This window comes from Microtus pennsylvanicus, chromosome 1 (genome assembly GCF_037038515.1).
Source record: "Microtus pennsylvanicus isolate mMicPen1 chromosome 1, mMicPen1.hap1, whole genome shotgun sequence".
Lineage (NCBI taxonomy): Eukaryota > Metazoa > Chordata > Mammalia > Rodentia > Cricetidae > Microtus > Microtus pennsylvanicus.
Genome location: NC_134579.1, coordinates 75,252,586 through 75,396,764, shown reverse-complemented (window position 1 = coordinate 75,396,764; position 144,179 = coordinate 75,252,586). Strand labels below are relative to the sequence as shown.

At 37.9% G+C, this 144,179-nt stretch overlaps 8 gene segments (V, D, J or C); all 8 read left to right on the top strand.

The window, feature by feature from the left end:
- Positions 1-12,124: 12,124 nt before the first annotated feature.
- On the top strand, positions 12,125-12,768 carry LOC142847954 (immunoglobulin lambda variable 6-57-like). The segment is given in 2 exon segments: positions 12,125-12,257; positions 12,374-12,768. Coding segments are annotated over 2 exon segments (426 nt in total).
- Positions 12,769-22,716: 9,948 nt separating this feature from the next.
- Positions 22,717-23,230, top strand: LOC142844376 (immunoglobulin lambda variable 4-69-like). The segment is given in 2 exon segments: positions 22,717-22,795; positions 22,908-23,230. Coding segments are annotated over 2 exon segments (402 nt in total).
- A 10,828-nt stretch (positions 23,231-34,058) lies between these two features.
- On the top strand, positions 34,059-34,574 carry LOC142847921 (immunoglobulin lambda variable 4-69-like). The segment is given in 2 exon segments: positions 34,059-34,140; positions 34,252-34,574. Coding segments are annotated over 2 exon segments (402 nt in total).
- A 9,118-nt stretch (positions 34,575-43,692) lies between these two features.
- On the top strand, positions 43,693-44,202 carry LOC142847928 (immunoglobulin lambda variable 4-69-like). The segment is given in 2 exon segments: positions 43,693-43,783; positions 43,880-44,202. Coding segments are annotated over 2 exon segments (402 nt in total).
- Positions 44,203-57,925: 13,723 nt separating this feature from the next.
- On the top strand, positions 57,926-58,421 carry LOC142839700 (immunoglobulin lambda variable 4-69-like). The segment is given in 2 exon segments: positions 57,926-57,990; positions 58,099-58,421. Coding segments are annotated over 2 exon segments (366 nt in total).
- A 13,591-nt stretch (positions 58,422-72,012) lies between these two features.
- LOC142844322 (immunoglobulin lambda variable 4-69-like) lies at positions 72,013-72,517 on the top strand. The segment is given in 2 exon segments: positions 72,013-72,098; positions 72,207-72,517. Coding segments are annotated over 2 exon segments (390 nt in total).
- A 23,979-nt stretch (positions 72,518-96,496) lies between these two features.
- Positions 96,497-96,990, top strand: LOC142847918 (immunoglobulin lambda variable 4-69-like). The segment is given in 2 exon segments: positions 96,497-96,577; positions 96,668-96,990. Coding segments are annotated over 2 exon segments (402 nt in total).
- A 32,007-nt stretch (positions 96,991-128,997) lies between these two features.
- LOC142847935 (immunoglobulin lambda variable 4-69-like) lies at positions 128,998-129,507 on the top strand. The segment is given in 2 exon segments: positions 128,998-129,075; positions 129,185-129,507. Coding segments are annotated over 2 exon segments (366 nt in total).
- The last annotated feature ends 14,672 nt before the right edge of the window (positions 129,508-144,179 follow it).

The window sequence follows — 144,179 nt, the reverse complement described above, 5'->3', positions numbered from 1 at the left end:
TTTTTTCTTCAGTCCATACAGTAGTGAGTGGTTTCTGCTGCATCTAATGCATCCCTGTTTCCCTGGCCTGACCGCACTTCCTTTGTGGAAAACATTTGGAGGAAGCACTTATGAAAGGCAGAAATCTGCAACAGCTTCTTAAAGTCAACCTAGCAAAAAGTGGTCCATCTTTTTCTCAACTCATGCCAGAATCTGCCCACAGCAGTGGAGACTTATTTAGCTTAAAGCATGGTAAATAAAAAATATACTGTATTCCTTTACTAAGATCTATGAAACTGAGAGTTCCCAAACAGTTAAGGATACAGTGTAGTGGAAACTGAATGTCCCATTTGAAGACTACAGTCTCATTTGTAGACAAAAGAAGATACACTAGAACATCTCTAGATCTTTTTGTCCCCTCTGTATTTTGCCAGAACATCCTCTGGGCATTTTATCACGACAGGAATGAGTAACTATATCCTCTTTCCCACTAGAAAGAAGTGGGTGCGTTCGTTTCTGATTATTTACTCTTCTGAGTGAGAGGTGACTCTTTACTACCCCATGACAGTACTGAATTCCTAATCTTATCATGTCTGTGTAAAATCCAATGAGGTAGGAGAGGAAGCAAACAACAAAAAGGAGAGAAAAGAGAATTGCAGACTTGGAGATGACGGGTAGGAAGTGCAGGTAGAAAGCGGGCTACTCGGCACAGCCCTCATCTCCAGGCTTCTACCCAAGCAAGCTGATCCAGTTTTGCCTCTGTTACTGGAACCTGGGAAACTATTATGCTGAATCAAAGGTTCTTTATATTACCTCTACTACCTGACTGTGGCACTGTTGGGAATGGAATCCAGGTTTTAGTGTAGGTTTCCTTCCAATGCTGACCCCACCCACAGATCTGAAAGTAGGCTATTGCTATTTTCTTTCCTGCTCCCAGTCAGATGTCTCCAGCTTTGCACAGTTTAAGAATCCAAGAGCCTGTGTGGAGAGAGGAAGCTATCAGAGGAAGAGTAAGCTTCACTAGGGATCTCTCCCAAGTGCATGGAGTGGTAAACATTTCCTGTCACACTCTCACAAGCTTAGTCAGTCCTTGTGGGTCCTATTTACCATAATTTGACTGAAGAGTGACAGCACAAGCCTTTGTCCTGGGTCTCAAGGTTGAAATCACCTCCCAGCCTGCTCAATCAGTGCCTAAGCCCCTACTTTCAACACGTTCAGTGGAGATGGCAGATGACTGCATTTTCCACCATGCAGTTGTGGGCAACTATCATCTGGTTTTGAAAGGGCTTTTAGTGCCACACGTGTCATGACTCTTTACAAGTGCTTTTCTGAGATTTTCTGTCACGTAGAGGACCTTTAGAATAGGTCATCTCCAATCCTAGTTGAGAGAACCCAAGGCATGGAACTGGTGTGTTAGTAGTTGTTTAGGGTATTGCCAAGGTCATCCTCTGGCATGGTCAAAGAATTGAATGACTTGTCAGATGAAGTCATGCTTCAGAATTGGAGAAGACTAAAAGTGCATTAACCAGACTCTGACTTTGGTAATTTACAGGGCCCCTGAGTATCCCTTTTCCCAGACTGCTCCTGTGTTGGTGTTCAACCCTGTGGATTTTAACTGCTTCCTCTTGAAATATTTTTTAAGAAGAAGAAGTAGAAGTGACAGTCTCAGAAATCCTGACTTTGCTTTTCTTTCCTACCCATGTCCCTTTAACGATCCTTCAATTCCTTCCCCGAAAGAAGTAGTTTCATCCCAACATTCCTTTCTTGGACATGTTCATACCTATTAGAGGACAGTGATAGGCTGAACTTGAAAGGACAGTGTTGTTGGCAAGAACAAGTCATTCAGAAATCATCACTTCCCTCCCAACACTTGTTCAGGTAGTGGTGCCATTGAGTATTCCGCAAAAGCTACTCTGTAATCTACTTCCTATTCTTTGAACCTTGTCTTTATGAGTAGGGAACACATCACTCTATTTCATATTTTATATTTTATACCGATGGAGTCATTATCCAGGAAAAATATTCCTACCAATTAAGGAATTTAACGATTTCATGGATAGTACCTACATAGTAAGGAAACAGACTAGGAAACTAAACAATTTCAAGTTTGACAATTCAGTCTAAGCATAAACAATTTGATATGTTGTTCTCTGCTGATAGACTCTTAAAACAGTGTAAATTTTCAACTGTTTTACTAGAGATTCTCTTACAATTAACATTGAAGCTTTCAGCAGCTATATATTTAGTGTTTCATTGGACCTAATATGTGGACAGCAGATTATATTCAATCTATATATTGGCCATGTGTGCAGCCATGCTTGTGTGGTAACAAGTGTGTCTGGGTACCCGAGGAGGCCAGAAGAGGGTATCTGATCCCTTAGTGCTAGAATTACAGGAGGTTGTGAGCTGTCTTACATGGTGCTAGGAATGAAGTACACTTCCTCTACAGGAACAACAAACACACTCACCACAAGCACTGCTGAAATCCACTCTAAATGACAACACAATAATAAATTCTTACAAAGAAATGACCAACATTGCAATGAGCAGTGTTCTAGAGTTAAAAAAAGGTGTGCCTCTCAAACCATTGATTTTTTATGCAAAATAAAGTGGGTTAATCCCTGCTTCGATTGACACATACAAAATTATATTAACGGATAATTTACTTTCCACTCAGAGTCTAGATAGAGATATGTGACTTCCCTCATGTTCGCATGATTTGCAGAGGGAGGGGACCTAGAAGTTGCTCACCTAATGGAAGAAAATGGCTGCATTGGGGAGTAATGCTTTTTTAGTTTCTGATGTTTTCTCTTCACTTTCAGGTTTTCTATCCTGCCACTTGGTGGATAATCCTAAATTTTCTTCTGGTCACCATAAGATTATAAACATCCCAACCATGTGTTTCTAAATACATGTATACATAAAAAATATATATATGCATGTTAAAACAATTTTTAATAAGAGGTTATGAATTTGAAAAGGAGCAAGTAGGGGCATAAAGGCAGATGTTCTGGAAGGAAATAAAGGGGAAGTGGTGTGATTATATTAAAATCTCAAAAAAATAAATATTTTTAATCAAATAAACATAGAATAATAAAAATGGCACAAAAGACTTTAAAAGGAGACTCCATACTAATTTTAAACTTCTTCCATAAAATAGAAAAGGAGGATTACCAAATACATCCTATGAAAACAGTAAAACATTTATAGCCCCCTGTCTGCGCTCTATGCGCTAGAATCCAGTTCGCGAGCTTCGGGCAAGGGGCTGGAGGTTGAGAATACACATGCAGAGACAGACCAACACATGGACCTCCAATCGCTGGTACAAAAGCCCTTCTTTAATAACACCATGGAGGCTTAAATACCCTGCAATCAATGGCCAACAGATAAAAATCCCATCCTCTGATCCTCTAGGCAAAGCACAGCTTTTAGTAACTTCAATTAGAAGTCTCTAGCAGGAAAGAGCAGCTGAAGGTCAGGACTCAATTGCTCCCAACAGTATTTTAATTCTATTTCTTTTATTTTTATTTTTAATTTTTGGGGTTTTTGTTTTGAGACAGGATTTCTCTTTGTATCTGTGGCTGTCCTGAAAATCTCTCTGTAGACCAGGCTGTCCTAGGTCTCACAGAGACCTCTGCCTCCCAAGTGCTGGTATTAAAGGTGTGTGTACCACGTTAAACTTTTTTTTTCTTATGGATTTTATTCTTTTCATTTTCTCTCCCAAGCCTACATATATTTTTAAACACACTGTAAACTGTTCAGAAATTTTTTTTGTGTGACCAGCCCTGAAAAGCTCAAGCCATCTTTATTTATACTTCAAAACAAGGATGTTTTACTCACTCTCCAGGATTAATATGCAGAAGAAATAAAATGTTTTCCCCCAACTGTAACACCAAAACAACTTTTAAAACAAAAATAACAACCAATGTTTTGCTACCTTTGCTAAATTCAAAGTCAGACACATCTTTTCCTTTCAAAGCTAACAGTTGAAAAATGTAGGCCAACATTTTCAAGAATAACATTATTGCTCATAACGTAACAAAGCATATTATCTGAAATAGAATTATTTGCCAATGAACTCCATACATGTAATGAGCTTATATTTCTCCAACTGTTTCCTTGTCATACTACTGGGTTCTGGACACTTAAGCCTCTCTATAAATGGTGAATTCTGATAAGGCAGTCATTTTCTACCTTAATGTTTTTGTCCCCCAGATTTAGGTGAGGTTATTACTGTCTCATGTTGTTTTCTTATATGTGCCCAATAACTTTTGTTGCCTCTGATTCTATCAGCACTGAATCATACAAGTTCTCAGGGTCTAGAATAACAGCTGATATTTCCAGATAAGAAACCTGAGATGCATCAGTTTCCAAATAATTTTAGGGAAAAAAATATTTGAGAAAAAATTGGGGTTTCCAGGAATGATCACACCTGTCTCTTTTATAATTGACAAAGTGAAACTAAAAACTCCCAAGAGAATTGTCAACATTTTGAGAGAGAAGAGAGGTTATAGTTCCCATGGTCCCAGCAGTATTATGTGTTGTTTTGAGGTCGACTGGTTATTGCCAAGTGACAGACTGTCTCCATGCACTTTGCCTCAAAGAGACCCAATGGACCAGCATTCATATGCTGATCTGAAATCATGCCAGATGGCTCCCAACACAAAGGCATGTTCATTCTAGTACCTGTGGAATAAAGACATGATGAAGAGGTGGGGAAAAGTAAGATAGAAAGGCCCTATACTGCTTGGACCAGTACTTGATACAGTCTTAGAATATATTGCATGAAAAATTCTTTTTAATTAAAGGAAAACATATTCTTGTTTCATTTCCTTTTATTTTTTCATTCAATATCATTGTTGTTTACTACACACTGTTATTTCATAGAGATAGAGTTGAGGACAGATATCAGTTTTTAAATACAAATGATAGAGGTCGTGACTGTATGTCCTTAGTTGTTACATATACCCACCTTCAGACTCAAATGTTCATGTATACTATTGTTATTTTTGGTGTTCATGTAAAAATGTGCATGTCAGGCATTCTCTTTTAACATTTCATTCTGATCTAAAGCGCATCCATGTTAGTGATGACTTCCTTGAGGATTTATAACATTCAATGATAAAAGCATCCATCCCAGCACGTATTAAGAGAAAATCAGTTTGATGATAAATCATCATAGATTACCTGATCAAACCTCTACAGGCACAAGACAGAAGAAATCTGAATTTTTGGCTAGCACTCAACTATCTAGATATCTAGTCACAGAGCAAAAAATCTCTACCATTTTCTTTCTTGTTCTCATTCCTCCTTTGACAGGCCTATGAAGCTATCCATAGGATTGTCTAGTTCATTCCATGTCCCTGACAAAGAACTGAGTGGCTGAGAAGGACAGATTCTAAGCCACAGAGACAAGGAAATTAGTAGCATTGAACAGAAGAATAGACACTAAGGCTAGAAGTTTGTTTAACAGATGTTAAATTGGGTATTTGACAGGTTCCAGGGTCATTTCCTTTCTCATATTGATCCTGTCTAGATAGCCACAACTGTGTTCTCCTGCAGCTTCTCCTCACAAAATCTTCTGAGAACAAGGAACTGCCATCTCAGGGAGTCTGCCTTCTCTTTCCCTGCCTGCCTATGTTTCTTTAACTCTCCTTTATTCCCCTATCTCTGAGAATGAAACATCCTGATATCAGGGAAGTGGTCACAACTTCTCAAGCTGATTTAAGCTGAATGGTACAGTCTAGGTGTCATCAGTCTGAAATAGAGGGGACTTTTATAAAGGGAATAGTTCCTGTGTCTGGTCCAGGGAGATGCGGCAAAAGTTTGGAGGGCAGTCCATTTGGCACTATATCTTCAGGGTTATCCATAGAAGCAGAGGGGCAGACTAAGTGTATAGGAGAATGCTAGAGGCCTTGATACCACAGCAGCGTAGAATAAGTAGTCCCAGGAATATCTCACCTTGTAGCAACCAGTCAAAGTCTAGTTTTGAGAATGATGAACAATGAACAGTGGATCCGCTTTCAGGTACCTTGATAATTGTTGGAGTAGTTAGACTCACGATGTCCTGTCCCTCATGGATGGTTTCTAGAGAGGGAGAGTATATATTTAACTATGATTTGATTTCTTAGGTTAAAATAATAGTGGGCTCACCACCCTTGGTTGCAGATAGGCACTGCACTGTTTAATTGCTAAGGTCAAGTTGCATTTTCTTACCAAGATGGAAATCTCATGAAAAACAGTTGCATAAAGAGCATCTCATATAGGTTTAAGCCTAATGTTCATGGATTGTGAGTTCTTGAACCATTAAAGAAACATGTCTATTATCTGACTCCTTGGCTGTACCTTCCTGCTGAGTGTTTAATATCATACACTCTGCCAAAATTTATCACACTTATTTTATTTTTCCCGTCAAGACAACCTAAAGATCTGTTCTTTAAGTGCCAGTTGGGTTTGAGAGGAACTTCTAGCTCCTCTAAACTTTCTTCTTTCAAAGAAATTTTCAGATGTTTATGGAGATAACTCAAAAGCCTTGCTTAGCTCTGGTTTTGCTTGGCAGTACCAAAGAAATTTTTCTGTAGTATTGATTCTCCTCTTTTTAGACTTTATACTTCTTAAAGAACAGGTAGGGTTTCCGTGGCCTCCCTGAAAAAATAGAAGAGAACAATTACAGAACATGTTGAGAGTTGTTCCACAGTGTGCTGAGACTTAATTGGCTCTGGAAAATCATGATCCATTGTAAACCTGCAACTACAATAGTATAGCCATCAAGTAGGATTATCAAACAACCAGAATGCCATTTATATCAGACTGGTGTTTAACAACTGTGTGATATATAGATAAAGCTGGGGAAAAGCCATTAACCAAACCCTTTAAACTTCTCCAAGCCAGTCCTTGTAATTGCTAAGAAGTAGACCAATAATTCTATTGATCTTACCAGAAGTTTTCACACTTTATGTAACTTGCTCAGATCCTTGTCTTATGAGACATGATAAGATTATTGATCAATAAGGCTAGCTGTGATATATTTCGCAAGTTTATATATCTGTCACAGCAATTGTTTTACTTGGAAGATAGTGCTGTTATAACAGTACATAAAATAATGTTGATCCCAAACTTTAAACATATCAATTAATTTTACCCATGTGCATATTGTTATGCTATGAGGCTTTGTAAGTTATCAAGTAAACTTTACAGAAAACACAAGGTAGTCTTTATACCATGAATAGAGTTATCTACCATGTCAGTGTATTTGAATATTTATAAGCATAAATAGAAGATACACAAAAAGCCTGTGCTCCTCCATAAACTGAATGTAGTGGTTAACATTGAACACATGACTTGCTGTTGAGTCCAGTGAATATTGTTTGGACCCAAAGAATTTGCCCTTCTTATATCCAGTATAGATTAGTCCAATAGGTTCAAGTCTATCGGGTTGTACATGGGGAACAGGGAAAGGCAAACTCTCCATTTAGAAACTAATTTAACAGCAGCTAAGGATAGGGAACCTGAAATGACCCTATCCTAGAGCAATACTGACGAATATCTTGCATATCACCATAGAACCTTCATCTGGCGATGGATGGAGATAGAGACAGAGACCCACACTGGAGCACTGGACTGAGCTCCCAAGGTCCCAATGAGGAGCGGAAGGAGGGAGAAGATGGGCAAGGAAGTCAGGACCATGAGGGGTACACCCACCCACTGAGACAGTGGGGCTGATCTATTGGGAGCTCACCAAGGCCAGCTGGACTGTGACTGAAAAAGCATGGGATAAAACTGGACTCTCTGAACATGGCGAACAATGAGGGCTGATGAGAAGCCAAGGACAATGGCACGGGTTTTTTTTTTTTTTTGATTTTTCGAGACAGGGTTTCTCTGTAGCTTTTGGTTCCTGTCCTGGAACTAGCTCTTGTAGACCAGGCTGGCCTCGAACTTCACAGAGATCTGCCTGTTTCTGCCTCCCGAGTGCTGGGATGGCACGGGGTTTTGATTCTACTTCATGTTCTGGCTTTGTGGGAGCCTAGCCAGTTTGGATGTTCACCTTCCTAGACATGGACGGAGGGGGGAGGACCTTGGACTTTCCACAGGGCAGGGAACCCTGACTGCTCTTTGGACTGGAGAGGGCGGGGGAGAGGAGTGAGGGGAGGGGGATAAGGGTGGCAGGAGGGGGAGGGAAATGGGAGGCTGGGAGGAGGGGGAAACTTCTTTTTTCCTTTTCTCAATAAAAAAATAAATAAAATATTAAAAATAAAAAAAGAAACTAATTTAAACTTTATAACGGTAATCGGAGAGTGGTAGTAAACACCCATGAGCAAAGAATATCAAGTCATTAAAATTATCTACATTATCAATGTCTAACCTGAGACCCTGGATAGACTTCTGATGACAACCTGTTTGGTACTTTGTAATATTTTTTGGTTTCTTTATACTCGCCCAACCAGAGAGCTCTGTGAACCTTGTGAGAAGAGTGTTTGAGAAGTCTGCTGAGTAGAGAGATCTTGGAGTCAGTTTTTACAAACTGCAAAGAGATTGGGATTGAAAAGGGGAGTTTGAAATCTTGGGGCAAGGTTGCACATTTCATATCCTCACTCCTTAATCCATTCTGATTAAGTCTGGATATTTGGTCTTTCAATAGGGAATACGTAGTTCAGTCTGGTCTGTCATGGAAAATGCTCTGTAAGTATTGGAATTTCCATGCCTTAAGCATGGCTCAGACACTTGTCATCTTCCTATTTCTTCCTTTAATATTTCACATGTGGTCATATTGCTATCTTGTCTCTGGTTCAGAGATTCAGGCCCAGATTGTGCACAGCTCCATTTGAATTCTAAGACATTTATGATCCCACCAGTCCTCAAAGCATTTGATTTACCATAAACCACACAAGCTGGGAGTTCTATTAGAATTCTCATTTGCCGAATTTACTGAGCACATGCAATGTGGATACTGCTCCAGTCCAGGCTCACATGATTCCAAAACTAAGGTGGAAATATTGCCAGTGAATAGTATTTCACACAAGTTTATAGAAATGGAGATACAACCTGTTTCAGAAAGGAGGCAGGAAGGCTTTAATTCATTAGTTTACTATACAAATGGCCAATGGTATATTAATGGAATCCCAGGAGCTAACATATATGCCTGATTCTTGGTACCATCCACTTATCAAGACAGAAATAGTCTTATGCAGAATCTTCAGAGAGGCTGTTAAAATCACCCACTTTCTAACCCACTGGGGGAAGAAACAGGGCACAAATACAATCATTGTAGCTCAGTGTTCAATGTTTGGAATTCACTCATGCTCTTCTGGGTTCAAAAGAGCTTAGGCATCTCCATTTCTCTGGCTCCACCTTCCACACCACATTTATCTCATGGGTTTAGTCTGACTTCACAGTCTGAGAGCTCAGAGCCTTGTTTTTCTCCTGTTTCACAATAGTGAGTGTTTCTTCTGCATCTGATGCACCCCTGTTTCCCTGTTCTGACAGTGCTTCCTTTGTGGAACACATTTGGAAGAAGTGCTTAGAAAAGACAGAACTCTGCAACAGGTTCTTAAACTCCCCCTAGCAAAAAGGGGTCCATCTTTTTCTCAATGCATGCCAGAATCTTCTCACAGCAGTGGAGACTTATTTAGATTATGTATGGTAAAGAAAAAAAATCCTGTATTTCTTTAGTAAGGCCTATGAATCCAAGACACCCAAAATGGGTAAGGATGCAGTGGAGACTTGCAGACTACTGTCCCATTTGTACATAAAAGAAGATACGCTGGAACATCTCCAGATCTTCTTTGTCTTCCTCTGCATTTTACAAGAGCATCCTCTCGGCATTTTACCAAGATAGGAATGAGTAACTGTATCCTCTTTCCCACTAGAAAGAAGTGGGGGCATTCTTCTCTATTTACTCTTATTGAAGTGAGAGATGACTCTCATGGCCTTAGTGAATTTCTAATCTTATCATGTCTGTGTAAAATCCAATGTCCAAAACATTCTTGAAGTCAATGTTTTCCACAGCACATTAAAAAACAAAAGCAGACCCAGCAATGGTGATGCATGACTTTAATCCCAGCACTCGTGAGGCAGAAGCAGTCAGTTATCTTTGAGTTCGAGACCAGCCTAGTCTAAAAGAACTAGTTCCAGGCCAGGCTCCAAAGTTACAGAGAAACTCTGTCTCAAATAAATTAAATTAATAAATAATGAATAATAAATAAATAAATAAATAAATAAATACAAGAGCAGAAATGTTTAGTGCTTAATGAGATAGAAAGGAAATCAGTTCCTTGTGGGTCCTATTTACCGTATTTGCCGACTGGCTAAAAGAGTTCCAGCTCAAGTCTTTGCCCTGGTTCTCAATGTTGAAATCACTTTCCAGCCTGTTCAATCAGAGCCCAAGCCCCTTCTGCACAATTCAGTGGAGCTGACTGAATTTCCCATCATGCAATTGTGGATGACTATCATTTAGTGTTGAAAGGGCTTTGTAGTACCACATGGGTCACGGCTATTTACAAGTTCTTTCCTGATATTTTAAGTCATGAAGAGAATCTTGAAAAGTGGTCAACTACAATACTAGATTAGAGACCCCAAGGTATGTAACCTAGGGTGCTAGTAGTTGTTTAGAAAATTGCCAAGGTCATTCCCTGGCATGGAAAAAGAATTGAATGACTATGAAAAACAGATGAAGTTGTAGGGAAGTGGACATTGACAGCTGTATGCATTCAGGATTGGAGAAGACTAAAGGTCTGTTAAACAGATTCTGGCTTGGGTATTTTACAGAGTCCCCAAGTGTCTCAGACTGATTCTGTGTTGATGCCCATCCCTGTGCCTTCTAGCTGTTTCCCCTTGAAGACTTTTCTAGGAAGAAGTGAAAGTTTCAGGAAGTATACTTTTGCTTTTCTTGCCTACCCAAGTTCTTTTAACCTTACCTCAATTCCTTCCCTGGAAGAAGTACTTCCATCCCCACATATTTTTCATGGATATGTTTATACCCATTAGAGGACAGTCATTCATTGATCTTGAGGGGACAGTGCTGTTGAAAAGACCACATCTTTCAGAAATCACTACTTGCTTCCCCACACTTGCACAGATAGTGATGCCATTGAGCTGTATTACCCAAGCTACCTTGTGATCTGCTTCCTGTTATTTGATCCCATTCACTAGATGAGTAGTGACCTCATAGCTATACTTCATATTTGCTTTTTTATCCTGATGGAGTCATTGCCTAGGAAAAAACATTTCTACCAACAAAGAAATTCGATGATTTCATGGACAGTACCTATTTCAGTATTTAAAAAAAAGACTCAGAAACTGAACATTTTCAAGTTCGACAACTTAGTCTCAGTATATACAATTTTATATGTTGTTCTTTCTTACTAGATTTTTAAAACACTATAAATTTTTAACTGTTAGTCAAGGGATTCTCTTAGAAATCACATTGAAGACTACAACAGCTATATTTTCACTGTATTTTTTGACCTAATATGTGCACAGCAGATGGTAGTCAATCTAAATGTTGACTAGGTGTGCCCTCTGGCTGGTGGGGTAACAAGTTGTGTCTAGGTACCTGAGGAGGCCAGAGAAGGGCATGTGATCGCTTAGTGCTGGAATTACAGGAGGTTGTGAGCTATCTGACATGGTTTGTAGGAATGAAAATCACTTCCTCTACAGGAACAACAAGCACATTTAGCAGCAAGCACTGCTGTAATCCACTCTAAATGACAATAAACTAATAAATTCTTACATAGAAATGACCAACATTGCAATCACCAATGTTCTAGAGTTTAAAAAAGGTGTGCCACTCAAACCATTAATTCTTTATGCAAAATAAAGTGGGTTACCCACTGTGTCAATTGACATATACAGAATTTAATTAATAAATAATTCATGTTCGACTCAGAGTCCAGATAGGGATATGTGACTCCCCAAATGGTCTCACTGTTGGCAGGAAGGGGAACTAGCATGGTTGCACTTGGGGAGTGATGTTTTTCTAGTTTCTGGTGTTTTCCTTTCACATTCAGGCTTTTCTATCCTGCCACTTGGTGGAGCCCAAGTCCTCTACATATGTAGTCTTTTCACTTCACAATCAGACCCAGTGTGAAATAAAAGGAGGGACCTCTTCATCCAAAGGAAGAGAAGTATTTGCATGGATCCAGCCTGCATTTAGAATCACAGAGCCAGATAAAAAGGGGCACCCAGCTCTGGTCAGTTCATTGAACTCAGGAAGCAGAATCTGGGTGTCATCACCATGACTTGGACTCCACTACTACTCATCTTCCTTCATCATTTAACAGGTCAGTGGACTTAAACAATTCTGGGAGACTAACTGTTCCTTGGGATATTTGGGTTATTCTTCCTTGTGAATGAGATTTGCTTGCCCTTACTGATTTTTATTATCATCCTTTTACAGGATCATGTGCCCAGTTTGTGCTAACTCAGCCGAACTCTGTGTCAGGGTCTCTTGGCAGCACAGTCACCATCTCCTGCAAGCGCAGCAGTGGTAACATTGGAAGCTACTATGTGCACTGGTACCAGCAGCACATTGGAAGTCCACCCACCAATGTGATCTATTATAACAATCAAAGACCATCTGGGATTCCTGATCGGTTCTCTGGCTCCACTGACAGCTCCTCCAACTCAGCCTCGCTGACCATCACTGATCTGCAGATTGAGGATGAGGCTGATTACTACTGCCAGTCTTATGATAGTAGTAGCAATAGACACAGTGGTGAGAATTATGAGGAAGTAAGACAAAAACTCCATAGAGCACCAGCTGTAGCTGTCTTGTAAAAAGGACTATTGTTATTTCATGTCTCCTACAAAAGGAACTCTATTGGGATTGACAAATCATAATCTCCTCTAGGTTCAGTGCATTATTCTACTTTCTCCTCTCTCATTTGGATGTCTGTGTTCTTTAGATATTTATGGCTGATCCATGAAGTAAAAATGGTTTAAAACAGTAATTCTTGATGGCAATACGACTGACATTTTGGTTAGAGACTTCCTCAGTTGTGTGATGTGTTTATCACCATCTGTGACTGTGAGTCACCTGCCTATTTTCATGTTTTCCCTCCATTATGACATCACTAACTCTCTGTATTGCCAAATATATCTATAACATGGGAAATCCCACATTTGGGTGTAGCCCTCTTTCAAGAAGTTTTTCTAATCTGTTAAGGAACCTCTACCTTTGACTCTCTCTTATTTCACTAAGGCATAAGAATGAGGTTTGATCTCCCTGAAATTCTGTCCCCAGTTGCTAGGCAAAATAGCAGTATTGAATTCAACTGACTGTTCTGATGATATAGTCATATTCTAATGAAGAGAAAGTCTGTGTTATTCAACTCTATTAATGACCCAACCAAGATCTATAATGTATTGTTAAGGGAAAACCTAGTGCACATGTAAATGCACTTAAAAACTTCATACAATGGACATGCAAGTGTTATAGAGCCTATTCCATTTTATTAATGATTCTTTATCTGTAAAGCTCTGAAGAGCATGGCTCTGAAATAGTAAAAGGTGACAATGCAAAATCAGTGAAGAGCCAGAGAAAACCAAAAACACTGTATTAATAATAGTTTTGTCTATATGTCTATATAGTATATATATATTATGGCTCAAGCCTTTAATCCCAGCACTTGCAAGGCAGAGGGAGAGGGAATCTTTGTGAGTTCATGACCAGCCTGGTCTTTAGAGTAAGTTCCAGGACAGCAAGGGCTATGCAGGAAACCTCTTCTCAACAAACCATATATATATATGGTTTGATGTGTGTATGTATGTATATATACATATACATATATATGGTTATATATATCTGCTTTGGGTCTAAAGCAGAACTAGGCAAGGAAAACAAAACTGAATCCTGGGAGAAAGGAGTCAGAGTCAGGGAGAAGGCATGGAGCTGCTGCCGGAGACAGATGTGCTGAAACTTTGCTGGTAGGCCAGGACCTTATGGTGATGTACAGATTAATGGAGATGGGTTAAGAAAGTAACCCATTAAGAAGTAATTGAGAAGTAAGAGTTAGTCAATAAGAAGGTAGAGCTAATGGGTCAATCAGTGATTTAATTAATATGGGTTTCTGTGTGATTATTTCAGTTTTGGGTAGCTGGAACAAACAAGTGTCCTCCTTACTACAAATTGACACCCACATGGCCATCTAAAATCCACTTAAAAACATGAGAGAGCTTTAAAAGGAATTCTAGACACAAACATACAGAGTTTAATATAGCTTCTTGCTGTTTGCTGGTGGTATGCCACAGCTCCTTTAGGAGAGGTTTTCCTGAGTCAGGTAGCAGAAAAAAAACTGCACTGCTTTGAGATATCAGCTTTCTGGGCCATGCTGCCAGTGCGACCTCTGGCTCTTTTAGGAGACCAAGCATTTTAATGGGGGTTGTGAGCAACGTGCTACAGCTTGCTTGGTAGCAACATGGACCAGCTGTAGGCCTAGAGATGGGGCACTGTGCATGGATCACGGAGGCAGTGAGCATGCTGAATTGGGCATAGCAAGCAGACACTGCCATGTTTCCCCAGTTCCCCTGGTCTTTAAACTGCACATTCTGGTCATTAAGAAAGCACCCAAATATCTATAGAAGAAGCTTGATCACTGGTGTGTGAAGTTGCTTTTATTGGTTAATGAATAAAGAAGCTGTTTTGACCTTAGCAGAATAGAGATAGCGGGGGAAAGCTAAACTGGATGCTGGGAGAAAGAAAGTGGAGTCAGGGAGCCACCATGGAGCAACAACCATATTGATTATCAAAGAGGCTATACAAGTTTGCACTCCAATAGATGAGTATTCCCCCTTGCTTCACATCCTATCCAGCATGGGTTTTCACTTTTGTTTTTGATATTAGACAATCAAACAGGAATAATATTGAATCTCAGAGTCATTTTGACTTGCATTTCCCTGATGATTAAGAGTTTCTTTGCCATTTGAAATTCTACTGTTGAGAATTCTCTGTTTAGAATTGTGCCCAATTTCAATTGGATTATTTGATGCTTTGAAGTCTAGTTTCTTGAATTTTTCTATATTTTAGTGATATATATATTGTTAGATATGGTTATTAATTGTCAGTGTTAGTGTTTGTACTATTGTCATTGTATTCAGGATGTAGTCTCCTATTCCAATATCTTCAAGGCTATTCCCTACTTTCTCTTCTATCACTTCAATTGTGTCTGGGTTTCTGTTGAGGTCTTTCATCTCTTGGAATTGTACTTTGTGTGTGGATTGATAGATATCGTTCTATTTGCATTCTTCTGCATGATCATGATGTCATCCAGTTATGCCAGCACCATTTGTTAAAGATGCTTTCTTTTTTGCATTGTATAATTTTTTTGTCTTCTTCATCAAAATCAGATGTACATTGGTGTTTGGATTTACTTCTGAGTCTTTTATTCAATTCCATTGGTCAATTTTTATGATAATATGATATGGTTTTTATTACTATAGCACCATAGTATAGATTGAAATCAGGAATGGTGATACCTCTGGAGGTTCTTTTATCATACAGGACTATTTTAGATATTCTGAGCTTTTATGAAGTTGAGGATTGCTCTTTCAAGGTCTACAAAGAATTGTGTTGGGATTTAAGTGGCAATTGCTTTGAATCTGTTGATTGCTTTTGGTGAGATTGCCATTTTTGCTATGTTAACCCCACAGCTCCATGAATATGGGACATCTTTCTATTTTCTAGTATCTTCTTCAATTGTTTTCTTCAAAGACTAATTCTTGTTATAGACATCTTTTACTTGCTTGATTAGAATTACACCAAGATACTTTTTAGTATTTGTAGCAATTGCAAAAGTTGTTATTTCTTCGATTTCTTTCTCAGCCTGTTTATTATTTATATAAGGAGGTCTATTGATTTGTTTGAATTAATCTTGAATCTAGCCACTTCAATAAATTTGTTTAACATCTGGTAGAAATTTTGGAGTCACTTGTGGATACTATCATACCATCTGCAGATAATGATATTTTGATTTCTTCCTTTCTAAATATCCCCTTAGTCTCCTTTTGTTGTCTTAGTGCACTAGCTATAACTTTAAGCACTGTATTGAACAGATATGGATCATATGGAAAGTCTTGTCTTGTTCCTTATTTTAGTAGAAGCATTTTGAGGTTCTTTCCATTTAATTTGGTGTTTCTGTATATTACTTTCATTATGTTTGGGAATGTTCCTTGTATACCTGATCTCTCTAATACTTTTATCATGAAGAGCTGTTGGATTTATTCAAAGGCTTTTTCATCATCTAATGAGATGATCATGTGGCTTTTTTCCTTTCAGTTTGTTTATATGGTTGATTGCATTGATTCACTCTCATATGTTGAAATTTCTGCATCTCTGGGATGAAGGCTACTTGTTCATGACAGATGATCTTTTCGATATATAATTGGATTCAGTATGTGAGCATTTTATTGAGTATTCTGCATCAATATTAATGAGGGTATTTCAACTTTCTTTGCTGATTATTTGTCTGTTTTGGGTATCAGAATGATGGTGGCATCATAGAATGAATTTGGCAATGTACCTTCTGTTTCTATTATGTGGAATAATATGAGGAGTATTGATATTAGCTCTTTTTTGAAAGCCTGCTAGAATTCTGTGCTAAATCCATCTGGTCCTGGACGTTTTATTTTGAGGGACTTTCAATTGCAGATTCAATTTCCTTATGGCTTATAGTTCTATTTAAAGTGTTCTTCCGACCTTGATTGAATTTTGCAATGTGGTTCTATCAAGAAGAACTTTGTTCATTACTTTTGGATTTTCCAATTTTAGGGAGTGCAGGTATTTGATATATTACCTCATTCTTCAGATTTCTTCAGTGTCTGTTTTGTCCCCATTTTTTTGTTTCTGATTTTGTTAATGTGGATATTCTCTCTCTTCATTTGAATTAATTTAGATAATGGTTTGTCTATCTTGTTGATTTTCTCAAATAACCAACTCCTTTTTTATCCAATCTTTGTATTGTTGTCTTTGATTCTATTTTCTTGATTTCAGCTCTCAATTTGATTATTTCCTTCCTTCTACTCCTCTTGTGACTATTTCCTCTGTCTTGTTCAGGAGCTCTTCACTGAACTGTTAAGTAATTGATATAGAGTTCTCCAATTCCTTTATGCAGGTACTTAGTGCTGTAAACTTTCTTTTCATAAATTTGGTTATGTTATGCATTCATCTTCATTGAAATCTAGGCATCATTTTGTAGTGGCATTTCACTTGTAGTTTAATAAATAAACCTTGTCTGAAGATCAGAGAATGAAATAGCTGCACAGGTCAGCATTAAACAAGGCAGTAGTAACAACAGACACCTTTAATCCCAGTGGCTATACTGATAGGCATAGAAACCTTGAAAAAAAAAAAGAAATATATTGGTGAAGACTGAAGCTGTTAAAAGATTAACTTTCAAAGATGTAATAGATGCTAATACCGGATTAATCTTATATATTTACTTTGCTTTCTGGGCCCTGTAGTTATTCAGTAAGGCCCCTAGGTGTGTGTAATAATTAAATTGTAGAACTCATTTACCTAATAACCCATAATAGTGTCTGTCTAACTTTTAAAGCCATTGTAATAATTTTGCTCTATTAACATATTAGTAAAACTTTATTCTTTTTTATTTTCATTGAAAAAAAAAAGAAACCTGGAAGTTCATGCCTTTAATCCTGGTGGTGCAAGTCTTTAACCCCAGCCCTGGAGAGTATTATAAAATGGGGGAAAACAGATCTTAGAAAGTCTCTTTTTTAGATTCCTGAATTGCCATTTCAGACTGAGGTTGAGGTAATAGCCAGTAGCTGGCTGTTTTGCTCTTCGGATCTTCGGGTTAAACCCCAATTTCTCCGAGTTTTTCTTAAATGTGCTGCCATCTTTAATATTTTCTTTCTCCCTCACCCCCTCTCTCTTTCTTTCCTTCTTTCTTTTTTGACCCAGTGGTAATTCAATTGCCAGTTGTTCAGTTTCCATGAGTTGGTAGGCTTTCTGTAGTTTCTGTTATTGTTGGAATCTAGCATTTATCTATGTTCCTTCTCAGTGGATGTCTCTGGCTCAGGCCTGCTCTGGTGGAGGTTGCTGGCTTGGGCCTGCTCCTGTGGATGTCTCTGGCTCAGCTTGGTTACACAGAGGTCTCTGACTCAGGCCTGCTCCCTTGGCAGTCCCTCACCTCACAGTGTAAATTTAAAGCATTGTATTTATCAATTGATTGGTTTCTGGACATCTGGGCTATTTTTTGTTTGTGCATTATGGTAGACCAGCAATAAATATAGATGAGACTATTGTAAAAGTTCTGATTTCCCCTATTCTCTCTCAGTCTGTCATTTGTACATTGGAAAATATTGGATTTTGTTTATTGATTTTGTGTCCTACTACTTTGCTAAATGTGTTTATCAGTTGTACAAGATTCCCAGTAGAACTTTTAGAGTCTTTTATAAATAAAATCATATCATCAGATAATAGGGTTATTTTGCCCAGCCCTTGTCTTACTCCTTTAGATAAGTCTTTAAGTTTTATACTAAGTAGGCATGAATAGAGTCAAATTCTTGTGCTTTCCCTTATTTTAGTGAAAATACTTTGAGTTTCTCACCATTTGGGCTGATGTTGGCTGTGGACTTGCTGTTCATAGACTTTATTATACAGGAGTATGTCTCTCGTATTCCTAATGTCTCTGAGACTTTTACCATGAATGGATATTGAGTAGTGTCAAAGGTCATTTCTGCATCTAAAGAGCTGATCATGTGGTTTTTGTCTTTCATTCTATTTATGTGGTAGATTACTTTTCTGAATTAAAGTATGTTGAGCCATTCCAACATCTCTGGGATTAAGCACTCTACTATGTTTCAGACAATATTGGTCTATCAGAAACCCAAGTAAGGTCTCCATGTAGCTACACATGACACCTGCTTTCCTAATTGTTCCAAATTACACACCATTATGCTGGCTCTGCGGGTTAATTAAAAAAAAGGCCCTCCATTTAGGAGACCACCAACCACCATACTTTTTCTGGTTTAAGTTAAAATGTGGCCTTAATATTGGACAATGGTCACTCCATACCCAAATTGAGAACTTATGACTTAAATGTCAAAACTGATCTAGATAATTCCCTAAAATGGAATGGATTTGATGCCTCCCTTATATAACTCCAAGTCTGTCTCAACCTTCCTCATCTCTGTTTCTCAGATCCTGCTTATAATAGTTCGCAGAGTAAAAAATTAAGTAATTCCTCATCCCCCCATCAAACATATCCATTGCATGTAAGAAGTGAGTCATAAAGTCAAAAGGAGGGCCTACCTAGATTAGCCTGCTACACATGGCAACTAGAGATAGATACTACATAGTTTCCTAATGCCTGCATTTTATACTGAATTTCAAGGACTGCTTTTTCTGATTAAGATACAGTAGTTTTTCTATATGTGTTCTGGGTTTCTTTCTGCCACAACTAGCTTGGACACTCTTTGTTTGTAATTTTATAGTTTTCTGTTTGATGGCCTCTGGGTTATAGTGCTTACATTAATGGCAACTTGATTTATTTCCTTTTCTTTTTATTTTGTTTCTTTCCTTTCTTCAAGACAGGGTTTCACTATGTAGCTTTGGCTGTCCTGAGTCACTAAGTAGATGACTCTGATTTCAAACTCACAAAGATCCACCTGCCTCCCAAGTGCTAAATTTGGAAGCATGCAAAAATAAAAAATAAAATAAAAAATAAACTTGGCTCAAGTTTATATCTTTATGAGAGAAAAAATCCTTACATTTTTAAGTGTGATTGCTTCAATCTTCATATACACAAAAACAAACTGCCTATGAATAAACAAATTACTGAGTTCATTATAAAATTTATCCAAATATAGTTTGCATACGGATAATACAAGATAATTGCATCTTGCTGTTTTTACTTATTGAAAAACAATCGCCTCTACAGATGACATATGACCTACACAAACTACTATATCCAACAAAAATTTTAATTACCATAGACAGAGAAAGCATTCCATGACAAAACAAGATTTAAACAATACCTATTCAAAAATCAAGTCCTACAGGAAGTTCTAGAAGCAAAACTCAAACACAATGAAATTAGCTGGACCTATGGAAACAGATAATAAATGATCTCACACAAGCAAACTCCAAGGACGGGAAACACACACACTAACACTACCACCAACAAAAACAAAAAATAGCAATCACTGATCATTAATATCTTTGAATATCAATGGATTCAATTCACCTATAAAAAGATACAGGCTCATGTTCTCCCTCCTTCTGGTCTTCATCTGGACCTTGGGAACTCAGTCCAGTGCTCCAATGTGGGTCTCTGTCTCTATCTCCATCCATCGCCAGATGAAGGTTCTATGGTGGTATGCAAGATATTCATCAGTGTGGCTATGTGAGAAGGCCAGTTCAGGCACCCTCTCCTCTGCTGCCCAGGGATCTAGCTGGGGAAATCCTCTTGGACACTTGGGAACCCCTCTAGAGCCAAGTCTCTTGCCAACCCTAAAATGGCTCTATTAATTAAAATATCTTCTTTACTGCTCCCATATCCACCCTTCCTCCATCTCAACCATCCATTCCCCCAAGCTCTCCCCAGTCCTCCCCTTCTCCCTTCGTTCTTCCCCTCTCCCCTTCCCCCATCCCACCCTCACCCCCGTGCTCCCCACTTTTGTCCAGTGATCTTGTCAGAAGAATAAATATATGTTTTTCCTTAGGTTTACCTTATTATTTAGGTTCTCTAGGATCATGAACTCCAGGCTCAGTGTCCTTTGTTTATGGCTAGAATCTACTAATGAGTGAGTACATACCATATTCATCTTTTTGGGTCTGGGTTACCTCACTCAAGATAGTGTTTTCTATTTCCATCCATCATATCTGTTTTTTAAACTCTTTCCAGCCATCTCCACTTCTGCATATTGCCTGAGCCTGGTAGATCGGTGCTTGATGAAGACAACCCAGGTAGATAGTTTCTTTAACCGTGAATAAGTTAAAACACACCTGAGCAAACACACATGGTTCTGACATTTCTTTTGCTTCTGCTTCAACTCCACAACGACTAATTTTTCTGTCATAATTCATTAATTCTTGTTTTTAATTTATAGCTGTTGCATTTTGTGAACATCTATCCCTCTAAATATCTGTCAGTTGAATATAATATTTTTATATCATGTAAGTAGTAGACAGGTTTCCATTAGTGTTTTTAGAAACCATCACATACAGTTATTCCTCATCACTACTCTCTAATCCTTACTTAGGGATAAATACAAGCCTACTGTATTATTTTTTTACATTAGTTATAAACTGACTGACCCATTAACTCAGGCTTCTTATTAACTCTTATAACTTATATTAGCCCATTATTATTTTCTATGTTGTCTATGCTAGGTACCTTTTTCAGCAAGGCTTTTTCTGTGGCTGAGCCAGAATTGCGGATTCTCCTGTTCTCCTTGACCCACCTCTACTTCCTGTCTGGTTGTCCCACCTATACTTCCTGACTGACTATAGACCAATCAGCATTTATTTAAATTATAATTGACAAAAATACAAACAATTGTCCCACACCACTTCCCCATCTTTCTTTTTAAATAAAAAGAACTCTGAGTCTATTATTCTTTGTTTAGCTTTTCTCCTGATCATTATTCATAACTTGTAACCAACATTCTAAACAAAGGAAAATATACATAGTCCATTTTTTGGGAATATGGGCATAGTTTTTCAGTTTGGGGACACTGATAATCTTATGGGGACTTAGAGAAAATTTAGAATTATGATCAAGTTTTGACTGGAGTATCCTGTGAGTCTTGATCATCTCAGGCAGCAATCTTGAATCTGTTCAGGATGTAGAACTCAGACATCTGGAGCCCATTGTATTCTTTCTCCAACTATTCTCTTTATAATTCTTTTTTGTATTGCCATGTGATTTTCAAATTTTTTATTTATAATGCACCAAGAGAGTCATGCAGTATGATATTTATAATCCTAAATACTAATATTCATCAGTGTGTCTCTATGGGTCAATCTGCTGAGGAAACAAGTAGAGAGAATAAGTCTGGATTCTTGAGCATTCTGAGAAGGGGCTCATGTAGTAAATTTCTCTGTCTTCAGCGTAGGTAGGAAAAGTCCCTAAATAAAATGATCCTTTTAAACTAAAGTCTAAAACATTTGTTATCTAACTTCCTAATGCTTTGACTTCTTAATACAGTTCCTCTTTTTGTGGTGACCCCAACCAAAAATCATTCATTGTTATTTCATAACTGTAATTTTCCTACTGTTATTTATCATAATGTATTATATGATCAACAGGGTATCTGATTTGTGACCCCTGTCCTGTGTAGGTCATAACCCACAGTTCAGGAATACTGTTTAACATAGTAGTCCCACTGAGAAGATGCATAAAAAAATAGATTATTTAAAAGTCAGCCTCAGAGGAGGTAACTTCTGACTGTGATCAGAAAGAGCTCAGTAATTAAAGCCTTTGGGAAGTATGGTAGTCACAGACATGACAGACCTGAATGTGCTCAGTGGGGGTCCATACCTTCCACTGGAGACTCTCAGCTGAGAACTCAAACATCTGTCTCCTTGTGAGTGTTCATGGTTTAATAGGCCTAACAGCTTGGGCTACTGTGATCCTTGGTTAGCCTCAGAAAGGAAGTGACACCCAGACTTTTGACAGTACCAACACCTATGAAAGGATTTGGTTGAACAAGACAATTTTTTTTTATGAAGGGCCCTTTCAGTTCTCTGAGAATTGTTAAAGGAGAAGAGAGACCCACACCATGTCTGTCTCAGCAGAGCTCAGTGTTGTCAGCACCATGGCCTGGATTCCTCTCCTCTTCTTCCTCCTTCATTGTACAGGTCTGGAGAATCATCTGCACACTGATGCCAGTTCAGGGAAACAAACTCATAGCAATATATATATTTTTCCTCTTCTTTCACCCCAGGAGATAATGTGTTTCTCTATTTTCAGAGTCTTTCTCCCTACCTGTGCTGACTCAGTCACCCACAGCCTCGGCCTCCCTGGGAACCTCAGTCAAACTCTCCTGCACCTTGAGTAGTGAGTACAGCACCTACACCATTAGTTGGTACCAGCAACAACCAGACAAGGCTCCTAAGTATGTGATGTTGCTTGCAAATAGTGGAAACTCCAACAAGGGGGATGGAATCCCTGATCGCTTCTCTGGCTCCAGCTCTGGGGCTCATCGCTACTTAAGCATTTCCAACATTCAGCTTGAAGATGAAGCTGACTATTTCTGCGGTATATATTATAACACTGGAGGACAATATGGGTGAACACAGTGAGCTAGATAAATGAGGAAGCAGGACAGAAACTGTTTTCTTCTCTTGCTTCCAAGGCTAGCCTATGGCTTTGGAAAGGTTCATTTGAAGTTCTTACCTATCACACTCCTTGGATATTTTCCTCTTGTTCTCAAAGGAGCAAACCATAATTCTAGCAATTTACCCTGGGCTCCTTGGGAAAGGAGAAAGGCTGGGATAGTATAGAGTACACTGCTGTGTAAGAGTGCTGACTATGTAAAATCAAATCTCATGTGTATAGAGTTGAAGGGTGAGAATATTCTCTTATGAACTTAGAGCAGTGGGTCAAAGGCTCTCACTGTTGCACAACAAAGTTCACAGTAATGTCTATTCTTTATAAGATGCCTTCTGGTCTCATGCTCTGTATTTTCACTTCAATAAATTGCCAAAAAGCACATTGTAATAACATTTATGAGTGCAAGGTCCCATATACTCATGATAAAATAATAGTAACCAACACTGTCTTAACATTTTCCTTGAATGCACATGAACTTCTCCATGTTGCTCCTGACACCCCTTCTTTACTTAGTGGGCCTTCCCAGAGATTTTTAAGGAAGGATAATATGACCATAAGTTTATTTATGGTTTAGTCTCTGCCAAAATTCTTACTTGTGAAATTTCTATATCAGCATTGAGGACTTCCATTTTCCACACTGAGACCACCTTTAAAATATTACTTTAGGATCAAAATAACCAATGAAATCATAAGATACAACATATAAAAGACAAAAACAAGATCAATAAACAAAGAAAACTGCACTAAATTTCTATAAATACATCTTATTATAAGAGTATCAGGGCATCATTCTTTTGTATAGTCTTTCAGTGAGAAGGCCAGAAGAATTACAGTTGTTTTCCTTGAGAAACCTCTGAAATCCAACTTGTAGAGCAGAGCCCCACATCAGGGCCTATGGGCTGTTAAGTGGTTTTGTTAGATCACAAACCTGAAACATCAGGTCCTGCTGGCAGTTAGGCCCTTATTGGTTTACCCTTCTTTCTCAGTCCTTACTTAGAATGGTATAACTTCTTTGTTACCTCTCTTTTTGGTTCTTTCTTTAAGCGATGAACAGAGTCCAAAGCCTTCCTTTTTCTCATACTTTGGTCTTCTTCACTATTCCCCCAGCTCACTCCCTATCAAGTGGCTGATTGTCCGCTTTACTAGTTATATTCCTATTTCTTTGATGAAACCCCATGGCAAAGGCAACTCTTAGAAGGGAGAGTTTATTGGGGAACTATGGTATCATAGGGATAAGGATATATGATGCTGAGGAAGTCACAGGTATGGAACAGGATCAAAAGCTTGGAGATCATGTCTCAAATGTTAAGCAGGAAGATGGGTATGGTGCAGGACTATAAAAATTCAAAGCTCACCCAAGTGACTTATTCAGCAATACCACTCTCCCTAAACTTACCCAAACAGCACAACTGACTTTGCACCAAGGAGTCAAATGTCAGAACCTATGGGGGACATTCTCACTCAAACCATCACATCCATGATGGAACTGAGCACCATGCTGGCTTATCTTAAACAGCATGCCATTTTGTATTTATCATCTCCCTTCTCCATCTTTGGGCAGCTGCCAAAATTTATAATTTGCCTTCTCCCAATTTTCTGAACTGTTTTCTTTTAAACACTGATGAAATGGTCCTCAAGTTGCAAAATGTATTCAGGAGGAGAGAATGATATTAGATGAGAAGGAAGGAGGAAGGAGAAAAGAGGAGGGGGAAGTAGGAAGTGAGAGGGACAGACAGACTGACAAAGACAGGGGTTTGTAGGGAGGTAAGGGAGAGAGAGTGTGTGAGACAGATAAGAGAGAGATAGCGTTAGACAGACAGACAGATAGATAGATAGATAGATAGATAGATAGATAGATAGATAGATAGATAGATAGATAGCTCAGCATAAAATTTTTGGCTGTGTCTGCTGAGTCAGGAAAACCTCTCTCAAAGGAGCTGTGTCATGCCACCAGCAAACAGCAAGAAGCTATGCTAAATTCTGTAGTTTTTTGTATAGAATTCCTTTTCAAGCCCTCTCAGATTTTACATGGATTTAGTCCACCACATTGGCGCCAATTTGTAGGAGGTTGCTGTTTATTCATCCCGGCAGCCCAGAATCTAAATAATCACACAGAAACTTTATTAATTAAATCACTGCTTGGACCATCAGCTCTAACTTCTTATTGGCTAACTCTTACATCTTGGTTTAATCCATTTCTATTAATCTGTGTATCACTACATGGCAGTGACTTACCAGCTAAGTTTCAGCATGTCTTACTATGGTGCTGGATCCATGGCATCTCCCCATCCACCTTCCTTCTCCCAGCATTCAGTCTAGTTTTCCCTGCCTACCTAATTCTGCCCTATCAACAGGCCAAGGCAGTTTCTTTATTCATTAACCAATGAAAGCAACATATAGACAGAAGGGCCTTCCACACCGGATCCATATCTATCCCCATACACAAAACTCATGTCCAAATGGATTAAAGAACTTCACATAAATCAAACCAGACTGAACCTGGTAGAAGAGAAAGTGAGAAGTAGCCTTCAATGCATGACCACTTCCTAAATATGACCTCAGTAGCACAGACAATGAGAACAACAATAAATAAATGGGACCTCCTGAAACTGAGAAGCTTCTGTAAAGCAAAAGATATAGTTAATGAGACAAAAAGGTAGCCTACTGAATGGGAAAAGATCTCCCCCAACCCCATACCAGACAATGGGCTGATCTCCAAAATATATAAAGAACTCAAGAAATTAAACATTAAAAAATTCCAAATAACCCAATTAAAAAATGGGGTCTAGAATTAAACAGAGAATTCTCAATAAAATATCTCAAATGGATGAAAGACACTAAAGAAAATGTTTAACATCCTTAGCCTCATGGAAATGCAAATCAAAACAACTCTGAGATACTATGAGAATGGCTAAGACCCAAAACACCAGTGATAACTTATGCTGAAGAGGATATGCAATTAGGGGAATACTCAATGCACACTTGGATAGCCACTTTGGAAATCAGTATGATGGTTTTTCAGAAAATTGAGAATCAACCTACCTCAGGATCCAACAATACCAGTCCTGGATTATACCCAAAAGATGCTCAATCATACTACAAAGACATTTGTTCAAGATGTTCATATCAGCATTATTTGTAATAGCTAAACTTGAAAACAACCCCTCAACCTAAGAATGGATAAAGAAGGTGTGACACATTTACACCTTAGAGTACTAGATAATGACATCTTGAAATTTGCATGCAAATAGATGGAACTATAAAACACCTTTCTGAGTGAGGTAACCCAGACCCAAAATAATGATGGTATGTACTCACTCATTGGTGGATACTAGCTATAAACAAAAGATATTGAGCCTATTGTTTATGATCCTAGAGAAGCTAAGTAACAAGGTGAAATGTAAGCAAAACATATATAGTTCCACCTGTAAAGTCAAAATAGACAAGATTGGCTGCCAAAATTGAGAGCCTGGAGATAGGACGGGGAGAAGGAAGATTGGAAGGGAAAGAGAAGAGAAGAAGGGGAAGGGGAAGGAGAAGGAGAATGTGAGGGAATGGGATAGTCAAGATGGAGGATGGAGGATGGACAGAGTTGAGAGCAAAAAAAAAAAAGAGATATCTTGATTTAGGGAGCTATTTATGGGGCTAGAAAGAAACTTGGTTCTAGAGAATTTCCCAGGAATCCACAAGGATGACCCCAGCTAAGATCTTTAGCTATATAGGAGAAGATGCCCAAACTGGCCTTGCTCAGTAGTCAGACTGATGCATATCTTAAATCTCACCATAAAACCTTCGTCTGGCAGCTGATGGAAATAGAGGCAAATACCCACATCAGAGCACTGGACTGAGCTCCCAAAGTCTAGCTGAAGACTGGGAGGAGTGAGAATATGAGCAAAGAGGTCAAGACCACAATGGGGTCACCCACTGAAACAGTTTGCTTGAGCTAATGGGAGCTCACCAACATCAGCCAGATAGTGAAGGATCAAGCATCGTGCCAAACTATTTCCTCTGAATGTGGTTGACAGTTGCTTGGCTGGGTCAGATTGAGAGGGCACTGGTAGTGGAACCATGATTTATTCCTACTGCTTGTATTGGCTTTTTGGGAACCTATTCTCTTTGTATGGATACCTTGCTCAGTGTAGATATAAGAGAGGGCTTTGGATCTTCCCCAAAGTAATATGCCTTATCCTCAATGAGGAGTGGATGGTGGGTGGGATAGTGGAGTAAGTGGTGAGAATGGGCAGAGGGGAGAGATTGGGAACTTGGATTGGTATGGAAATGAAAACAATTTCTTTTTTCTTTTTAAAAAAATAAAAAATAATCCAGACAGAACAAATCATCTGAAAGTACCCTTGAGATTTTTTTGTTTGTTTATTTGCTTTGTTATGATTTTTGTTAGTCATATACTGTTGGGCATGGGGCCTCCACTTAAGTATTGTTTGAATAACTAGGAATACTCTATTGGAGAAAACTAACTTTTTTCTTTTAAGCAGTTATTGATTGGAGATAGTTTTTGCAATGGAAGTTTGTGTACACTTTCCTTGTCATCACTGGCTTACACTTGTGTGATCTTACTTCCTGCTGTCTGAGAGGGCAACAGCATCTTTAAGCAATTTTGAAAAGAAAAATTTGGGTTAATTGTCAAAATCTGTGTGCGGTAGCTGTATCATTTGTTTTCCAGTCTTTGTATAATGGGAAAGTAGGTGGGTTGTCTCAAGGCCTAGCAAAAGTGGTCTGTTGGGTTGGATCATCTCAACTTGTCACATCAAATTCCCCTGAGCACTTTGTAATACAAAGTGTATCATTAGGTGATACTCATCAGCTTAGTGGTATTATCATATTCCTGTTGGTATCATTGTTCTGGGACTCCATCTCCTTTTTCTTTGAAGTCCATTAAGAGTCCACAATATCTCCTAGTTTGCACCCATAGGGGTATATTTTTGTATACCTATTTTATATCATGAAAAATGAATAGAATTTCCTCTTTGTATTTTTTTCAGAGGCAATTTGTAATTCCTAACAAGCAATGTTTATTTACTTCTTCAAACATTCTTTCTGAAGTATCTATATTTGAATCAGCTAGTAACATGCCATCCATGTAATCATATACTATTGATTGAGGAAATTTCTTATGTAACCTTTCCAATGACTGTTGTATAAAATATAGGCACATGGTGTGCCTTTTTAATATTCCCTGTGGGGAAAAAACTTCCACTGATATCTCTTAATGGGCTGAATTATTATAAGTAGGTAAGGTGAAGGCATATTTTTCTGTCCTTTCTTGTAAAGTTATAATGAAGAAGCAATGTTTCAAATCAATAACTATAAGAGGACATCTTTTAGGTAATAGAGAAGGCAAAGGAATTACAGACTGTAGGAATGTCATTGGCTAAATCACCTTACAACAAATCAGTTGTAATCACCAAATTACAAATTACAACTAATCCACAAGCAGTGCTTATATTTGTTGCCATTCTCCATTTTCCAGATTCCTTTTTAATAACAAATACAAGAGAATTTCAAGGACTAACTGATTCTTCAGTATGTTAAACTTTTGGCTGCTATTGTTACAGTTCTTCTAAGGCCTGAAGTTTCTCTGATGTTAAAGACCATTGCTCAATCCATACAGATTGATCCATCAACCATTTTAAAATTAGGGTGTTGGTTCCATTGAAAGATCAGTGGCTGCTGTGCCCTGTTCTTGTACTACCTGAATATTCTGTGAACATTTTTATAATGCCTTCAAATATTTTTCCAGAGACTTTGTTTATTAATGGTTCGTTTCTGAGACTGAAAGAACACTAATCTAAATATTCCATTGCTGTAATAAATCATGTTCCCATAAATTTAGTGCTATGTTAACCACATATTGCATTAATTCTCATCTCTGTCCTTCTAGCCCTATACATACAACCTTTCTTGCACTCTGTTTTACCTGAGATAAAGTTTCCATCATAAACGCTGAAATTATAAACTGAAGAGACCAATTTGGTTGCCTATATTCTGATGCGATTATTGTTACAGCTTCACCTGTATCTAGAAGACCTACAGAGACAACATCATTTATTCCTTTAAGTAGTATTAATTCATGAACATACCATAATTTTATAATATCTTGGATGGCTGGACATACAGTTCAGAGATTAAGAGCACATAACTGTAGGAAATTCAAGTTCACTTTTAGCCCTCACGTGAGGTGACTAGTAATAGCTTGTAATTTGAGCTCCAGGATTATCTAACAGCTCTGTCCTCTGTATGTGTATGTGTGCTTGCTGTAAATGTATGTGCATGTGTGTGTCTCTCTGTGTGTGCTTTCACTCACCCAGTCACCAAAATAATTTATAATACAAATTAATATAAAAGATATTTTTTCAGTATTTCAAAAATACTGTTTTTCAGTTCTGGGTCTTGAATATGTTTTCTAACACATGCTAGTCAGAACCTGGATTAGTACTCCACATCTCTAGGCCCATATGTATTTCTTTCTTTTCTCCTCTGTCATTCTGTAAAATACAGCTTGTGATCAATCAGAGTAACACAGAATGCCAAATCATGTGACAGTCAAATTTTAACCAAAAAATTCTTCTACCACTAAAATCCACTAATTAATTCAATAATGGTCATATCTGGTGCTTTGCATTGTGGCAAAAATATTTCTATAGGATACTAATGTCTAATGAGGCTTTAGTGCCTATAAAAATTTAAACTAAATATTTTCAAATAATGACTCATTATTTCCAAGAAAGACAAAACAAACAGTAGTAAAGTACATGAACGAACCAAATAGCAAAGAGTTTTAATGTCTGATGATGAATTCTAGGGAACTCTGAGTTACAACACTCAAGTGACAAAACATTTATTTTTATAAACCAGAAAATTTACAGTGTAAATGACAAAATACAATCCCCCTGACCAATGTTGAGCTGGATCAGAATCCCTAGTAATAAGGTAAAAACATTTTATTCAGAAAGCACAAATTCCTCTTTAAGAGCAATTGTAGGGAAATTTGAATCGGAGGGAAAATATCTAATAAAAAAAGCGACACAGGAGTCATACAAACAATAGAAATTAAAATGATAGAATTTTAATGTTTAAAAATATACAGTTTATAGCAATTTTGAAGAACAACTAAGGGACCTAAATTGAGGAATGAAAACTCATTCCTGAAGATATTTGAAGAAAGTATCCATAGTCCAACAGGGGGCACTGTGTACTTATGAGAAATTGACAAGACATGAAGCTGACTCCTGACTCACATTTAATCTTCTGAGCCAAGGTTACTGCCAGAATTAGAGGTTACAGCACAGCAGGTATTTTCTCAAAGCTGACCCAACCTCCCTGGCAGCAAAGTTTTTCCCTGGACTGAAGTGATGCAATGCAGTAATGATGGGAATAGTGAACATCTCTGGGATTCTCAGGGTATTAGAGAAATAATAATTTGGTGCTTTATGAGACTCACATTTTATTCTTAAGGACAGTAACATATTGGCTTAAATTTCTAGCTCATGACTGCAGCTAAATTTTAAACTTATTAATTTTCAGTAAAAAGCATAAATATATTACTTCTTTTTCAACATTTTATTACTGTAGGCAAGGAAAGAGATGTGCATTTGTTAAGAGATGACATTTCTTCAATGACATCCACCTGTACATATGTGAATTTGTAGGTATTTTATTTATTAGATACCAAGTATTGAATAAAGTATATAGCGCCAAGGGACATGCCTGTATTTTTTAGTGGGCAACCTTAATAAGGTTAATCCTGGCACATGATATTTGTATTGGGACACAGGATAATCTTTTGCTGCATATCGTTGTACAATACAAAATAAATGGAGGAATGAAGAAAAGTTCATAACCCAAACCACAACAGTTTGTAGCCTCTATTATATCAAATGCTTGTAACAAGATGCACATGAATTCTGCATCTGTGGTTCAAAATTAGGGTCTAACATTCTTCATTCATAAAGATCTCCTTTCCAAGTAACATACATCAATACCTGAAAGCCAACAATATAAAAAATGGCATAAAATAAAGTAAAAACTAGAGTCATAAGAAAAGAATAACAAAACATTTGCAAAAAGTAAAACAATTTTCAAATATTTATTTACATATTTATTTAATGAATTAACTCATGTGTATGGGTGTAACTGCCACAGCATGAGTGTGACATAGAGGACAGCTTGTATAAACTGGCTCCTTCCCTCAACTGTGGTTGTTCCAGGAATCAACTCACATTGTCAGGTTGGGCAGCAAGTGCCCTCACATGCTGAGCCATCTTGCTGGTCCAAAGGTTGACAATAGGGTACAATATATAGTTCTTCACATGTATTCACCAAGGAATAACAGAAGCCTAGTTTCTCTCCCTCCCTCTCTCTCTCTCTCTCTCTCTCTCTCTCTCTCTCTCTCTCTCTCTCTCTCTCTCTCTCTCTCTGTCTCTCTCTCTTTCTCTCCTCTACAATGACTTCTATCTTGATTCATCAATTATTGCTTAAATTTAGAAGTTCCCCTTCTCTGATCATCCATCCGCCTAAACACATGCCAGTTAGATACAGTATCTTTATGTCAGATAAGTAACAAGCAGGTTTCTGTGAGTGTTTTGGAAGCTGTCACATATATTCAATCTTCATCATTCCTCTTTAATCTTTACTTAAGGACAATTAAAGGCACAGTGAGTTCTTTTCCAATCCAGTTACTATAACTATTTTTGTAATTTAGGTATTTTTCTTTCCTCGGATTTCCTAAAAGTAGTATCTATCAAGGGGATCAAGGAATATAATATTTATCATGGTAGATACCAATATTCACCAGAGTGCCTCTATGGGTCAGTCTGTTGAGGATCCAATTAGAGGGAGAGAAAAGCCTTGATTCTTCAACATTCTGAGAAGGGTGTTCAAGAATCTCATGGAGGGACTTTCTATGTACTTAGTTTGTATTGAGAAATAAATCTCTATGTCATTGATTCTCAACCTTCCTAATGCTATGATTCTTTAATACAGTTCCTCATAATAGAGTTAACCCCCAACCTTAAAATTATTTGTTACTACTTTGTAACTCTAATTTTGCTAATGTTATGAATCATAATGTAAATATCTGATACACAGGATATCTGATGTATGACATTTGTCCTGGGGGTATAACTATAAGCAGGTTGAGAAATTCTGGTTTATATTATATTCTAACTGAAGAAAAGCAAACAAAACTTAGGACTTTTCATGACAATGAGACACATCTGCTCCTGGCAGCACCAATCTACTTCAAGAGGATGATGGGCATTGAAGAGGATCCTTATAGAGTTGGCTAGCCATTTGGGCAAGAGACTATTCATGCCTGGGCTACTTTATGTTATGCTGTGTGAACTGGACATGCAGGACCCACAGAAAAATGACTACTAAACTTGCCTAAATGTGAAACAGTCCTTCGGGGTTCCAGTTTCATTAAAGAGTCTGCAGACATTCTGTAGGACACAGACGAAAGTGACTGACAAACTGCCAATTTAGGTGGAATTGTCTTTGAAATTTCCTGCTTCATGGTAAAGTCTTCTGGATACTATGGGCCCATAGACTGAAGATTGGATGTCCTAATGTTACAGAAGAATTTTGAGTGACTGCCCCGGCAGTGAGACGTCTCTGTCATTTCTTGAGTTTTAGAAGTTGCTTACAATGCACTTCCTCTTAACTTACGTAATATAATATCTTCTGGAGTCTTTGATGGAGTTGAAGAATAGATAGTTATAATTATAATTTTATAAGTTATGATAAAATATAAAATAATTATAAATATTGTAACTGTAATTCTTGCTTGATACCTGTTCATTATAAGTAATTTTACTATGTGAAAATTAAAACCATTCTTTTTATTTGAACAGAAAAGGAGAAATGGTGTGGCAAGTTCTTCTATCTATGTGTTTCTTTTATTGATTAATGAATAAAGAAGATGCTTTAACAGAATATAGCCAGGCTGGAAAAGATATACAGAGACATTAGGCTGAGTCAGGGAGAAGCCATGTATCTGCAGCAGGGGACAGATGTACTGGAACTTTGCTGGTAGTAGATGACCCTGTGGTGATGCACAGAAAAATGGAGATGGGTTAGTTTCTGATATAAGAGCTACTTAGAAATATGCTTATGGTATTGGCCAAACAGTATTGCAAATAATATAGTCTCTGTGTGGTTATTTCAGATATGGGCAGCTGAAGAACCAACAAGCAGCCTCCACCAACACAAAACAAAAGAGATGATTTAAAAGTCAGACTCATGCGGCTGGGCAGTGGTAGCACACGCCTTTACTCCCAGCATTCAGGAGACAGAGATAGGTGAAACTGTGAGTTCAAGGCCAGCTTTGTCTAACAGAACTAGTTCCAGGACAGCTAGGTCTATTACACAGAGAAACCCTGTCTCGAAAAACAAAAACAACAACAAAAAAGTCAGACTCAGAAGAAGAAAATCCTGGTCTTGATTAAAATATGCTTAGTGGTCAAAGTCTTGGAAAAGTATCACTGACACAGTCATGAGAGACACGAACCTCTTCACTGGGGGAATACATGTTCCAATGAAGAAGCTGGAGACTGTCAGCTGAAAACACAAATATCTATAACTTTATAACTGCTCAGGATTAAACAGGCCCAGCAGCTGAGGCCACTGTAGTCTCTTGGGCAAACTCAGGCAGGAAGTGACATCCAGGCTTTTGATGGACACACACATAAGAATGGATTTGGTTGACCAAGACAAATTTGCATAAGGGCTGTGGTAGTTTTTGAGAAATGTTGAAGGATAAGAGAGAGCCACACCATGTCTGTCTCAGCAGAGCTCAGTGGTGTCTGCACCATGGCCTGGATTCCTCTCCTCTTCGTCCTCCTTCATTGTACAGGTCAGGAGAGTTATCTCTACCCTGATCTTTGTTCAGGGAAATCATATCATAGCCAGATGTATTCTTCCCTCTTTTCTGACCCCAGGATGTAATGTGTTTCTCTATTTTCAGGGTCTTTCTCCCAACCTGTGCTGACTCAGTCACCCTCTGCCTCTGCCTCCCTGGGAGCCTCAGTCAAACTCACCTGCACCTTGAGTAGTCAGCACAGCACCTACTACATTAGCTGGTACCAGCAACAGCCAGACAAGGCTCCTAAATATTTGATGTGGCTTAAGCAAGATGGAAGCAGCAGCAGGGGAGATGGGATCCCTGATCGCTTCTCTGGCTCCAGCTCAGGGGCTGATCGCTACTTAACCATCTCCAACATTCAGCCTGAAGATGAAGCTGACTATATCTGTGGTGTAGATTATCCTGTTGGTGGACAAACTGGGTAGACACAGTAAACCAGATAAAAGAGGAAGCAGAACAAGAACCCCGTTGCTCTCTTGCTACCAAGACTTGCCCATGTTTGTGAGAAGAAACATCTGAAGTTCTTAGCTACCAAAGTCATTGATTATTTCCTGCTTATTGTTCAAAAGGTTAGATCATATATCTATCAATTCCCCATGAATTCCTAGGGAAACAGAGGAGGAAGTGTGGATTGTATAGAGCTCACTGCTCAGTAGTGATAAAATAAAACCTGGCTTGTTTACAGATGAGGAGGGGAGAATACCTTTCTTTCTAATTGGAGTAGTGATTGTAAGGCTCTCACTTTTACCTTCGCAAGGTTCATGGAAATATCTATTCTTAGCAGTTTTTTGTTTTGTTTCATGCTATAAGGGTTTTTTTTTTACTCCATCAAATTCCAAAGAAGTACAGTGTAAGAAAATTAAAGGGGCCAGTGTGTTTGGAACTCCCTATTGCAAGCAAATTGAAAAATAAGGAACAGAAGTCTGAACATTGTCCTTGATATGTATGACCTCCATGTCCTTCCTGCAACATCTTCTTTCTTTAGTAAGCCTACTCAGAAGGTTTGAAGTATGAAAAGATCACCAAGTGGTTTTTGTCTCTGTCAAAATGCTTTTTAAATTTTTGTATTAATTGTATTTATTTATTTATTTTAGATTCTGAAAGAAGTTCCCCTCACTCTTCTCATCCTATTCCCTCCACTACACCCTATTCCCCCCCCATCAAATACACACCTTCAATGTTTCTGTTTAGTAAGGGGCAGGGCTCCTATGGGTATCAAAAAAGATGGCATATCACATTGAGATAGGCTTAAGATCCTCCCCTTATATTAAGGGTTGGTAAGAAAACCGTATATGAGTAACAGTTTCCCCAAAGCCTGCCAAATCATCAGACCCCATTCCAACTGCTAGAAATCCTACCATAAACCAAGCTATATTATGAATGTCTCACGTATAGTCCCCTTCAGGTTCCTCAACTGTTGGTCCAATATCTGTGAGCTCCTATGAACCCAGGTTATTTCTCTCTGTAGGTACCTTTGTAATGACCTTCACTCTCTGGTCATAAAATTTTTCTTCCACTCTTTAACAGGGTTCCAAAAATTTCCATGCTTGGATGTCAATTTCTGCCCCTGCTTCCATCAGATACTAAAAGGAGACTCTGATGAAAATTAAGGTAGCCATCAATTTAATTACAGGAAATGGCCAGTTCTGGCTATCTACTATTACAAAGAGTCTTACCTGAGATCATCATTGGAGATTAGTGAACTTGACAAATGAGGAAACAGAACAAGAACTCTGTTGCTCTCTTGCTACCAAGACTTGACTACAATTATGAAGTTCTTAGCTATCACAGTCACTGGATTTTTCTGCTTATTATTCAAGAAGTTAGATCACAGGTTTATTAATGCCTCATGAACCCTAGGAAAACAGAGGTGGAAGTGGGATTGTATAGAGCTTACTGCTCTCTAGTAATAAAATAATAACTGCCATGTTTACAGATGAGGAGGGGAGAATATCCTCTTACTAATTGAATACCTCACCAAAGTTCATGGAAATATCTGTTCTTTGCATGATAGCTTTCTTTTTGTTTTTGTTTTGTCTCATGCTATAAAGGTTTTTTCACTCCATCAAATTCCAAAGAAATACAGTGTAAGAAAATTTAAGGGGCCAGTATGATTAGAGTCCCCTATTGCCAGCAAACAGAAAAATAAGGAAGAGAACAGAAATCTGACCATTGTCCTTGATACATATGACCTCCACGTCCTTCCTGCTACATCCTCTTAGAAAGCCTACTCAGAAACTCTGAAGGCAGGACAAAGAGACCACCAAGTGGTTTTGTCTCTGTTAAAATGCTTTTCATTTAATATTTGTATTGATTCAATTTATTCTGGTAGAATTAAGTCAGACCATTTGTCTCTGGGTTTTTGTTTCTTTTTTGTTTTGGTTGGGAGACTTTTACTGGCTGCATCTACTTCTTCAGGGATTATTTACATGATCCAGCATTGGCTCTGGTTTGGGTTCTGAAACAGGGAAGGAACATAGTTGTGAAAAATGAATTAATTGTTGGATCACCAATGAGTTTCCCACAAGTGGCTGGCCCACAATAGATCCAGTCATCTTGTTTTATACCTCAAAAAGGCATGTTTTCCCAAACTAACAAACAAGTTTTTAATACCCTCCAATGTCAACTTCTGGCAAAAGCCAGTAAATGAAAGATATCTCTCCTAACATTTATGTCAAAACGTCTTTAAACATGAAGGCTGCATGGTCCCAGCAGCACTCCACACTGTATCAAATTCCACTGGTCCTTGCTGAAGAGACTGTCCCCATGGGCTTTTGTCTCATCTAGAAACTCATTGGAAAAGTACTTAAATACTTTTCCAAAACTAGACTGCATGACTTTCAACGTGCTTTCTGTCTGATTGTTTATCTGGTTTTGATTTAATTTTGGTATGTGATATCCACCAAAAAACTTTCCATTTCTTTAAAATTTTCCAATTTTGTGGAGTACAGGATTTTAAAGTCTGACCTACTGATGCTCAGGATTTCCTCAGAGTTGGCTATTATGTCTCCTTTTTTTCTGATTTTGTTAATTTACATATTCTTTTTCAAGCTTTTAGTTAGTTCAGATATGGGTTTGTCTATCTTGATCCTTTCAAAGAATCAAATTTTTGGTTCAGTGAATCATCACATTTTTCTTTGTCTCCATTTTATTGATTCCAACCTTCTGTTTGAGTGTTTCCTGCTGTCTACTCCTCTTAGGTGTAGTTTATTCTTTTTCTTCTGGAGTTCTAGGTGTGCTGTTAAGTTGCTACCATGAGATTTCTTCAATCTATATATGCAGGCACTTAGTGCTTTGAAATTTCCTCTCAGGACTTCTTTCATTGAGTCTCATAAGTTTGGGTATGTTGTGCTTTCATTTTCATTGAATTCTCAAAAGTCTTTAAGTTCTTTACTTTCTCCTTGAGCCATGAGTAATTCAGTTGAGAGTTGTCCAGTTTCCTTGAGTTTGTAGGCTTTCTGTGGCTTATGTTGTTGTTGAATTCCATCTTTATTCCATGGTGACCAGATAAGACATAAGAGTTTATTTCAATTCTTTTGTTTCTGTTGAGATTTGCTTTAGGTCAATTCTGAAGATGATTCCATGAAGACCTGAGAAGAAGGGATATTCTTTTATGTTTGGGTCAACATGATCTTTAGATGTCTGTTAGGTCCATTAGAGTAAAAACATCTGTTAGTGCCCTTATGTCTCTGTTTAGCTTGTGTCTGCAACACCTGCTCGTTTGTAAATGTCAGATCTTAAAGTCTCCAGTGCTTAATGTGTGGGATTTTGGGTGCAATTTAAACATTAGTAATTTTCTATTCTTTTTTTAACAAACGTCGGTGCTATTTTATTTGTGGTATAGATGTTCAGAATTGGGATTTCATCTTGACGAATTTTTCCTTTGATGAATATGAAATGTATGGGATAACTCTATACTGTGTGAAGGTGTATTGCTCTGACTGGTGTAATAAAATGCTAAACATCAGATGACTAGGACGGAGGTTTTTGCCAAACTTCCAGACAGAGAGAGAGGATATAGAAGGGGACAATTCAAGCACAGAAAATATGTCACAGAGATGTAGAGGGAGTCAGACATACAGAAAATGAGGTTAAAAGCCACATGGTGAAAGGTCGATTAATAAAAGTAGGATTGTTTAAATTGTAGGAGTTGATGGAACGTGTATAAGCTATAGGCTGGGTTTTCATAATTAATAAGATGTCTCCATGTCTTCATTTGGAAGCTGAGTGGAGGGACAGAAAGCAATATGTTGCGTATGACACCAGATGTTGAGCACATATTTCCATAAAAGACCTCACAAAACTTTATAAATTCCAAACAAAAAAACAAGGAGCCAGACATTGCTTCCTAGTCTCACAATCTCTCTGGCAGACAGTGGGATATGGGGTCATGTCTTCCACATACTGCCTGCAAGCTTGACCAGAGCCATGTGACATGTTTAAGGATGGCTCATGTCATCAGAGAAGGTTGCTAGTAAGAAGTAGAGATGTCCAGACACAGAAAACCTCTATACAAATAGAGTAAAAAATGGTATAGGCAGTCATAAAATAAAATATTAAGTTTAAAAATACTAGTGCCTTCAAAGAGAAAGAGTAATATTAAAAAGGCCATATAAACATGGGAAATACCCAGGGAAACTGGATCCTGGATAGTATGTAGTTGACTTTGAATATTTTGTATGTTGATGAGCAAAAGGAAACTTTACATGTACTCACTCATAAGTGGTTTTTAAACATAAAGCAAAGAAAACCAGCCCACAAATCACAATCCCAGAGAACTTAGAAAACAATGAGACCCTAAGAGAGACAGATATAGATCTAATCTACATGGGTAGTAGAAAAAGACAGGATCTCCAGAGTAAATTGGGAGCATAGGGACCTTGAGAGAGGGTTGAAGGAGAGGGGTGAAGCAGGGAGGGAAGCAGAGAAAAATTTAGAGCTCAATAAAAATAAAGAAAAAATAAAATAAAATAAAATGCATAATTTACAAATATAATTACACTGAAATACCTTTATTTTATTGGGATTGAAATAAAGGCCAGGTGGCCTTGACGTCTTTCAGGGGAAGCTTCATTTGCCAGTAAAGAAAAGCCTCTCACTTTGTCTGAAAACATGAAAAGGGCCCCAGTTCCTACGAAGACAGCATCCTGGTATAAAAACAGTTTGGTAACTTAATAAGAATGTCGTGTGTGATGTTTCACAGGATCAAACTTACACTGTCATGACTTTCTAGCATTTTGTCTTAAACCCCTGGCCTCCTTTGGATTTCCTAGACAGGAATCTATTCTTGATCAGAGAGCTTGAAGACATGCTTAATTGGCTTAACAAATTTGGTTATTTGTGACCTTGTCACATGGAGTACTTCACAACAAAATAAGAGACTGTAATTTAATATAAGACATGCTCAATTAATTGGCTACCCAATTAAAATTGTCCAGACTTTATAGGAATATGCATAATCATGAAGAAAATATTTGTCACTGTCCTGATACAGTATGTTTACACAATATAATAGATTCATTGATATGGCAAATTTATGCATTAAAAATTTCTTTAAGTAATATTAATTCATGAGCGTAGCATTTTATAGTATCTTTTGTGAACAGAGATACAGTCCAGTGCTTAAGAGCACATAACTGTATTAGATTCAAGTTCATTCCTAGCACTCAGGTAGGGTGGCTAATAGCAACCTGTAATTGAGATCTAGGGTTATCCAACAGCACTGGCCTCTCTGTGTTTACGTTTGTGTGTATGTGTGAATATGTGCATGTGTGTCTGTGTGTATTTTCACCCACACAGTCACACAAATGATTTTTAATAAAAATGAATATAAAATATATATTTCAGTATTTCAAAAATACTTTTTCCAGTTCTGGGTCTTGAATATACTTTGTAACACTTGCCAGTTAGAACCTCTATTTGTGCTCTACATTTCTAGGCCAATAGGTCTTTCTTTCTTTTTCCCTCTGTCATTCTGTAAAGTATGGCCTGTGACCAATCAGAGGAACACAGACTCTCAGGATGCAAATCATGTGACAGTCAAACCTTAAACAAAAATTATCTACCACTAAAAAACAATAATTAATTCATTAATGTCCATGTCTAAAGCTTTCCATTGAGGCAAAAATATTCCTATAGGTTGCTAATGTCTAATAAGATTTTAGTGCCTAGAAAATCTCAAACTAAATATTCCCAAACATTGTTGACTCATTATCCCCAAGAAAGACAAAATGAACAGTACTAAAGGTCATGAATGAACCAAATAACAAGTAGTTTTTCATGTCTGATGATGAACTCTAGTGAAATCTGTGTCACAACACTCAAATAATAAAATGCCATTTTTTCTGGTGAAACCAGAAAATTTACACTGTGAATGAGAAAATTACAATCCACACACACCGATGTTGAACTGGGTGAAAATCTCTAGTAATATGGTTAAAAAAAAAACTCTTTATTCAGAAAGCACAAAATCCCATTGAAGAACAATTGCATGGAATTTTGAATAAGACAAAAAATAACTAATAATAAAAAGCAAAACAGAAGTTATTGAAACAAAATAATAAAAATAGGATCTCAATGTTTAAATATAGAAATTTAATAGCAATTTCGAAGAGGAGCTAAGGAAACAAAAACTGGGAAATGGAAAGTCATACCTGAAGATATTTGGAAAAAGTATCCATAGTCCAGTAGGGGGCACTGTGTACTTTTCAGAAATTGATAAGACCTGAAGCTGACTCCTGACTCACATTTAATCTTCTGAGCTGAGTTTACTGGCCAGAATTAGAGGTAACAGCACAGCAGGTGTTTGCTCAAAGCTGACCCAGCCTCCCTGGCAGCACAGTTGCCCCTTCGGCTGAAGGGATGCAATGTAGTGATGATGGGGATAAGAAAATCTCTAGGCTTGTCAGGGTATTGGGGACATGATAACTTAGTGCATTATGAGACTCACATTGTATCCCCAGGACAGTAACATATTGGCTTATATTTCTAGCTCATGATGGCAACTAAACTCCAAAGTTACAAAATTTCTAGTAAAATCATAAATGTATTTCTTCTTTTTCAACATTTTGATACTGTAAGCAAGAAAACAGATGTGCAGCTTCTAGAAGATGCCTTTTTTTTTTCAATGTCATCCACCTGTGCATGTGTGAACATGCTAGAATTACTTCATTACTAGATGCTAAGTATTGAATAATTTGTTAAGTATATAACACCAAGGGCCATGCCTGTTGTTTTCAGAGGACAACCTTAATAAAGTTAATCCTGGCATATAATACTCAGAATGGGGGTCAAGATAATCTCTTGCTGCATGCGGTGATAGAAAACACAGGAAATGGAGAAAACAGGAAAAGTTCATAACCAAACCACAACAGTTTGTAGCCTCTACTAGATCAATACTTGTAACAAGATGTATCCCACATCTGTGAGTCAAAAGTGGAGCTAATTTCCTTCATTCAAAAAGACCTCCTTCCCAAGTAACGTACATCAATACCTGAAAGCCAACAATATATAAAATAAAGTAAAAACTAGAGTCATACAGAAAAGAATAACAAAACACTTGCAAAAAATAAAACAATTTTCAAATATTTATTTACATATTTATTTAATGAATTAACTCATGTGTATGGGTGTAACTGCCACAGCATGAGTGTGACATAGAGGACAGCTTGTATAAACTGGCTCCTTCCCTCAACTGTGGTTGTTCCAGGAATCAACTCACATTGTAAGGTTTGGGAGCAAGTGCCCTCACATGCTGAGCCATCTTGCTGGTGCAAAGGTTGGCAATAGGGCACAATGTATTCCTTGGATGTTCCTTGCATGTATTCACCCAGGAATAACAGAAGCCTAGCCCCCCCCCACACACACAGTTTCTCTTTCTCTCTCAATCTCTTCTCCTCTCCAATTTCCCCAATGACTTCTATCTTGATTCATTAATTATTGCTTTAAATTTAGAGCTGCCCCCTCTCTAACCATCTACTCCCCTAAAGCCCTTACAGTTAGATATATAGTATTTTTATATCAGATAAGTAGTAGTTAGTTTTCCATGAGTTTTCTGGAAACCATCACATATAATCACTCTTCATCCTTCCTCTCTAACTTTACTTAAGGAAAATAAAGGGCCAATCAGTTGCTTTCTAATTCAGTTACTATTTTTTTTCTGTAATTTAGGTTTTGATTTTTCCTCTGATTTCCTTAAAATAATTCATCCAGGGGGGTCATGGAGTATAATAATTCATCATCCTAGATACCAATATACAACAATGTGTCTCTATGGGTCGATGTGTCGAGGTTTGCAGTAGACACAGAGAGAAGCTTTGGTTCTTGAACATTTTGAGAATGAACATTCTATGTTTTCAATTTGTGTGGAGAAACCCTTGAATAATGAAATCCTTAGAAATAAGTGTCTATGGCATTGATTCTCAACCTTCCTAATGCTGTGATTCTTTAGCATAGTTCCTCGTTTTATGGTGATCCCCAACTGTTAAATTATTTGTTGCTTCTTCATAACTGTAAACAAAACCAAAGAGATGATTTAAAAGTCAGACTCAGATGAAAAAAAGATCTTGGCTTTGAATAAAAAAAAATGCTTAGTGGTAAAACTCTTGGGGAAGTATCATTAATAAAGATATGATAGACCTGAAACTGCTCACTTGGGGTCTAGAAGAAGCTGAAAACTCTCACTCATAATTGGTTTCTAGCCATAAATAAAGGACATTGAGCCTATAATTCGTGATCCTAGAGAAGCTAAATAAGAAGCTGAACCTAAAGAAAAACATATAGTCATCCTCCTGGATATTAACCTTCATCAGGCGATGAAAGGAGACAGAGACAGAGTCCCACATTGGAGCACCGGACTGAAACCCCAAGGCCCAAATCAGGAGCAGAAGGAGAGAGAGCACGAGCAAGGAACTCAGGACCGCAAGGGGTGCACCCACACACTGAGACAATGGGGATGTTCTATCAGGAACTCACCAAGGCCAGCTAGACTGGGTCTGAAAAAGCATGGGATAAAATCGGACTTGCTGAACATAGTGGACAATGAGGACTGCTGAGAAGTCAAGAACAATGGCACTGTGTTTTTGATCCTACTGCATGTACTGGCTTTGTGGGAGCTTAGGCTGTTTGGATGTTCACCTTACTAGACCTGGAAGGAAGTGGGAGGTCCTTGGAATCCCCACAGGGCAGCGAATCTTGACTGCTCTTCAGGCTGATGAGAGAAGGGGAGTTGATTGAGCGAGGGGGTGGGAAATGAAAGGCGGTGGTGGGGAGGAGACAGAAATCTTTAATAAAAAAATAATTAAAATAAAAAGAAAAAAAAGAAGCTAAAAACTCTTAGCTGAAGACACAAATATCTATATCTTTTTGACTGCTCAGAATTCAACAGGCCCGGTAGCTGTAGCCACTGTGGTCCCTTGGGTACCTAAGGCAGGAAGTGACACCCAGATTTTAGCTGGTAAACACCCCTAAGACAGGACTTGGTTGACCAAGAAATATTTGCATGAAGGGCTGTGACAGTTTTCTGAGAATTGCTGAAGTATAAGAGAGACCCACACCATGGATGTCTCAGCAGGGCTCAGTGGTGTCTGCACTATGGCCTGGATCCCGCTCCTCTTCTTCCTCCTTCATTGTACAGGTCAGGAGAGTCATCTCCACCCTGATTCTGGATCAGGGAAATCATCTCATCCCCTCTTCTCTGACCCCAGGATGTAATGTGTTTCTCTATTTTCAGGGTCTTTCTCCCAACCTGTGCTGACTCAGTCACCCTCTGCCTCTGCCTCCCTGGGAGCCTCAGTCAAACTCACCTGCACCTTGAGTAGTCAGCACAGCAACTACTACATTCATTGGTACCAGCAACAGCCAGACAAGGCTCCTAAATATTTGATGAAGCTTAATCAAGATGGAAGCAGCACGAAGGGAGATGGGATCCCTGATCGCTTCTCTGGCTCCAGCTCCGGGGCTGATCGTTACTTAACCATCTCCAACATTCAGCCTGAAGATAACGCTGACTATATCTGTGGTGCAAGTTATAAGATTAATGAACAATATGGTTAAGCACAGTGAACTAGACAAATGAGGAAGCAGAACAAGAACTCTGTTGTTCTCCTGCTACCAAGACTTGACTACAGTTATGATGCTCCTAGCATCACAGTCACTGGATTTTCCTGCTTATTACTTAAGAGGACAGATGATAGGTCTATCAATTCCTCATGAATCATAGGAAAACAGAGGGTGAAGTGGGGATCCTATAGTGCTCATCTCTTTAGTAATAAAAATCTAACCTGGCATATGTACAGATGAGGAGGTGAGAATATCCTTCTTACCATCTGGAATAGTTAGTTTAAGGCTTTCAATTTTACCCCACCCAAGTTTATGGAAATGTCTATTCTTTGCAAGATAGCTTTTTGATCTCATGCAATAAGTGTTTTGACTCCAACAAATTCCAAAAAATTATCGTATAAGAACATTTAAGGTGGTAGTGTGGTTGGAGTCCCCTATTGCCAGCAAACAGAAAAATAACAGGCACATGTCTGAACATCCTTCTTGCAACATCCTCTTTCTTTAGAAAGCCTACTCAGAAAGTCTGAAGGACAAACAGATCCCTAAGTGGTTTTGTCTCTGTCAAATGCTTTTTTAAATTTCTGTGTTAATTCTATTTATTCACTTATTTTAGATACTGACAGCAGTTTCCCTCGCTCCTCTTCTCCAATTTCCTTCTCTACATCCCCTTCCCCCGCCTCTACTTGCCAACATTTTTTTCTATTTTCTTGTGTGGAAAAACTTAAAGGTACTGTTCTTAATTTTCATTGAAAGTCTGGTAGAATTAGATCAGCCAACTGTCTCTGTTTTTCTTTTCGGTTAGGAATTTTTTTAATGGCTGCTTCTTCTCCCTTAGTTATTATTTATAGAATCCAGCATTCTCTCTGGTTCAGGTACTGTGGCAAGGAAAGTACATTGTTGTGAAGAAATGAATTGTTGGACTACCAATGAGTTTCACACAAGTGACTTGCCCACAGTCGCTCCAGTCATGTTGATTTATATTTCAGCAACAAGCATGTTTTTCCAAATTAACAACCATGATTTTTACATCTTCTGACATTAATCTCTGGGAAAAGTCAGTATGTCAAAGAAATTTTCTCCGACTTTTCATCAAAACATCTTTAAACCAAAAGCAACATTTATTATTTTGCTGGCTTGGAAAATATTTAGTCAGGTACAATCTGTCTTTTAAAAACTAAAAGGTGATTGAAATTAGTACACATTTTCAAGAAAAATAATATCTCAAAACATAGAAAGCATATTTAAAAAATCATTAACGGCCTCTGACCCCATTAGCACTGTATCAGAACAGCTCCCGGAATCTGGAATCACAAGTATCATCCCTAGTGAAGAAACCTGAGAAGCATCAGTTCCCAAAGAAGTTTAGGGGAAAATATTCAAGAAAATAATGGTGCTTTTAGAAATGATTACATCTGTCTTATACATGATTGACAAAATGGCACTAAAACCTATAGAATCATCAGTATTATGAGAGACAAGAAAATATGAAGCCTGCATGGTCCCAGCAGTATTCAGCTCTGTAGTAAGGTCTACTGGTCCTTGCTGAATGAGACTGTCTCCATGGGCTTTTGCCTCATCTAGAAAGTCATTGGACAATCACTCATATACTTGTCTCTATTTTACTGATTTAATCTATCAGTTTCATTATTTCCTGCTATCTACTCATCTTAGCTGTGGCTTATTCTTTTTGTTCTAGAGCTTTAAGGTGTGCTGTTAAGTTGCTAGTGTGAGATTTCTCTAACTTAAATATGCAGGCACTCACTGCTATGAAATTTCCTTTCAGCACTGCTTTTATTGTGTCCCATAAGTTTGCATATGTTGTGTTTCATTTTCATTGAATTCTAGAAAGACTTTAAATTCTTTACTTCTCCTTGAACCATTCTGTTCAAGTAATTCTGTTGAGAGTTGTTCAGTTTCCTTAAGTTTGTAAACTTTCCGTAGTTTCTGTTGTTGTTGAATTCCAACTTTATGCCATGGTGATCAGATAAGATTCAGGTTATTCCAATTCTTTTGTTACTGTTGAGATTTGATTTATGACCAAGTATGTGATCAGTTTTGAAAAACGTTCCATGAGGACCTGAGAAGAAGGGATATTCTTTTATGTTTGTGTGATATGTTCTTTAGATATATGTTAGGTCCATTAGAGTCATTATATCTGTTATTGCCCTTATTTCTCTGTTTCTTTCTGAAACTCCTATGTATTGTTGAGATTCAGATCTTAAAGTTTCCAGTGTTGAACGTGTGAAAGTTGGTGTGCAATTTAAGCATTAATAATTTTTATTCTTTTTTTAAGAAATATGGGTGCCATTTTATTTGGGGCATAGATGTTCAGAATTGGGCTTTCATCTTGATGGATTTTTCCTTTGATGAATATGAAATACTTGGGATATCTGCACACTATGTGAAAGTGTATTGCTCTGACTGGTGTAATAATATCCTGAACAGCAATAGACTAGGCTGGAGGTTTTTGTCAAACTTCCAGACAGAGAGATAGGAAACAGGAGCCAGTCCAAGCACAGAGGAGAAGCCAAAGAGACATAGAGAGAGCCAGACATTCAGAACAACAAAAAAGGTAAAAAGTAACATGGTGAAAGATAAACTAACAAAAGCAGGATTATTTATGTTGCAAGAGTAGATTGAACAAGCATAAGCCATAGGCCGAATTTTCACAATTAAGTCTCAATGTCATTATTTGGAAGCTGCATGGTGGGACAGAAAGAGACATGGTGAATGAATATAGAAGCTGCTTCAGCTTATGGCAGGGCAGAATAAAGTCAGGCAGGGAATCTGAACAGAGATACATAGAGTAGGCATTGTCGGGGAGGTGCCATGTAGCTCCCAAAGAAGGCAAACACCTTGTAGCCACCTATGAATCAAGAGGTAACAAACACAAGCCCTGGGCTAAAGTGTAAAGTAATAGACATGTATTAATTTAAGGTGTAGGATTTAGTTAATAAGAAGCCTGAGATAATAGGCCAAACACTGTTATAACTGATATAGTTTCTGTGTGATTATTCATGGCTGGGAAACCGAGAAATAAATGAGCAATCTCTCCTACAAGACTGAAAGGAGCATCTGGAGAGAACTAGGTGCACACTTTTTCCTCAATAAATGGCTGAGTCTTAATGTGATGCTGGTTGCCTGGGAAGAAGAGCTCAACAGGAGGATTACAATGAGATTAAGGGGAAGTCTGGAATGAGTGGAACCGAGGATAGGATGGAGGGTAAAGATATCCTCCCTGAGTTTCAGTCTAATACGTAAGATGTGGTCCCTTATAAACAAAGAATCTGGGGTCCAGTAGAGTCACAGGAGATAAAAAAATAGGCTAGAAGAAAATATTCAATGAAGCTGAGAACAATAACAAGGGGAATCTGGTGCCAAGTTATTGATCTTAGGACACAGGGACTCTCTACCATTCTTGAAAACAGTCAATCAGATCTCCGTGGAAGTACTAAGTCTTAGATGGAAAATCCTGAAGTCATTTTAGAAGCTCCTCCTTGATATATATCACTTCACATTCTCAAATTTCCTGCCAGGCTACAAAACTTTTAAACCTAGGTAATGAGACTTATTCCTTGTTACAAGATTCTGTAGATGAATGTGGAAAATGAAGAATTAAATACCAATTTTAGTAATAATAACTAGTTTTGATACATTTACTCATTCATTCTGTCTTATCCTTCAGTTTGTTAAAGTCTAAATTTCACAGAACTAAATAAGTGATTTTGATTGGGAACTGAGTAGAACAATCTGAAATCTAGCTGATTGGTTAATCTTCCTGTAAATACTAGATTCTCACATCTTTTATATTGATAATTATAACCTGCCTATTGAAAATTCATTGTGGGCCTAGAGTCCTGCTGAACACCATAACATTCAGGAAAGTGGAACTAGATATTTTCTTTACAAGATAATGTGAAGCAGGAGTGAGTAAATCAATGGCCTTGCTCTCATTCTGATGGAAAATGGGAGTTTGGAAATGGGGTTATAATAAGTAATACCTCCTTATTGTCTGGCTTAGGCCCATCTTGGGTTTTGTGGGATGACATAAAGCTCTACCCACTTCAGAATAGTTAATTGACCTCAGGACCCTAGAATCTTTATTGGATAGCAGAGAACAGAGAGCACCATACACAAACTGGTATTTCTCCAGCATGGTCTGGACACTCAGTGTCATATCGTACTTCCTCTTATTTAAAGGAAAAGCTAAGACTTTGCCACTTTGCTCAGCCAGAACAGAACTCAAGCTTGTAAATGAATATCAGATAATTTATATGACATTATATGGATGGGACCCTGACAATGATCCCTCCAGTGTCCAGAGCCTTCTGACTTAGCATCCATTGAAAACTTGGCTGCCACTGAAAAGGTATACATGTGGCGTATATTCTGCTGCTCAGGAGAAATGGTACAGAAACAGTGCACAGGAAACCATAAGGATCAAGACAAATCCTGTCTAGCATAGCAGTCTTCCTTTGTCCAACAAGTAATATATGTTTGACCTGGAATCATATCCAAGACAGCATCTGAATGCTGAGCTCATCTTGAGCTCATAGCATAATGTCAGTCTAACTTACTAAACTAAAAAATAACCAGCATGTATTGGTATGTTGAATACTTTTGTGAACTTCTCTATTGCTTATGAATGAACTAATTTTATTGATGATTTCCATTGTTTTAACAAAAGATAATGAAGTCATTAAAATTGATAAGCATGACATGCAGAAATCCCATGCCTAAGACTGGAGTTTTCACAGTAACAAGTGAAAATTAGATACTTTGCATTGAAAAACTTGAAACAATAAAATAAACAAAATTACATGTGCATATGAGCAAAGTTAAGTGTGAATTTTAATTGCTCTTAATAATAAAAACAGAGTCAGATTTTTGGATTAATACTGAAAGATCAGAGACACAAAGGAGCAAGCCACAGCCACATCTAACCTCCCAACTTTTTAGCCAAAAACAAGAAAAGCTCCTTTCTCAACCCTGCCTTATCACATCCTCTCTCCGGCCAACCATATCATAATTAAGGCAATATACAGCAAGCCAACAGCCAACTTGAAACTAAATGGAGAGAAACTCCCAGTGATCCCACTGAAATCAGAAACAAGACAAGGTTGTCCACTCTCTCCATATCTATCCAGTATAGTCCTTTAAGGTCCTAGCCAGAGCTTAAGACAACAAAAGGAGATCAAGAGGATACAAATTAAAAAAGAAGTCAAACTTTCACTATTTGCTGATGATATGATAGTTTACATAAGTGATCCCAAAAATTCTACAAAGGAACTTCTACAACTCATAAACACTTCCAGTAATTTAGCAGGATACAAGATTAACTCAAAAAAATCGGTATCCCTCTTGTACACAGATGATAAAAGGGCTGGGAAAGAAATCAGAGAAACATCACCCTTCACAATAGCCACAAATAGCATAAAATATCTCGGAGTAACTGTAACCAAACAAGTAGAAGACTTGTATGACAAGAACTTTAAGTCTTTGAAAAAAAAATTGAAGAAGATACCAGGAAGGGAAAAGATCTCCCAAGCTCTTAGGTAAGTAGAATTAACATAGTAAAAATGGCAGACTTACCCAAAGCAATCTACAGATTCAATGCAATGCCCACCAAAATTCCAGCAAGATTCTTCACAGACCTCGAAAGAACGGTACTAAACTTCATATGAAAAAGCAAAAAACCTAGGACAGCCAAAACAATCCTGTACAATAACAACTTCTGGAGGCATCACAATCCCTGACTCTGCTACTAAAAACAGCCTGGTATTGGCATAAGAACAGGCAGGAGGACCAATGGAACCGAATCAAAGACCCAGATATTAATATACACACCTTTTTCTGTTATTTCAATGAACATTTGATCACTTGATACAAATGGGTAATTTTAAACTTCATGGTTAAACAGTCTTTAAATTTACAATTTTGTTATACTAATTAAAAGAACGCAAGAAGAAAGAAGTTGGAGACTGGCAGATGCCATATATATATATATAACTGCTGAAGGAGAAAGATGCCAGAGGTAAGCCACAGCTTTGTGGTGTTACACAGATTAATAGAAATGGGTTAATTTAAGATGTAAGAGATAGTTAGAAATACACCTGAGCCATCAGTCAAACAGTGTTTTAATTAATATAGTTTTGTGTGATTATTCGGGTCTGGGTGGCTAAGAAATGAAAAAAAATCAATCTCTGTTTATATAATGACACCCAATGTTATGCAACATAAAGACTAAGAAAGCTTTTAAAAAAGGGCTTATAGACCCACAAAAACTGAAGTAATTTGGAGCTTCTTGGTAGCCACATTTTTTCATAAATGTGTAAGTTCAAATGTATTTTTATTTTTAATTGTCATTGATATGGCTTTAAAAATTGATGCCCTATCTCCGCACTTCTTCCACTTGGGAGCTACATTAGCTTGTAAACATATTGAATCTCACTTTCCTTGATAAAGTATTGTATAACACAAAAACTGTCCCCAATCTTTGAGAAAGGGTCCTGATATGTAATGTGTGATGTTTTGCAAGATCAAAGGCTACACTGTATGAACCTTCTGACCTGCAGCAGGGGTGACAGGACTGCAGTCTTCTGTCTTTTAATCCTCTAGGCTCCTTACTCTTTCCTGGTCAAAAGCCTATTCTTGGTCTACAAGATGAATCACTGTACTCTTAACTGACTTAATAAAGGTTGGTTCTCTATAACTTTCTTGCATGTAATATTTTACAATTAAAAAATGGGGCACTGAACTGAACAGAGAATTCTCAACAGAAGAAATTCAAATGGCCAAAAGACACTTAAGGTCATGCTCAACATCCTTAGCCATCAGGGAAATGCAAATCAAGACAACTTTGAGATATCATCTTACAGCTGTCAGAGTGGCTAAAATCAAAAACACCAACGATAGCCTTTGCTGGAGAGGATGTGGAGTAAGGGGTACCATCATCCATTGCTGGTGGGAATGCAAACTTGTGCAACCACTATGGAAAGCAGTGTGGAGGTTTCTCAGGAAATTCAGGGTTAACCTATCCCTGGACCCTGCAATACCACTCTTGGAAATATACCCAAGAGATGCCCTATCATACTACAAAAGCATTTGTTCAACTATGTTCATAGCAGCATTATTGGTAATAACCAGAACCTGGAAACAACCTAGATGCTTTTTCACGAAAGAATGGATGATGAAAGTGTGGAATATATACATATTAGAGTACTACTCAGCAGTAAAAAACAAGGACTTCTTGAATTTTGCATGCAAATATATGGAAATAGAAAACAGAGACAGAAATCTTTAATAAATAAATAAATTAAAAAATAAAAAAATTAAAAAAAAAGAAAACACTATCCTGAGTGAGGTAACCCAGACCCAAAAAGATGAACATGGGATGTACTCACTCATAATTGTGTTTTAGCCATAAATATAGGACATTGAGCCTATAATTCGATATCCTAGAGAAGCTAAATAAGAAGGTGAAACCCAAGAAAAACATACAGTTATCCTCCTGGATATTGGAAGTAGTCAAGATTGCTGGGCAATATTTGGGAACTGGGGGGTGGGGTGGGATGCGGGAAAGAGGAGATGGGGAGAGAAAAGTGAGAAGGGGAGGATAGGGAGAAGTTGGGGGAATGGGAATGTTGGGATAATGGAAGGATGGATATGGGAGCAGGGAAGTATATATCTTAATTAAGGGAGCCATTTTAGGGTTGGCAAGAGCCTTGACTCTAAATGGGTTCCCAGGGGTTCAGAGTGATGTTCCCAGGGGTTCAGAGGTCCTTGGGCAGCTGAGGAGAGAGAGCCTGAAATGGCCCGATCCTATACCCATACTAATGAATGTCTTGCATATCACCATAGAACCTTCATCTGGCGATGGATGGAGATAGAGACACAGACCCACATTGGAGCAATGGACTGAGCTCCCAAGGTCCAAATGAGGAACAGAAGGAGGGAGAACATGAGCAAGGAAGTCAAGACCGGGAGGGGGGCACCCACCCATTGAGACGGTGGGGCTGATCTATTAGGAGATCACCAAGGCCAGCTGGTCTGGGACTGAAAATGCATGTGATAAAACCGGACTCACTGAATACGGTGGACAATGAGGGCTGCTGAGAAGCCAAGGACAATGGCACGGGTTTTTGATCCTACTGCATGTACTGGTTTTGTGGGAGCCTAGCCAGTTTGGATGCCCACCTTCCTAGACCTGGATAGAGGGGGGAGGACCTTGGACTTCCCACAGGGCAGGGAACCCTGACTGCTCTTTGGACTGGAGAGGGAGGGGGAGGGGAGTGGGGTGTGGGAAGTAGGGGGAGGGGAGGGAAAAGGGAGGAGGGGAAGAGGTGGAAATTTTTAATTAAAAAATTTAATTAAAAAAAATAAGAGTACAGCTAAGTAAAAGGTATGACCAAAGTAATTGACTTACCGATAAAGTCTAGACTTCATAAAACTGTGCTTCACAATGAAGGAAAAATTTGTCTCTATGTTGATACAGTATATTTACACAATGCAGTAGATTCATCAATATAGCACAATCTGTGTTCAAAACACTTTTAAGTAATACTATTTTGGGAAAGTTACATAATTTGAAAGTATTTAAGATGGCTGGAGCGAAAGTTCTGTGGTGAAAAGCACATATTGATCTTATAATAGATTCAAGTTCACTCCTAGCACTTATGTACAGCATGGTTTTTCACTGCCTGTAATTTCAGGTCCAGGGAAATACAAAAGCACTGGCCTCTGATGTGTGTGTGTGTGTGTGTGTGTGTGTGTGCGCACGCGCGTGTGCGTATGTGCATTCATGTGTGTGCTTGCATATGCACAGAAATAATTATAATAAAAATAAAAAACTCTAAAATTTATGTTTTTCATAATTCAAAAATACTTTTATTTTTCACTTCTGCGTCTTAAAGACGGGTCCTCATACATTCTATTCAGAATCTCCATTATTTGTCCACAACTCCAGGCCAATAATTCTTTCTTTTTCTTTCTGTCCTTCTATAAAGCATAGCATATGACCAATTAGAATAACACAGACTCTCAGAATGTCAAGCCATATACCATCAAACCTCAGTAAATAATTTTCTGCCATTAAATAACATTAATTAATTAAATGTGAGCCATGTCTAGAGCTTTACTTTGTGGGAAATACATTCACAGTGGTTACTAATATCTAATATGATTTCAGTGACTATAAAATCATAAATAAAAATTTCAAAAGCAAAGTGTGTCTTATATTTCCCAAGAAAGACAAAATGAACATTCTCGGAAAAATGAATTAACCAAAATACAAGTATTATTTCAGGTCTGATAAAAACTCTAGAGAATTCTGTGTCACAATACTACTTGACAAAATATTTTCACTATACATCAGAAAAGTTACAATTTGAATGAATAAAATACAATCCACACACACAAAGGCTGAGATGGATCAGAATCTCTAGGGATAGTGTAAAGATATTTTTACTCAAATAACTCACAATCCTATTGAAGAACAATTGCATATATTTTTGAATCAGAGAGAAAGTAACAATCAAAAACAGCACAGAAGACATAAAAACGATGAAAATTAAAATGGTAGCTTTTAATGTTTAACAAAATAACATTAATAGCCACTTGAAGAGGAACTAATAGTGGAATGGAAACTTATTACTGAGGATATTTGAGGAAAATTTGCAAAGTCCAGCAGGGGGCACTGTACCCTTTTCAGAAAATGACAAGCCCTGAATCTGACTACTACTAAGTCAAATTTAATCTCCTGGGTCAAGTTCACACCCAGAATTAGAGGTCACAACATTGCAGGTGTTTCCTCAGAGCTGCTCCACCCTCCCCGGGTGTAGAATTGTGTCTTGGGCTAAATATAGGCAATTTAGAATTGATGATGGTAGTAAAAGACTCATTCTAAACCAAATCACCATTTCCCCAACAAACAAAGAATCTTAGAGCCCAATAGCTTCTGTGGGTCCTGAGGATTTCTGGAGATTAATTTTGACCTAGTTGCCTGTCTCTGTCCCGTCTTTCTGCTATTTCTGTCAAGTTTTGTGGAGATTATAGAGCCCTGCTTTTGGAATGATTCCTCTCAATTATTTACCATTTCCTAAAAATGATTTCTCCAAGCTGTGCTGATGTTGAGAAATGTGGGTATCTAGCAGTTACTGATTGTCTCTTTACACACTGGTTCTAGAAGTATCCTGGCCAAGCCTCTAGGCTTGCTTCACCTAAAATTTTCAATAGACACTCATAATCCCCTGTCACTTTTTACCTTAAATATGATCTTGTGCTTGGCGTTTGGGTTACAAGACTGAAGACAGTGCTGAATGCTACTGCATGCTACACTACAGTGATACACAGCACAGTGAGACACAGATGGATAAACAAGACATAAACGCACATTGGCCTGAATCTGGAAATATACCCGGTTCTGTGATAGTGGGATCCCATAACCAATCAATATTGCCATTACACAGGCAAGAAGGTGAAGGGAAGTATCCTCCTTCATTGTTGGGGCCCACAGAATGAATTCGTTCAACCTTGACTACAGGTCAGAGAGTTCAGACCAATTCTTGTTCCTTCAAGGTTATATGACAGGATGCTTTACCTAAGGTGTGATTATAGGATATACTGCCTAGAAAAAAAGATATTTAGATCTAGGATATAGTTCCTTGATGTTTGGAGAGGTGAGGAGGAGGAAAATGCTTTGTTCATTGTATCATGGCAAGGGAGTCTTTTGCCTTAACCCCTTTTTGGGTTGGGGCATATAAGAACTTTGAATAATAACTTGTGGCAGATCACAGTATACACTAAATGCCCTCCTGACTCTGTCTGTTGTCTCTTGTTACTTTCTTAGTCTTCCCTCCTCCTTCCAAGTACAGACTTCATTGTATCTTAGAATAAAAGAATGGAAATATTTGTCTACTATTTTGATAGAGAATAAAAAAATCCAGAATTCAATCATTCTATTCCTCTCTTAGTTGTATTTGCTTGTAAGGCTAGTGTCAACAGAACTCCAGAAAGAAGCATTCCTTGTGGTGTTCCGTCTACAACTTACATCAAATTGAGGTAACTGTCAATTCTTGCTTTATAACTATGATTATGTTATCTTTCTTCTGAAGCCAATGAAACTTTATTGCCTAGCTTTAAAAGCTATGAAATAGTATTATATATATATATATATATATATATATATATATATATATATATATAAAGACATCTCATTATAAGACTGCAAGTACTGTTGCAGATGTCTTTAATCAGGTGAACTCAAGCTGAAGCACATGAGTTCCTCTGCTTCCTATGATGGCTTTGCGAACACATGGAGATAACAATAGATTGACTATGAAAAATTGACATGTAAAGACTAATGCGCATATAGGTCTCTGTAGCTGCTGACCAGTGATCATCTAAGATTATTCACACACGGCAGAGACAGAACAGGTATGGAAGAGGTACTATAGTGTGCCTAGCTCAGTGTGTCCATTTTGCAAGTCTGCCTTCGAGAAATCAGTATAAGATAACACAGGTCACTTGTGCTAATCCACACAGTTGGTATATTGTTACTGCCATCCCAGGGAACCAACAAACTAGGCAATGATCTGCAAAATATTTCTGATTTGCACACATTTTTTGATCTTGCCTCATATTTCATCCTTAAAGATATTGACACGTTGGCTCATATTTATCAATTTATGACTGTGTATAAATAAGGTTAAATAATTTTTACTCTTAAATCATAAACTTATTTCCCCTCTTTTGATATGTTAATACTGTAAGCAAAGGTACAGTAGTATAGCTTTAAAAAAAGGCCTTTTCTTCAATGGCGTCCACCTGTGAATGTGTGATCATGAAATTATTTTGTTATTAGAAACTCAATTTTGAATACATATGAATTCTATGACACTGAGGGACATGCCTGTCATTTTTAGTGGGAAGCATTAAGAAAGTTAATCCTGTCATATAATGCACTGACTGGGAGTTAGGAAGTTCTTTTGTTACATGAGATGGCTGGAAATAGAATAAATAGAAGAAAAAGGAAAAATTCATAACCCAAACCATAAAAGTTTGTAGCCTCTGTTATCAATACTCATTAAAACTCAAGGTGAACATGGACCCTGCATTTGTGGGTCTGAAGCAGAATAAATATCCTTCATTTGTAAATTCTTCCTTCCAAGTAACTCATACCAATATTTGAATGTCCACAATTCCAAAGAAGGATTTAAAAAAAACTAAAATCACAGGAAGGCAGAAAAGAGTAGCAAAACAGTCCGTCACAAAAGAATCAAAATATTTAAAAAATATTTATATATTTATATAGAGGTTTATTTAATGATTTAATGTTTGTGTGTTTGTACGCAAAAGCCACAGCAGGAGTGTGATAGAGGATAACTTGTGTAGGTTGTCTCTTTCCTTTCACAATGTATCCTTAGAGTCATGCATCAGATCTGGCTCTTACAATCATGAAACACACTTCCTCGTCTGCATATTTCCTGAGCCTAGTGAATAGGGGTTTGAGAAAGACAGCTCAGGTACACAATTTCTTTAACTATGCATAAGTTAAAGTGTATATGAATAAACCCTCATGGTCCTGACATTCCTCCTGCTTCTGTCCAGTCTCTCCTATGACTTCTTCTATCACAATTCATTAATTCTTCTCTCCAATTTAGAGCTGTTCCCTGTTCTTATTATCTGCCCCCTAAATCCCTGTCGGTTAAACATATTATTTTTACATTAGTTAAGCAGTATGAATATTTCCATGAGTGTTTTAGAAACCATCACACACTCATTCTTCATCAGTTGTCCCTATCCTTACTTCAGTACAATTACAGCCAAATGTGTTCATTCCCCAACTTTTTTCTCTATAACTCTGTTTTTTATTGCCATTTTCAATTTCTATAAATTTATACTGCATGTAGTGAGTCATGCAATATATTTATCATCCTAGACACCAACATTAACCAGTGTGTCTCTACGGGTAAATATACTGAGGAACCAATTAGAGAGAATGAGCCAGGCCTCTTGAGCATCCTAATAAGAGGCTCATGTAATAAATTTTTCTGTCCTCAGCATGAGTAGGAAAAGCTCCTGAATAAAGAGATATTTATAAATTAAAGTCAACAACATTGGTTCTCAAACTTGTTAATGATTCCTAAATACAGTTTGTCATTATATTGTTACCACAACCATAAAATGATTTGTTGCTATTTCATAACTGTAACTTTCCTACACTATATATCGTAATATAAATACCTGATCAACAGGATATCTGATATACGACCACTGTGGGTGTTGTGACCCACATGTTGAGAACTACTGGTCTACATAATGTTCCCATGTAAGAGAAGTCATCCTCTGAGGAGGTAGATTTTTCTGACCTTGATCAGAAAGGATTTAGTAGTCAAAGCCTTGGGAAATTCTCCTTGAAACAGACATGGTAGACCTAAATCTGGTCAGTGTAGATCCGTAGCATTCTCTAAAGAATTTGGAAACTCTCAGCTGAGAACATGTTTATCTCTTAGTGACTTCTCAGGATTCAACAGGCCAAGCAACAGGGGCCGCTGTGATTCCTTGGTCATCCTCAGGCATAAAGTGACACACAGACATTTGATGACATAAACATCTAAGCAGGGATTTGGTTGGCCAAGAAAAATTTGCATGAAGGGCCCTGTTGGTTCTCTGAAAAAATTTAAAGGAGAAAACAGATCCATACCATGTCTGTCTCAGCAGAGCTCAGTGGTGTCTGCACCATGGCTTGGATTCCTCTCCTCTTCTTCCTCCTTCACTGTACAGGTCAGGAGAGTCATCTACACCATGATGCATTAGGGAATCCATTTGACTTCCAGATTCGTTCTTCCCTTTTCTCTCATCCAAGGAGATAATGTGTTTCTCTATTTACAGGGTCTTTCTCCCAACCTGTGCTGACTCAGTCACCCACAGCCTCAGCCTCCCTGGGAGCCTCGGTCAAACTCACCTGCACCTTGAGTAGCGACTACAGCGCCAACACCATTTATTGGTACCAGCAACAGCCAGACAAGGCTCCTAAGTATCTGATGTATGTTATGAGTAATGGAAACTACCAGAAGGGAGATGGGATCTCTGATCACTTCTCTGGCTCCGGCTCTGGGACTCATCGCTACTTAAGCATCTCCAACATCCAGTCTGAAGATGAAGCTGACTATTTCTGTGGTGTAGCTTATAGCACTGGAGGACAATATGGGTGAACACAGTGACACAGAGAGATGAGGAAGCAGGACAGGAACTGTTATCTTCTCTTCTACCAAGTCTAACCTATGGTTTTGAGTAGGAATATCTGAAGTTCTTAGGTATGACACTCATTGGATATTTTCCTCTTATTACTCAAGAGAATACAGTGTAAGTCTAGCAGTTTAACTTGAGCTCCTTCTGAAAGAGGGGAAAGGCAATGTTTGTATTGAGTGTACTTCTACGTAAAAGTAATGATTATATACAATCAAATCTCATGTGTATAGAGCTGAGGCAGTGAGAACATTCTCCTTTGAAGTTGGAGAATTGGGTTGAAAGCTCTCACTGTTACTCTCCAAAGTTCACAGGAATGTCTATTCATTGTAAAAAAGGCTTTTTTTCTCTCATGATCTGTTTTTTTTTTTAACTCCAGCAAATTCCCAAGAAGTACAGTGCAATAACATTTATGAGGCAGTGTGATAGGGCCTCCTAGACTCATGAAAAGATTATAGAAACAGCCACAATGGCTGAGCATCGTCCTTAAATGTACACAAACTTTTTCACATTGCTCCTGACACTCCTCTTTACTCAGTAAGCTTTCCCAGATACTTTGAAGGAAGGATAAAATGACTTCCATATGGTTTAGTCTCTGCAAAAATTCTTGCATATGACCTTTCTATATTTTCATTGAGGCCCCCTTTTGTCTACAATGAGACCACATTTAAAATCTCACATTAGGCTTAATGATGTGGGATTCCACTCTGTATGCTGTGAATACCATTGGTTAATAAAGAAGTTGTTTTGGGCCTGTGATAGGGAAGAACAGTGCTAGGTGTGGAAAACTAAATTAAATTTTGGGAGATGGGAGGCCGAGTCAGAGAAAAACGATGGAGCGGCCTGCGAAGACAGATACACAGGAAACTTGCCAGTAGGCCACGAGCCTCATGGTAAAATATAAAATAATAGAGACAGGTTGATTCTTGATATAAGAGCTAGCTAGAAATATGCTTAAGTAATTGACCAAGCAGTGATTTAATTAATACAGTTTTTGTGTGGTTATTTAGGGAGTCTGGTTGGCTGAGAAACGAACAAACAGAGGGCAGCTGGGAACACACTAACAGTTTCTTACTACAGCTTCAAATAACTAATGAAATTATAAGACAACATGCAAGGAAGACTAAAATTAAACAGCAAACAAACAAACAAGAAAACTCCACAAAATTCCCATTCAGGGAATGTATTCAGAGAATATCAGCTCATTAGTCTTTTGAATAAGATTTTAGTGAGAAAGCTAGAAGAATTATACTTGTTTTCCTAGAGAAATCTCTAAAACCCAACTTGTTGAGGAGAATCATACATCAGGCCCTATGGGCTGCTAAGAGGTTCTGTTAGATCAAAAACCCCAAACAGTCAGTCCTGCTTGGTGATAGGAGGTTCTGATGGTTTTGCCCACCTTTTCAGTTCTTTCTTAGAATGGCATAACTTTTCTCCCCTTTGTAGTAATAAGGAGCTGCGGCGGGGCTGCGTCCCCAACACCCCAGCCGCCTGCTCGGCTAGCTTAACCCGAAATAATTACATGGACACTGTATTCATTTAAACACTGCTTTGGCCCATTCCTATTTAGCCTCTTCTAGGCTAATTCTCACATATTAATTTAGCCCATTTCTAATCATCTGTGTAGCGCCGGTCTTACCAGGAAGATTCTAGCCTATGTCCATCCTGGGTCGGAGCTTCATTGCTTGCATCTGCCCGGGAGCGGAGCATGGCGTCCATCTGAGGTGTCTGCTCCGGAGAGGAGAGCTGTCGAGTCTGACCTCACTTCCTCTTCCTCCCAGCGTTTTGTTCTATTTACTCCTCCCACCTATCTTCTAACCAATGAAATGGGCCAAGGCAGTTCCTTTATTAGCCAATGACCTTCCTCCATCACCCCTTTAGGTTATTTCTTTACATGGTGACCAGAGCCCAAAGCCTGCCTTTTTCTTCACTATTCCCCTAAAGCTCACCTCCCTATAACATGACTGATTGTACACTGTATTAGTTACTTTATATTACCTTGATAAAACCTCATGACAAAGACAACTAATGGAAAGGAGAGTTCATAGTAAAATTATGATTCCAAAGGGATACTGATGTGGGATTCCCTTCTGTATGTTGTGAATACTGTTGATTAATAAAGAAACTGCCATGGCCTGTGATAGGGCAAAAGAGTAGAGCTAGTTTAGTAGAACTAAACTGAATACTGGGAGAAAGAAGGTGGATAAGAGAGACACCATGGAGCCACCCGAGGGGAAAGATGCGAGCTGAGCTGGAACCTTGCTAGTAGGCCACAAGCCTCGTGGAAAAATATATAAAATTATAGAAATGGGTCAATTTAATATGTAAGAGCTTGGTAAAAAGATGTTATTGTGATTGTTCAAGCAGTAATTTAATTAATACAGTTTATATAATACAGTTATTATTTCAGGAGTCACAGGCAAGGCACAGGCAAGTCACAGGAACAGGATCAGAAATTCAGGTCTCATCTCAAATGTCAAGTTAAAGATGAGTGTGGTACAGGCTTTGAAAGGTCAAAGCTTACCTCAAATGACTTGGTAGTCCACAACATACACTTCCTAAACTTATCTAAATAGCACCACTAACTTTGGGTTAAGTGGTCAAATGCCAGAACTTATGGGAACAGTTTCACTCAAACTACCACATTCACCATGCAATGGAACTCCATGCCGACTTAACTTAAACAGTCATGTCTTCTTTTCTTCCCCATCTTTTTACTTCTCTTCTGTACAGCTGCCAAGTTTGCCTTATCTCAATTCGCTGAACTCTTTCCTTTTAAGCTCTGATGAACCTGTTTTCAAGCTTCAAATACATTTAGGAGGTAGAAGGAGAATAGAGCAAGAAGGGAGAAGGGAGAGGCAAAGAAAAGGCAGAAGTAGAGAGGAAGAGTGACAGAGTGACAAAGACAGGTGGAGGGAAGAGAAGTGAGGGAGAGATGGAGAAGAGAGGGATAGAGCCAGACAGAGAGAATGCTCTGCATAATATTTTTGACTGCATCTGATGTCATGCAATAGGTTATCTAAGTAATAGCCAACAACAGAAGCTAGGCAATGCAGGACACAGAGGAGCGACTGACCACACCAAAGTGAAGATGGCAATCTCTTTACATTATAACAGTATATATCTATGAAGTATTAAGGTAGAACCATTAGGTCATCATCATCACACACACACTTGAGACTGAACAACAGCGGTCCGTGTTCTTTCTAAATAGGCTTTCCCATACCAGATGCCCTACTGCTAGCAGAATGTCCTCTGTGTGTTATTCAGAAAATAACTACCACATCTTTTCTCTCTTAACCAAATTCAATCTCAAACCTACCTAAAGCCAAGAGCAGGCAAAGAAATTCTAAAACTGATCTGGAATTTTTACAAGTAGCTCAAAAATTGCTTATTATTCTGTTTTCTTTAAATGCTCATGAGATTCCCAGCCTCTGGCGAAAACAATACAAGTGCCCATTTTTGGAATGACTATTTTGGGATCATCATGATCACCAAAACTCTTTTCTTACAACATCCACATTTAAAGACAAGATTGGAGCTGTAATGTGTAGAACTGGCATATAGGAATAGGGGTTGAAGTTCATGAGACACTGCTCTCTCTCTCTCTCTCTCTCTCTCTCTCTCTCTCTCTCTCTCTCTCTCTCTCTCTCTCTGTACTGCAGATAGAATGAAAAGCTTGGGAGAGGTTTATGTGTGATCTGAATGGCCTCATGACCCAGAAGTCTAGGATGTCTAATGTCATTCTTTAAACCAGAATGCCCCCAGTTAAAATGTTGGCATTGAAGAAACAAAGAATCTATCAGTTCTTCCACATCAGGTACTAGGAAATTTGTGGGTTAAGATTCAGTAATGGTTTCCATTTAATTTTCTTAGAAGACTTTTGTTCAAAGTAGATTGATATCATCCACTTGTTTATAAAAGTATTTTTCCCCAACGGAAAAGGGGACAAAATGACTGCATGGTCTGAGAAGTACCGAGCCCTGAATCCAGAAAGACAAAGACCCTGAATAGAATCTACGTCTTTCCTGGAGAGAATCAAGATAGAGAGCTACCAATTCCTCAAGCTCAACATATTTGCAAGAACCAAGTAAAATGTTCTTGGAAGCAGAACAGACAGGATCTACTGGGATAATTAAAGTAAATGATATTATAAATTAGAATGTGATTAATGAACATAAGACAAGTTAAACATTTGATTTTCTGTAATCAAGAGAAAGGAAGGATTGCTACAGTGGAGTAGATTAAAAGAAGTTGTTAATATTTTCCCTCATTTTCAAAGACAAATATTGTTATCATGTATCATATTTCCACCATGTGTAGTAGGCTTTTAATAGCTTTTCCTCTAGATTTTTATTATTTATTATTTCATATATATGTATATATACATATATATGTGTTCACACACAAAAACACACATATGTATATGTGTATATACACACACACACACACACACACACACACACACACACACACACACACACACATATATATTGAGCCAATGTCTCATAATGTGAACCAAGCTGACCTCAAAAACACAGTGACCTAGGATTATGGTGCTGGGATTAGAGGCATAAACTATCCTGCATGGTGTTTCTATTTTAGATTCATATTTTTAATTTTTCAATTTTTGATGTGATTATAATTTCAACATATTCTTCTTCCCTTTCCTCCTTTTAACCCTCCCAGATACCCTTCTTTTTTCTTTTTCTAATTCATGGACTCTTTTTGTAAAAAATACTATTATACTCATATATGTGTATATGTATGTAAGTATATGTGAATATAGATATACCTAAGTGTGCATATGTATATTCATTAATGTATATGTATTCCTAATTATGGCATGCTCAGTCTGCAGAATGTTAATTGTATGATTGTTTTCATGGCTGATCATATTTATAATCAGGGAAATGCAAAGCAAGACAACTTTAAGATACCATCTTACACCTGTCAGAATGGCTAAAATTAAAAACAGCAATGATAGCCTTTGCTGGAGAAGTTGTGGGGAAAGGGGTACACTCATCCATTGCTGGTGGGAATGCAAACTTGTGCAACCACTTTGGAAAGCAGTGTGGCAGTTTCTCAGGAAATTCGGGATCAACCTAAACCTGGACCCAGCAATACCACTCTTGGGAATATACCCAACCAAGGCCTTATCATACAACAAAAGTATATGCTCTACTATGTTCATAGCAGCATTGTTTGTAATAGCCAGAACCTGGAAACAACCTAGATGCCCTTCAATGGAAGAATGGATGAAGAAAGTATGGAATATATACATATTAGAGTACTACTCAGCAGTAAAAAAACAAGGACTTCTTGAATTTTGCATACAAATGGATGGAAATAGAAAACACTATCCTTAGTGAGGTAAGCCAGACCCAAAAAGAGGAACATGGGATATACTCACTCATATTTGGTTTCTAGCCATAAATAAAGGACATTGAGCCTATAATTCGCCATCCTAGAGAAGCTAAATAAGAAGGAGAACTCAAAGAAATACATATAGGCATCCTCCTGAATATTAACCTTCATCAGGCGATGAAAGGAGACAGAGACAGAGACCCACATTGGAGCACCGGACAGAAATCTCAAGGTCCAAATCAGGAGCAGAAGGAGAGAGAGCACGGGCAAGGAACTCAGGACCGCGAGGGATTCACCCACACACTGAGACAATTGGGGATGTTCTATTGGGAACTCACAAAGGCCAGCTGGCCTGGGTCTGAAAAAGCCTGGGATAAAACCGGACTCGCTGAACATAGTGGACAATGAGGACTACTGAGAACTCAAGAACAATGGCAATGGGTTTTTGATCCTACTGCACATACTGGCTTTGTGGGAGCCTAGGCAGTTTGGATGCTCACCTTACTAGACCTGGATGGAGGTAGGTGGTCCTTGGACTTCCCACAGGGCAGGGAACCCTGATTGCTCTTTGGGCTGATGAGGGAAAGGGACTTGGTTGGGGGAGGGGGAGGGAAATTGGGGGCGGCTGCGGGGAAGCGACAGAAATCTTTAATAAATAAATAAATTAAAAAATTTAAAAAAAGAATTAACAAGTATCAAAAAAATTGATGTGCTCTTTCCTGTGGAGCACTATAGCTTTTTCTCTCAGAATTGCTTAGGTGTGTGTAGTTTTTGTTACGGTTGAGGTGTTCTGGGCTCTCCCCACTCACTGTGGCATGACTATTCCTGTAGTCCTTGTTTAACTCATGTTTAGGCTGAATCAAATGTAACATTTTAAAGACCTTCCAGCCTGCAGCATGTGTGACATGACTGCAGCATCTGTCTTTAAATCCCCCACCATCCTTTGTCTTTCCCAGGCAGGGGCCTACTCTAAAGGTCTCACTGTGCTCTTAATTCATTTAACAAAGTTTGGTGATTTGCAACTTTCTTTCAGGAACTTTTTCAGAAACAAATAATAGAGTATAGCTTATGTGGGAGTGTCATCTAACTGTTGGTTTCATTGGTTAATTAATAAATAAACTGCTTGGCCTTTGATAGGCCAGCCCTTAGGTGGATGGAGTAGACAGAACAGAATTCTGGGAGAAAGAAAGCTGAGTCAGGCAGTCACCATAGCTCTCCTCTCCAAGATGGATGCAGGTTAAGATCTTACTGGTAAGCCTCCACTTTGTGGTGGTACACAGATTATTTGAAATGGGTTAATATAGATGTGAGAGCTAGCCAGTAAGAGGCTAGAGCTAATGGGCCAAGCAGTGTTTAAAAGAATACAGTTTCCCCTTGCGGTCCTGAGTTCCTTGCTCGTGCTCCCTATCCTTCTTCGCCTCATTTGGACCTTGAGATTTCTGTCCGGTGCTCCAATGTGGGTCTTTGTCTCTGTCTTCTTTCATCGCCTGATGAAGATTACTATTCAGGAGGATATGTTTGTCTTTGGATTCACCTTCTTATTTAGCTTCTCTAGGATCGCGAATTATAAACTCAATGTCCTAGGCAGTTTGGATGCTCACCTTACTAGACCTGGATGGTGGTGGGCGGTCCTTGGACTTCCCACAGGTCAGGGAACCCTGATTGCTCTTCGAGCTGATGAGGGAGGGGGTCTTGATAGGAGGAGGGGGAGGAAAATGAGAGGCGGTGGCGGGGAGGAGGCAGAAATCCTTAATAAATGAATAAATTAAAAAAAAGAATACAGTTTCTGTGTAATTATTTTGGGTAAAGCTAGCCGTGTAGAGCTTGGTGGGAATGCAGCCCACCGCAGCTCCTACTACTACATATAGCTAAATAAATTTATAAACAAAGTAATTGATTTACCAATTAAAGTAGTTCTAGACTTTATAAAAATACATCTCAGAATGAAGGTAAGATTTGTCACTATGCTGTTATAGTATATTTACACAATGCAATAGATTTATAGATATAGCAGAGTTTATGAATTTATACAACTTATAAGTAGTATTATTTTGGGAAAGTTGTATAATTGTAAAGTCTTTGGGTGCCTGGAGAGAAGGTTGAGGGTTGAAGAACACAGACTGATCTTACAGTACATTCAGATTCATCCCTTGAATTAATGTAGGGTCGTTTATCACTGCCTTTAGTTTCAGCTCCTGTGAATCCAACAGCCCTGGCCTCTGTGTGTATGTGTGTGTGTCTTTCACATGCACACATAATTTATAATAAAAAAGATCAAAAGAAAAATAACATCTGAAATTTTTTTCAGGAATCTATAATCTGAGAATGAAAATTTATCACTGGAAATTTATTTATTTATTTATTATTATTTATATTTATTTTTATTTATTACTGGAAGTAAGTATCCACAGTCCAGCAGGGGGCACTGTGTACTTCTCAGAAACTGACAAGAACTGAAACTGACTACTAACTCGAATTTAATCTCCTGGGACAATTTCACATCCAGAATTAGAGGTTACAGCACAGCAGATGTTTCCCCAGAGCTGCTCCACCCTCCCTGGGATTAGAATTGTGCCCTGTGCTGAAGAGATGTAATTTAGTGTTGATGGTGATAATAAAAGACTCACACTGCAGCAAGTCACCATTTCCCAAATACCCTGAAAACCCCAAAGATCAGTAGCAACTGTGCATCCTGGGATATCTTGAGATCTAAAGCAGGGCCTGGACACCTGACTCATCCCTCTGTCTTTCCTCCATCTCTGTCAAGTTTTGAAAAAGCCTGTCTATGGAATGACCCCCTCATTCTTTGCTTGATTCTTAAATGTAACAGCTATTTATTTCACCGTCTCCTCCACAAACTGAACTGATGCTGAGGAATGATGGTTTCTAGCAGTTACTGTTTGTCTCTTTCCATCTGTTGCCATCATAATTTAAATCTCCACAGACAACAAGGTGAAGGGAAGTATCTTCCTTCATTTGTGTTCTAACTAGAATAAAAAGTGGAAACATTTGTCAACTGTTGTGATAGACAATAAAACCATAAAATGAGAAGTAAAATATTTTAACCCTCCCATAGATGTATTTGCTTGTATGAGTCCATAAGTCTCCACAGAGAAGCATTCTCTGGAATGTTCTTTCTACAACTAAATTAAAGTGGAATAACTGTTCATACATATTTTATAACTATTGGTATATTATCTTTCATTTGAAGAAAATAAAATCCATTGTATAGTTTTTAAAAGCTATAAAAATGTATATTGTAGTTTTACTATATAATGACACTATAGTAACATATGACAATAACATACACTTTTATAATTGACATATTAGTGTCACAAGGATATGTGCTCAACTATGTTCATAGCAGCTTTTTGTCATAGCCAGAACCTGAAACAACCTAAATGCCCCTCATCTGAAGAATGGATAAGGAAAATGTGGTACATTTAAACAATGGAGTACTACACAGCAGATAAAAAAAATGACATCTAGAATTTTGAAGGAAAATGGATAAGCTAGAAAACATTATTTTGAGTGAGGTGACCCAGACACAGAAAGACAATTATCACATGTACCCACATATAGATGGTTTTGGAACACAAAGCAAAGAAAACCAACCTACAAACCACAATCCCAGAGTTCTTAGACAAGAGTGGGGACACCAAGAGAGACTTACATAGATCTAATCTACATGGGAAGTAGAAAGTAGAAAAAGACAAGATTTTCTGAGTAAATTGGGAGTATGAGGATCTTGGGGGAGAATAGAAAGGGAAAGGGAGAGGCAGGGAGGGGAGCAGAGAAAAATGTAGAGCTCAATAAAAATAAATAAAAAAGGAAGAAATAATTGACATATTATATAACATAATTGTTGTATTAATATATGTTAAATATATTATATTATCAATATACTGTATAATACATATATAATTAATGTATATTATATTATTTAATATGTAATTATTATATATTTATTTTAGGAATACATATATATATACACACATATTCTCCTTCCCAAGTAACTCACATCAATATTTGAATGTCAGTAATACCAAAGAAGTGCCTAATATAAAATCAAAACAGGCAGACAGAAAAAAGTACCAAAATAGTCATGAAAGCATCAAAAGAATTAAAGATAATTTAATTATTTACTTCGCTACATATTTATTTAATTATTAAATGTGTGTGTGCCAATCCTCCTTTTTCCCCAAGTTCCCCCCTTCCTCCCCTTCTCCCTTTTCCTTCCCCATCTCCCCTTACCCCCATCCCACCCCACCCCCAAGATCTCAATTTTCTCCCCGGCAACTTTGTCTACTTCCCATAGCCAAGAGGATAACTATATGTTTTTCCTTTGGTTCACCTTCTTACTTAGCTTCTTTAGGATCACCAATTGTAGGCTCCGTGTCCCTTATTTATGGCTAGAAACCAATTATGAGTGAGTACATCCCATATTCATCTTTTTGGGTCTGGGTTACCTCACTCAGGATAGTATTTTCTATTTCCATCCATTTGCATGCAAAATTCGGGAAGTCATTGTTTTTTTACCGCAGCATAGTACTCTAATGTGTAGATATTCCACACTTTCTTCATCCATTCTTCCATTGAAGGGCATCTAGGTTGTTTCCAGTTTCTGGCTATTACAAATAATACTGCTATGAACATAGTTGAACAAATGCTCTTGTCATATGATAGGGCATCTCTTGGGTATATTCCCAGGAGTGGTATTGCTGGGTCCAGGGGTAGGTTGATCCCAAATTTCCTGAGAAACCGAAACACTGCTTTCCAAAGTGGTTGCACAAGTTTGCATTTCCACCAGCAATGGATGAGTGTACCCCTTCCTCCACAGCCTCTCCAGCAAAGGCTATCATTGGAGTTTTTGATTTTAGCCATTCTGACAGGTGTAAGATGATATCTCAAAGTTGTTTTGATTTGCATTTCCCTGATCGCTAAGGAGTTTGAGCATGACCTTAAGTGTCTTTTGGCCATTTGAACTTCCTCTGCTGAGAATTCTCTGTTCAGATCAGTGCCCCATTTTTTAATTGGGTTAATTAGCATTTTAAAGTCTAGTTTCCCGAGTTCTCTATATATTTTGGAGATCAGACCTTTGTCTGTTGTGGGGTTGGTGAAGATCTTCTCCCAGTCAGTAGGTTGCCTTTTTGTCTTGGTAAGGAGGATTGGGATAAAGGAAGGTTGGATAGGGGAGCACGGAAGCACAATTCTTAGTTAAGGGAGCCACTTTAGGTTTGGCAAGAGACCTGACCCTAGAGGGGCTCCCAGGTCCCCAAGCCGAGGTCCCCAGTTAATTCCTTGGGCAGCTGAGGATAGGGAACCTGAAATGACCCTATCCTATAGCAATACTGACGAATATCTTGCATATCATCATAGAACCTTCATCTGGTGATGGATGGAGATAGAGACAGAGACCCACACTGTAGCACTGGACTGAGCTCCCAAGGTCCCAATGAGGAGCAGAAGGAGGGAGAACAATAGCAAAGAAGTCGGGAACACGAGGGGTGCACCCACCCATTGAGACAGTGGAGCTGATCTATTGGGAGCTCACCAAGGCCAGCTGGACTGTGACTGAAAAAGCATGGGATAAAACTGCACTCTCTGAACATGGCGAACAATGAGAGCTGATGAGACGCCAAGGACAAAGGCAAGGGGTTTTGATCCTACTTAATGTGCTGGCTTTGTGGGAGCCTAGCCAGTTTGGATGTTCACCTTCCTAGTCATGGACGGAGCGGGGAGGACCTAGGACTTACCACAGGGCAGGGAACCCTGACTGCTCTTTGGACTGGAGAGGGAGGGGGAAAGGAGTGGGGGGAGGGGGAGAAGGGTGGGAGGAGGGGAAGAAGGGTGGGAGGAGGGTGAGGGAAATGGGAGGCTGGGAGGAGGCGGAAACTTTTTTTTTTCTCATTTTCTCAATAAAAAAAAGATTTAAAAAAAAAACAAAAAAATGTGTGTGTGTGTGTGTGTGTGTGTGTGTGTGTGTGTGTGTGTGTAAAGACCACATCTATACAACAACTTTTGTAAGGTGACTCATTCCTTTCACAATGGTAATTCCAGGAATCAACTCGCATTGAGGCTTGAGAAGTAGTCTCACATATTCAAGCATCCTGCTGCTTCAAAAGTTCTAAGTAGGATACAATGTACATAGTTCTGTGAATGTATTCAACCAGAGATAACAGAACCCTAGCTTCTTTCTTTTGTTTTCTCCCATTCTTCCTTTTTCCCTCCTTCCCTCCTTTCCTCCCTCACTCCCTCCTTTCATTCTCTCTCTGTCTCTGTCTGTGTGTCTTTCTTTTTTATATTTCTTTCTTCCTATTGTTTTTGTTATTAATATTTTTTCTTCAGATTATTTTACTTTTTTCAAACAATATATTTTGATCGTATATTCCCCCAACTCTTCCCTGTTCCTTCCAGTTCTCTCCCATCTAACTTCATGTTCTTTCTCTTTCAAGCAAAACAGAACGAAATAAAACAAAACAGAAAAATCACAAAAAAATCCCAACAGCAACAATAGGAAAAATCAAACAAAAAGAATTGACGAAGTAAAATGGAAAAATCAATCAGAAAAAAATAAAACAAAATAAAAATTGTACACACACACACACACTCCAGAGAGTCTCTTTACTGTTGACTAACTATCCCTGACTATGATGCCCGCCCTGGAGTACGTTTGATATTTCAATGACATTTCATTGAAGATAACTGATTTTCCCATTTCCAAGTTATCGGTTGCAAATAAATTCCAGCTAAGGTTACGACCATTTGGTTACTTCTGTTTCTTGGTTCTGACATTTTGTCTGATTTGAACCTGTGCTGATATTACATGCTTGTTTTCATCGTTTCTATGACTTCATAAGTGACTCAGTCCTGTTGTGTCTGGAAGATGCTGTTTCCTTGGAGTCATCCATCATATCTGGATATTAAGCTCTATGCACCCACCTCCTCTCCTGTATATTCCCCGAGCCTGGTGGATATGTGTTGGACAGAGACAACTAAGGTACATAGTTACTTTCAACATGTATGAGTTAAATTATACCTGAACAAACCCACAAGGTCCTGACATTCCTGTTATTTCTTCTATCGTGATTCATTAATTCTTTCCTCCAATTTAGAGCAACTCCCTTTTCTTATCATCCATGGCCCTAAAGTCCTGCCAGTTAAATATAGTATTGTGATATGAGATAAGTAGTAGGTGTGATATTAGATAATTAGTAGCATTTGTGCTTTAGAAACCATCATTCTTTATCAATACTCTCTAATGCTTTTTTAAGGACAAACATGGGCCCACTTTGTTCTTTCCCCGACTTTTTTCTTTATAATTTTGTTTTGTATTTTCATGTAATGTTCATTTTTTAATTTATAATGCATCAAAAGAGTCATGCAGCATATTATTTATCATCCTAAATACTAATATTCATCAGTGTGTATATACGTCTACTAAGGAACCAAGGAGAGGGATTATGTCTGGATTCTTGAGTATTCTGATCAGGGGCTCATGGAGTAAATTTGTCTGCCCTCATCATAAGTAAGAAAGGCCCGTGAATAAAGAGATCCTTATAAATTAATGTCTACAACCTTGGTTCTCGAATTTTCTAATACCTTGAGGCCTTAATATAGTTTCTTCTTTGTGTTGTCACCCAAACAGAAAATTATTCATTGCTATTTCATAAGTGTAATTTTTCTACTGTTAAATATCATAATGTAATATTTAATTAACAGGATATCTGATAAGTGTCCTCTGTCGTGGTGGTCATAACCCATAGGGTATAAACACTGATCTACATAGCATTTCCACTGTAGAGAAAACAAAAGAGAAGATGTAAAAGTCAGCCTCAGAGAAGGTAAATCCTGAACTTGATCAGAAAGTGCTTAGTAGTCAAAGCCTTAAGGAAGTATAGTGGTGACAAACATGACAGACCTAAACCTGAACAGTGGGTTCCACAGGTTTCACTGAAGGATCTGGAGACCCTAGCTGAAATAAGAACATCTATCTCTTTGTGACTGTTCATGATCCAATATGCCCAGCAGCTGGGGCTACTGTGATCTCTTGGGCAACCTCAGGAAGGAAGTGACACATAGACTTCATGGCACAAACACCTAAGAAAGAATTTTCTTGACCAAGAAAATTTGCATATTTGCAAGATGGGCCCTCTCATATCTCTAGAAATGTTGAAGGATAAGAGAGACCCACACCATGTCTGTCTCAGCAGAGCTCAGTGGTGTCTGCACCATGGCCTGGATTCCTCTCCTCTTCTTCCTCCTTCACTGCACAGGTTAGCAGAGTCATCTAGACGCCAGTGCCAGTTCAGGGAATCCATCTGACTTCCAGGTAAATTCTCTTTTCTCTCTTCCAAAGTGATAATGTGTTTCTCTATTTACAGGGTCTTTTTCGCAACCTGTGCTGACTCAGACACCCACAGCCTCAGCCTCCCTGGGAGCCTCAGTCAAACTCACCTGCACCTTGAGTAGTCAGCACAGCACCTACACCATTGAATGGTACCAGCAACAGCCAGACAAGGCTCCTAAGTATCTGATGTATGTCTATGATAGTGGAAACTATGGCAAGGGAGATGGGATCCCTGATCGCTTCTCTGGCTCCAGTTCTGGAGCTCATCGCTACTTAAGCATCTCCAACATTCAGCCTGAAGATGAAGCTGACTATTTCTGTGGTGCAGATTATAGTGGTGGGTGAACACAGTGACCCAGATAAATGAGGAAGCAGGACAAGAACTGTTTTCCTCTTTTGCTACCAAGGCTAGCCTATGGTTTTGAAAATGATCATCTAAAGTTCTTATCACACTCTTTGTATATTTTCTTCTTATTACTCAAGCTTATTTCTACTTATTACTCAAGGGGATAGATCATAGTTCTAGCTCCTGAGCACCTTAGGAAAGATAAGAAATGCAAGGATTGTATTGACTTCACTCCTGTGTAAATTTAATGACTTTGGAAAATCAAATCTCATGTGTACAGAGTTGAAGAGGTGTGAACATCCTTATATAAAGTTAGAAAACTGGGGTTAAGCTCTCATTGTTACTCACCAAAGTTGACAGGAATATCTATTCATTGTAAAAAAAAGGCTTTATTCTCTCATGCACTGTCTTTTAACTCCAGCAAATCACTAAGAAGTACAATGTAAAGACATTTATGAAGTATTGTGGTAGGGCCCCCTAGAAACATTACAAAATATTAGTAACAGCCACAATGGCTGAGCATTGTTCTCAAATGTTTACAGACCTTCCATATTGCTTCTGACACTCCTCTTTACTTAGTCAGCCTTCCCAGATATTTTAAAGGAAGGATAAAATTACTGCTATATGGTTTAGTCTCTGCAAATTTCTTACGTGTGACCTTTTTATATCAGCATTTTTGGCTGTGTCTCATGTCATGCAATAAGTTTTCTATGTAATCAACATGAACTGAAGCTAGGGGATATAGAACACAGAGGAGGGACAGACTGCACCAAAGTGAAGTTAGCAATCTGTGTGCACTATAATAGCATATATCCATGAAGTATTAAGGAAAAGGCATTAGCTCATCATCACACACACCCTTGAGAATGGCGAGAAGCTGTCTGTTTTCTTTCCATTACCAAATATTTTATTGCTAGCATAATGTCCTCTTTTCTGTCTTACTCAACATATCACTTCCAGGTCTTCTCTTTCTTAACCAAACTCAACCTCAAACCTACCTAAAACCAATGAGCTTGTAATGTAATTCTAAAAAAATAATTCTTAAATTTCTACCAGATGCTCAAAATTTGTTTTTTTTGTTCTCTCTAAATTCTCATGAGATTGAAAGTCTATGAGGAAAATCATACAAATGCATCATTTTGGAAATATTATTTTTGGATGACCATGCTCACCAAATCACTTTTCTTACCACATCTAGTTTAAAAGACCAGATCTGAGCTGTAGTGTGTAGGACTGATGCTGTAGGAATTCCTACAGCCAGTAGCCTTTAAGTTACCCACCTACACGGGTATGTCCTCTTATACTCTATTACTATATATGTCAATATAAAGCAAGGGTCTAGCCTCTCTTTGCGTGGCGTGATTCAGTTCCTGTTCCCAGCTCATGCAAAGTATTGTGAACTGTTAGTCTACCCCTAAATAAATAACCTTATATTGTACTCAATTCTGAGCTAGTGTGGGATTTCTTTTTAATGTCCTTTTCATCTGGTACCTACATGGATCCGGATTCCACACCTACTGAGTGGACCAGCTTAGAGTTCTAACCAGTCCACAGCTCAGAAAGTCTTCCAACCTTACCTGCTTGGCTTACTTAAAACCCCAACTACATTGGAGCTAGCTCTGTGTAGCAGCTTGGAAATTTCTGAGTTCATAAACATCCCCTCCACCACTGCTGCATTCCTTGCCTCATGGTGACTTGTGCAGTTTCTGGTTTGTGCTCCCTGCCAGTGAGTTATGGGCTGCTTGCTCCATGTATGGAATTGACTTAATTGCTTTTAATTTGTCAAGCAAAACATATTTCTCAGTATTTAACCAGTACCAAGGTAGGAAACTAAAGTGGCTCAGGACTGTTTATATTGCCATGGGTTTCATTGCTGCTTGTTGCGACTCTGCACCCATGACACCTTCTGGACAATAAAGATTATCACACATAAAACAATATACCAGACCTCATAACAGGAAATTAATAAACTAATAAATTTGAAAGTTATATAATGGAAGAAAAATTACCACTAAAACTTTAATATTTTTTTTGCTAATACTATAGATTACATTCTGCAAGGCTTATATGGTTATTTGATACATCCACTTATTGGACATTTGGACTCAGTTTTTTTCATATTATTTAAGAAAATGGTTTGATAACAGAGCCAAGAGTGAGGCACTTTTAGAAATGATATGGTCTTTACAGATTAATAATGAACAGCTAGCTTACAGGATTAATATCATCGAAAATCAAAAGTTACCTGAAAAAAAAATATACCATTGAAAAGTATAACATTTATTTGACAGACAAAATTGAATCCATGTTTAGGGTACTGAGAAATTATCTTAAAGAATACATACTGTTGAATTTGACAATTAAAATTTGTTAAAATTAATGATAAGTTAGTGATGTAGTATTGTCATCTGTCAATCTGTTAATGTTGATTTCATTGGTTAATAAAGAAACTGCCTTGGCTGTTTGATAGGCCAGCCCTTAAGTGGGTGGAGTAGACAGAACAGAATGCTGGGAAGAAGGGAAATGGGTCAGACACGATGAAGCTCCGATGATGTGGGAGAGTCTTCTGTTTTGTGTTGATTTCATTAGTTAATAAAGAAACTGCCTTGACCCTTTAATAGAACAGAAAATTAGGTAGGCAGAGTAGACAGAACAGAATGCTGGGAGAAAGGAGCCAAGTTGCAGTCGCCAAAGCTCTCCTCTCCAAGAATGAGACTGTTTAAGAACATTCCTGGTAAGACACCACCTTGTGGTACTACACTTATTAGAAATGGGTTAATCTAGATGTGAGAGTTAGCCAGTAAGAGGCTAGAACTAATGGGCCAGGCAGTGTTTAAAAGAATATAGTTTCTGTGTAATTATTTTGGGTAAAGCTAGCCGGTGGTAGGGAGCCCCAGCTGGGTGGTGGGAAGCAGCCCACTGCTCAATACTACCCTCTGACCCAAGATGGACATAGGCTAGAATCTTCCTAGTAAGTCACCACCTTGTGATGCTTCGCGGATTATTAAATATGGGTTAAGCAAGATATGAGAGTTAGCCAAGAAGAGGCTAGATATAATGGGCCAGGCAGGGTTTAAATGAATACAGTTTCTGTATTGTTATTTCAGGGCATAAGATAGCCAGGTGGCTGGGAGCTGGGCAGCAGGGAAGTGGCCTGCAGCTCCTTCTCCAAATGACTGCCTAACGTGCAGATCTGAATCCATGGAAAGCCCGAAAGCTTGGGAAAGAATAGAGTAAAGCCATGTTTTCTTGGTAGCAGCAATTTCTCAGGTCTGTTCTGCTTCTTAGAGGCAAGCAAGCACTCTCATCTAAGAGAGGCTTCCCATCTCAGTTTTAGCTGCAAAACCCTGCATCTCTTTTAAGAGGTCCTGCCACGAAACACTTAAAAGGTGTTGATGAAAAGCTGAATGCATGCATTTTGGCTTTCAGCCATAGCAGGAAAAAAGCTGTGCCATTTAAAATGCTGGCTTTCTGGGCCATCCTGCCAGGGCAAACTCTGACTCAGAGCAGGCAGTCTGACTGAGTGTGGTCTGTGAGTAAAATGTTGCAGCTTGCTTGCTGGCAGGGACCCTGAACCACCATAGACTTGTGGTGGGAAACATGGCTACAGCTGGTATCTCCGCCATGAGGCTGGAAAGCTAAGGAATAGGCTGGATCCAGCCTCCAAAGCCACAGCTTTAATCCTACCCATATTGCTCAGTAATTTAAGACTCATGTGGTCAGAAAAAGAGAGAGAAAGACAGTAAAGAGAGATTCAAAAGCAAAATAAAGCTCTAAATGTTTTACTGTGTGTTAAAAATGTATGCTGGCTTGGGAGAGAAAAGAAATAAGTTAAAGTTCTTAAAGTAAATAAAGAAAGAGAGTAGTTGGGAGTGGTAGTACACATCTTTAATCCCAGCACTTGGGAGGCAGAGGTAGATTGACCTCTGTGACTTCAAGGTGTGGCAGGACATACCTTTAATCCCAAAGCCTGGGAGGCAGAGCCAGAAGGATCACTGAGAGTTCAAGGACAGCCTGGTCTACAGAATTATTCCAGGACAAAGATTATAGAGAACTTGTCTCAAAAAGTAAAAGTAAAAATAAACAACATATTTTTAAAATATTTTAAAATAAAGCTGTACAAAGATGGAAAATACACAGAGAATCTTGATACTGTATGCTATTATGCTCTCTTTGAATAGTTTGAATGCTGAGGCAAGAGCAACAGCTGCTAAAAGATATTTGTTTATAAATGCTGCTGAACTAATCCAAGACAGATATTTTGAAAATTCCTTGACTTCAAAATTTTGATCAAAGGTTATTATGCTTTGGAAAAGTTCTTTTGTTTTTACAGAGGATGAGACCCTGTGGATTGCTTTTATCCCAACATGGTTGATAGACCACGCCCTCCTGAAAGGTAGCTGTGAACACCCTCAAAAAATTTCTTCACTCAACTGCCGACTGAGATGAATCTAGCACACAGGTTATACCATGAAAGACCTGAATAACAGCATGAAGCAGTTTGTAGAGAAATAACTATGCCCATATTCACAAATATTGTTTATAAATGTTCTCTCACATTTAAAGGGGGATGTGATAGAGATATGAATAATTTGCATTGGTATGGATTTGATTTTATTGATATAAATTTAAGGTCAATCTTGTTATATGTATATGCCTTGATTAAGGTATAGTGATTATGTAGTTCATATAAAAATGTAATGTATATAGGTTGTTAATGGACAATCATCAATAATAATCAAGCTTGTAGTCATAGTAGTTAGATTTTCTAGATGTGCATAGATATATTTCAGATAGGCATTCTTCATATCTTTCAAAAACTACAGAATATGGCATTTTAAATGTTTTAATAACTTAGGGATTTTCTTGACAATGAGACACGTCTGCTCCTGGAAGCACCAATCTACTTCAAGAGGAAGATGGGCATTGAAGAGCCTCCTTATGGAGTTTGTTAGCCATTTGGGCAAGAAACTGCTCTTGCCTGCACTGTTGCATAAGCTGGACACAAAGAACCCACAGAAAGATGTAGCGGCGTAAATGAATGCAAGCAGATTTTAAAGAATATATACACAGCTTTAATGGGGAAATTAGACTTACATTACCACGGTTCCCACTGAGAACAGGAAGCAGGAAGGGGCAAGCGGGCTTCTGCGCGCCCGATTTATAAGTAAACATTCGCCTGAGGCAAGCCCGTCCCCTAAGGGGCTGGCTTAACCCTACAGAAAGAGGTCGGCTGAACTTGCCTAAAGGTGAGATGATCTTTTAGGTTTCCTGTCTCATGAAAGAGTCTGAGACATTCTGCAAGACACAGCAGATAGTGACTGAACTGTCTTTCAAATTTCCTGCTTCATGGAAATGTCTCTGGATACTATGGGCCTGAAGGCCGAAGATGGATGCCCCAGCAGTACAAAAGAACTTTGGGTGACTGTCCAGGCAGCAAGAGGTCTCTATCACTTATAGAGTTTTGGAAGTTTCTTATTTCTTGTTTGCTTAGGTAATATTATATACTTCTGGAGTCTTTGACGGAGTTAAAGAATAGATAGATAGTTATAGTTTTCCATTGTTATGATAAAATGGACCCGCACAGAATAAAGGCAATGCAGATATCAAAGAATATTTACCAGTTTATTGTTAAACTTACTGAATCAAAGTTCCAGCGTAGCACAGGTAGCGAGGAACAAAAGGGACGAGCCGCCTCTCTGCGCACCCTTTATTGGCAGGCATTCGCCTGAGGCAAACCCCGCCCTCTAAAGGGAGCTGATTTAACCCCTACATCTCCCCCTTTTGTCTAAATAAGACACAACTAAACCAAATATAACTATAACAATAATAACAAATGATAAATATAACAAACAATATTGAGAGCAAAAGTTTTGCTAAAGAGTAACTACAATTAAATAATCTTCAACTCCATCAAAGATCTGAGAAGGGAGTAAATATTACTTAACAAAAAAGAGATATCCAAAATGTGCAACAAATGACAGAGACAACTGACTGCCTGGGCAATCACCCAAAATCTCGTTTGCAATGTTGAGTCAACCAACTTTGGCTAAGGCCTAACATAACTGACATACCATTCTCAAATGCAAGGAACTTTCTTAGGATTATCCTACCCTGTCTTGGCAAGATAAGACAATCCTGTTTATAACTTAGTCAGTAGTTGAGGTATGGGTTTTTCTTAACCCAAAGGCCAGTTCTGCCAGGAAGACAAGCTCCCAGGGGAGTGTCTTTGGTGCTCAACGTTCTCTCGGGAGTAGAGTGGTGTTGCCAGGAGTAAATTGTGTCTCGATGGCACAGAATTCTAGGTTAGATTAAAGGCCATTTTCTACAGCTCTTCAAAGAGGCTGAAGATTATACTATCTATACTGAAAATAATCTCTATGTATCTAAAAGACCTGATTAACCTAAAAATAATATGACAAACATGTAATTCTCAATACCTATCTAATTTGAAAACTAAGGGAATAAACAATTGTGCAATGTATGAAGACAATGATCTTCACCTGTAAACAATATCATTACTTATCAAATGTAAACAATGTTATTACATAAATAGTACCAGAGGTAGAAATGTACATTGTGATATGATAGATGTATCCATACAATATAAGCATACTCTTATACCAAAATAGAGGTAGGAACACTCACATTCAATATTCAATATATCAATATACAAGAAACAGTACCAACATAATTTTCTAAAAACAGTAAGTCACAAATACCAATCATCCCATCAACCCAGTTAATCCCCCCCCCCTTTTTTTATCCCTAATTACATACAATATCTCCCCATCCCATCACTCCTAAACCAACCACTAAAAGATGTCCCTAACCCTGTGGGCAAACTCTGTTGGGAGAGGGGACGTCGTCCTCTTAGATTGCTTCTAGCTGACATGGGGGCGACGTTCTTCTTAGGGGCCCCTGTGAAAGCAAACGATGGTAAAATTCCCAAATTAACCTTTGACTTAAGAAAAATATAACTAGTCTCTGTGTGTTTCGAGAAGGTCCGGCCAGAGCGTTGTCAAAAATGTGCATCATATGAAATTGTCTCTTGCAGTTGGTACCAAAAAACAGGTCTAAAATTAGCGCTTAAAAAAAAAAATTCATGAAATAATTCATAAAAAATTATTTCAAAAAATAATTGATCAATTTCTGCATTACCTTGTGCTAGAGGACCTGGCAGACCCGTATGGGATCGGATGTGTGTTATGTACATAGGGCAAAGCCTGTTCCTGATCAAATCTTGAACCTGGATAAACAATGAGGTTAGTTCTGTATCATCAGGTATAAATTCAGCAGTTTCAATATGTAAAATAACTCTTTCTGCATATTGTGAATCTGTAACTATATTAATAGGTTCTTTAAAATCTCTTAGTACCATAAGAATGGCATATAATTCTGCCTTCTGGACAGAATCATAAGGACTTTGTTCCACCTTACCCAAGTCTTCTGATTTGTAACCTGCCTTCCCTGATTTATTGGCATCAGTATAGAATGTACGGGCTCCAGTTATTGGAGCATCACGGACTATTCGAGGAAGGATCCAAGAAGTTCTCTTTATGAAGTTGAGCTGCTTGCTTTTTGGATAGTTGTTATTAATGTCTCCCAAAAAAATTAGCACAAGCTCTTTGCCATGGTTCATTATCTTCCCATAATTTCTTTAGTTCATCAGCAGTGAAAGGCACTATAATTTCTGCTGGGTCTATGCCTGCTAGTTGACGAAGTCTCAGCTTGCCTTTTATAATTAACTCAGAGACTTTTTCCACATAAGTTTTCAGTTTCTTACTTGGTTTATGTGGTAAAAAGATCCATTCCAAGATAATATCATCTCTCTGCATTAAAATTCCTGTAGGAGAAATTTTCGATGGTAATATGACGAGAATACAATCGAGCTCTGGATTCACTCTGTCCACATGTGCCTGTTGTAATTTCTCCTCAATCATTGTCAGTTCCTTTTCTGCTTCAGCTGTTAATTCTCTGGGACTGTTTAAATCTTTATCACCATCCAAGGTCTTGTTCAAATGAATTATTAGATCAGGTGTTATCCCAATAGTTGGTCGTAAACTGGAAATGTCTCCTAACAGTCTTTGAAAGTCATTAAGAGTCCGTAGGAGATCTCTCCGAATTTGTGCCTTCTGTGTCTTAATTTTTTGCAAACCTATTCTATAACCTAAATAATTAACAGAATCTCCCTTCTGAATCTTTTCAGGAGCAATTTGCAATCCCCATTTAGGTAACAGTATCTGTATTTCTTCAAACAGTCTGTTCAAGGTATCTATGTTTGAATCAGATAACAATATGTCGTCCATGTAATGGTATACAATAGATTTGGGAAATTTCTTGCGTATTATTTGCAATGGTTGGTTCACAAAATATTGGCACAGGGAGGAGCTATTTAACATACCCTGGGGGAGGACGGTCCAGTGGTACCTCCTCGAAGGTTGAGAATTGTTATAAGTAGGCACTGTGAAGGCAAATTTTTCTCTATCTTCTTTTTGCAAAGGTATAGTGAAAAAACAATCCTTCAAATCAATAACTATGAGAGGCCATCCTTTTGGTAATAAAGAGGGCAACGGAATTCCAGATTGCAGAGGGCCCATAGGTTGAATAACCTTGTTGATGGCCCTGAGATCTGTCACCATTCTCCATTTACCTGATTTTTTCTTAACCACAAATACAGGAGAATTCCAAGGGCTGGTAGATTCTTCTATATGTCCAGCATCTAGTTGCTCTTGTACCAGCTGTTCTAAAGCCTGTAGCTTTTCCTCAGCTAAAGGCCATTGCTTTGTCCATATTGGTTTCTCAGTCAACCATTTTAGAGGCAAGGCTGTTGGTATTTCTGAAGGGACATCAATTGCTTGTTCCTGCACAGCCCTAATGGCCGGTTTTGTCCTTTTGTAATAACTTTTAATATTCCTTTCAGAAATATGGGCTCTAGAAGTAGCAGGAATGTTAATTTGAGTATTCCATTGTTGTAATAGGTCACGACCCCATAAATTCATTGCAATATTGGCTACATAAGGCCTTAATTTTCCTATTTGTCCCTCAGGCCCTATACATTCAACCCATCTCGTGCTCTGCCTTACTCGAGATAGGGTTCCAATTCCCAGGAGCTGAACATTTACATTCTGAAGAGGCCAATATGGATGCCAAGATTCTGGGGTAATGATACTTACATCAGCACCTGTGTCCAGTAGGCCAGTAATAAAAATGCCATTTACACACACTCTCAGCTTATGTCTTTGATCATTTATAGAAGTTTGCCAAAACACACGTAACTCATCTTTCTGATTACTATTGCTTGTAACAGTAGGCATGTGGCTTTCTAATTGTCCTGACGAGGCATGTTCTCTGCAGAAACTGGGAATGTCTGAACCATGTTTGCCATGGGGGCCTGAGAGGCCCCCCCTCTCACGTTTCCCGTCTGTATCAGGTTGCCTTGTCTATCTCTTGTAGACCTGCATTCATTCGTCCAATGTCTGCCCTTCCCACATCTTCTACATAAACCTGAAGGCTGATTCCTTCTATTCCTGTTATTTCTAGAGGACACATTATCATTATTTCTGAAAACCCGTTGTTTACAATTCCTTTTCATATGACCCATTTTGCCACAATTAAAACATTTGGTATTCTGGTGTCTCCTTTTACCATTGGAAATTGCTTCTTCTACCCATGCTTCAGTGCCATAGTCAAATGTGTCAACATCTAGTGTATGCAAGACCCATTCTTCCAAGGACGCTGATCTGAACATTAAAGGCCTCAAGATCCTTTTGCATTCCACATTAGCATTTTCATAGGCCAAAGACTCAATTATTATACGTCTTGCTTCTGGGTCAGGTATCCCCATTTGTACAGCCTTAGTTAATCTTTGTAAAAAGTCACTAAAGGGTTCTCTCTGACCCTGTTTAACTGTGACAAATGATTCCATTCTCTGTCCTGGGTCTTGTACTCTGTCCCAAGCCCTTAAGGCTGCTGTAGTACACATGGAGAGTATGTTTTCATCCAAATTAGCTTGTTCCTGAGGGTCTGAAAAGAGCCCTTCACCTAGAATTTTATCCAGGGAAACGTCAATTCCCTTCGCCTTTTCCTGCTGTTCCAAAAGTCTAGCCTCTTGCCTGAATAAGCATTTCCATTTTAATTGCGGTCCACTCTCAAGGACCGCGGAGCTCAGCTGGAGCCAGTCCAAGGGGGTTGCTTTGCTTGTTGTGGCCCAAGATTTTAGCATCTCTTTAACAAAAGGGGAGTGCATCCCAAAAGACATGATGGCCTGTTTAATTTCTTTGAGATCATTCATACGGACAGGCTCCCATGTATCTTCCTTGATGACCCTAGGGTTTCTGGAACCAACCACCTTTTCTGTTGTTATTACAGGAAAGGCATGTAGGGCTGTAGGTAGAGCTTTGTGAAAATTGTCCCGGAGGGATTTATCCACAGATGTAGTTAAAATTTGCCTTTCTACCCTTTGCTCTTCTTCATCAGAATTTAGAAATTCCTCAATCTTTTCAATTCTATTCACCATTGCTTTTTGTAATGTCTGAATCTCCTGCCCAGAATTATGTTCTAAAGCCTTCATTAAGGATTCTAGAGTATGAAATTTGTCCAGTAGAGATAACTTGTCATCTTTGGACATAATTTTTATGGCATAAACCGTGCCTTCTTGTATTGACAATCTTTCCGCCAATCTGTCATAAGCTTTAGACAAAATTCGATTGTCACATTCAGCAGTTTTGATTCTCTCAGTTAACGTTTCAGTTCCTACAGAAAGGGACTGCTGAAACTTACGATCTAATTCAGCTGTTCCTTCTTCCATAGTAATGAATTTCTCCTTAACATCAGAAAGGGACTGCTGAAACTTACGATCTAATTCAGCTGTTCCTTCTTCCATAGTAATGAATTTCTCCTTAACATCAGAAAGGGACTGCTGAAACTTACGATCTAATTCAGCTGTTCCTTCTTCCATAGTAATGAATTTTTCCTTAACATCAACCTGTACTTTTTCTAGATTTTGCTCAGTTAACCGAGTCATGTTAAACAAAGATTTGTTTTCTTCCTGGAGAACTTCAAACTGATTCTTGAGAAGATTGTTGTCGCTCTCAATAGTTTTCAAACGTTCAACCTCTGCCTTAAGAGATTTGATCATTTTCCTATTATCAAACCAAATAGTGCTAAGGAAAATTAAGAATCCCAGGAATATCCATATATGTGGTGTGGTAGACACCTCTTGTAAGATCTCCCAAATGGTGCACTCAAAAAAACTATTGAAATAAGTTGCGGTCACGTTCTCAGACATTATTTAGAAAAGAAAAAGTTCTCTTACCTGTAATAACTGGTTCCTGCCAGTGGTGGCGAAAGAGCCCAGTTGAATCCACGTGTCCTAAATCTGAAATAAAAGGACTCAAAAACAAAATTGAAACAGACACCAAGCTGATAAGTATTTTTTGCCGGGGCTCTCAGGCCGCTGTCACGTGACCTGAGCGCTGGCGGCGGTGGGGGAGGGAGGGGGAGCAGACACAGGCAGCGCGCACGCCGGCGGGCGGTGGCACACGGGAAATCTGGCCGGGGCGGCTCGGAACAGAGGCTTAGGCGCTGTTAAAAAGGCTCTGCCGATATCAAACTCACTGCTTGATACTCTAACAAGCAGCAGGGAAAATCGAGTTGCTCAGAATCTCAGCTGTTTCAGCGCGCGCCCAGAGAGACTGCTCAGAATCTCAACTTCTTCCGCGCGTGCCCAGAGAGACTGCCGCAGCGACCCCGGGTTGCAAGAGACTCCGTTTCGGGGCCGGTTCTCGGCAAAGCCCCACGGGGCAGGCGCCAGATGGACCCGCACAGAATAAAGGCAATGCAGATATCAAAGAATATTTACCAGTTTATTGTTAAACTTACTGAACCAAAGTTCCAGCGTAGCACAGGTAGCGAGGAACAAAAGGGACGAGCCGCCTCTCTGCGCACCCTTTATTGGCAGGCATTCGCCTGAGGCAAACCCCGCCCTCTAAAGGGAGCTGATTTAACCCCTACAATAAAAGATAAAATAGATATAAATATTGTAACTGTAATTATTGCTTGATAACTGTTTTGTTATATGTAATTTTATTATGTTAAAGCCTTTCCTTTTTGTTTAAACAGAAAAAGAGAAATGATGTAGTATTGTCATCTGTCAATCTGTTTGTGTTGATTTCATTGGTTAATAAAGAAACTGCCTTGGCCCATTTGATAGGCCAGGCCTTAGGTGGGAGGAGTAGACAGAACACAATGCTGGGAAAAAGGGAAGTGGGTCAGATGCGATGAAGCTCTGACCCAAGATGGACAAAGGCTACAATCTTTCTGGTAAGTCACCACCTTGTGGTGCTACACACATGAATAAAAATGGGTTAATCAAGATATGAGAGTTAGCCAGTAAGAGTCTAGAGTTAATGGGCCAGGCAGTGTTCAAATGAATACAATTTGTGTGTTGTTATTTTGGGGCATAAGCTAGCCAGGCAGCCGAGAGCCAGGCGGCAGGAACACTGCCCGCAGATCCTTCTACAGGTTAGCAGATAGAGTATCTCTCCAGGTTGGCAATCTGCACACTATCCAAATGATGATGAGGGGAACAGAGAAAAATGTAGAGCTCAATAAAGAAAGAATAAGACACCTGAGAAGGGAGTGTATGCAAGGGTTTCCTAGGAATAACATCTCCTCTTGGAATGGCATGAATAGTAGAACTCAGCATTCAGGTATATGTAGAAGGTATAGCAAAGGCCAGCTTTGGACCAATGAATGCATATCCAACAAAAGACAGACAAGGCAACTTGATACTAGCTGGAAACTGGCAGGAATTTGAAACAAACACAAAATAAGGTCTGAATCCCTGCATTGCACCTTTTCAGGTTCAAAGGACATTTGGGCCAGTCAAAGTGAAGCAAGTTACTGTTGTTAGACTCTTCCACCTGCAGAGGGTGGCAGGGTATCATCTATAAGCCCCAAAGAAAAGACTAGAGCTGTGCAGGGCTAGTCGATCAGGTGATGCTAGCCTAGGATTTCTGAAAGTGTCATGGAGAGTTTTTAATGCCAGTGATGGAATTCTGAGAGTCACATAACCTTGTCATTCAACACAAAGGGAGAAATCATACATAGGGAGAGGCTCACTGAGGAAATGCTCAGGCATAGTAAAATACCAGCCATGAGCGTCAGTAGCATTGTCATTGCTGAATTCATTGGCAAAGCCATTCTCAGTACAGTGGAGAGTTCATCATGGGAGAACTAACCGCCAGGGCATGTGTCTTGCACTCAGGATCACAGACTCCTGCATGTGATTGGCATTTTTTCCTGGTTATCAAGCCAACACCTATTACTTATCTCTCTCTTAGGTACTTCCGAAGACATACTCCTCTGCTCTTCCTCTCTTAACTATAGGCAGGTTTGCCAGTAGACTGAAGCACGTAGGCTCTGGTAAGTCTAAAGTAAGGAATGTGGCAAGCAGGGGTCTTCCCTAGATGAAGAACAGTATTTGTTGGAAATGTTATTAATAACCGGACACTAACCTCATTAAAAGCTTATCTGTATTGGTTCAGTGTCAGCATTCTTCCTGATGGAACCCCTGACTGAACACCTTTCAGAGCATGACTTATTGCAACTTTGATCTCTTTCACACACAAAAGAACTAAAGTGTGATTATCAGAAGTCTTGTTTCAGGCAATTTTAACAAGGCTTTCAAAGTCACTGGCGCAAGATTTTTAAATTAATTTCTGAAGCTGGATGCTAGTCTCCTCTAAGAAGAATGGAGTCAGAGAGGAAGGATATTCCACATGAGAATTGACACAGGACTTCTGATGACTTCACAAAAAAGATTATTTTATACCGAACCAATATATACAGATATATACTTCACAGCAATTCTTATAGCACAAGGCTACATTTTACTGGAATAACAAGACTCAATCACAAATATAGCTCATTAATCCAGAGAGAGGAAGGCAAATAAATGTGACAAGCCACACTACAGCTTTTGCTGAGTTAGGTGCCAGTATTGGTTTCTCAACAGGATGAAGAACACACCCCAGAGAAGATAATGGAAGGTGTGCAACATTGTTAGACCTGGCTTAGCAGAGTTAGGAGACTATCATGGGTAAATTCCTGTAGGGTTGTTGTTGTCAGAGAATAGAAAAGCATAGGGGCAATTCTCAGCATATGATTACTTGAACGAGTTGGGTTCCACCCTTCCTCATTAATTTACGCATTACAGTTTTGAAATATTTTCTATACAGAGGCATCAGTGGGGAGCCCCTGCCAGGCAGGGAGCAAATTTGCATAGCCACCAAACATTCACTAACTCCAACAGGCTTAAAAGAGAATAAAAGCCCTTGTAGCCTGGCTATACTGAGACTTCTAAGATCTATAACTCTGTGGCATCTCTACCATGTCATTGCTCTCTCTCCTGTTTCCCTTCATCTCTTTCTGCACAGGTGACCTACTAAAGACTCAGTTTGCTATTTCAACCTGCACAGGATACTGTTGCCCAGCTCTGAATCCTGAGTTCTGTTCCAGTAGAGTGTTGAGTTGGACCTGGAAGGGACATTGTTCAATATACTCAGCATCCTTCTCTTTTCTCTTACAGGTTCCATGGCCTCCTATGTACTGACTCAACCTTCTTCACTATCAGTGGCCTTAGGTCAAATGACCACTATAACCTGCTCTGGAGATAAACTCTCAGCTAAATATGATCACTGGTACCTGCAGAAGGAAGGCCATGCCCCTGTGCTGGTCATATATCAAGATAATAAACGCCCAGATGGCATCCCAGACCAATTTTCTGGCTCCAACTCAGGGAACAAGGCGACCATGACTATCAGCAAAGTCCAGGCGGTAGATGAAGCTGACTACAACTGTCACTGTTGGGATAGCACAAGTGATGCTCACAGTAACACGTGCAGATGAGGAAGTAAGACACAAAGCCTTCTCTCCTGTGACAGTGCCAACTCATTTCCTAGTTTAACTTGCAAAGTTGTTTCCCTGACCTTTGCTAAGATCTTTGTATTCTAATACAAAATGAACAAGCCTGCATGTGTAATGTGAACTGCCGAGTATCATTTCTCAGACACCACCAAGCAGAAGATGTGGTGACCTTCAGATTCGATCAGATAAAAGATTTTGTTCCTAAAATGTAGCCAATTTATTATGATATCTTCTTGTGAACATAGTGCATTTTGTTATTTGATTATTTTTTTTCTTAGATATTTTACATCTACTCTGATTATATTCACACTCATATTTTGTCTCTCTTTTCTGGGTTTCCCTTGAGAAACACTATAAGGGAGCTTGTGAATTATAAGAAATGTTTTTGCAGTCTAACAAGTGTACAGTTAGAACTGGAAAGACAACTCAAGAAGGAAGAATTGCTTTACTCTCTCCTACCAAACCAACTGCGAAGACCTATTCTACCTTGAGACCATATAGCAAATGTCATGTAATACATTCCCTACATATTGACACAAAAAACAGACATGCCTTTGAAGGAAAGTACTAGTATGTTCATATAAAGACTTACAGGAACATGAACAAGGAACTCAAGGGCAATTGCACCTTTCAACAGAGCATATATATGGAGATAAAAGCCTTGATTAACAAATATGGTACCCAGAACACTTCCTTACTATCCACTGCCTATGGATCTTATTTTCTCTTCTCCCAATGTCTTGCTACACTTGAATTTCTGAAATGCTATATTTAATGGGATAAAAGAGATTCACTCTAACATTGTCTTTGGTTGTAGATCCATGAATAAATGTACTTCTTTCCTTAATAACTATGTCTCCAGAATTTTGGCTTTGAATAAAAATCCCATGGATTTGAATTCCATAACATGGTTTGACCATATATTTTCACCTTTTCTGGGAGGACCTGAGAAACAGTCATGATCAGGTCTGGTTATAACTTCTCATCTCTGAGACTGCCTTTTCATTTTAGCACCCATCAGGGTGGATTAAAAAAATGTGTTGGAACACTACATTTGAGAGGAAAGTAGGGAACTGTTGATGGGAACACACTCATTGTACATAATATGCATTTCTGGACATGTCCTCATGTAGCCCAGGAATAAAAGAGACCATTTAAATATTTAAAAAGTAGGAAAAATAGCAGCAGTCTTTATTTTCAAAAGTAGAAAAATTATTGAACTTTGAAAAGGATATAATTGATTTTATAAAAATGAAAATAGCAGTGTTTATGATTATGAACAAAGGTACACTAAGTGGTGTGACTTGCCCAATCCTCTTAATGATTTTGGACGGTCACATGAGACCTCACAGGACACTGTCCTCAGGCCTTAAACATTCTGCTCTGTTTCTCTGAGGCTGATGTATTGCACTGATCATGGTACCACCAAAAGATATTAAACACATTCTCCTTAGAGAAGTGACATTTCTGAAGCATTTCATGGAAACTGTCTTCCACTGTGGTTGCCTCTGCTAATTGAATGTATTTACTTTCTGTTCAGTTGCAGCTTTCTCCACTCTAGTCATTTTCAGGATAAGGATAGAATGTGAATTAAAGTACAATTCATGTAGAAGCAGGTCATGGCTGTCTTTCATGAAGGAATCACAGGATAAGAATACATTGGTATCTTTACATTGCTCCTCCCAGAGATAGCATATGAGTGGAGAGGGATTCAGCAAAGACTTCCCCAGATGTTCTCCATCGATATATTCTTCATTATTTCCAGATCTCCATGTAGAATGTTCTCACTTCTGCAAATGGTAATGTTATAGAGATACTACCAATTAAAATGTATAAGTTACAAAAAGAGATACAAGCTCAATATCCTTTATTTATGGCTAGAAACCAAATATGAGTGAGTACATCCCATGTTCCTCTTTTTGGGTCTGGTTTACCTCACTCAGGATAGTGTTTCTAGAGAAGCTAAATAAGAAGGTGAATCCAAAGACAAACACATTGGCATCCTCCTGAATATTAACCTTCATTAGGCGATGAAAGGAGACAGAGACAGAGACCCACATCGGAGCACCGGACAGAAATCTCAAGGTCCAAATCAGGAGCAGAAGGAGACAAAGCACGAACAAGGAACTCAGGACCGCGAGGGGTGCACCCACATTGAGACAATGGGGATATTCTATCAGGAACTCACCAAGGCCAGCTGGCCTGGGTCTGAAAATGCATGGGATAAATTTGGACTAGCTGAGCATAGCAGACAATGAGGAAGAATGGGAACTCAAGAACAATGGCAGTGGGTTTTTGATCCTACTGTACGTCCTGGCTTTGGGGGAGCCTAGGCAGATTGGATGCTCACCTTACTAGACCTGGATAGAGGTGGGCGGTCCTTAGCTTCCCACAGGTCAGGGAACCCTGATTGCTCTTTGAGCAGATGAGGGAGGGTGACTTGATTGGGGGAGGGGGAGGGAAATGGGAGGCGGTGGCGGGGAGGAGGCAGAAATCCTTAATAAATAAATAAATTAAAAAAATAAAATAAAATATAGAGATACATAGTTATACCTTTACTTTTATTGGGTTTGACCTAGGTTTAAAATGTAAGATTACCCTGTCCCTGCTTCCTCTTCCATGTGGGAGTTTCATTAACCTGTTAACAAATGGCAACTCACTTTCATCAATAAATTGCTTTGCAACACCAAAAGGTATCCCAATCCCTACTGAGAAAGGGTCCTGATATGTGCAAACCTTTTTGTAATTATTTTTGTTTTTCGAGACAGGGTTTCTCTGTGGCTTTGGAGCCTGTCCTGGAACTAGCTCTGTAGACTAGGCTGGTCTCGAACTCACAGAGATCCAACTGCTTCTGCCTCCCGAGTGCTGGGATTAAAGGCGTGCGCCACCATTGCCTGGCCGTTTTGTAAATCTTTAAGAATGTCTTGGGTGATATTTTGCAAGAGCAAAGGTAACATTGTAAAGACCTTCCAGCCTGCAGCAGGTGTGACATGACTGCTGCCTCTGTCTTTAAATCCCCCACCCTCCTTTGTCTTTCCCAGGCAGGAGCCTGTTCTAGAGGACTAACTGTACTCTTCATTCATTTAATAAAGGTTGGTGATTTGTAACTGGCCTCCACGAACTGTTTCAGAAACAAATAATAGAGTATACCTAATTAAAAGTTATAACAAAGTAATTGATTTACCAATTAAAGTAGTTCTAGACTTTATAAAAGTACATGTCAGAATGAATCAAAGATTTGTTACTATGCTGTTACAGTACATTTATACACTACAGAAGATTTATAGATATAGCAGAGTTTATGAATTCAAACTACTTGTAAGTAGTATTTTTTTGGGAGAGTTGTATAATTGTAAAATATTTTGGGTGGTTGGAGAGAAGGTTCATTGGTTAAGAACACACTGATCTTACAGTAGGTTCAAATTCATTCCTTGGATTAACGTAGGGTGGGTTATCACTGCTTTTAATTTCAGCTCCTGAGAATCCAACAGCCCTGGCCTCTGTGTGTGTCTTTCACATGCACTCATAATTTATAATAAAAATAGACCAAAAGGCCAAAAACATCCGAAACTTTTTTTCAGGAATCTATAATCTGGGAATTAAAATTTATTACTGGAAAATTATTTTATTTATTTATATTTATTTATTATTGGAAGGAAGTATTCACAGTCCGGCAGGGGGCACTGTGTAATTCTAAGAAACTGACAAGAACTGAAACTGACTACTAACTTGAATTTAATCTCCTGGAACAATTTCACACCCAGAATTAGAGGTTATAGCACAGCAGCTGTCTCCCCAGAGCTGTTCTACGCTCCCTGAGAGTAGAAATGTGCCCTGGACTGAAAAGATGCAATTTAGTTGTGACGGTGATAGTAAAATTCTAATACTGCAGCAAGTCACCATTTCCCAAATACCCAGACAACCCCAGAGACCAGCAGCAATCTTTGGATCCTGGGATCTCTTGAGATTTAAAGCAAGACCTGGACACCCAACTCATCCCTCTGTCTTTATTCCATCTCTGTCAATTTTCAGGGAGATTAAAAAGACCTGTCTTTGGAATGACCCTCTCATTCTTTGCTTCATTCTTAAATGTAACAGCTATTTCTTTCAGGGTCTCCTCCACAAGCTGAACTGATGCTGAGGAATGAGGGTCTCTAGTAGCTACTGTTTGTCTCTTTCCACACTGCTTCCAGGAGTAGCCTGGCCAAGCCTCTAGGCTCTGATTCACCTAACAGTTAACAGTCACTCACGCTCTCCTGTCACTTTTTACATTAAATTGAATCTTTTTCTGGGCTTTCGGGTTACAAGTCTGAAGTCAGTGCTGAAGGCTACTGCACGCTACACGACAGTGGTGCTCAGCACAGTGAGACCCAGATGGAGAAGCAAGACAAATGCACATTTGCCTGAGCCTAGTATAAGCCCTGTCCTGTGATAGTGGGATTCCATGACCAGGCACTGCTGCCATCATAATTTAAATCTCCACAGACAACAAGGTGAAGGGAAGTATCTTCCTTCATTTGTGTTCTAACTAGAATAAAACATGGAGCTATTTGTCAACTGTTGTGATGGACAATAAAAACATAAAATGAGAAGTAAAATATTTTAACCCTCCCATAGATGTGTTTGTTTGTATGAGTCCATAAGTCTTCAGTGAGAAGTATTCTCTGTAATGTTCTTTCGGTAACTAGATTAAAGTGGAATAACAGTCAATTCATATTTTATAACTATTGGCATATTATCTTTCATTTGAAGAAAATAAAATTCATTGTATATTTTTAAAAGCTATGAAATTGTATATTGTAAGTTTACTATATAATGACACTATAGTAACATATATCATATGACAATAACATACACTTTTATAATTGACATATTAGTGTCACAAGGTTATGTGCTCAACTATGTTCATAGCAGCTTTCTTTGTCATAGCCAGAACCTGGAAACAACCTAAATGTCTCTCAACTGAAGAATGGATAAGAAAAATGTGGTACATTTACACAATGGAGTACTATACAGCAGAAAGAAATGACATCTTGAATTTTGCAAGAAAATACAAAAGCTAGAAAACATTATTTTGAGTGAGGTGACCCAGACACAGAAAGAGAATTATTGCATGTACCGACTTGTATGTGGTTTTTAAACACAAAGCAAAGAAAATCAGCCTACAAATGACATTCCCAGAGAACTTATACAACAATGGGGACACCAAGAGAGACTTACATAGATCTAATGTACAGGGGATGTAAGAAGAAAGTTGAAAAAGACAAGATTTTCTGAGTTAATTGAGAGTATGGGGACCTTGGGGGAGGATAGAAGGGGAAAGGGCAAGGCAGGAAGAGGAACAGAGAAAAATGTAGAGCTCAATAAAAATAAACAAAAAAGGAAGAAATAATTGACATATTATATAACATAATTATTGTATTAATATATGTTATTTTATATAAAAATAATATACTATATTATCAATATACTATATAGTACTTATATATTGATATATATTATAGTATTTAATATGTAATTATATATTTATTTTAGGAATATATGTATATATATATATACACACACACAATAGTTTCTTTTCTGACATTAGATTAACACATTTTCTCTTAGGGATGATATGATGATGTGATAAATCACATTCTAAAATTGTGAGTACTATTGCAGATGTGTTATGTCAGAAGAGTTCATGGAGAAGCATAGTGAATCCCCTAGGTCTTCATAGGATGGTTCTGAGAACATATGGAGGGAGTGTTGGATTGACATGAAGATGAATGTGCATATAAGGATTTGTAGCTCCTGACCAATGATAACTTAAGATTGTTCACAAACAACAGGGACAAGGAGGGAAGGAAGTGGTGCCATAGTGTGCTTAGCTCACCGTGTCTATTTGCACATCTCTCCTCCAGATTTCAGTATGTGATAATACAAGTCACTTATATTAACCCTGTGTTTATAGGTTGGTATGCTGTTGCTGCCATCTCAAGGAAATAACAAACTAGACAATATTTTTGAAGTATTTCTGAATTTGTGCACATTTCTCTAATCTTCACTCCATTTTCCCTAAGTATATTGACAAATTGATTCATATTTCTTGCTTTATGATTGCAACTAAACTCTAATGTTAACAAATTTTCAGTCTTACATCATAAATACACGTCTCCTCTTTCAATATTTTAATACTGTGATAAAGACACAGTAGTGCAGCTTCTAGAAGATGCCTTTTATTCATTGGCATCCACCTGTGAGAGTGAAATCAAACAAGCATTACCTTGCTAATAGAAACTCAATTTTGAACACTTTGTGAACTATATAACACTGAAGGACATGCCTGTCATTTTTAGCGGGAAAACTTAAGCAAGCTAATCCTGTCATATAATGCACATACTGAGAATCATGAAATTATTTTGTTATACATGATGGCAAGAAATAATACATAGAAAAAAAAGAGAAAAGTTTACAACCTGAACCACAATAGTTTGTAGCCTATGTTAGTCAGTACTTTCTAAAACTCAAGATGCACATGGATCCTGTATCTACGGGTGTGAATTGGGGTCTAGCATCCTTCACTTGTGGAGTTCTCCTTCCCAAGTAACATCAATATTTGAATGCCAGTAATACCAAAGATGTACTTAATATAAAATCAAAACCACAGGCAGGCAGAAAAAGTAGTAAAATTGTCATAGAAGCATCAAAAGATTTAAAATAATTTATTTATTCACTTAGTTACATATTTATTTAATGATTTAATGTGTGTGTGTGTGTGTGTGTGTGTGTGTGTGTGTGTGTGTGTGTAAAGACCACATCTATACAACAACTTTTGTAAGGTGACTCATTCCTTTCACAATGGTAATTCCAGGAATCAACTCCCATTGAGGCTTGAGAAATGTTCTCAAATACTCAAGCATCTTGCTGTTTCAAAGGTTCTAAGTAGGATACAATATACATAGTTCTGTGCATATATTCAACAAGAGTTAACAGAACCCTAGCTTCTTTCTTTTGTTTCCTTCCTATATATTTTGCTGCCTCCTTCTATATTTTCCTCCCTCACTCCCTCCTTTCATTCTCTCTCTATCTCTGTCTGTGTGTTTTTCTTTTTTATATTTCTTTCTTTCTATTTTTGTCTGTTAATATTTTGTATTCAGATTATTTTACTTTTTAAGTTTTTCAAACAATATATTCTGATCACATTGTTTCCCTTTTCCCAACTCTTCCCAGGTCCTTTCAGCTCTCTACTCATCTAACTTCATGCTCTTTTAAGCAAAACAAAACAAAAGAAAACAGAAAAATCACCAAAAAAAAACCAGAGCAACAGCAACAATAGGAAAAATCAAACAAAAAGAATGGATGAAGTAAAATGAGAAAATCAATCAGACAAAATTTAAAACTGCGCACACGCACACACACACACACACACACACACACACACACACACACACACACCATAGAATCTCTTTACTGTTGAGTAACTACTCCTGACTAAGAGGCCTGCCCTGGAGTGTGTTTGATATTTCAGTGACAATTCATTGGAGATAACTGATTTTCCCTATTCCAAGCTTTTGGTTACAAATAAATTCCGGCTAAGGTTATTGACTATATGTTTACTTGTATTTCTTGGATCTGGCAATTTGTCTGATTTGAACATGTGCTGGTCTTACATGCTTGCTTCTTCGTTTCTATGACTTCACATGTGACTCAGTCCTGTTGTGTCTGGAAGATGCTGTTTCCTTGGAGCTATCTGTCATATCTGAATCTTAAGCTCTTTCTACACATTTTCTTTCCTGCAAATTCTCTGAGCCTGGTGGATATGTGTTGGACAGAGACAACTAAGGTACATAGTTACTTTAACCATGTATGAGTTAAACATACCTGAACAAACCCACATGGTCCTGACATCCCTGTTGCTTTTGCCCAGTCACCCCTGTTATTTCTTCTATCATGATTCATTAATTCTTTTCTACAATTTAGAGCAACTCCCTTTTCTGATCATCCATGTTCCTAAAGACCTGCCAGTTAAATATTGTATTGTGATATTAGATAAGTAGAAGGCGGTTTCCCTGAGTGCTTTGGAAACCATCACACACAATCATTCTTTATCAGTACCCTCTAATCCTTTTTTAAGGACAAACACAGGACCATTTTGTTCTTTCCCCAACTTTTTTCTTTATAATTTTGTTTTGTATTTTCATGTAATGTTCATTTTTTAATTTATAATGCATCAAAAGAGTCATGCAGTATAATATTTATCATCCTAAATACTAATGTTCTTCAGCGTTTCTCTATGGGTCAATCTGCTAAGGAACCAAGCACAGAGATTAAGTCTGGAATCTTGAGCATTCTGAGAAGGGGCCTATGGAGTAAATTTCTCTGTACCCAGCATAAGTAGGAAAGGTCCATGCATAAAGAGATCCTTATAAATTAATGTCTACAACCTTGGTTCTCAGATTTTCTAATACTTTGAGGCCTTTATGTAGTATCTTCTTTGTGTTGTCACCCAAACAGGAAATTATTCATTGTTATCTCATAAGTGTAATTTTTCTACTGTTAAATATTATAATGTAATATTTTATAAACAGGATAGCTGATATGTGTCCTCTGTCGTGGTGGTCATAACCCATAGGTTATGAACACTGATCTACATAGCATTTCCACTGTAGAGAAAACTAAAGAGAAGATGTAAAAGTCAGCCTCAGAGAAGGTAACTCCTGAACTTGATCAGAAAGTGCTTAGTAGTCAAAGCCTTAAGGAAGTATAGTGGTGACAAACATGACAGACCTAAACCTGAACAGTGGGTTCCACAGGTTTCACTGAAGGATCTGGAGAATCTAGCTGAGATAAGAACATTTATCTCTTTGTGACTTTTCATGATCCAATACGCCCAGCAGCTGGGGCTACTGTGATCTCTTGGGCAACCTCAGGAAGGAAGTGACACCCAGATTTTGATGGCACAAACACCTAAGAAAGAATTTTCTTGACCAAGAAAATTTGCATATTTGCAAGATGGGCCCTCTCATATCTCTAGAAATGTTGAAGGATAAGAGAGACCCACACCATGTCTGTTTCAGCAGAGCTCAGTGGTGTCTGCACCATGGCCTGGATTCCTCTCCTCTTCTTCCTCCTTCACTGCACAGGTTAGGAGAGTCATTTAGACTCCAATGACAGTTCAGGGAAACCAACCGGCAAAAAGGTATCTTATACTCTCATGTGCTTCTCTTTTACAGGATCTTTCTCCCAACCTGTGCTGACTCAGTCACCATCTGCCTCAGCCTCCCTGGGAGCCTCAGTCAAACTCACCTGCACCTTGAGTAGTCAGCACAGCACCTACAACGTTGCATGGTACCAGCAACAGCCAGACAAGGCTCCTAAGTATGTGATGTATGTTTACAGTAGTGGAAACTATGGCAAGGGAGACGGGATCCCTGATCGCTTCTCTGGCTCCAGCTCTGGAGCTCAGCGTTACTTAAGCATCTCCAACATTCAGCCTGATGATGAAGCTATCTATTTCTGTGGTGCATATTATAGCACTGGAGGACAATACGGGTGAACACAGTGATCCAGAGAAATGAGGAAGCAGCACAAGAACTATTTTCCTCTCTTGCTACCAAGGCAAGACTATGGCTTCGAAAAGGATCATCTAAAGTTCTTACTTATCACACTCGTATATTTTCTTATTACTCAAGGGGATAGATCATAGTTCTAGCTCCTGAGCACCTTAGGAAAGAGAAGAAAGGCAAGGATTGTATTGACTTCACTGCTGTGTTAAATTAATGACTGTTTAAAATCAAATCTCATGTGTACAGAGCTGAGGAGGTGTGAACATTCTTATGTAAAGTTAGAGAACTGGGTTTAAAGCTCTCACTGTTACTCACCAAAGTTGACAGGAACGTCTATTCATTGTAAAAAGGCTTTATTTACTCATGCTCTGTCTTTTAACTCCAAATCACAAAGAAGTACAATGTAAAGACATTTATGAAGTAGTGAGGTAGGGCACCCTAGACACATTACAAAATATTAGAAACTGCCACAATGGCTGAGCATTGTCCTCAAATGTTCACAAACTTTCCATATTGCTTCTGACACTCCTCTTTGCTTAGTAAGCCTTCCCAATATTTTAAAGAAAGGATAAAATTACTGCTATATGGTTTAGTCTCTGCAAATTTCTTACATGTGACCTTTTTATATCAGCATTTTTGGCTGTGTCTCATGTCATGCAATAAGTTTTCTATGTAATCAACATGAACTGAAGCTAGGGGATATAGAACACAGAGGAGGGACAGACTGCACCAAAGTGAAGTTAGCAATCTGTGTGCACTATAATAGCATATATCCATGAAGCATTAAGGAAAAGGCATTAGCTCATCATCACACACACCCTTGAGAATGGCCAGAAGCAGTCTGTGTTTTTTCCTTTACCAAATATCTTATTGCTAGCATAATGTCCTCTTTTCTGTCTTACTCAACATATCACTCCCAGGTCTTCTCTTTCTTAACCAAACTCAACCTAAAACCTACCTAAAGCCAATGAGCTTGTAATGAAATTCTAAAAAATAATTCTTAAATTTCTACCAGATGCTCAAAATTTGGTTTTTTTTGTTCTCTCTAAATTCTTGTGAGATTCCAAGTCTATGGGGAAAAGTATACAAATGTATTTTTTTGGACATATTATTTTTGGATGACCATGCTCACTTTTCTTACCACATCTAGTTTAAAAGACCAGATCTGAGCTGTAGTGTGTAGGACTGATGCTGTAGGAATTCCTACCGCCAGTAGCCTTTAAGTTACCCACCTACGTGGGTATGTCTTCCTATTCTATATTACTATATAAGTTTATATAAAGCACTGGTCTATCCTCCCTTCTGGTGGCATGATTCAGTTCCTGTTCCCAGCTCATGCAGAGGACTGTGACCTGTGAGTCTACCCCTAAATAAATAACCCTTTATTTTACTCAATTCTGAGCTATTTTGGGATTTCTTTTTATGTCCTTTTCATCTGGTACCTACATGGATATGGATTCCATACCCACTGAGTGGACCGGCTTAGAGTTCTAACCAGTCCACAGCTCAGAAAGTTTTCCAACCTTACCTGCTTGGCCAACTTAAAACCCCAACTACAGTGGAGCTGTGTGTGGAAACTTGGAAATTTCCGAGTTCATGAACATCCCCTCCACCACTGCTGTGTTCCTTGCCTCATGGCGACTTGTGCAGTTTCTGTTTTGTGTTCCCTGTCCGTGAGTTATGGGCTGCTTGCTCCTTGTATGGAATTGACAAAATTGAATCCATTTTTAGGGTACTGAGAAATTATTTTAAAGAATACATACTGTTGAATTTGACAATCAAAATTGTTAAAAATTAATGATAGGTTAACAGATAGAGTATCTCTCCAGGATGGTAATCTGCACACTATCCTAATGATGAGGAGGGGAACAGAGAAAAATGTGGAGTTCAAGAAAGAAAGAATAAGACACCTGAGAAGGGAGTGTATGCAAGGATTTCCTAGGAATAACATCTCCTCTTGGAATGGCATGAAAAGGAGGACTCAGCATTCAGGTATATGTAGAAGGTATAGCAAAGACCAGCTTTGGACCAATGAATGCAGATCAACAAAAGACAGACAAGGCAACCTGATATTATCTGGAAACTCCTTGGGTGGGGGCATTCTCTCACAGGCCAGCAAGCCAAAAGTGTTCCAATCATTCCCAGTCACTGTGGAGGAATATATTGATACAAACAGATAAAAAAAGACAGGTCACAAATCGAAAGACTTAAGTAAGGTGGAATGGAGCCCTAATAATGCTATGAAAAAGGCAGACTTATATGCTATTTTCATGGATTTTAAAGAACCTCTTAATATAGTTACTGATTCACAATATGCAGAAAGAGTTGTCTTGCATATAGAAACTGCTGAATTTATACCAGATGATACAAAATTGACTTCATTATTTATCCAGGGGCAATATTTAATCAGGAATAGGCTCTGTTCCATATATATATAAGACACATCCAATCCCATAGATGTCTGCCAGGTCTATTAGAACAGGTGATACAGAAATTCACTGATTATTGATTGGAAATATATTGAAGGCCTCAGAATTTCATAGGAGATATCAAGTTTAAAGAGTTTAACTAAAGAGTTTTCTATTACATGGCAACAAGATAAGGAGATTATAAAGAAATACCATACTTGTTCTTTATATAACCAAACACCACTACTGGCAGAGAGTAACACAAAGTGTACTCAAAGGAATGAAATCTGACAGATGGATGTGTTCCACTTTGCAGAATTTGGAAATTTAAAATATGTACATTATACCATTGACACTTATTCAGGTTTTCAATGGGCAAATGCTTTGTGTTTAGAAAAGGCTGATTCAATAATCACACCTTTATTAGAAGTTATGGCCATCATGGGTATATCTGCACAAATAAAGACAGATAACTGTTCAGCATATGTCTCTGAGAAAATGAAACTGTTTTTTTGCATGTTATAATATAAAACATTTTATAGGTATACCACACAATCCTACATGTCAGGCAGTTATAGAAAGATCAAATTGAACTATATAAGATATGTTAAAACAACAAAAATTGGTGGAAAATACCTCCAGAAGTGATTGCATAATGCTTTATTGACCTTGAATTTTCTTAATGCTAACGAAAAAGGAACAATAGTAGCAGAGAGACATTTGATAATAGAAAACTCTTCTGAATTTAATCATCCAGTATATTTCAAGGATGTGTCAACCTCACTATGGAGGCCAGGAGATGTGCTGCATTGGTGATGGGATTTTGCTATTATTTCAACAGGAGAAAAAAACGTTATGGGTACCATCAAAATTAATAAAGATTCAGTTTGCAAAAGAGAAATCTCTTGAGAAAGAGAAATGACAGCTCATCCACTGAGGTGACAACCATATAGTTGGAAAGAAACCATATTGGCTTGGGGCAGGGTTTTGATCTCATTATTACAGGAAAATACACCTCTTCAAAAACTCAAGAGACCCTGGATGTTTTGATGTTGACAGAGAAAAAAATAATTATCTAATAAGGACCATTAGAAAAAAGGAGTATGACTTATAAGGACAGGTGATCGAAACATATATGAATATATAGAGTTCACTTTGGTGTTGGACAACGACTGCCTCTGTCCTTCTCTAAATCTAAGCATGTTGTCAAAATAAAAATTCAGAGTTTCTGTTTCATGTCAGGAGCCATGGTATGGGACATAAAGCAAAAAGGAATTTAGAAAAAAATTTACTTGTATTTATATATATATTTATCATATGATTCATTGAATATATGTTTGTATAAATAATGTTTAAATTTTTCACAATGAATTTTCCTGCAATAATCTTTGAAGTTTTCCGGAAGATGATGGGGCCCCACAACAACAACTCTACCTGGTTGATATGATGTCATGATGCTGATAGTGCTACTATAAGACCTGTTTTTGGGTACTAGCTGCTCTAGATGGTTCCAAATTGGGTAGCTAAAATGGTATACTTCTTTTACAATCTTCTGGCCAAAACTCCAAATAGGAACCTCAGAAAATCCTAACGAATACTCAGAGACTATATGCAATTGTACCAGGTAGTAATCTTGGAACTTAAGCGTCACTTTACTTTCACAAGATATTATAGAAAGATCATTGCCCCCATGACAGTGGAAGTAATACTAGAAGACGACGTCCCCTCTTTCAACAAAATGTGTCCTAGGTTTAGGGACATCATTTAGGGGTTGATTATAATTGTTATAAGGTTGGGGTTTGGAGAAAATTATGTAAACTCAGTAATTTTATTGAAAAAAAGAAAATTGAATGGTATAAAAGATTAGTGTGAGCTTATTCACACTAATAATGATAATGAATAAGGGAGGGAAAACTTGTGAACTATTATATATATGCAATTTACATTGGTTTAGATTCTTGTATACTGATATACACTAAAATTATATTGACTATGTTCCTATTTTGTCTACAATATTTGTATACTTAGGCAAAGTTATTTTGTCACATTGTATGTATACATGATTAAGACATTTTGTTTATTGATATAATTTTAATGTTGCAATATACATTTCTACCTCTAATCAAGATATTTATACATTGTTTACAATTTAAGGCCATTGTCCTCATTTGTTGCACAGTTGTTTAGGATTGTATAATATTCTAATATGAAGTCTTAGTGTTTAAGTTATATAGATATTAGGAATTATAGGTCAGTATTTATCTATATTTGTCATACTAACAGTTAGATTAATCATATTCTTTGATACATAGAGATTGTATTCTGCATTGATAGGTAATCTTCCACCACTTCAAAGAGACATAGAATATGGAATGCATTTTGATAACCCATGATTCTGCTGATGTGAGGCATAATTGCTTCTGGCAACATTGGTCTATTTCTGAGAGAATGTTGAGCACCAAAGACACTTTACTTGTAGTTTGTTTTCTGCTTGGCAAATCTGATTTTTGGGCAAAGAACTGCCCATGCATTGACCACTGACAAAGTGCACAATGTCTAGACAGGATAAGTAGGATGATAGAAAAAAATGTCAAATCTTGCTAAAACAGGGCAATATGGTTTTGAAAACTTTTCTGCCTCTGAAAATGGTTTGTCTTTTACTCTAGGTGTTAGCAAAAGTTGGTTGCTCCAATGTTGTAAATGAGTCTTTGGGTGATTGCCATGGTAGCCAGTTGTCTCTACTATTTCTTGTACATTTTGGAAGTTGCTTGCTTGCTCTGCCAGCTTACTCAAGCAATATTATTTCCCTTCTTGGGTCTTCTATGGGGTTAAAGACTAGATAGTTGTAGTTACTTTTCTCTCATGACTTGGCCAAGTTAATTACAATACAAGGCTTAAACTGCTTAGGATAGGATAATCGTTGAGACAAAAAAATTTCCTTCCACCACATAATAATCAAAACACTAAACGTAAGGAATAAAGACAAAGTAACATAAAGGCAGACTATCAGAATCACACCTGAGTTCTCAATGAAATCATGTAAATGTTCATGAGTGAGATAACACAGATGCAACACGACAATTACGGTATGTTTTCTCTTATGCTTAGATGACAATATTTAATTTTCCAATCTGTGTGATACAATCCGAATATCCAAAGAATTTAGGTCCCTTGTATGGAAGTAGGGAGATGATATCCTCCCCCCCCCCAAATTGGGTACAATCTCTCATAGAGACCTATGAGTGTACAATGAGCTGAGAGCAAGAGTTTGAAGCATTCAGTCCTTATTGTTTCCTCCAAAACCTTCATCTCAAGGCTCAGGAGACAAAGAAAAATCACAAAAGCCAATGGATGACTCCAAGAAAAAAAAATGTCTTTCAGATGAAACACGATGGATGCACATATAAAATCACAAATATTGTGACAACTCATACAAGGACTGCACAGGTTCAAGGCAGACAGGGACCTAGCACTGAGGTGTTGAAGTGGACAAAGAATCTCATCCCTAGTCAAAAAAAAAAAAACACAGAAGAAAATGAAGAACGAAACAAAAATCTGTCTGATGAAAATCTATTTACAATAGCAGGTATCATTGGTTATATCAACTACTTTCTCTGACATATTCCTAGCCAGGAATATTTCTCTAATAGAAATATAGTCCATCACTGAGCCTTTAATTCGTGATCCTAGAGAAGCTAAATAAGAAGGTGAACCCAAAGAAAAACGTATAGGCATCCTCCTGAATATTGACCTTCATCAGGCGATGAAAGGGGACAAAGACAGAGACCCACATTGGAGCACCGGACTGAAATCTCAAGGTCCAAATCAGGAGCAGAAGGAGAGAGAGCACGGGCAAGGAACTCAGGACCGCGAGGGATTCACCCACACACTGAGACAATGGGGATCTTCTATTGGGAACTCACCACGGCCAGCTGGCCTGGGTCTGAAAAAGCCTGGGATAAAACTTGACTCGCTGAACATAGCGGACAATGAGGACTACTGAGAACTCAAGAACAATGGCAATGGGTTTTTTTATTCCACTGCACGTACTGGCTTTGTGAGAGCCTAGGCAGTTTGGATGCTCACCTTACTAGACCTGGATGGAGGTGGGTGGTCCTTGGACTTCCCACAGGGCAGGAAACCCTAATTGCTCTTTGGGCTGACGAGGGAGGGGGACTTGAAAATGGGAGGCGGTGGTGGGGAGGAGGCAGAAACCTTTAATAAATAAATAATATATATATATATTCCATGAATTTTTGTTTTTTGCTGACTTTTTTATATTATTTTGGTATTTTTGTCTTATTGATCTTTTGTTCTCTTGTTTTATGCATTTCATTTTTGAGAAATGGCAATATGTATAGGTAGGTAGATAGGAGTAGGGATACGGAGTTGACAATAAGAAGTTAAAGAAAGAAGAAAACATGATAAATATAAGTTTTATTAAAAAATAAAAAAGATATTTCTATTACTTTAGCCTATTTTTTTCCCTTTTTTATAGCTTTCTTTTTAGTGTCCCAAATTTACTGGATGTTTTATATCCAGATATTATATTTTATTAGTCAGAAATATCTATTTATTTTAGCTACTTTTTCAAGGTCTGAAATTCTGTCATCCTTCCTTTTATTCTGTTGCAAAGGCCTTTGTTTTGTTTCACATTTGAATTTTTATTTTCTAATTTTATTTTAGTTTGAATTTTTATCAATACTTCTACTTAATTGTTAAATCTTCTTTCATGTATCAAGCTTTTTTCATTATTTTATTCAACAGTTTGTGTTTTCACAGTCTTCATTAAAACATTTGTTCATATTCTATTAGGGTTTTTTCACACAGTCAAAATTGAATGTTTGAAGTCCTTGTCTTGTTCTTCACCTAAATTGATTTTCAAGATCTGAGAAAATAGAAATCCTAGATTTTGAGAAAACATATAGTCTTGTTGTTCACATTTGTGTTATTATGCTTAGATCTGTGCATCCTGAATTGTGATTTCTGAAGTGTATCTGGGCATAGATATTTTGTCTCATATTTGTTGGTGGGTGTACTGTTCTTCGTTGCTAATGTCCCCTCTGAGTACTGGCCAACTGTGCAACTGTAGGAGCATTGATGCTCTGCCAAAAATGTTACACTGAGATTCTCTGATAGGTATTTTTTCTTAAGTTCAGCAGAAATGAACAAGAACACAGATGAACTACCAAAATAACAGAAACTGGAAAGTGGATATAACAATGGCCCCTGGACCCACACTAGTAGACCGATTCTCATATGGACTGAGGTTACTGAAGAAGAGGGACTCACACAGACAAGCTGTAGTGACACTAAGATTAAGTCTAGAGAGAGTGAAAGAAAGAATAGAAAAGAGGGTAACAATCCACTCCTTGAATTTCAGCCTAATGTGGGAGTTGTGTGTCCCTGATAGATAAAGATTCCGGGGGCCAATGGTGTCACAGAGGCTTAGAAAAAGGGTTAAAAGACAAGAATGAAAGGGGCTGCAAGGAATAACTAAGGGGGCTCTGGTGACATTCTATTGACCTTAGGTCTCAGGAGACCCTGTTACATTCCATTGAGACAATCAATCAGGTTTCCCAGGAGAACCCAGAAGAATCAAGCTTTAGATTAGAAAATCTGAAGCAATGTAAAAACTTCCTCCTGGCTTCAGGTGACTTCACATGTTCCAACCTTCCACATGGCTACAGAGTGTTTGTAACACAACTGCTACTGACATTTCCTACTTGTTACAGGAATTTGTAAATGAGCAAAATGAATATTGAAATACCAAGTTTAATAATGATAAATGGTTTTAAGCCACTGAATCATTTTTGTTTCACAGCTTATTACAGAATATATATATATGTATGTATGTATGTATGTATAGATAGATAGATAGATATAGATAGAGATAGATAGATAGATAGATAGATAGATAGATAGATAGATAGAAGTGCTTTCTAGGCATATGTTCAGAAGACACCGAATGAAGAAATCTAAAATCTATTGTTGATTTGTTCTGGGGAAAATTAAATTTTCACACTTATTGTAAAATAAATTTATTATAAATTAGTATGTCATAATAATGCCCTGCCTCTTGAAGAATCATTGTGTTGAACACCAGAACTTTCAGGACATGGAACACAGAAATCTGATATTTACCAAGATGCTGTGAGAGAGGAGTGAGAAAGACAGGATCATCTCTGTCCTTTGATGGAACATGCAGTATTGGGAATGAGGCTAAAACAAGCAACACATTGCCCTCTATGCTCTGGGTTGTAACCCCTCGGCTTCTGTGGAACTGGATTTGTCTCTACCCTCTTCAGAACAAGTAATTAATGTCAGGGTCCTGTATTACTGGGTAGAAAAGAGAACAGAAAGCACCACCCAGCTGTAGAGACAAACTGGGTGTCTCCTGCATAGCCTGCACAATCAGTGTCTCCTCTTACTTTCTCTGATTTAAAGAAGAACTGCCAAGGCTTTGCCACCTATTCAGCAACAAGAAGACCTGCAGGTTGGCATTTAGTTTGAGAATATTACAGGTATTTTGTTTAGGTGTGACCTTGACAACGATTCTTTCAGTGTCTGAACCTTCTGACCTCCCATCCCCTTACAACTCTCCCCGCACTGCAGAGGTGATCGAGTGATGCATCCTCTGCTGCTCAGGAGAGAGGGGTGCAGAAACAATGCACAGAGAAGCAGCAGGCTCATGGCTAACACTGCTTTGCCTCACATTCCCCATTGGTGGTCCAGGTTCCACCTGGGAACACACCAAGAACACAATCTTCTGAATTGTGAACTGTTATCCTGTCGATAGCTAGGCCATGATACAGATGGCTGTAACATGAGGGCCGGCTTGTGGGGTTTCTGTCCTGCCCAGTTCCCACAGCTGGTAAGGACCCAAAGAAAATCAAAAAGAGGTCTACATAAGTTATAAACTGATTGGACCCTTAGCTCAGGCTTCTTGTTAACTCCTATAACTTATATTAACCCCTTAATATTATCAATGTTAGTCTCAAGGCTTGGTACCTTTTTTGGCATGGCAGGTCACATCCTGTTTCTTCGGTGTCTGGGCAGGACTGCAGAGGAATAGGCTTCCTCCTTCCCAGAATTCTCCTATTCTCATTTTCCTGCCTCTACTACCTGTCTGGTTGTCCTGCCTATACTTCCAGCCTGTCTACTGTCCAATCAGTGTTTATTGAAAGCACAGTTGACAGAATATAGAATTGTCCCGCACCATATGGTGGTGAGTTTCCAAGCACTCACATTGGCATGCTATGTTCTAGAAAGCTCAAACTTGAATCAAGAATATCTATGTTCATTTTTATAATGACCCATCTTTTCCTTATTTTTGTGGAAAACTCAAATGTTTATCATTACCTGTTTTAACAGAAGGAGGGTCACATTGTTCTTAGGAAACTGAATTTTGTAACATCCATTACATAAAGGAATTAGTCTGCTTATTGAAGACAGAACTGGTGGAATCTTGATGAGTGTCTCTGGACTTGAAACCTCCTGTCTTTTCCCAGAGTTCCAACTGAAGAGACTCAGTAGTGAGTGTCTATCGGTTCTGGGAACAAGCACCTTCAGGTCTTAAAGAACAGGGAGCTCCAGTTTCATCACATTTGTGTCCAGGCTAGATTAGAAGTCTTCTAGCAGGAAATCAGAGGGTGTGTGTTCCAATAGCAATATCAATAAAAATGGTAGTGACAGATGATAAAATGAGCTTGAGTATTGGCGATAGAACACCAGATTTCACTTCTAAAATCCAGCTACCCTTGTTGGATTGAGTAGTATTATTCTTCTTAAGCACATAAATGGCCAGTGTACTATAGATGCTCTCAACACCTTTGTGAACTTCTCTGTTGCTTGGAAATAAACTATTTCTATCCACTATTTCTGCTGTTTGAATAGAAAAGATTAAAAAATTAATATAAAGTGATAAATATAGTATTATGCTTCATATCAGATAATACAGCATTTAGAATATAATGCAGTATTGACTCTTAGAGATATCTAGAGTTTATCCCAGCACCTGGGAAGCTGAGGCAGGTGTATCTCTGCATTTGAGACCAGCCTTATCAACACAGCAAATTCCAGGTCACCCAATGCACACACAACATCCCTGTCTCTAAAAAACAAAAAAAAAACAAAAAAACGAGAAAATGTGATACACAAAATCAAAGAAAAATAAATATTAATACATGATATATATAAGTAGAGTTGAATGAACTAAGGAAGTTATTTCGTTTTCTCTTTCTCTCTATGTATTTATCTACACATAAATACATATACACATGTTTATACTTGAAATATAATACAGTAGAGATTAAGAGTTTGGGAAAGGGGACATGAGAGTAATAGTCTGAGAGAGAGAGAGATGCAAATGCAGAGCTCATTTTTGAATTTTTAAAATTACACACACACACACACACATATATGTGTGTAAATATTATACTATTGTGTTATGCCTGAAAATTTCCTGGTTTAGTCACTCCTCATTCAGTTCAGTTTTCTGCCGTGTCCAGAAATTACGCTGTCATTTGACACAAATTTGCGAAACAAATATAAACATACAAACATATGTAGAAACACACACATACACAGTAGAATGGACTGTGAACATCAGCCCTGTGGTTACTTATAGGAATATACCCTGTCTTCTTTCCCACACTTGGTTACTAGCACTCTGTACTAGTTGCCTAGTTGCAGGAATTTGAAGCATTTGAAGAAAAGACATAGTAAGGCCTGAATCCCTGCACTGCACCTTTTCAGGTTCAAAGGACTTTGGGGCCAGTTAAAGTGAAGCAAGTTCCTGTTGTTAGACTCTTCCACCAGCAGAGGGTGGCAGGAAAGCGTCTAGAAGCCCCCAAATGGAAGACTAGAAATGCGCAGTGCAGGTTGAGCAGGTGAGACTAGGCTAGGATTTCTGAATGTGTCATGGGAGTTTTTAATGTCAGTGATGAAATTCTGAGAGTCACATAACCTTGTCATTCAGCACACCGGCAGAAATCATGCATAGGGAGAGGCTCACTGAGGAAATGCTCAGGCATAGTAAAATACCAGCCATGAGCGTCAGTCAGTAGCACTGTCATTGCTGAATTCATTGGCAAAGCCATTCAGAGTACAGTGGGAAGTTCATCATGAGAGAACTGACTCCCAGGGCCTGTTTCTGGCACTCAGGATCACAGACTTCTGCATGTGATTGGCATCTGTCCTGGTTATCAAGCCATCAACTATTACTTATCTCTCTCCTAGTACTTCCAAAGACAAACCCCTGAGCTCCTCCCCTCTTACCTATAGGCAGATTTGCCATTAGACTGAAGCATGTGGGCTCTGGTAAGTATAAAATAAGGAAGGTGGCAAGCGGGCGTCTTCCCTGGATGAAGAGTTCAGTATTTGTTGGAAATACCATGAATGACCTGGACACTAACCTGATTCAAAGCATATCTGTAATGGTTCAGTGTCAGCATTCCTTTTGATGGGTCACCTGACTGAAGACCTTTCAGAGCAAAACTTATTTCCACCTTGAATTCTTTCACACACACAAGAACTAAAGTGTGCCTATCAAAAAGTCTTGTTTCAGGCAATTTTAACAAGAATTCCAAAGTCACTGGCACAAGATTTTTAAATTAATTCCTGATGCTGGATGCTAGTCTCCTCTAAGAAGAATGGAATCAGAGAGGAAGGAAACTCCACATGAGAATTGACACAGGACTTCTGATGACTTCGCAAAAAAGATGATTGTATACCAAACCAATATCACACAGATATATACTTAAAAGCAATTCTTATAGTACAGGGCTACATTTTACTGGAATAACAAGACTCAATCACAAATATAGCTCATTAATCCAGAGAGAGGAAGGCAAATAAATGTGACCAGCCACACTACAGCTTTTGCTGAGTTAGATGCCAGTAGTGGTTTCTCAACAAGATGAAAAATGCATCCCGGAGAAGATAATGGAAGGTGTGCAACATTGTTAGACCTGGCTTAGCAGAGTTAGGATACTATCATGGGTATACTGTGGGGTTGTTGTTAGAAAATAGAGAAGCTTAGGGGGAATTCTCAGCATATGATCACTTGAAACAGTTGGGTTCCACCCCTCCTCATTAATTTCCGCATTACAGTTTTGAAATATTTTCTACACAGAGGCCTTAGTGGGGAGCCCCTGCTAGTCAAGGAGGAAATTTGCATAGCCACCAAACATCCAACTCCAACAGGCTTAAAAGAGAATAAAAGCACCTTGTAGCCTGGCTATACTGAGACTTCCAAGAGCTCTGTGGCATCTCTACCATGGCCTGGCTCTCTCTCCTGTTCCCCTTCATCTCTTTCTGCACAGGTGATCTACTAAAGACTCAGTTTGCTATTTCAGCCTGCACAGGATACTGCTGTCAAGCTTTGAATCATGAGTTCTGTTCTGGTAGAGTGTTGAGTTGGACCTGGAAAGGACATTGTTCAATATACTCAGCATCATTCTCTTTTCTCCTGCAGGTTCCATGGCCTCCTATGTATTGACCCAACCTTCTTCACTTTCAGTGGCCTTAGGTCAAACAGCCACTATAACCTGCTCTGGCGATAAACTCTCAAATAAATATGTTCACTGGTACCAGCAGAAAGCAGGCCATGCCCCTGTGCTGCTCATATATAAAGATAATAAGTGCCTCGATGGCATCCCAGACCAATTTTCTGGCTCCAACTCAAATAACAAGGCCACCTGACCATCAGCAATATCCAGGCTGGAGATGAGGCTGACTACTACTGTCAGAGATGGGATAGCACAAGTGATGCTCACAGTAACACATGCAGATGAGGAAGTAAGACACAAACCCTTCTCTCCTGTGACAGTGCCAACTCATTTCCTAGTTTACTTTGCCAAGTTGTTTCCCTGATCTTTGCTAAGGTCTTTGTATTCTAATACAAAATGAAGAAGCCTGCATGATAAGATGTGAACTGCTGAGTATCGCTCCTCAGACTTTACCAAGCAGAATATGTGGTGATCTTCAAATACCATCAGATAAAAGATTTTGTTCCCCTAAAATTTAGCAGATTTATTAGGACATATTCTTGTGAACATAGTGCATTTTGTTGTTTGATTATTTTCTTAGATATTTTACATCTATTTTGATTATATTCCCACTCACCTTTCCTCCCTTTTTTCCAGGTTTCCTTTGAAAAATACTATAATGGAGCTTGTGAATTATAAGAAATGTTTCTGCAGGCTAACAAGTGTGCAGTTAGAGCTGAAAAGACAACTCAAGAAGGAAGAATTGCTTCACTCTCTCCTACCAAACCAACTGTGAAGACCTATTCTGCCTTGAGACCATATAGCAAATGCCATGTAATACATTCCCCACATACTGACACAAAAAAGAGACATGTCTGTCAGTTTTACTTTGAAGAAAAATACTAGTATGTTCGTATAAACACTTTCAGGAACATGAACCAGGGACTCAGGGCAGTTGCACCTTTCAATCAGAGCATATACATGGAGATAGAATCCTTGATTAACAAAGATACTGCCCAGCACAATTCCTTACTGCCCAATGCCCATGGATCTTATTTTCTCTCCTCCCAATGTCTTCCTACACATGAGTTTCTGAAATACTATATTTAATGGGATACAAAAGATTCCCTCCAACATTGCTTTTGGTTGTAGATCCTAGAATAAATTTGCTTCATTCCCTCACAACTATGTCTCCAGAATCTTGGCTTTGAATAGCAATCCCATGGATTTGAATTCCATAACACTGTTTGACCATGTATTTCCCCTTTCCCATGAGGGCCTGAGAAACAGTTATGATCAGGTCTGGCTCTGCCTTCTCATCTCTGAGACTGCCTTTTCATTTTAGCACCCATCAGGGTAGATTAAAAAATGTGTTCAAAATTATATTCCAGAGGAAATTAGGGACCTGTTGATGGGAACGTACTCAGTTTACATAATATGCTTTTCTGGAAATGTCCTCATGTAGCCCAGGGCTAAAAGAGACCTTTTAAATATTTAAAAAGTAGGAAAAATAGCAGCAGCCTTTATTTTCAAAAGTAGAGAAATTATTGAACTTTGAAGTGGACATAATTGATTTTATAAAAAGAAAAACAGAAGTGTTTATGATTATGAATGAAGGTACACTAAGTGATATGAGCTGTATAATCCTCTTAATGATTTAAATGCTCATTTGAGACCTCACAGGACACTGTCCTCAGGCCTTAAACATTCTGCTTTGTTTCTCTGAGGCTGCTGTATTGCACTGATCATAGTACCACCAAGGGATATTGAACATATTATCCTTAGAGAAGGGACATTTCTGAAGCATTTCATGGAAACTCTCTTCGACTGTGGTTGCCTGTGATGAGTGAATGTATTTACTTTCTGTTCAGTTGAAGCTTCCTCCATTCTAGTCATTTTCAGGATAAGGAAAGAGTGTGAGTTAAAGTCCAGTTCATGAAGAAGCAGGTCATGGCTGTCTTTCATGAAGGAATCACAGGATTAGAATGCATTGGTATCTGTACATTGCTCCTTCCAAAGATAGCATATGAGTGGAGAGGGATTCAGTTAAGACTTCCCCAGATGTTCTCCATCGATATATTCTTCATTATTTCCAGATCTACATGTACAATGTTTTGATTTGCATTTCCCTGATTGCTAAGGAGGTTGAGCATGACCTTAAGTGTCTTTTGGCCATTTGAACTTCTTCTGTTGAGAATTCTCTGTTCAGATCAGTGCCCCATTTTTTAATTGGGTTAATTAGCACTTCTTCTACAAATGGTAATGTTATAGAGATACTACCAATTAAAATGTATAAGTGACAAAAGAGTTACATCAATATACCTTTACTTTCATTGGGATTGACCTAGGTTTAAAATGTAAGGTTACCCTGTCCCTGCTTCCTCTTCCACTTGAGAGTTACATTAGCCTGTTAACAAATGACAACTCACTTTCATTAATAAATTGCTTTGCAATATCAAAGGCATCCCAATACCTACTAAGAAAGTGCAAACTGTTTTGTAATTCTATAGGAATGTCCTGCGTGATATTTTCCAAAAGCAAAGGTAACATTGTAAAGACCTTCCAGCCTGCAGAAGGTGCAACAAGACTGCAGCCTGTGTCTTTAAAACCCCTACCCTCTATTGTCTTTCCCAGGCAGGGGCCTATTCTAGAGGACTCACTGGACTCTTCATTCTTTTAATAAAATTTGGTGATCTGTAACTTTCTTTCAGTAAATATTATCAGAAAAAATAAAAGTTATAGCTAAATAAAAGATATAACCAAAGTAATTGGCTTACCAATTAAAGTAGTTGTAGACCTTATAAAACTACACTTCAATATCATGAGAAGATTTGTCACTATGCTGTTACAGTATATTTACACAATACAGTAGATTCATTAATATAGCAATTCTATGTGTTCAACTAGTTTTATGTAATATTATCTTAGGAGAGTTGTATAATTTTAAAGTATTTTGGGTGTCTGGAGAGATGGTTCAGTGGTTAAGAGCACATACTGATATTATAGAAGATTCACGTTCATCCCTTGAACTTATGTAGGGTGTAGTATTTAGGGTGATTTAATTTCAGCTCTGGGGAATTCAGTATCACCGGACACCGGACTCTGTGTGTTGGTGGTGTGTGTGTGTGTGTGTGTCTTTGCACATACACACATAATTTATATCAAAAAATAAATAGTCCCCATCTAAAACACATTTTCTTCAGAAATCTATAATTGGAGAATGGAATCTTATATTGAAGATATTGGAAGTAAGTATCCACAGTCCAGTAGGGGGCAGTGTGTACTTCTCAGAAACTGGTAAGACTTGAAATTAACTACTAACTAAATCTGGCTCAAGCTGACACCCAGAAATAGAGGTTACGGGGTGTAGAATTGTGCCCTGGGCTGAAGAGATGTAATTTAGTGGTGATGGTGATAGTAAAAGACTCATACTGCAGCAAGTCACCATTTCCCCAATACCCAGACAACCCCAGAGACCAGCAGCTTCTGTGGATCCTGGGAATCTCTGGAGATTTAAAGCAGGACCTGTATACCTGTCTCATTCCTCCATCTTTGCTCTGTCTCTGTCAAGTTTGTGGAGATTAAAAGGGCCTGCCTCTGGAACGACTCCTCTCATTCCTTGCCTCATTCTTAAATCTAACAGCTATTTTTTTCAGGGTCTCCTCCACAAGGTGATGTGACACTATGGAATGAGGGTCTCTAGCAGATACTGATTGTCTCTTTCCACACTTGTTCCAAAGTACAGTGACCAAGCCTCTAGGCTCTGATTACCCTAACAATTAACAGATGCTCACACTCTCCTGTCACTTTCTATATTAAATATAATCTTCTTCTGTGGCTCTAGAATTACAAGACTGAAGACAGTGCTGAAGGCTACTGCATGCTATACTACAGTCGTCCTCAGCACAATTAGAAGCAAGACAAATGCACATTTGCCTGAGCCTGTATATAAGAACTGTCCTGTGATAGTGGAATTCCATGACCAGGCACTGTTGCCATCATGTTAACTCTCCAAAGACAAGAAGGTGAAGGAAAGTATCTTTCTTCATTTGTGTCTTAGAATAAAAAGTAGAGATATATTTAACCAGTTGCAATAGAGAATAAAAGCATAAAACCAGAAGTAAAGTACTTTATTTCTCCCATAGATGTATTTGCTTGTAAGACAAGAATCAACAGGTCTCCAGAGAGAAGCATTCTCTGTGATGTTCTTTCTACAACTAGATCAAAGTGGAGTAATAGTCTATTCATATTTTATAAATATTGATATATTATTGTAAATTTGAAGAAAATGAAATTCATTGTATAGCTTTAAAAGGTATAAAACTATATATTATATCTTTAACATATAATGACATTAAAATATTATATAACTTATGTCATATAATACATGCTATTATATGTATATCATATTATATAATATAATTGCTTTATGAATAGTTATATAATAAATAATTAATGTGTAAAATAATCAATATAACAAATGTTACACATATAGTTAATATATTACTATATAATATGTGAACATTATAATAATTTAGATAAATAATATATATGAAATAATTTTTTCTCTGACATTAGATTAACATACTTCCCCTTAGGGACGATATGGTGATGTGATAAATCTGAGTACCATTGTATATAATCTCATTTTAAGATTACAAGTACTGTTGCAGATGTGTTTAATCAGATGAGCTCATGCTGAAGCACAGTGAGTCCCCGTGCCTTCCTAAGATGGCTCTGAGAACATGGGGAGGTAGCATTGGATTGACATGAAGACTGATGTGCATATAGGGCTCTGTAGATGCTGACCAATGATAACCTAAGATCGTTGACAAACGAAAGGGACAAGAAAGGAAGGAAGAGGCCATAGGGTGCTTAGCTCACTGTGTCCATTTTGCAAATCTCTCCTGGTTGGTATGCTGTAGCTGCCATCTCCAGGAACTAATAAACTAGGAAACAATTTGTAATACATTTCTGAATTTGTGCAGATTTCTTTACTCTTTACTCCCATTTTCCCTAAAGACACTGACAAATTGACTCATATTTCTTCCTTTATGCCTGCAACTAAGTTCTAATATTAACCAATTTTCATAAACATATTTCTCCTCTTTCAATATTTTAGTGCTGTAAACAAGGACACGATAGTGCAGCTTCTAAAAGACGTCTTTTCTTCAATGGTATCCACCTGTGAAGGCATGATCACACAAGTACTACCTTGCTTTTAGAAACTCAATTTTGAACAGTTGGTGAACTATATGATACTGAGAGACATGCCTGTCATTTTTATTGGGAAACCATAAGAAAATTAATCCTGTAATATAAAGCATAGACTGGAAGTCAGGAAGTTCTTTTGTTATACATGGTAGTAGGAAACAATAAATAGAAGAAAAAGAAAAAAGTTCATAAACTGAAAGACTATAGTTTGTAGCCTGTGTTATTTCAATACTTATTAAACCCCAAGACGCTCATGGATCTTGTGTATCTGTAGGTCTGAATTGGGGTCTACTATCTTTTACTTGTGAAGTCCTCCTTTCCAAGTAACTCACATCAATATTTGAATGTCAATAATATCAAAGAAGTGTCTAATATAAACTAAAATCCACAAGCAGGCAGAAATGAGTAGCAAAATAATCATGAAATAATCATAAGATTTTAAATTTATTTATTTAATGATTGAATGTGTGTGTAATACCACAGAATTAATGTGACAGCTACAGAACAACTCGTGTAAGTTGACTCATTCCTTCCACAATGGTAGTTTTAGAAATCAACTCCCATTGTGAGGCCTGACAGGTACTCTCACATACTGAGCCATGTAGGTGGAGGCTGATCGTTCATTCCTGGCCACCCTGACCCGAAATATTACACAGAAACTGTATTAATTTCAACGCTCCTCCTCCAAAGCTTAGCCATATTTTTAGATAACTCTTAACACTAAATTAACCCATTTCTACTATTTTGTGTATCACTGCAAGGCTACAGTTTACCAGTAAGTTCTGAAGTGCCTGTCTCTTTTGGCAGCCACATGACATCTCACTAACTCTGTCTTCTTTCCTTGCTCTATTCTGCCCTGTCATAAGCCTAAGAAGTTTCCTTATTCATTAAGCAATAAAAGCAACACATACACAGAAGGACTTCCCACACGAGAGCCATCATACTGTTTAAAAGGTTTTAATTAGGATACAATGTATATAGTTCTGTGCAGGTATTTAACCAGAGAAGAAACAGAACCCTAGCATTTTTCTTTTCTTTCTTTCCTTTCTCCCTACCTCCCTTAATTCCCTCCCTCTATTCTTTCTTTCTTTTTTCTATATCTTTCTTTCTATTGTTTTTGTAAATTAATATTTTGCCTTTGGATTCTCTTTTAAATTTTTTAAGTAATATATTTTGATCATATACTTTCCCTTCTCCCAGCTCTTACCAGATCCTTTGAGCTGTCTACCCACCTAACTTCATTTTCTTTCTCTTTCAAACAAAACAAAACAGAACCTCACATACAAAAAAATAAAGGAACAACAACAGAAAAACCAAAACAAACTGGACAAAGCAAAATGGGGAAGTCAATCAGACTAAATACAACAAAACAAAAAGTGCACACACACACACAAACACAATAGAGTCTGTTTACTGTTGACAAATACCCCTTACTACGAGGCCTGCCATGGATTATGTTTGATATTTCAGTGGAACTCCATTGGAGGTAACTGAATTTCCTTTTTCTGTGTTACCTATTACAAATAAATTCATGCTAAGGTTATGACTATTTTATTACTTCTATTTCTTGATGCCGGCATTTTGCCTGATTTGAACCTGTGCTGGGCTTACATGCTTGCTTTCATAGTTTCTATGACTTCACAAGTGAATTAGTCCTGTTGTGTCTGGAAGATGCTGTTTCCTTGGAATCATCCATCATATTTGACTCTCCAGCACTTTCCACCCACTTTCTCTTATGCATGTTCCCTAAGTCTGGTAGATTGGTGGTTTGACAAAATCAACCTAGGTATATAGTTCCTTTCACCTTGCATAAGTTAAAACATAAGTGAGCAAACCCCCATAGTCCTGACATTCCTCTTACTTCTGCCCAACCTCCCCAATGTATAATTTTTCTATCATGATTCACTAATTCTTGCCTCCAATTTAGAGCTGTTTCTTTTTGTGAACATCTGTCCTCCTAGGGGTCTGTCAGTTAAGTGAAGTATTTTTATATCACATAAGTCATAGGCAGGTTTCAGTGAGTGATTATTAGAAATCATCACACACAGTCATTCTTTATCAATGCTCTGTAGTCCTTACTTAAGGACAAATACAGGCCCACTGTGTTCTTCCTCCAACTTTTTTCTGCATAAAATCTGTTTTGTATTGCTATGTGATTTCCACAATTTTTATATATAATACATCAAGAGAGTCACGTGGTATAATATTTATCATCCTAAATACTAAAATTCATCAGTGTGTCTCAATGGTTCATTCTGCTGAGGAACCAAGTAGAGAGAATAAGTCTGGATTCTTGCCATTCTGAGAAGGGGATCATGGAGTAAATTTCTCTGTCCTCAGTATAAGTATGAAAAGCCCCTGAATAAGGAAATCCTCATAAATTAAAGTCTACAAGCCGGGCGGTGGTGGCGCACGCCTTTAATCCCAGCACTTGGGAGGCAGAGGCAGGCGGATCTCTGAGTTCGAGACCAGCCTGGTCTACAAGAGCTAGTTCCAGGACAGGCTCCAAAAAAAAAAAAAAAAAAAACAAAAAAACACAGAGAAACCCTGTCTCGAAAAAAAAAAAACCAAAAACTCAATTTCTTACCTGCTGAGCAGCATCTGAGGGCCATCTCTCAGGGGTCTTCTACTTCTTGATTTTGCTGAACCTCCAACTGTAATGCCTGCATTACTCTCTCGATACAGTTAGTGCGCCACTGTATCACATGCGAGCCAGGCAGCCCAATTAATATTAGCTGACATGACTTTCTTGTAAGGACTGGTTAATTATCAAAGGTGATGAATAATTCCTTATACCCATTTGACCTCCAATCCCTTGATATAAAAGTCTATTGATAAGTGGGTATGCATTCTAACGATTTAAAGTAGAGCTGACTGATTCTTTTTCACATATAAAAGTTTAGATATTTTATTTCTTTAAGATTACTCATAAGATTATCTTCCAAGAACAGCAATTAAGTAATTGTCCCATTCTTTGTAAGTGCAAAATGCAGCCTGCCAGTGAAAGATTTGACAGAGAAAAATATCTTGCTTTCCTACAGGGTCAATTTATAACAAGTTGCTTGGCCATGAATGTGTGAGGGTTCTTGGGACAATTTGCTTTTTACATGTATTTTGTAAAATGTTAATCATGTAAGGGAGATGAAAAGCCATGTTTTTTTGCTATATTCATTATAATCTCTCACTTGAAGAATACAATGTAACCACACAGAAATTCCTATATTGATGGAAAAACTTTGCTGGGTTATATAAGCTGTAGAATAAAATATACAGTAGAAATAATGTAGAAAAACACAGAAGATAGAGAATAAAGAAAGAAACCATCAAGAGATCGTGTGGGTGTCTTTTTCTCTAACATCCCTCAGATAGAAAAATCTAGTAAATGCCAACTCTTTGGAGTTCCCATTGTGCCTTACTGTTGGAGGCTAGCAACAAGGCAGGGATAAATAAATTTGCATCCAATGACCTGTAGTCAGAGAACTTTTATCTTTCCAATTTTATCAGCAAGTGGAAAACCATATTACTATTAATTCCATGGTAACCTGGTTAATATTTTATATTCATGGCCAAGCATATATGTGATTTAGAATCCTTACTGCAATGGACAGTCAAAATGCCCTTTTAGGCGTGTAAAACTTGCTTAGTCAGTATTCCACTACACCCAAGGCTGCAGCTGATAAGAATCTGTAACAGGACTCACTCAAGATAACCAGACACAGTACTAGGACAAACCCCGTGATGTCATTGGATAGTCTAAAGCTAAAAACCAAGAGCAATGCTCTGCTCTACTCTGCTCTGCTCTGCACATCCTACCTCAATCTTCCCTCAGGCTACAACATGTCCCCCAGGGGATCCTGGTCCTCAAATCAGAGACTTCTGTTAAAAACTGACCTGACCTTCATATCAGAGAAGTTGCACAGGTGAGCAACCTTGGGTGAAAGGATTAGGAACATAGTTAGGAACTTAGAATGTGAACCTTGTGTACTGACTGTCAGCAGAAACAGACAAATCTTTATGAATTCAAGGTCAGCCCCTTCTACCGAAAGACCCTCGATTTCAAGGGTGTTTGGAGATACCCCCAGACTCAATAAACCAGGCCAGTGGATGCAATCAGCAAGAGGTTCTTTATTGTTCACAAGCGCTTGTGGGTGTGTCAACAGCTCCCGCTAACTGAACACACCAAGCAAAACTTCAGCAAGTTTATATAGGCAAAGTTGATTAGTAATCGGCAGTTTTCAGAGCATAGAGATCATTGGTTATTTTAAATAGATCAGGCAGTGACAATGGGCAAAGTTGTTTGTTCATTCCATTTCCCAGATGTTCCATTCTGGTCCTGACCTTCCTCATCTGGTTTTGTTAGATTATTCAAGGAGACAGATTGCTCCTTTTGTGAACTGCTAACATTCTAAGTTTGGCACATGTGCCAACTACAGATATCCTGTTCTCCTAAGCAAACGAGATGCTCTCATGAGAACAGGCTAGCTGCAGATCTTGAGGATTTTTCAAGCAAACTATTTCCTCATGGGAGCAGGCCAGCTGCAGGTCCTGAAGGGAGGGTCCTGGGGGTCTTTCACTATGAGTGAGTTCCAAAACACAGTGCAATGCTACAGAAAAATCCTGTCTCAAAAAAAATAAAGTTTCTCTGAAGTATGATTTATACTCAGGATTTTAAAGCCTGATGACACATACAAAGGCTTTACCAAATTGACTAAATTTGTAGCATTTCTATTCAACATGTGTTTTTTTGATGGAGGTAAAGACTTTTTACATTAATTACATTCATAAGGTTTCTCTCCAGCATGTGTTCTTTTGTGAAGTTGGGAACTACTGATATATAAAAAGGCTGTACCACATTGATTACATTCATAGGGTTTTTTTCCTTCATTTTTTTCTGTATTTGAAGTTTAGAGCTCTGTAAAAAAATCTTTATCTCATTGATTACATTCAAAGGGCTTCTCTCCAATATGTTCTTTATGTCTGTGAAGCTGCCCATGATTTTCAAAAGCTTTACCACATTGATTACATTGATATGATTTCTTTCCAGTATGTGTTCTTTAAAGATTGTGTTGACTACTAAGTTTAAAGTCTTTGACACATTGATTTTATTCATAGGGTTTATGTAAAGTATGTGTTCTTTTATGTGTTTTGAGACTATTAAGTTATGAAAAGGCTTTACCGCATTGATCACATTCATATGGTTTCTCTCCAGTATGTGTTCTTTTATGTGTTTGAAGACAACTAAATTGTAAAAAGGATTTATCACATTGATTACATTCATATAATTTTTCTCCAGTATGCATTCATTTGTGATGTTGGAGATTACTGACATATGAAAAGTATTTCCACATTGATTACATTCATAGGGCTTCTCTCCAGTATGTGTACTTTTGTGTATTTGGAGCTTAGAGTGCTGTGAAAAAGCTTCTTAACATATTCACTACATTCAAATGGCTACTCTCCAGTATGTGTTCTTCTATGTCTATTAAGCTGTCCATGACTTACAAAAGCTTAATCACATTGATTACATTGATAAGGTTTCTCTCCAGTATGTCTTCTTTGATATATGTGGAGAGTACTGTTCTGCGAAAAGGCTTTATCACATTGATCACATTCAAAGGCCTTCTCTCAGTATGTGTTCTTTCATGTATTTAGAGTTTAAAGTGTAGTGAAAAAGCTTTGTTACACTGATTACTTTAAAAGGCTTCTCTCCAGTATGTGTTATTTTAATTCTGTGAAGCAGGTCATGACTTACAAAAGCTTTACTACATTGATTATGTTGATAAGGTTTCTCTCCAGTATGTGGAGATTACTTTTCTGTAAAAAAGCTTTATCACATTGATTACATTGATAAGGTTTCTTTCCAGTATGTGTTCTTTGATGTATGTGGAGATTACTTTTCTGTGAAAAGGCTTTATCACATTGATTACATGTGTAAGATTTCTCTCTAGTATGTGTTTTTTGATATACTTGAAGATAATTGTGATATACAATCCTGAATATCTATGCCCCTAATATAAAAGCACCCACTTATGTAAAAGCAACATTACTAGAACTCAAGGCAGACATCAAACCACACATACTAATAGTAGGAGACTTCAACACACCTCTCTCACCAATGGACAGGTCAATCAGACAGAAACCTAATAGAGAAATAAGAGAATTAATGGAGGTAATGAAGCAAATGGACTTAACAGACATCTATAGAACGTTCCACCCAAATAGGAAAGAATATACTTTCTTCTCTGCAGCTCATGGAACCTTATCGAAAACTGACCACATACTTGGTAACAAAGCAAACTTCCACAGTTACAAAAAAATATTAGTAACCACCTGTGTCTTATCGGATCACTACGGATTAAAGTTAGAATTCAACAACAATGCTACCCCCAGAAAGCCGACAAACCCATGGAAACTGAACAGTCAACTATTGCTTCTCTTTGTTATAGAGATTTCTGATATGTTCTTATGAAATTTTTCTGAACACTTTATGTTGAGCTATGAACTTTTCTCTTAGCAGCTTTTATTGCGTTCTATAAGTTTGGATATGTGGTATATTTATATTATTTGAATCCTACAAATTCATTAATTTCTTTTTTTGTTTTCTTCCTTGATACAGCTATAATTCTTTTGAGAATTTCTTAGTTTCATTGAGTTTGTAAGGTTTGTGTAGTTTGTGCTGTTTTACTAGAGTTTTAATGCTTAGTAATATGATAAGATACTGGGTGCTTTTTCAATTTTTTGTATCTGTTAAGACTTGCTTTATCACTGAGTATGCTGTCAATTTTTGAGAATGTTCCATGAAATGCTGAGAAGTAGGTATATTCTTTGATGTTTGGGTGAAACATTTTGTTGATATTTGTTATGTTCATTAGAGTCATAAATCTTTTAGTTCCATTATATTTCTCTTTACTTTCTTTCTGTAAGACTTGTCTATTGGTGAAAAGGGGTGTTGAATTTTCCTACAGTTAATATTCAATATGTGATTTAGCTTTAATAATGTTTCTTTTACAAATGTGAGTCCTCTTGTGTTTGGGGAATAGATGTTCAGATTGAGACTTCATCTTGATTGATCCTTTTTTCCTTTGATGATTAAGATGTTCTTCTTCATCTGTTTTAATTAATTTTAGTTTGAAATTAATTTTGTTAGGATTCCTACACCAGCTTGCTTCTTAGGTCCATTTGATTAGAAAATCTTTTTACAACCGTTTACTCTGAGGTAATATCTGTCTTTGATGTTGAGGTGTTTCTTCAATGCAGCAGAATGATGGATCCTTTTTTTGTATTCAGTCTGTCAGCCTGTGCCTTTTTATTGGAGAACTGAGTCGTTGACATTAATTGATATTAATGAGTAATCATTGTTAATTCCTGTTATGTTGTTGTTGTTGGTTGTTTTGGTGGTGGTGGTGTGTGTTAATGTTTCCTTTTGCTGTGAGATTATCTGTTGACTGTGCTTTTTGGGTATAGCTAACATCCTTGGGTTGGAAATTACCTTCTACTATATTCTTTAGAGTTGGGTTTATGTATAGATATTAATTTAATTTTATCTTATGTGGAATGTCTTGCTTTTTCTATCCATGGTGACTGAAAGTTTTGTTTGGTGTAGTAGTCTCAACTGGCATCTCTGATTTACAAAAAGTCTCTTCTTGAACAGGCTCTTCTTGCTTTTAAGTTCTCTATTGGGAAGTCAGGTATAATTCTATGATATTTATCTTTATATGTTACTTGGACTTTTTCCTTTGCAGGTTTTAATACTCTTTATTATTCTATACTTTTAGTGTTTGACTAGGATGTAGCAAGGAGATTTTTTTTAATCCCATCTATTTGATGTTCTGTCAGCTTTCTGTGCCTTTATAGGTATGTCTTCCTTTTTGTTGGAAACTTTTTCCTATGATTTTGTTGAATATATTTCCTGGAACTTTGAACAGGGATTCTTCTCGTTCTTCTATTACTATTATTCTTGTTTGGTATTTTGGTCTTGTTTTCATCTCAGATTTTCTGTATGCTTTCTGCTAAAAATATTTTAGATTTAACAAGTTCTTTGACCAATAATCTATTTCCCCTATTTCAACATCTGAGATAATCTTTCCATCTTTTGTGTTCTATTTGTGATGTCTGCATCTATAGCTCCTGTTCATTTACATAGGTTTTCCATTTCCAGAAGTCCCTTGTAGATTTTTAAAAATTTGTTTGTTTTTGCTTCTATTTCTATTGTCAGGTCTTGAACAGTTTTAATTGTTATCTATCAACTGTTTATCTGTTCTTGGTTTTCTTGAAAATCTTTAAGATTTTATTGATTTCCTCCAATTTTTGGGTTGTCTTTTTCTCCATTTCTTTAAGGCATTTTCTTTCATTTCCTCTGTAAGGACCTCTATCATCTAATAGTGGAATGGAAACTTATTACTGAAGATATTTGAGGAAAATTTCCAACGTCCAGCAGGGGGCACTGTATGCTTCTGAGAAATTGACAAGCCCTGAAGCTGACTACTAAGTCAAATTTAATCTTCTGGGTCAAGTTCACACCCAGAATTAGAGGTTACAACATTGCAGGTGTTTCCTCATAGCTGCCCCACTATCTCTGGGTGTAGAATTGTGCCTCAGGTTAAATACAGGCAATTTAGAATTGATAACCATAGTAAAAGTCTGATTCTAAACCAAATCACCATTTCACCAACAAACAAAGAATCCCAGAGCCCAATAGTATTTGTGGGTCCTTGGGATTTCTGGAGATTAATTTTGACCTAGATGCCTATCTCTGTACTCTGTCTTTCTGCTCTTTCTGTCAAGTTCTGTGGGTATTATAGAGCCCTGCTTTTGGAATGATCCTTCTCAATTATTTACTGTTTCCTAACAGCGATTTCTCCAAGCTGTGGTGATGCTGAGGAAAGAGGGTCTCTAGCAGTTACTGATTGTCTCTTTCCACACTGGTTCCAGAAGCATCCTGGCAAGCCTCTAGGCTTGTTTCACCTAAAATTTTCAATAGGCACTCATAATCTCCTGTCACTTTTTACCTTAAATATGATCTTGTGCTTGGCGTTTGGGTTACAAGACTGAAGACAGTGCTGAATGCTACTGCATGCTACACTACAGTGATACACAGCACAGTGAGACACAGATGGATAAACAAGACATAAACGCACATTGGCCTGAATCTGGAAATATACCCGATTCTGTGATAGTGGGATCCCATGACCAATCAATATTGCCGTTCTACTTTTTACCCTACACAAACAAGAAGGTGGAGGGAACCATCTTCCTTTATTGTTGGGGCTCACAGAATGAATTTATTTAACCTTGACTACAGGTCAGAGAGTTCAGACCTTTCTTGTTCCTTCAAGGTTATATGACAGGATGCTTTACCTAAGGTATGATTATAGGATATTCTGCCTAGAAAAAGAGATATTTTGATTTAGGATGTAGTTCCTTGATGTTTGGAGAGGTGAGGAGGAGGAAAATATCTTTTGCCTTAACCCCTTTTTGGTTTGAGGCATATAAGAACTTTGAATAATAACATGAGGAAGATCACAGTATTCACTGAATGCCCTCCTGTCTCTATCTGTAGTCTCTTGTCTCTTTCTCAGTCCTCCCTCCTCCTTCCAAGTACAAAAGAATAAGTCAGGCAGGACCTGAGACTTCATTGTATCTTAGAATAAAAGAATGGAAATATTTGTCTACTATTTTGACAGAGAATAAAAAAATCCAGAATTCAATCATTTTATTCCTCTCTTAGTTGTATTTGCTTGTAAGGCTAGTGTCAACAGGACTCCAGAAAGAAGCATTCCTTGTGGTGTTCCGTCTACAACTTACATCAAATTGAGGTAACTGTCAATTCTTATTTTATAACTATGAATATGTTATCTTTCTTCTGAAGCCAATGAAACTTTATTGCCTAGCTTTAAAAGCTATGAAATAGTATATATATATATATATATATATATATATATATATATATATGAAATAATTTCTTCTCTGATATTAGGTTAACATATTTTCCCACAAGGAAGCTATAATGTGATAAATCTGAGTACTCCTGTATGCCATCTCATTATAAGACTGCAAGTACTGTTGCAGATGTCTTTAGTCAGGTGAACTCAAGCTGAAGCACATGAGTTCCTCTGCTTCCTATGGCGGCTTTGCGAACACATGGAGGTAACAATAGATTGACTAGGAATAATTGACATGTAAAGACTAATGCACATATAGGTCTCTGTAGCTGGTGACCAGTGATCATCTAAGATTATTCACACAAGGCAGAGACAGAACAGGCACGGAAGTGGTACTATAGCATGCTTAGCTCAGTGTGTCCATTTTGCAAGTCTGCCTTAGAGAAATCAGTATAAGATAACACAGGTCACTTGTGCTAATCCACACAGTTGGTATATTGTTACTGCCATCCCAGGGAACCAACAAACTAGGCAATGATCTGCGAAATATTTCTGATTTGCACACATTTTTTGATCTTGCCTCATATTTCATTCTTAAAGATATTGACACATTGGCTCAATTTTTTTATTTTTTTTAATTTATTTTATTAAAGATTTCTGTCTCTTCCCCACCACCGCTTCTCATTTTCCTCCCCCTTCCCCAATCAATTCCCCCTCCCTCCTCAGCCCAAAGAGTAATCAGGGTTCCCTGCCCTGTGGGAAGTCCAAGGACCACCCACCTCCATCCAGGTCTAGTAAGGTGAGCATCCAAACTGCCTAGGCTCCCACAAAGCCAGTACGTGCAGTAGCAGAAGGAGAGAGAGCACGAGCAAGGAACTTAGGACCACGAGGGGTGCACCCACACACTGAGAACATGGGGATGTTCTATCGGGAACTCACCAAGGCCAGCTGGCCTGGGTCTGAAAAAGCATGGGATAAAATCGGACTTGCTGAACATAGAGGACAATGAGGACTACTGAGAACTCAAGAACAATGGCAATGGGTTTTTGATCCTACTGCACGTACTGGCTCAATTTTTTTTATTTAGATCTGTGAATAAACTCTAAGGTTAAATAATTTTTACTCTTAAATTATAAATTTATTTCCCCTCTTTTGATATGTTAATACTGTAAGCAAAGGCACAGTAGTATAGCTTTAAAAAGAAGCCTTTTTTTCAATGGAGTCCACCTGTGAGTGTGTGATCATGCAATTATTACTTTGTTAGTAGAAATTCAATTTTGAATACATATGAATTGTATGACACTGAGGGACATGCCTGTCATTTTTAGTGGGAAGCCTTAAGAAAGTCAATCCTGTTGTATGATGCACAGACTGAAAGTTAGGAAGTTCTTTTGTTACATGAGATAGCAGGAAATAGAATAAACAGAAGAAAAAGGAAAAATTCATAACCCAAACCATAAAAATTTGTAACCTCTGTTATATCAATACTCATTAAAATTCAAGGATAACATGGATCCTGCATTTGTGGGTCTGAAGAAGAATAAACATCCTTCATTTGTAAATTCTTCCTTCCAAAGTAACTCACATCAATATTTGAATGTCAACAATTTCAAAGAAGGGTTTAAAATAAATCTAAAATCACAGAAAGGCAGAAAAGAGTAGCAAAACAGTCAGTCAGAAAAGAATCAAAATATTTTTAAATGTTTATTTATTTATATACAGGGTTATTTAAAGATTTAATGTTTGTGTATTTGTATGCAAAAGCCACAGCCGGAGTGTGACAGCAATAGTTGTATAAGTTGTCTCTTTCCTTTCACAGTGGTTGTTTGAGAAATTGGCTCCCATTGTCAGCAAGTTGTCAGCAAGTGCCCTTACTTGCTGAGTCCTCTTACTTGTTTAAAGGTTCTGTGTAGGGTGTGATGCATATAGTTTCATGCATATATTCATCTAGGGAAAACAGAAGCCTAACTTTTTTCTTTTCTTTCTTTCCTTCCTTCCTTTTTTTCTCTTTACCTTCCTTCTGTTCTTTCTTTTCTTCCATTCTTTTTTCTCTCTCCCTCAAACCCTCCCTCCCTTCCTCTCTCTCTTTCTCTTTTCTTTTTTCTATTGTTTTTGACAAGGAGCACTTTGTTTTGAGATTCTTTACCTTTTTAAAATTTTTTCAAACCATATATTTTGATCATATTCTTTCTCTTCCACCAACACTACCTAGATTCTTCCAGATCTCTACCCACACAACTTCATGTTTTTTCTCTTTTAAACAAAACAAAACAAAGCAAAAACAGAAAAATCTGTATAAAAACCAAACAACAGCAAGAACAAAAACAAAATGGATGAAGTAATATAGGAAAATCAATCAAAGTATAGCAAAACAAAACAAGAAGTGAACACAGACATACACACACACACACACACACACACACACATACACCATAGAGTCTGTTTACTCTTATCCAACTATCCCTGGTTGTGGGGCTCTCTAAAGAGTGTGTTTGATATTTCAGTGACACTCCATTAGAGAAAACTGATTCTCTCTTTTCCAAAATGTATCTATTACAAATAAATTCATGGCTAGGGGTGTAAGGATGTGACTATTTGTCCACTTCTATTTCTCAGGTCTAGCATTTTGTCTGGTTTGAATCTGTGCTGATCTTGTGTGTTTGCTTTTACAGTCTCTGTGAGTTCATGTGTGTTCTAGTCCTGCTGTGCCTGAAGGTGCTATATCCTTGGAGTCATGCATCAGATCTGGCTCTTACAATCATTAAACACACTTCCTCGTCTGCATATTTCCTGAGCCTAGTGAATAGGGGTTTGAGAAAGACAGCTCAGGTACACAATTTCTATGCATAAGTTAAAGCGTATATGAATAAACCCTCATGGTCCTGACATTCCTCCTGCTTCTGTCCAGTCTCTCCTATGACTTCTTCTATCAAGATTCATTAATTCTTCTCTCCAATTTAGAGCTGTTCCCTTTTCTTATCATCTACCCCCTAAATCCCTGTCGGTTAAACATATTATTTTTACATCAGTTAATAGTAGGAATATTCCCATGCGTGTTATAGAAACCATCACACACTCATTCTTCATCAGTTGTCCCTATCCTTACTTCAGTACAATTACAGCCAAATGTGTTCATTCCCAACTTTTTTCTCTATAACTCTATTTTTTATTGCCATTTTCAATTTTATAAATTTATACTGCATCTAGTGAGTCATGCAATATGTTTATCATCCTAGACACCAACATTAGCCAGTGTGTCTCTACGGGTACATATACTGAGGAACCAATTAGAGAGAATGAGCCGGGCCTCTTGAGCATTCTGATAAGAGGCTCATGTAATAAATTTTTCTGTCCTCAGCATGAGTAGGAAAAGCTCCTGAATAAAGAGATCTTTATAAATTAAAGTCAACAACATTGGTTCTCAAACTTGTTAGTGATTCCTTAATACAGTTCGTCATTATGTTGTTACCTCAACCATAAAATTATTTGTTGCTATTTAATAACTGTAACTTTCCTACTGTTATATATCATAATATAAATACCTGATCAACAGGATATCTGATATACGACCACTGTGGGTGTTGTGACCCACATGTTGAGAACTACTGGTCTACATAATGTTCCCATGGAGGAGAAGTCATCCTCTGAGGAGGTAGATTCTTCTGACCTTGATCAGAAAGGACTTAGTAGTCAAAGAGGTGGAAAAACCTCTTTGGAACAGACATGATAGACCTAAATCTGGTCAGTGTAGATCCGTAGCATTCTCTAAAGAATTTGGAAACTCTCAGCTGAGAACATGTTTATCTCTTAGTGACTTCTCAGGATTCAACTGGCCAAGCAACAGGGGCTACTGTGATTCCTTGGTCATCCTCAGGCATAAAGTGACACACAGACATTTGATGACATAAACATCTAAGCAGGGATTTGGTTGGCCAAGAAAAATTTGCATGAAGGGCCCTGTTGGTTCTCTGAAAAATTTTAAAGGAGAAAACAGATCCATACCATCTCTATCTCAGCAGAGCTCAGTGGTGTCTGCACCATGGCTTGGATTCCTCTCCTCTTCTTCCTCCTTCACTGTACAGGTCAGGAGAGCCATCTACACCCTGATGCAGTTATAGAATCGATTTGACTTTCAGATTCTTTCTCTCCTTTTCTCTCATCCAAGGAGATAATGTGTTTCTCTATTTACAGGGTCTTTCTCCCAACCTACGCTGACTCAGTCACCCACAGCCTCAGCCTCCCTGGGAGCCTCAGTCAAACTCACCTGCACCTTGAGTAGTGAGTACAGCGCCTACACCATTGATTGGTACCAGCAACAGCCAGACAAGGCTCCTAAGTATCTGATGTATGTTAGCAGTAATGGATATTATAGTAAGGGAGATGGGATCCCTGATCGCTTCTCTGGCTCCGGCTCTGGGACTCATCGCTACTTAAGCATCTCCAACATTCAGCCTGAAGATGAAGCTGACTATTTCTGTGGTACATATTATAGCACTGGAGGACAAGATGGGTGAACACAGTGACACAGAGAAATGAGGAAGCAGGACAGAAACTGTTATCTTCTCTTGCTACCAAGTCTAACCTATGGTTTTGAGTAGGAATATCTGAAGTTCTTAGGTATGACACTCACTGGATATTTTCCTCTTATTACTCAAGAGAATGCAGTGTAAGTCTAGCAATTTAACTTGAGCTCCTTCTGAAAGAGGGGAAAGGCAGGGTTTGTATTGAGTGTATTCCTACATAAAAGTAATGATTATATAAAATCAAATCTCATGTGTATAGAGCTGAGGCATTGAGAACATTCTCCTTTGAAGTTGGAGAATTGGGTTGAAAGCTCTCACTGTTACTCACCAAACTTCACAGTAATGTCTATTCATTGTAAAAAGGCTTTTTTTTCTCTCATGATCTGTTTTTTTTTTAACTCTAGCAAATTCCTAAGAAGTACAGTGCAATAACACTTAAGAGGCAGTGTGGTAGGGTCTCCTAGACTCATTTATTTACTTAGACAAAATAATAGAAACAGCCACAATGGCTGAGCATTGTCTTTAAATGTACATGAACTTTTCTATATTGCTCCTGACACTCCTCTTACTTAGTAAGCTTTCCCAGATATTTTGAAGGAAGGATAAAATTACCACCATATGGTTTAGTCTCTGCCAAAATTCTTGCATATGACCTTTCTATATTTTCATTGAGGCCTCCATTAGTCTACACTGAGACCATATTTAAAATCTCATGTTAGGCTTAATTATGTGGGATTCCTCTCCTTATTCTGTGAATTCCATTGGTTATTAAAGAAGTTGTTTGGGGCCTGTGATAGGGAAGAACAGAGCTAGGTGTGGAAAACTAAACTAAGTGCTGGGAGAAAGGAGGCGGAGTCAGAGAGACACTGTGGAGTCACCTGCGAAGACAGATATGCTGGAAACTTGCCAGTAGGCCACAAGCCTCATGGTAAAATATAAAATAATACAGACAGGTTAATTCTTGATGTAACAGCTAAAAAGAGACTTTGGGAGATTGCTCAGGTAACCAGTTTTCTTTGTCATATACTGCACATTTTGAAAGCTGCTTGATTGCACTTCCTGCCTTCTCAAGTAATATTATCTCCCTTCTCAGGCCTTTGATAGGGTTGAAGATTATAGTCACAGTTACCTTCCTCTTATGATTTAATCAAGCCATTTCCAATGCAAGACTTAGACCTTTTAGAATAGAATATCTATTAAAACATTTATCATGTGTTCCTTGCTTAATATTGTTTATGTAGGTTGTAATCCTAATTTTATACTTGATATCTATTCCTAGTTTATATTATAGTTTTGTATTTGGTTTGGAACTCTCTTATTTAGACATAATGAAGAGGTGATGGGAGACCTCTGTCAGCAAATGATCTTTAGAGGCTGGACCAGGTTAGGACATGACCTTTTGCTTTTGGTTACCCAGAGAAATCAACCAGCCCACCCAGGGAGCCCCCTTCTGTCTGTCTGTCTGTCTTTCTGTTTCTTTAGTCCTCATTCTACAGAGCTGAGGTTAAACTTCACATGTCTATTTTGTGAGTTTGCCCCTTATAATAAAAAAATATAATCAGAATATATAGGAAATAGCCTGGGATTTTTTGACATGTGTCCACACCCATCAACAAGTATGTGCTGCTGGAGTGACTACAAACTGGTACACTCAAGGTGAACTTCAGTGTGGCAGGTCCATAAAATATATTCCTAAACATATATATATATATATATATATATATATATATATATATATATATCAACATAAAATACGTATACTTCCAAAACCATGTTGATTGCTACACTATTCACAATAGTAAGAATTTAAATCAACTAGTGTCTATCAACATATAAATAGATAATAAAAAGGTACAAATAATTTTACTCAACTGCCATGAGAAAAGAAATCACATAAATGTGTTATTTTTTATCTTTGGCCCAATTTATAGATTTCTTTCATTAAAGACTCATTGCTGTTGAATTCTAACTTTAATCCGTGGTGATCTGATAAGACACAGGTGGACACTGATATTTTTTTGTATCTGTGGAGGTTTCCTTGGTTTCCGAGTATGTGGTCAATTTTCGAGAGGTTCCATGGGCTGCAGAGAAGAAGGTATATTCTTTCCTATTTGGGTGGAATGTTCTATAGATGTCTGTTAAGTCCATTTGCTTCATTACCTCCAGTAGTTCTCTTACTTCTCTATTAGGTCTCTGTCTGATTGACCTGTCCATTGCTGAGAGAGGTGTATTGAAGTCTCCTACTACTAGTGTGTGTGGTTTGATGTCTGCCTTGAGTTTTAGTAATATTTCTTTTACATACGTGGGTGCCTTTATATTAGGGGCATAAATATTCAGGATTGAGACGTCATCCTGACAAATTGTTCCTGTTATGAGTATAAAGTGTCCATCTCAATCTCTTCTGATTGATTTTAGTTTGAAGTCAGTTTTGTTAGAAATTAATATGGCCACACCTGCTTTTTACTTAGGACCATTTGCTTGAAAGACCTTTTCCCATCCTTTTACTCTGAGTTGATGCCTGTCTTTGTGGTTGAGATGTGTTTCTTGCAAACAGCAGAATGTTGGATCCTGTTTTCGTATCCAATCTCTTAGCCTGTGCCTTTTTATAGGTGAATTGAGACCATTAATATTAAGTGATATTAATGACCAGTGGTTGTTTACGCCAGATATTCTTATTGTTTTTGGAAGTAGAATTTGTGTGTCTCCCTTCTTTGAGTTGTGCTAGTGAAGGGTCACTAGATGTCTGAGTTATTGTAGGCAGTGTTGGCAATGTTGGATTCCTTGGGTTGCAGTTTTCCTTCCATCACTTTCTGTAGGGCTGGATTCGTGGCTACGTATTGTTTAAATTTGTTTTTATCCAGGAATGTCTTGATTTCTCCATTTATAGTGAACGAAAGCTTGGCTGGGTATAGTAGTCTGGGCTTGTATCCATGGTCTCTTAGCTTCTGCAGTACTTCCACAGTCCACCTGTGTCTTATCAGATCACCCCGGATTAAAGTTAGAATTCAACAACAATCCTACCCCCAGAAAGCCGACAAACTCATGGAAACTGAACAGTCAACTACTGAACCACACCTGGGTCAAGGAAGGAATCAAGAAAGAAATTAAAGTTTCCTTGAATTTAATGAAAATAAAGGGACAACATACTCAAACCTATGGGACACTATGAAAGCAGTGCTAAGAGGAAAGTTCATAGCACTAAGTGCCCACTTAAAGAAAACAGAGAAAGCATACATCGGAGACTTAACAGCACACCTGAAAGCTTTAGAAAAAAAGAAGCAGACACGCCCAGGAGGAGTAGAAGACTGGAAATAATCAAACTGAGGGCGGAAATCAACAAAATAGAAACGCAGAAAACAGTCCAAAGAATCAATGAAACGAAAAGTTGGTTCTTGGAGAAAATCAACAAGATCGACAAACCCCTATCCAAACTAATTAAACGACAGAGAGAGAACACGCAAATAAATAAGATCAGAAATGAAAAGGGGGACATAACCACAGACACAGAGGAAATTCAGAGACTCATTAGATTTTACTACAAAAGCCTGTATGCCACAAAACTAGAAAATGCAAAAGAAATGGACATTTTTTTAGATAAGTACCACATACCAAAGCTAAACCAAGACCAGGTGAACGATCTAAATAGACCTGTTAGTCGCGAAGAGCTAGAAACCGTTATCAAAAATCTACCTTCCAAAAAAAGCCCAGGACCAGATGGTTTCAATGCAGAATTCTACCAGAACTTCCAAGAAGAGCTAATACCTATACTCCTTAATGTATTTCACAATATAGAAACAGAAGAGTCATTGCCAAATTCCTTTTATGAAGCTACAGTTACCCTGATACCAAAACCACACAAAGACCCAAGCAAGAAAGAAAATTACAGGCCTATCTCACTCATGAATATCGACGCAAAAATTCTTAATAAAATACTGGCAAACCGAATCCAAGAACACATTAGAAAAATTATCCATTATGATCAAGTAGGCTTCATCCCAGAGATGCAGGGCTGGTTCAACATACGCAAATCTATCAATGTAATCCAGCATATAAATAAACTGAAAGAAAAAAACCATATGATCATTTCATTAGATGCTGAAAAAGCATTTGACAAAATTCAACACCCCTTTATGATAAAAGTCTTGGAGAGATTAGGGATACAAGGGTCATACCTAAATATAATAAAAGCCATTTACAGCAAGCCGTCAGCTAACATTAAATTAAATGGAGAAAAACTCAAAGCCATCCCACTAAAATCAGGAACACGAAAAGGCTGTCCACTCTCTCCATACCTCTTCAATATAGTGCTTGAAGTTCTAGCAATAGCAATAAGACAACATAAAGGGATCAGGGGGATTCGTATCGGAAAAGAAGAAGTTAAGCTCTCGTTATTTGCAGATGATATGATAGTATACATAAGCTACCCCAAAAACTCTACCAAAGAACTCCTACAGCTGATAAACACCTTTAGTAATGTGGCAGGATACAAGATCAACTCCAAAAAATCAGTGGCCTTCCTATACAGTAAGGATAAGGAAACAGAGAGGGAAATTAGAGAAGCATCACCTTTCACGATAGCCACAAATAGCATAAAATATCTTGGGGTAACTCTGACCAAGGATGTGAAAGATCTATTTGACAAGAACTTTAAGTCTTTGAAGAAAGAAATTGAAGAGGACACCAGAAAATGGAAAGATCTTCCTTGCTCCTGGATTGGGAGGATCAACATAGTAAAAATGGCAATTCTACCAAAAGCAATCTATAGATTCAATGCAATCCCCATCAAAATCCCATCAAAATTCTTCACAGATCTGGAGAAGACAATAATCAACTTTATATGGAAAAACAAAAAACCCAGGATAGCCAAAACAATCTTATACAACAAAGGATCGTCTGGAGGCATTACCATCCCTGACTTCAAACTCTACTACAGAGCTACAGTATTGAAAACAGCTTGGTATTGGCATAAAAACAGAGAAGTCGACCAATGGAATCGAATAGAAGACCCTGACATTAACCCACAAACCTATGAACACCTGATTTTCGATAAAGGAGCTAAAAGTATACAATGGAAAAAAGAGAGCATCTTCAACAAATTGTGCTGGCAAAACTGGATGTCAACCTGTAGAAGAATGAAAATAGATCCATATCTATCACCATGCACAAAACTCAAGTCCAAATGGATTAAAGACCTCAATATCAATCTGAACACACTGAACCTGATAGAAGAGAAAGTGGGAAGTACTCTACAACACATGGGCACAGGAGACCACTTCTTACGTATAACCCCAGCAGCACAGACATTAAATTAAGGACCTCATTGAATAAATGGGACCTCCGGAGACTGAGAAGCTTCTGTAAAGCAAAGGACACTGTCGCTAAGACACAAAGGCAACCCACTAACTGGGAGAAGATCTTCACCAACCCCGCAACTGACAAAGGTCTGATCTCCAAAATATATAAAGATCTCAAGAAACTAGACCGTAAAAGCTAATCAACCCAATTATAAAATGGGGCATTGAGCTGAACAGAGAATTCTCAACAGAAGAACTTCAAATGGCCAAAAGACACTTAAGGTCATGCTCAACTTCCTTAGCGATCAGGGAAATGCAAATCAAGACAACTTTAAGATACTATCTTACACCTGCCAGAATGGCTAAAATCAAAAACACCAATGATAGCCTTTGTTGGAGAGGTTGTGGAGAAAGGGGTACACTCATCCATTGCTGGTGGGAATGCAAACTTGTGCAACCACTTTGGAAAGCAGTATGGCGGTTTCTCAGGAAATTCGAGATCAACTTACCCCTGGACCCAGCAATACCACTCTTGGGAATATACCCAAGAGAGGCCTTATCATACAACAAAAGTATATGCTCTACGATGTTCATAGCAGCATTGTTCGTGATAGCCAGAACCTGGAAACAACCTAGATGCCCTTCAAAGGAAGAATGGATGAAGAAAGTATGGAATTTATACATATTAGAGTACTACTCAGCAATAAAAAACAAGGACTTCTTGAATTTTGCATGCAAATGGATGGAAATAGAAAACACTATCCTGAGTGAGGTAAGCCAGACCCAAAAAGAGGAACATGGGATGTACTCACTCATATTTGGTTTCTACCCATAAACCAAGGACATTGAGCTTATAATTAGTGATCCTAGAGAAGCTAAATAAGGAGAACCCAAAGAAAAACATATAGGCATCCTCCTGAATATTAACCTTCAGCAAGCGATGAAAGGAGACAGAGACCCAAATTGGAGCACAGGACTGAAATCCCAAGGTCCAAATCAGGAGCAGAAGGAGAGAGAGCATGAGCAAGGAACTCAGGACCGCGAGGGGTGCACCCACACACTGAGACAATGGGGATGTTCTACTGGGAACTCACCAAGACCAGCTGGCCTGGGTCTGAAAAAGCCTGGGATAAAACCGGACTCTCTGAACATAGCGGACAATGAGGACTACTGACAACTCAAGAACAATGGCAATGGGTTTCTGATCCTACTGCACGCACTGGCTTTGTGGGAACCTAAGCAGTTTCGATGCTCAACTTACTAGACCTGGATGGTGGTGGGGGTTCCTTGGACTTCCCATAGGACAGGGAACCCTGATTGCTCTTCGGGCTGGGGGGGGACTTAATTGGGGGAGGGGGAGGGAAATGGGAGGCAGTGGCGGGGAAGAGACAGAAATCTTTAATAAATAAATAAATTTAAAAAAGAAAAATAATAATAATAAAAAAAAGACTCATTGCATATGGTAATGCAATACTGACTTTTCTGTGTTTGGGGTCGGAATTTAGCCAAGTTCTGGTCCAGGCTTATTAGTAGTAGTCTTGAAATTTTCTACATCACTGATGTTTTCCTTACTTCCTGTCACATCGGTAACTGTGACAACCATCAAACAGGTGGATTATGTTTCTAATCCTGGCATTCGATTGTTTGAATCAGAACATTTGAAAAGTCAAGGTAATCTTGAAAAACTAGTGAGACAAAATTTAAAAATAAGAAAACGATTTTATAAACAACTATACTGGTTTTACTCTGAGTCATTGTGAGAGGATGAGGTTGGAGAAGCAATTTATCATAGGTGAGTGCTCTATGCCAACAGTTCTAAGATGAATTTAAATGCAATATTGACCCTTCTGCTTCAAGAGTCATGTTTGCCAAACTGGTAGAAAAATAAATACAGGTGATATGAAAAAAAAGAGCTAGCTAGAAATATGCTTAAGTAATTGACCAAGCAGTGATTTAATTAATATAGTTTTTGTGTGGTTATTTAGGGAGTATGGTTGGCCGAGAAACAAACAAGCAAAGAGTGGCTGGGAACATACTAACAGCTTCTTATTACAGCTTCAAATAACGAATGAAATTATAAGACAACATGAAAGGAAGACAAAAACCAAACAGCCAAAAAACAAGCAAGCAAAACTCCACAAAATTCCCATTCAGGGAATGCATTCCGAGAATATCAGCTCATTATTCTTTTGAATAAGATTTTAGTGAGAAAGCTAGAAGAATTATACTTGTTTTCCTGGAGAAATCTCTAAAACCCAACTTGTTGAGGATAATCCTACATCAGACCCTATGGGCTGCTGAAAGATTCTGTTAGAACAAAAACCCCAGTCAGTCCTGCTTGGTAATAGAAGGTTCTGGTGGTTTTGCCCACCTCTCAGTTCTTATTTAGAATAGCATATCTTTTCTCCTTTTTTTGGTTATTTCTTTGCATGGTGACCAGAACCTACAGCCTGCCTTTTTCTTGTATTTTTTGTTTCTTCCCTATTCCCCTAAGGCTCACCTCCCTATAACATAACTGATTGTACACTGTATTAGTTACTTTTCTATTCCTTTGATAAAACCCCAATGACAAAGACAACTCATAGAAAGGGGAGTTCATAGGAAAATTATAGTTCCAAAGGGATAATTATGTGGGATTCCCCTATGTATGCTGTGAATACCATTGAATAATGAAGAAAATGCCTTGGCCTGTGATAGGGTAAAAGAATAGAGCTAGTTTAGTAGAACTAAACTGAATACTTGGAGAAAGAAGGTGGATTACAGAGACATCATTGAGCCACCCTAGGGGTAAAAGTACGAGTTGCCAACTGGAACCTTGCTAGTAGGCCACAAGCCTCATGGAAAGATACATAAAATAATAGAAATGGGTCAATTTAATATTTATGAGCTTGCTGGAAAAATGCTATAGTGACTGGCCAAGCAGCAATTTAATTAATACAGTTTAAATAATTCAGTGTGATTATTTTAGGAGTTTTTGCAGGTGGGAAATGAACAAGCAGTCTTTTACAACAGGATAAGAAAGTCACAGGTGAAGAATAGGATCAGAAATTCAGGGCTCACATCACAAACATCAAGTTAAAGATGAGTGAGGTACAGGAGTTTGTAAGATGAAAGCTTACCTCAAATGACTAAGTAGTCCACAATAGCACACTTTCTAAACTTATCCAAATAGCACCACTAACTTTGGGTCAAGTGGTTAAAACTCAGAACCTATGGGAACATTCTCAGTCAAACTACCACCTTCACCATGCAATCAAACTCCATGCTGACTTATCTTAAACAGACATGTTTTCTTTTCTTTCCCATTTTTCAACTCTTCTCTGGGCAGCTGCCAAGATTTGCAGTTTGCCTTCTCTCAATTCACTGAACTCTTTTCTTTTAAGCTCTAATCAACCTGTTCTCAGGCTTCAAAATACATTTAGGAAGTAGAAGGATTTTAGAGGAAGAAGGCAAGAGGGAGAGGCAAAGAAAAGGCAGAAGCGGGGAGAAAGAGGGACAGACAGAGTGACAAAGACAAGGGAAGGGAAGAGAAGTGAGGAAGAGATAGAATGAGATGGAGGAGGGACAGATAGAGTCAGACAGAGAGAATGCTCTGCATAAAATTTATGATGGCATCTGCTGTCATGCAATAGGTTAAATAATCACAAACAACACAATTTAGGGAACACAGGACAAAGAGGAGGAACTGACCACACCAAAGTGAAGATGGCAGTCTCTTTACATTATAACAGTATATATCCATGAAGTACTAAGGAAGAAGCATCAGCTCATCACACACACACACACACACACACACGCACACACACACACACACACACACACACACACACACACACACACACTTACTTAAGATTGAACAGCAGCAGTCTGTGTTCTTTCTAAATAGACTTTCCCATACCAGATGCCTTATTGCTAACAGAATATCTGTGTGTTTTTATTCAGAAAATCACTACCACATCTTTTCTTTCTTAACCAAATTCAACCTCAAACCTACCTAAAGCCAAGAGCAGGCAAAGAAATTCTAAAACTGACCTGGAATTTTTACAAGTAGCTCAAAATTTGCTTATTATTCTGTTCTCTCTAAATGCTCATGAGATTCCCAGCCTCTGGGGAAAATAATACAAGTGCCCATTTTTCGAACGATTGTTTGGGGATGATCATGACCACTATAACTCTTTTTTTACAACATCCAGATTTAAAGACCAGATTAGAACTATAATGTGTAGAACTGGCACACAGGAATAGGGGTTGAAGTTCATGAGACACTTCTCTTTCTGTCTGTCTGCTTGTCTGTCTGTCTGTCTGTCTCTCAGCTGCAGATAGAATGAAAGGATTGGGAGAGTTAATGTGTGATCTGAATGGCCTCATGATTCAGAAGTCTGGGATGTTTAATATCATTCCTTAAACCAGAATGCCCCCAGTTAAAATGTTGGAATTAAAGAAACAAAGAATCTACTTGTTCTTCCATATCACGTACTAGGAAGTTTGTGGGGTAGGATTCAGTAATGGTTTGCATTTAATTTTCTTGGAAGACTTTTGTTCAAAGTGGATTGATATCATCCACTTTTTTATACAAGTATTTTTCTCCATAAAGAAAAGGGGCCAAAAGTGACTGCATGGTCTCAGAAGTACTGAGCCCTGAATTCAGAAGGAAGAAGGCCTAGAATAGGATCTATGTTCTTCCTGGAGAGAATCAAGATAGAGAGCCACCAATTCCTCAAGGTCAGCATATTTGCAAGAACCAAGTAAACTGTTTTTGAAGCAAAACAGACAGAATCTACTGGGATAATTAAAGTAAATGATATTATAAATCGGAATGTGATTAATGAACATAAGCCAAGTTAAACATTATATTATCAAGAGAAAGAAGGATTGCTACAGTGAAGTAGATTAGAAAAAGTTGTTAATAGTTTCCCTCATTTTCTAAGACATATATTGTTATCATGTATCATATCTCCACCATGTGTGGTAGGTTTTTAATAGCTTTTCCTCTAGATTTTTATCATTTATTATTTCATATATATATATATACATTTATATATATATATGTATGTGTGTGTGTGTCTGTATGTGTGTTGAGAAATGTCTCATAATGTGGACCAGGCTGACCTCAAATATACACTGACCTAACGTTGAGGTGCTGGGATTAGGGGCATAAGCTGTCCTACATGGTATTTCTATTTTAGATGCATATTTTTAATTTTTCAATTTTTTGATGTGATTATAATTTCAACATACCCTCCTTTCCTTTCCTCCCTTAAACCCTCCCAGATACCCTTCTTTGTTCTTTTCAAATTCATGGACTCTTTTTGTATTAAATGCTATTATACTCACGTATGTGTGTATGTGTATATATATATATATATGTATGCAAATTCATATGAATGTAAGTATATGTGAATATAGATATTCCTAAGTGTGCATATGTATATTCATTAATGTATATGCATTGCTAAATATGGCATTCTCAGTCTGCAGAATGTTAATTGCATGATTGTTTTCATGACTGATTATTTTAATCAAAAATCCAATTGATGTGCTCTTCCCTGTGGAGGACTATTGCTTTTGCTCTCAGAATTGCATAGGTTTATGTATTCAGTTTTTGTTAGGGTTGGGATGTCCTGGGCTCTCCCCCACTGACGGTCCTTGTTTAGCTCATGTTTAGGCAAGATGAAAGGTAACATTGTAAAGACCTTCCAGCCTGCAGCAGGTGTGACATGACTGCAGCCTCTGTCTTAAATCCCCCACCATCCTTTGTCTTTCCCAGGCAGGGGCCTGTTCTAGAGGACACTCTGTACTCTTTATTCATTTAATAAATTCGGTTATTTGTAACTTTCCTCCATGAACTATTTCAGAAACACATAATAGAATATAGCTAAATAAAAGTTATAACCAAAGTAATTGATTTATCAATTAAAGTAGTTCTAGACTTTATAGAAATACACTTCAAAATGAAGGGAAGATTTGTTACTATGCTGTTACAGTATATTTACACAATGCAGTAGATTTATAGATATAGCAGAGTTTATGATTTCAAACTACTTATAAGTAGTATTATTTTGGGAGACTTGTATAATTGTAAAGTATTTTGGGTGGTTGGAGAGAAGGTCCAATGGTTAAGAACACACACTGATCCTACAGTCGATTCAAATTCATTGCTTGGATTAATGTAGGGTGGGTTATCTCTGCCTTTAATTTCAGCTCCTGTGACTCCAACAGCCCTGGCTTCTGTGTGTGTGTCTTTCACATGCACACATAATTTATAATAAAAATAGATCAATAGGTCAAAAACATCTGAAACTTTTTTTCAGGAATGTATAATCTGGGAATGAAAATTTATTACTGAAAATTTATTGTATTTATTTATTTATTTATTTATTTATTTATTTATTTATTTATTTATTTATTTATATTTATTACTGGAAGTAAGTATCCACAGTCCAGCAGGGGGCACTGTGTACTTCTCAGAAACTGACAAGAACTGAAAATGACTACTAACTCAAATTTAATCTCCTGGGACAATTTCACACCCAGAATTAATGGTTACAGCACAGCCGTTGTTTCACGAGAGCTGCTCCACCCTCCCTGGGTGCAGAATTGTGCCCTGGTTTGAAGAGATGTAATTTAGTGTTGATGGTGATAGTAAAAGATTCATACTGCAGCAAGTCACCATTTCCCAAATACCCTGAAAATCCCAGAGACCAGCAGCAATCTGTGGATCCTGGGATCTCTTGAGATTTAAAGCAGGACTTGGATACCTGACTCATCCCTCTGTCTTTCTTCCATCTCTGTCCAGTTTCATGGAGATTAAAAATGCATGTCTTTGGAATGACCCACTCATTCTTTGCTTCATTCTTAAATGTAACAGCTATTTCTTTCAGGGTCTCCTCCACTAGCTGTACTGATGCTGAGGAATGAGGGTCTCTATTTACTGATTGTATCTTTCCACACTGGTTACAGAAGTAGTCTGGCGAAGCCTCTAGACTCTGATTCACCTAACAAATAACAGGTGCTCAGACTCTCCTGACACTTTTAACATTAAATAGAATCTTGTTCTGGGCTTTCAGGTTACAAGTCTGAAGTCAGTGCTGAGGAATACACTACAGTTGTGCTCATCACAGTGAGACCCAGATGGAGAAGCAAGACAAATGCACATTTGCCTGAGCCTGAGTATAAGCCCTGTCCTGTGATAGTGGGATTCCATGACCAGGCACTGTTGCCATCATAATTTTAAATCTGCACAGACAACAAGGTGAAGGGAAGTATCTTCCTTCATGTTTTAACTAGAATAAAAAGTGGAGATATTTGTCAACTGTTGTGATAGACAATAAAAACATAAAACAAGAAGCAAAATATTTTGACCCTCCCATGGATGTGTTTGCTTGTATGAGTCCATAAGTCTTCAGAGAGAAGCATTCTCTGGAATGTTCTTTCTACAACTAGATCAAAGTGGAATAACAGTCCATTCATAGTTTACAACTATTGGTATATTACCTTTTATTTTAAGAAAATAAAATTCATTGTATAGTTTTTAAAAGCTATGAAATTTTATGTTGTAATATTACTATATAATGACACTTTAGTAACATATATCATATGACAAATAACATACACTTTTATAATTGACATATTGGTGTCACAAGGATATGTGCTCAACTATGTTCACAGCAGCTTTGTTAGTCATAGCCAGAACCTGGAAACAACCTAAATGTCCCTCAACCAAAGAATGGATAAAGAAAATGCGGTACATTTACACAATTGAGTACTACACAGCAGGAATAAATAACAACATCTTGAATTTTGCAGCAAAATGGATGGAACTAGAAAACATTATTTTGAGTGATGTGATCCAGATGTGGAAAGACAATTATTACATGTACTCAGTCATAGGTGGTTTTAAATCATAAAGGAAAGAAAACCAGCCTACAAAGCACAATACCAGAGAACTGAGACATCAATTAGGACACCAAGAGAGACTTACATAGATCTAATCTACATGGGAAGAAGAAAGTAGAAAAAGACAAGATTTTCTGAGTAAATTGGGAGTATGAGGACCTTGGGGGAGTATAGAAGGGGAAAGGGGGAGGGAGGAAGGGGAGCAGAGAAAAATGTAGAGCTCAATAAAAATAAAAAAGAAGAAATAATTGAATAATATATAACATAATTATTTTGTTAATATATGCTACTTTATATATAATTAATAAATTATATGATCAAAATACTATATAATACACATATAATGAGTATGTATTATTATATAATATATAATTATTATATTTATTTTATATATATATATATATATACACACACACAATATTTTCTTTTCTGACATTAGATTAACACATTTCCTTTTAAGGATGATATGATGGTGTGATAAACCAGAGTACCACTGTGTATAATTTTAAGATTGTGAGTACTATTGCAGATGTGTTAAGTCAGAAGAACTCATGGAGAAGCATGTTGAATCCTCTAGGTCTTCATAGGATTGCTCTGAGAACATATGTAGGTAGTGTTGGATTGACATGAAGATGGATGTGCATATAAGGATTTGTAGCTGTTGACCAACGATAACCTAAGATTGTTCACAAACAACAGCGACAAGGAGGGAAGGAAGAGGTGCCATAGAGTGCTTAGATCACTGTGTCCATTTGCAAATCTCTCCTCCAGATTTCAGTACGTTATAATACAAGTCACTTATATTAACCCTGTCTTTATAGGTTGGTATGCTTTTGCTGCCATCTCAAGGAAATAAAAAAATAGATAATAATTTGTGAAGTATTTCTGAATTTGTACACATTTCTCTAATCTACACAACCTTTTTTCTAAAGATATTGACAAATTGACTCATATTTCTTACTTTATGATTTCAACTAAACTCTAATATTTAACAATTTTCAGTCTTAAATCATAAATGTACATCTCCTCTTTCAATATTTTTGTGCTGTAATAAAGACACAGTAGTGCAGATTCTAGAATATGTCTTTTATTCAATGGCATCCACCTGTGAAAATGAAATCACACAAGCATTACCTTATTATTAGAAACTCGATTTTGAACACTTTGTAAACTATATAACATTGAAGGACATCGCATCATTTTTAGTGGTAAACTTTAAGAAAGCTAATCCCGTCAAATAATGCACAGACTGGGAATCAGGAAATTCTTTTGTTATACATGATGGCAAGAAATAACATGTAGCATAAAGGGAAAGTTTATAACCTGAAACACAATAGTTTGTAGCATGTGTTAGTTCAATACTAACTAAAACTCAAGATGCACATGTATTGTGCATCTGTGTATCTGAATTGGGGTCTAACATCCTTCACTTGTGGAGTCTTCCTTCCCAAGTAACTCACATCAATATTTGAA